The sequence below is a fragment of the Alosa alosa genome, chromosome 6 (assembly GCF_017589495.1).
Source record: "Alosa alosa isolate M-15738 ecotype Scorff River chromosome 6, AALO_Geno_1.1, whole genome shotgun sequence".
Classification (NCBI taxonomy): domain Eukaryota; kingdom Metazoa; phylum Chordata; class Actinopteri; order Clupeiformes; family Clupeidae; genus Alosa; species Alosa alosa.
The window spans coordinates 30,839,901-30,983,712 of record NC_063194.1 but is presented as its reverse complement, the minus strand read 5'-3'; the positions used below and the strand labels follow the sequence as shown (position 1 = coordinate 30,983,712).

The following is a 143,812-nucleotide window of genomic DNA, read 5'->3' as shown; positions in this document are numbered from 1 at the left end:
GTTGGGCGGTTTCCTCATTTAGCCCTGTGAATCAGGCAACCGTCTGGCTCATCGGGCTCTCAGTCGCCTCCTCCTGTCAGAGCCTTCCTGTACTGGAGCCTCAAATGAATCTCCTCTCCACCGGCAGTCCCACTCGCTGCCAGTCCGTCACGTCGGCTGTGACGGCAGCGTGCGGTTGCCTTGGCGGCAGCAGATGCCAAGATTCACCACAGCGTTCGTTACTCAGTCGGCGAGTGGAGGACAGCTATGATCCCTCAACCTGTCGAGTTTCCTCTTTTACTAAAGGCAGCAACATGTCTGGATCCCGACTGTATAGCACCATCTGCGTGTAGGCCTCAGGCTAAAGCCACGCTCCAGCTGTGCCATCATCACCAGTGACGAGGATGATTAATCTCAGTGAGTGGGATGCTGGTGTTTAAAAAGTACATCAGATAAGTGGGCAGGTAGGGAGACGTTGGTAAAATAAGCAAGATAATGGCCATTCGCTTGTTGCTGTTATTGGTGCTTTCTTTAACATCTTGGGAGACCTGAGCATCATGACTGGTGCTGCCGGTCTACAGGTGTGCCAGGCAGACGGTCAGCGGTCAGCATCTGACGTTAGGGGCCTGGTTTCCACACCTGTCTGGCCTATGCTGGAAAATCACAACATTGGGAACAAGTGGGAGACGTTTAGTTCCTGACTAACTTTGCACCTTCACAAACACAAACAAGCATACAAATGGAAAAAACGTGTCATGTTACAAACTCACCAGACAGCTTTCCAGCAGTGGCCATACCTGGTCTCTCACTCACACACCCTAGCTCTGTTCTCTCTCTCTCTCTCTCTCTCTCTCTCTCACACACACACACCCTAGCTCAGTTCTCTCTCTCTCCCTCTCACACACACACTCACAGTGGCATTTGCATGCATGCAAACCAGTGGAACAGGATAGCTCACTTCACAGTATTTTAAGCTATCGAGAGCGCAAGACACCTCAGAAGGAGGTAGAAAGACAGGGTGAACCAGCTCTTCAGAGAACAGTGCACTATAGCCAAGGATTGGAAGCTGAGCAGGACTCACAACATCAAGAGGTATGGAGTGTGTTTGGGCTGTTTTTTCTGTTGGAAAATAATGTATAATACAGAATAATGTGGCACTGGAGTAGAGGAATATTCAATACTTTCTGGCTAAACATGATGGCAGAAGTAGATTTCTATAATCCCATACCAACTTCTGATAGCCCTCCTGACAGAAGTGGTGCTAAACTAATACATTTAGTAGTGCAGAGTTAGTGGTATGTGATTTAAACTGTGGCAAATGATCTACCATTTGTTCCTGCTACCTTGTAGAGGTCACTGAGTAAAGTAAAAAGCCTTTTATTTATATGGTGCATTTTATATGAAGAGTGCAACTAAAGCGCTCAGTGCTAAAGCCTTGAGCCAAAATGTCCCAATGGTGTGTCTGTGCCCAATGGTGGCTTCTGTAGTCAGAAGGATCGAGCCACAGTATTTCTTCTAAATGTTCAATGAGTAAAACATTTTACAGCAAGTAGACTGGAATATTTCATGGTTACAATATGGACATTGAAAGTGAAGTGTGTCTTGTTGTAGAGTGTATTACTTTAGCACATTACTTTGCCATATGCACATGGCTGAATCAGATAAGGACTTTGCATGTAGTGCTCATTGCAAGCATAACATCCCAAGAGCAGCAACACCAGGAGGAAAACACTGGGCCACTGCCTGAGCTGAGGAGAATTACAGCAATGATGACATGCTAAAGACATATTTAGCAAATGGATTTATGCAATTATGCACCTCTTTGTAAAGGGATGTGGAAAGTGAGACTTTTTTCACTTTTTTTGGATAAGGTCACAAAATCTGTTATCAAGGGGTACACCTCTGGGTTGATGGCCATTCTAGTTTGTGTTTGACAGACCTACTGGGCATTGAAAAGGGATGTCTGCCGTCCACCGGTTGACTTTACTAACAACTGTGTACACAAAAGGAAGAAAACCAACATCCGTAAAACCATGAAGGGTGTGCCACACGCATGGGCCACAATACAAGGATACAAGGAAGTTTATTGTCACATGCATATAGTTACTGGAAGTAAGAAATGCAGTGAAATTATGTCTGGTGTCAGCCTATTTGTGCATTTATGGGGGTAAAAAAGTGCAGTAGAAGAGGGGTTTAGTAGAATAAGTGGCAAGGGCTGCATAAGAAAGGTGGGGGAGGATTGGGATTGGGGGCACCAACAAGGAGCACCCAAGAGCAACAGGGGCAAGGAAAAACTCCCTTACCAAGGAAGAAACCTTGGGCAGATCCACGGCTCAATACATATGGCCTGTAATCTGTTCCAGTCAAACAAGATTTTTGGATTATAATTTGAACCTTTATTTAACCAGGGAGAAAATAACATTGAGATTGTCATCTCTTCAAACCAAAAATAGGCCTACAATACACAAAAAGACAAACAACATTGACTGAAGGCAATAGACAACAGTGACACACAAAACGTGTCACACACGATCACATCTTAGATATGATTTTGCAATGCTCCCTTACACAAACATGTATCTCGTTTGTCCTTAAAAATTTGTCTTGGCAGAGGCAGAGAGCAGAGGAATGTCTCTTTGTTATCTAGACCAGAGCAGTCAGGGTTGCCCTGCAGACAGAGGATTACGAAAGGAGATTTACCCCAGAAGCTGCTTCACTTGACATGTTTGACATTTAAAAGAGACTCTCCACACAAACCCCGCATGTGGGGGAAAGGCGTTATGATACGTTATGAGAGTTGAACTATTTGTCATCGAAGTTGAGGAATTTGATCAAAGCATGGAAACCGATGAAGATATATCGATCTACTGTAGTCAGTCAGTGTAAGCAGGCTTACCAGCTCAAATGGAAATGTCCATGCGAAGCGTGATTGGACAAATGCATATAAAAACAAATCAGTGTTTTGTATTTTAAATGCATCTCCTGACTTCCGGTTAAGTTGCGGAAATTGGACCTGGGACAAATCTGTAAACCGGTGATAAAACAGTATTGCTAGCAGAGCTGAAACCTCTATTAGGTGCAGATCTGGCCCTCAGTCAGATACCGTATGTCCGCTACAGGGGGATCTAAAGGCTTTTATGTGGATCCGGCCCAAAGGAAATTGTTATCTATGAAACATGGGTTTACATCACTAACACAGGCTGGAAGGTAGACAAAGATGGGAGATATTCAGCTGCTAAAAGCTTACAAGTTCACAGTGCTGCGTAGTAGACAACAATGTTAATGTTTTAGATAGATAGATAGATAGATAGATAGATAGATAGATACTTTATTGATCCCCAGGGGAAATTCAAGAAGTTTTGCATTTCATGGCGTAACATACTCAGAAATAGGATCTTCAGGCTCTCTATACAAACCCTTTCCTCGCTCGACCAAGTCTGCAGTTTCAGGTGCGTGTGTAAGTACAGTCATGGTGGTGCAGATACATCATGCCTATTACTTCTCCTAAAGCACTCTCAGTGGAGCAATGATGAACTGCTGAGGAACCTGATCCGACCACAAACCAGCCATCAGTTCCTGAGCTCTGTGCTGCTGTGCTGCAGGGGTCCAGCCTGGGGCAGCTGTCTTGGCAGCTGCACAGCACCGGTCTCAGTGGACGGAACGCACAGGATGGATGGCACAAGCTTCTGCTGAGTGATGGGCCTTTTTTATGGCGGCCATTATGTCTCTCACATAAAAGCCTGCTGCCTGTATTTTAAAGCCGCTACAGTGCACTGTGTTGAGGAAGTGGTGTGGAGAGAGAAGATCTTTATGGGAGATTTCAGTGTAGAAATGCTGAATGCAAGCTGACAAGCGACATACTCAATTGCCTTTATTACAGAACCAATATACTGTGTGTATGCTCCCACAACATATCTCCCATTTAAGTTAGTATCCGTCATCCATTTTGGTCTTGAATGTGACAAGCAAGTGTGTGCAGATGAGTGCTTTGCTGAGGAGGGGATCTAGTTTTATGCGTACAGTCAGGGATGGATTACTGCACGGGCTCTTCTCTTCTAGAGAGAAGTTCCCAGAGCCAAAACAGTCATAATGCCTCCGAGTGCAATGGACATTACATCCGATCTGACCAATATCCATCCCAGAGTTAGTGCTGAGGGTATTGCATCAAGCAATCCTGAAAGAATAATCCTAATGTGTGGACATTCTCTCGTGATGTGCACATCCAGCACCTGTGCCTGTGTGGGCGCTCTCAAACCCATCCATCATACTTTCTAAGCCATACACCGGAGTCTAAGATAAACCCCACGAGAAAATAAGCAGCAAATAAGTAGTTAGTAGCAAATGAACAACACAAAGCATTGCTTACTAAATGCAATGGTGAAGAGGCATTCTCCTATTGTAAAAGTATAGCAACAAAGCCAGGATATCAGCAGATCATTGTACTTTCTTCTACCATTTTAGTTGGATTATTCACAGACCATTACAGACATTATAGACAGATATAATTCATCATGAAAATGTTGACTGTGCTCACTTGGCATGAGCATCTGCAGACTGTTGAGGCGTACAGCATTAGAGGTATACACACATGCTCTCCCATAGGCCATTTCCAGAGGAGCATATAAAAGTGTGTACCGTAAATCCTTGACCCAAATATCAGTGGAGAGTTTGTGAGGAAAGACTGCTGTTGTGTGAGTAATTGTTTGTGAATAGGGGTGAGAGAGAAGAGCTGATTAGGGATTATCTTTGCTTCTTGAGTGAGTCATTTTCCATATGGGCATAGTGTTTACTGGTACTTGAGTTCTTTGAACAACAAGCACTCCTTTTTTTTTTTAAAAGGAAAGCACACATACCTTCACAGAACAGACAACACTCCATGTGTGTGGCAGAATGTGGTTGGACCCTGACTTGTTCAGACCGGACCAACAACATGCTTGAACAGATAAAAACAAATGGCATGCCTTAAATATGTTGTTTTTGTTTTAAAGTTTACTTGGGTAGGCTAAGCCCTTGTCAATTACAGACCCATCTAAGAGACATTTGATTATACATGCCTGATACCACAGGTTGAAAATCGGATTCATTCAGAGCTACTGTTTTGACATGCAGTAATGGTATCCTCTTTGGCATGATGTAGCTCTGAGAGTCAGTTTTATTTATTACTTGTTAAGTGGCATGTTTGTTTGGTATTTATTTATTCCTGGCCTTTGCATGGACTAGATTTATTTAATTGCCACTGAAGTGAAACTGGTATTTCGTCATGGAAGATTTCTTCCTCCTGCACTGCACAGAAATGGCCATGGTGAATGACATTTCTTTTGTGTCCGATCATGTTGTAGCATACAACTATCACGGTGTGTTTATCTAATGAGCTTTATGTCTGGTAGGGGGCTCCAAAAGGTTTACTGATAGATGCAATAGTGACAGTAATAATTTTTACAACAGAGAGAATCCCATCTGTAAATTCTTAGAATTTATAGTTCTCACATGTCTGCAGGTTGTTTTGTTGCACAGATCTCCTTGGATGTGCGCAGGTGAATTTTCTATCAGTCAGGTTCCTGGGTGTTTCCTTCTTTGATCTTTTGGTTCCTTGGTCACTGATTGGTGATTGTTCCCAGGTGTGATAGCCTCCTAGTGGCGTGTGGGTGGGGGGAACCCAGGAACTGCCACTGCCCAGCCATGTGGGCCTAGTTCAGCTAAGGACTCAAACTAGCATGCTAGCACACTTTAGGCCACCTCCTCTTTGAGTCTGAATTCTGCAGAAGTGCTGTACACAGATAGTGTTTAATTTTTTGGTGATAGATTGTGAGTGTTCTTGGAAACCCTTGGCAGAAAACTTCATCTATACAGGTAAGAGAGAGCAAGTGGCTCTCTGATCTCGATACACCTGTGTAGTTGCACTTCTCCGAAACACTCATGGAAACAAACAAAATGAGAAACTGGGCTGCATATATGATCAAATGCATGTTTAAGTCGTCACTGATGTGGTACTGTGTTCGTGCTGGATGTGTCTCATGGCTCATTGCACTGATCAGAGCTGTTCAGCAGGTTGTCTCAGGGTTGGGCTAATGTGCAAGCTTTTCATTCTGTCTGTTGGCTTTGATTTGCCCTGTGTGCTTGCAGTGCTGTGTGTGTACAGTAATGTGTTGATGTTGCATTTGGCCTTATCTGGAAGTTACCCATATTCCTCCAAGTAGGAACGTCTGCAATAGGAATGCACTTCGGTCCAGTGGTCCTTGTCCTTCTCTTGAGGAGGTTGGGCCTTTCATCTGAATGTGGAGTCTTTGCAGCATGGAGGGTTTCCCTATCAGCGAGTCAAGCAAATGAAATGTGTGTATGTCACATATCAAATAAATATAATATTATCCTTATATACATAACTTTCTCTTAATATTTATGCATATATTATATAAATACAACATTATGCATACATATTATTCCATACTATGTATATAATGACACCTTTTGAGTGCTTTTTGGTTTTATATAATAGCATTGTCAAGTAAATCCCTTGTAGATGTTGTTTTTCTCTGTTATTGGGGTGTGTTTCTTTAGGCTTCGTGAACATGACTAATGGATTCTTTCAGGCTTATATCAACACCGATTCAAGTTGGTGCTGTTGTGCTGCTCAGACAGTAGTGTTGTGTTGGCTGTGGCTTAGTAAAAATAGGGAAGAGGAACATGGACAGATGGCCTGATTATCCTGTTTAATTAACACCGTTTTTACAGCATCGCCTCGGCTTAGAACTGGAGGAAATACATCATCATTAAGCATTTCCAGAGCTAAATACCCAAGAAGTGCAGGGAGATGTGACATTAAAAAGTCATCATTACATCCAAATGTGAATATGAGGATACTTGGAGGATTCCATGATTATGAGCTAATTATGAACTTTGCCTCTTAACACCAGAGCACTGAATCTTTTCTGTCTGTCAATGTTGAACAACTGCAGTAGTTGTGTTCAGGAACAGGCAGAGAATTGAGCTGTGCTCAGAAGTTTTGGAAGTGTTTAAGGGGAGAGATATGCTTACAATCCTAAGGATCTCACCAGCTGGATCAAGATCCAGATTTTAGAAGACTAGCACAGCCATTCTTGCCCAGTTTGTTTCCAAGATGTGACATTTTCCAGTCTTTAGGATTTGTGCAATAATTAAGCACCTGGGACACCTGTGCTCTCTCTCTCTATAATGTCCAAGGGAGACAATGAAGGCTAACCTAGCCTAGCCTGAAAGGGTTCTTAAAAGAACAGGGGGTGGGGCATTGAACCTTACCGCATGGGGAAAAAAAGAAATAAAAAAATAGCAATGGCTCTTAGTCTGATTGACCAAAAATGGCTCATCAGTGCAAGAGAGAATCACTACTGGGTAACAGTACTGGTCAGGGGCGTAGCACAAGATCCTGGGCCCCTGCATAGGCAGTCCTGATGGGCCCCCATGTTCCCAGGTAAAATAAAATATATTCCAGACTTTTCAAGGGCCCTCTCTCCCCTTGGGCCCCTATAATCAGTAGTGGTTTTATCCCCAGTCCGACGCCCCTGGTACTGGTCAATAATAAAAGTCTTAAGGTCTTCCCTGGAAAAGACATTGCCTGGATGGCATGTTGCTCAAAACCTGTATACAGGGGTCAGCCGTGGCCTACTGGTTAGCACTTCGTAACCGTAGCAAGGCACCTAACCCTCACTGCTCCCCTCACTGCCGCTGTTGATGCAGGCAGCTCACTGCGCCGGGATTAGTGTGTGCTTCACCTCACTGTGTGTTCACTGTGTGCTGAGTGTGTTTCACTAATTCACGGATTGGGATAAATGCAGAGACCAAATTTCCCTCACGGGATCAAAAGAGTATATATACATACTTATACTATACATAGTTACACATACTGGTATGTATGCTTTAGGGACCTACTAATCTTCTCTTTTCTATGCAGCAGACTGGTCACTGCGTGTCTGTCCTCCCTTGTGTAACGTGTTTACTTTGTGCTTCTGTTCCAGGCTGTTCCCACACTGTCCCCGGTGCTGAAGATGGCTCAGGTGGCGCTGTCGGCCGACGTCCTCTCGGAGGGCGAGGTGACTTGCTCCATCTGCCTGGACCTGCTGTGCGACCCGGTCACCACGCCCTGCGGGCACAACTTCTGCCAGGGCTGCATCGGCGGCTACTGGGCCTCCATCGAGGTGTGCACGTGCCCGCTCTGCAAGCGCGTCTTCGACGAGCGGCCGAAGCTCAGCATCAACCGCGTGCTGGCCGCCATCACCAACCACTACAAGGTGGCCCAGTACGACGCCGAGGACATGGCCACTGGCCCGGCCAGCCTGGCAATGATGCCCGTGCCCAAACCCCGCTCCAAAGCCGGCGCCTTCGGGGCCGAGACGATCCCAGAGGACCTGGACGTGGCGAAGGGGAAGGCGGTCCTGTGCGACGTGTGCTCAGGCCGGAAGCAGCGGGCGGTCAGCACCTGCATGACTTGCATGGCGTCGTACTGCCAGGAGCACGTTCGGCCGCACCACGAGACGTCGTTCTACCACAGCCACCAGCTGCACGACCCCGGCGAGGCCATGCGCGGCCGAATGTGCCCCACGCACGGCCGGCTGCTGGACGTCTACTGCCGCACTGACCAGGCCTGCATCTGCTCCATCTGCGTGCTGGAGACGCACCGCACACACAATACCGTGTCCGTGCAGACCGAGAGGGTCATCAAACAGGTGTGTGTGTGTGCATGCACGCGCTGGGGGGTGTGTGTGTGTGTGTGTGTGTGTGTGTGTGTGCATGCGCTGGGGCCAGAGGTTGTGTGTGTGCAGGGCCGGTGGAAGGAATGGCCAATTTGGTATATATATATATAGGCTAACAAGTGCTTAGGCTAACAAGTGCTTAGGCTAACAAGTGCTTAGGCTAACAAGTGCTTAGGCTAACAAATGCTTAGGCTAACAAATGCTTAGGCTAACAAATGCTTAGGCTAACAAATGCTTAGGCCCCGTTGATGTGGACTCTAAGCGTTTAACCCTTAAACCCCTACAAGCACGCCATACAGTATGGCAACTGTGGCAAGGAAAAACTCATATTCCAGGAAGAAACCTTGAGCAGTACCTGACTTAATATCTGCTTCTGGCTGGCTGCAGCTCTAATGGCAGCAGTCGAATGTAGAATAATCTGAAAAGTAGTCTACAAGATAGGATGAGTTAACTATACAGGTATGTTTTCAGGTCTTTTTTTTTTTTTAGATATTCACTGAACTCACCTGTTTGATGTACAGAGGCAGGGTGTTCCATAGATTTGGGGCATTATGGATAAAAGGCTCCAGAACTCACAACAATGGATTGTGTCTTAAAGGGACACCAGGCAACGTTTTCGTGTTAATTACTTATCTTCGTAAGTTGGTATATGGTTCAATGACTCATTACAGGGCAAATGAAGACTCTTTCGCCCGCCCCTACTGCCTGTAGGAAGAATATCCCGTTTGCAAGTTCAGTGTATCGTACCCACTGACCGAAGCAGGATCAGTTTACATCCTGCATCCACAGCACAGAGGCAGGCTAACGAAACGCTAGCGATTGTTGCAAACGTGTGTATAATGGCAGAGCCGGCGAAGAAGCAGCGAAAACTTGACAGAAGACGCAAAGAAAAGGAAAAGAGCTTCAGACCGAGCGAGGGGGAGTTTCGTAGAGAAAAAGCATCAGGCTTGCCTGGTGTCCCTTTAAAGGAGCCACACCACTTTTATGACACTAGTGCTGTTCTGTTGACCTTTAGTTTTGTTGCTACTGGGCATGAAGGACAGGCCAATTACTGTCTATCATTGGTTAGACAGTGGTAGATTTAGAAAAAAAGTCAGCACATTTTAATCATATCGCAATAATACCATTTTGTATCTCTATAAACTGTATCTCTAGTGCCCGGTATCCTGATATCTAAATAAGTATATATACTTTTTTGATCCTGTGAGGGAAATTTGTTCTCTGCATTTAACCCAATCCGTGAATTAGTGAAACACACACAGTGCACAGCACACAGTGTACACACAGTGAGGTGAAGCACACACTAATCCCGGTGCAGTGAGCTGCCTGCATCAACAGCGGCGCTCGGGGAGCAGTGAGGGGTTAGGTGCCTTGCTCAACCTCAGCCGTGCCTACTGGTCGGGGTTCGAACCGGCAACCCTCCGGTTACAAGTCCGAAGCACTAACCAGTAGGCCACTGCTGCCCCAATGTATGGGGCATACTATGTATCTGAATGGGGCCCCTCAATCATATACTATGGGTTACAGTATGTTATTCACCCCTGATATCTGAATGGGGCCCCTCAATCATATACTATGGGTTATGTTATTCACCCCTGATAATGGGGCCCCTCAATCATATACTATGGGTTACAGTATGTTATTCACCCCTGATATCTGAATGGAGCCCTCAATCATATACTATGGGTTACAGTATGTTATTCACCCCTGATATCTGAATGGGGCCCTTCAATGGTCTCAATCTTTCCATAAAACTTGCCAGAAGTCATCATTTAAGAGGTTATTTTTCAAATGTTTATTCCGGGGGGACATGCCCCCGGATCCCCCTAGAATTGCTGAACTACTACCTTTTTCAGGTGGGCAGGGGGGCCCTTTTCATGTCTGTGCCCAGGGGCCCAGGCTCATAATCCTTCCATGCCACGGGGTTAAAACACTGGTCTTGTTTTCAAGTGCAATCAGTAAATTACTTGTATATTTTAAAGAAACTTTTCCATTTTATTCGTTTTTTTTACATAAATCCAGGATTATACATAGCAAAAGAGTCAGCTGACAGACATTTTTAGAATTGAACGTGCGTGCATGGACTATGACTTCACACTCTCACTCCAGCCAAACACCCGAAGTGTGTGTGTGTGTGTGTGTGTGTGTGTACACGTGTGTGTTTGGGAGATGGAATAAGAGCACTGAACCATGAAGTGGTATGTAGGGTGTGTGTGAGAGTGGTAGAAAGCTAAGCACCATGTAAAGATGATGAAATGAGTTGGGATGTGTCAGATGGAGAGATATAAGAGGATCCTCTTTGTATTCAAGAACAAGGTGTGTGTGTGTGTGTGAGGGAGAGAACAAGGTAAGGGCGTGTGTGTGTGTGTGTGAGAGAGAGAGAGAAAAGCCCAGCACCATGTAGAGATGATGATCAAAAGAGGTCTTTGTAATCACCTTGAACAAGGAAGAGGTGTGTGTGTATGTGTGTATGTGTCTTTACTCAGGTGACCATACGTATCACGGCACAGAAGGTTCCGGTAAGGCTGCTATGTAGAGTATGTTGCATGACTGCACAGTTAACGGAGGAATTTGGCGTTCGCATACTGTAAATATTTTCCCACACACAGGCGTTCCTTATGATTCTGACTATGTAGTTTTCCACTCTGGTAGAGATTCCGTCTGACGTAAGGCTAAAGTTAAATTTGGGCGTAAACCAATGAAATAGCTGAAATGTCTTGGACAAGAATAGGCACAGTTTACATACTATACAGATATTGAAAACTTCAAAATCTAATCTGTTACAAGCAATATTTCTTCTCTGGGGTCAGTCATGGGGTCAAACATGCTTGTAAAATGCTTTCAAATGCTTTCTAATGATCTCAGTTTCACACGTTTTGTGTCCCAATTTCATCAAACTTCTCTTTGAAAAGTTAGTTTGACCCTCAAACCATTACAAATATTAAAAAACATCCCCTTGAAATTAGAATAGATGTACAGAGATTATGAGTAGATGCAATGCTCTCTATGGTCTGAAGTACCAAGCCATAAAATACAGACTTCTTGGAACTGTTAGGATCTTTCACAACAGCCCTGCTGCTTTATAAGGACTTGAGCACTGAGAGACTGCTAGCTTAAACACTCACATAAAAATGTCCCTCCCCAACGAGCAGTCTTCTCATGACAAGAGAAGGAAACATTCCCATACTCACGCGCCACATACTACCCTGGTAGCAGACAGTTGCGAAACAGATCCAGTTTTAGCCCGGATCCTTTGACTTCCACATCAGATGAGGCGAGGGCCATGTATGCTGCAGAGTCTATCTGTTATCAGCTGACCGAGCGTTCCGATCACATGTTTACACCGTCTGCATGGTTCCTGCGTTGATGATGGAGGTGATAAGGCGTGTGATTATGTGATTCTGACATCTGTTGTGCTGTTTTCATCATAAAAGACAGTGGTGTTGCACACTACAGACTATTCTTATGGAAGAGCAGACTCAAATTAAACAATAACTCTAAATGCTTTGAAAAACCCACAATAGCTACATTCCTGTGATGATGGCTGTGATCTGGGATGTGAGGCATGTGATTGAATGAATTCTGCCATGTACCCAAGTTGTGTTGTGGAAATAGTTGGGCTTTTGATTACCCTAATGGATTTTACCCTCTTGGAATGTGCGGTTCATATTTCAGATGTTAAACTCAAGATGTTAAACAATTTAATCATCTGCATCGTCCCATCCTCCCCTGGAGCAGTGTTAGTCAATCACAATGTTTTAACGCAGCGATGTGAATATGTTTAGTTCCTGGACTTTCTAATGAGGAGACACAGCACTCAAAAACTACTCCATAGAAATGCATGGGGTTAGTTTGTAACGCCAATATGGCCGTTGTCTACACATATCCCACCCCTTCCTCGGCAAAACGTTGACATGTGAATACATTGAGCCAATCATATGGTGTGATGTGAATACATCGTGCCAATCATGTGTTGTGATCTCGCCGCTGGAGCAAGATTGGTGTCGTGAAGCCTTGCGCACGCGCAGTTCGACCCAAAGACTGTGCCCGATGAGTGCCCATAAAACGTTGGTATATGGCCGCCGAGTGGAGGGATTTGCCTTAAAGGACTTTGGTTTAACGCAGCAATGTGAATATGTTTAGTTCCTGGAGGTTTGGATGGTTCTCAGACACCAATTTATTTGGAGGAAAGGTGACAGTCTGCTCTCGCTAACTTCTTGAGTCATTGAGAAAACACTCCCTGTTGACGACACACTTTTTCAACTCCCACACTTGAATAGCGTCTGGATTAAATCACTTGTGTTGTGACGTCTCTGCTCACCCTTAAGAATAGGCCTGCAATGAGTAACACCATTGCTTTTATGATGAAAACAGCAATATACTGTAGATGCTAGATTAACAACTTGTATTACACAATACGACCTATAACACAATTCACTTGACAGCGCTGCATAGATTCTAGATTAACAAATTGTATTACACAGCACGTATAACACAATCCACCTGACAGCACTGCACTATTTATGCCAGATTAACAACTTTTATGACAGAGCACGACCTATAACACAATCCACCTGACAGCACTGCATAGATGCTAGATTAACAACTTTTATGACACAGAACGACCTATAACACAATCCACCTGGGAGTGCTGCACTGTAAGCATTAGCATGAAATACAACAAAAGAAAAAAAAAAAGATAGAATGTAAACATGAAAACTAGGGCTGTCAAAATAACTGATTAATTTCGATTAATTAATTTGAGAAAAAATAACTGATTAAAAAAAATTAGTGCAGATTAATCGATTCTGTATGACCTTTGACCCCGAGCCGTTCTAGTCAGTAAAATGACTGTAAAATGAAGGGGAGAGAAGAAAACGTGCTGCTTGGATCATTGATTGGAACATTTACTTTTAAAAAACTGCCTGATGGTGTTGATAAAAAATAAAGTGTTGAAAATAAAGTCCTCTGCAATGTCTGCAGCAAAGAATTTGCATATCACCGGAGTTCATCAACTCTATAGTCGCACATCAATGCAAAGAAATAAGTGTTGATATTGAGGGGAGTATTAATTTATTTTCATTGTGTCCCCTAGGTTATTTCTGTGGCCTGAAATGCCTTGTATGTAAAAAAAAACTTCTTCCCGAAGCACTTTATTTTGAATTTATTTGAATTTGAAGCACTTTGAATTTATTTCCTCAGCATATTAGGTCATATCCTGGATTATTATGGCAATTATTTGAACAGTGAAAATTATATAGTAAATTTTTGAACTTTAATGTCACTAATGCTGATTATTCAATGATTCATTTGAATTTAAATATTTAAAATACTTTCACAGCAAAAATTACATATGCGATTAATTTAGATTAATTAATCACAGAGTATGTAATTAATTAGATTATTTTTTTTAATCGATTGACAGCCCTAATGAAAACAGAAATTAAAAGTGTGGGCCTTAATAGACCTATATCACCTTTCAGAGAGAATCTGATTGAAGAGATGGTGGCGCGGGTCAGATGAGTCCCTGATGGTGTTTGTGACCCGACGTAGGCACCTAGTTCTGTTAAAGCAGCTAGTGAAGGCAGCTGAGTTTTGGTGGATCTCTGTGCTGTTTTGATGACTCTTTGAAGAGCCGCCTTCTTGGCCTCAGAGCAGCTGGAATACCACACCAAGAGGCCTTAGGGTGAATTGAATTTTAAAAATAATTTAATTGAATTTTAAATATAATTCAACAGGAAAACATACATGTAAAAAGATCAACAACTCAAGACAAAAGGCAAGCATTGTTATGAAACTGAATGTAGCAAAATAATCATAATTGTTGGAAGTCATAATCACGATTAATCGATTAATTTGATTAATTGCACAGCCCTAGTTGTGGGTGTAGAGGGAGGAGAGAAGATGGCTCAGCGCACTGCCCTCTATATCAGTGTTTCTCAAACTTTTTCAGACCAAGGACCACTTATAATACCACCAATAATAATTAAAAAAACCTCACAGACCACCTAAAAAAAGAGTAGACCTACTTTAACAGTATATATAGGCCTACACAACAGGCCTACTCACTGAACCACCTTGCTTATTGTCTTTGCACCTTGCATCAGAGGATTCGTATGATTTAAACTGGCATAGCTTACTTAACTGTTTGGATATGCATACAAGTTGGTTCAATACTGCAAACAACTTACTCATTTACATATATTATTTTACCACGTCTGCTCGTGGACCACACTTTCAGAAACACTGTAGAGCTCTGGTGTGGAGTGTCAGAGCACAGGAGAGATGGGTCCCCATTCTGACAGACTGTGAACTTGTATACAAATGAGATGCTACTCTTATACAATCATACTGATCGTCTGTGTGTATGTTTTGTGTGTTCTTCTTTGCTACCATCTCACAGAAACTGCTGAGTAAGACGGAACTGGACATTCAGACCAGCATCGAGAGGAAGAGTCTCAGCCTGGCGGACTTGAGGGGGAGGATACACACAGTGAAGGTGAACATCATGTCCGACCGGAGGGACGCTGGTTAAAGGAACGTGGCAACGTTTTGGGAAATAATTCACTGAAAGTGGATCAGACCAGTTAGCTTATAGCTCTCTTTTAGCTATAGCCCAGGCTAACTGGTCCAACTCACTTCCAGTGAATTATGCTAAGCTAGGCTAACATGTTCAGACTGTAACATTGTCAGAATATAACGTATCATAGCAAAACATCGTAACAGCTACACTATCAATTTCCAGCTCGCATGTTTTTAGCACTCGCTACATTTTGCTACTCACTACTTAACTTTTGCTTTTGAACTTTTGTTTTTTTTCCAAGTTTTGGACTTGAAAAAAGTGTGTCAGTGTGAAAGGCGTGGTGTGTTGGAAGACGATACAGATTGCGATCTTGTTCTTGAAACTATTCACACCTCTGGTGTTGGCCGTAACCTTTGACCCCTGTAGAACTATGCCAGGGCGGAGCAGGCTCAGCTGGAACACCTGCTGGGGGAGGTGATCTGCTCGGTGGACCGGATTCGCCGGGAGCTCGTAGGTGGGATGCAGGAGAAGCAGATGTCTGCGACTGGTCGGGCAGAGGAAATAGCGGCGCGGCAGGAGGCAGAGCTAAGCAGGATGCAGGAAGTGAGGGCAAAACTTGAGGAACAGGCCACCTCTGATGACCACATCGGCTTCCTGCAGGTGACGCACGCACGCACGCACGCACGCACCTCTGATGACCACATCGGCTTCCTGCAGGTGACGCACACGCACGCACGCACACGCACCTCTGATGACCACATGGCTTCCTGCAGGTGACGCACGCACGCACACGCACCTCTGATGACCACATCGGCTTCCTGCAGATGGAGCACGCACACACACGCACAAATAGGCTTCCTGCAGGTGACGCACGCACGCACGCACCTCTGATGACCACATCGGCTTCCTGCAGGTGACGCACGCACGCACGCACCTCTGATGACCACATCGCTTCCTGCAGGTGACGCACGCACGCACGCACCTCTGATGACCACATCGGCTTCCTGCAGGTGACGCACGCACGCACGCACACGCACCTCTGATGACCACATCGCTTCCTGCAGGTGACGCACGCACGCACGCACGCACGCACCTCTCTGGATGACCACACGGGCTTCCTGCAGGTGACGACACGCACGCACGCACCTCTGATGACCACATCGGCTTCCTGCTAATATCACACGCACAAACACCTCTGACTGATGACCACATCGGCTTCCTGCAGATGGAGCACGCACACACACGCACAAATACACACACACACGTGCACAAACACCTCTGATGACCTCACCGGCTTCCTACAGGTGACACACACACACACGCACGCAGCGCGGCGCGATGCGATGCGGTACGCGTCGTCGCGTCTACAGATGAGATACACACACCATGCTTATGAAGCACTTTCGGTGATCAGACTGATAAAGAGATGAAAATGAACCATGTTGCTGAGACCCTGTGTGTGTGTGTGTGTGTGTGTGCGCGTGTATGTGTTGCGCCTGCCTCTGCAGAGCTTTGAGGAGGTGAGCGCTCCCCTGGATGCTGAGCTGAATCAGCGACGGGATGAACCCGAGGTGGACCTGGAGCTGCGCTTCTCTCTGGACGACGTCAAGACCGCGCTCAGGGACGTCCACGAGAGGCTGGAGGATATCCGTGGGGGAGAGGTGCGCTACCGACACTCGGGTGAGTTGCCTTCGTGCTTGTTGTGGTGACCAGTGCCCATCCTAGACTCTGGGATCAGATATTGTTTAGCCTGACCAAACCGGATTTATTCAAGGCCAGAACTGTAGTCTATAGCAGGGGTCGGCAACCTTTTCTCTTGAAAGGGCCATTTTTTGTAAAAATAAATCTGTCTGGGGCAGGCTTGTGCAAAATTCCAGAATTAAATTGAAACTGGCTCTTAAAGGTACACTATGCAGGTTTTTTTAGCTTAATATGCAAGTTTTTTAGCTTAATTTACCTTCATTTAACAGCTTCAGAGTCATTGGAATGGTTATATGACTTTTTTCGGGTTTAATGGTGGCCGTCTCGCTTCCCCCTAGCGCCTGAGAGCGGAAAAACCACCTTTGCAACTGTGGGCCGGCGGGCCGACGGCCTCAGTGTCAGGAAGTATAACGAGTGTAACGAATTGCTTTACTGCATTCAAATACACATACACGCCAGGCATCGGCTAGAAAAAGGTAGCGTTTCTCAGGTAGTAGTTTCTCAGACATTCGTCATGACGGAGCCAGCGAAAAAGAAGCAAAAAACCGTGAAAACATTCAGGAAATTGCCAATACTGCAAAGTTTACCTTTAAATTCCAATTCAATTCTGCATTCTTGCATTTCAATTGAGGTAGCAAACAAGAAGCAGAATTGCAATTCAAACTGGTCTGGGGCCGCAAAGATGTCGGAAACATTTAAAAGAAATTAGTTTAGACATCTCTATCTTTATTAGCCTCAGGCAATAAAGATAGAGATGTAATCGCCTACTATATGAAATTGCTAGAAATATTTTATAACTTCCATTTTTATAGAAAGGCAGGGAGCCGCTAGAGAGGAACTAAAGGGCCGCAGGTTGCCTACCCCTGGTCTATAGGCATCAAATGATGTCTAATTCATATGTTGTATCGTTGGCATTGGACGTTGTTGTGGTGACTGACAGCGGTGGTGGTGGGGTGCCATGGTAACAGGAATAGCTGATGCGTCAGAATTCCCAGATAGTTTTAAACACACAGGCCTATAATTACCACACAGCACACACTTGTGTCTGTTTGTGTTTTTATTTTAACCCGGTGCGTGCCTTCATCACAGTCCACATGGCCTGTTTATATGGTCATTATCCATTTTAGTCCACATGGCCTGTGAATACGGTCATTATCCATTTTAAACAAACTGATGACTCCTGCAAACTCCAATTACATGTCCCCTTTGTAGATGGAGCAATATGTTGCCTCGCTGAAAGGCTTTTAATCGGCGAGGCCCTGGAATGACTCATGTTGATGTTGTGAAGACGTTTCTCACACTGTGATGGCAGTGAACAGGTGGCAGGTAGCAGTAGTATAGTATAGTATATATACTCTTTTGATCCCATGAAGGAAATTTGGTCTCTGCATTTATCCCAATCCGTGAATTAGTGAAACACACTCGGCACACAGTGAACACACAGTGAGGTGAAGCACACACTAATCCCAACGCAGCTCGGGGAGCAGTGAGGGGTTAGGTGCTAAGCTCCCACTGGTCGGGGTTCGAACCGGAAACCCTCCGGTTACAAGTCCGAAGCGCTAACCAGTAGGCCACGGCTGCCCCAACTGCAGACACAACTGGAGCGAAGTTGGCTCCCGCACGGGCCCCATCTGGCCCAGAACCGGCTGCTCTCTGTGTTGCCCAGACCCGGCTGGCTCATGTGGGCTAAACCCGGGCCAGAGCCGGCCCAGATCCAGCTGCGCTGCTGTCACATGGCTTCGCTGCTGCTGTCTTCTGGCTGGTGGAGTGTTAATGACATGCGAAGCACCACGTTGGGCAGGTTCAGATTACGCCTATTTACTCAATTATCACCCAGCCAAAGGCAATAGACACAGAGTGTGGAATTATGGTTAGCATCAACACCTATGCTTGGGATGAGGAAGTGAACAGGTGTGTGTGTGTGTGTGTGTGTGTGTGAGGGAGTAGCTGCTGAGCCTCTTGCCCACACCGTCCCAAACCCCCCGCCCCCGCACACACACACACCCACACACACCCACACATTTCACTCTACCCACATAATAAGGGGAGCGTAATGTCTCTCTCTCTGTCTGTCTGTCTCTGTATGAATTCCACCTTCATCCCACTCCGTCTGACTTGATTTCAGCTGGTCAGGTGAGGGATGCTGACATCAGCTGGTCAGGTGAGAGATGCTGACTTCAGCTGGTCAGGTGAGAGATGCTGACATCAGCTTGGACACTGAGATCACGCAGCTCTGGGCCGGATGCGTTGCAGTGTCGCTCTCGCACCCCACAGCCGTACCTGTGAAACATTCTTGACCGAATGGTGCAATTGGAATGAACAGGCTGAAAGAGGCAGGATAATGGCTCCAGGCCCATGCGACTGTGATGCTGTATTTTCATATCCATTATTGAACTGTGTGTGTGTGTGTTGCAGTCCCAACGCTGCAAGAGAGTGAGAGCATGATCAGCATCAGATCAACGGGGTCAATGGGAAGGAGAGACTGGTCACTGAAAGGTAAGATCCCCCCCCCCCCCCCCCCCCCCCCACACACACACACACTACTAATCTGGGCGTGCTTCCCTGTACAGTATATCTTCTAAAGTGTGTCTCAATATTTCTTTCTAGACATGCGCAGAATAAAGCCTGGCTCAGGTAGGCTTGGTTGTTTGATCATCACGCATCATGGGATGAAATGTCAAATGTGAATCTATTCCTTTAATAGGTCCTAATGAACTTAATTAACTATCATGCAAAGATATGGCACTTATAAATGTTTGCTCAATGAATGTCCACATGTTTACATCTATTTGGTTTTCTGTTCTCCATCAGCACACAAGAAGGTGAAAGGATATATGGGTAAGTTTGAGACCACAACACTTCTGACCAGTCTCGAGTCTATATTGTCTATAGAGCCTTTTTATTGACATGTTTTCATTTTTATTAACTTTACCGCGTTTAACTTCTTTTCTCTACCTGACTATTCTTTCTGGAAGAATGGATCTTTTAGTAGAACCTCAAAATGTATTTTCTTTTACCCACAGCCTAGCCTCACTACCTTTAGCTTTAGCCGTTAGCTTTAACTTCATGATGTGTGAGTGAGATTGTGTGTGTGTGTGTGTGTGTAACCCTGGCTGCTGTCTCTGCCTGCTTCCTCCAGAGGACGTGACTCTGAACCCGGTGACCGCGTACCCTTTCCTGATCCTGTCCGAAGATCGTAAGCAGGTCAAGCGTGGCGAAAAGCTGCAGTTCTACCGAAACAGCACCCAGCGCTTCGACGTCTGGTCCTGCGTGCTCGCCAAGGAGGGCTTCGAGTCGGGAAGGCACTACTGGGAGGTCAGAAGGATTTTTATTCATTTTTTAAATGTTTGTTGTAATGACGTAAAAATTTTTTTTACGTCATTACAACATACATCAAACCATTTTCTGATGTTTTCTGAAGTAAAATGATTTTGCTGAATAGTATTAGTCAGAGCCATATAAAGGTAGAGTTGCGACAATGGGTGTTCAAAATTCGTTAAGGTCACGTGGTTCATGTAAACTTCAAAAAGTTCCCGGAAGTGACAATGGATTAGAATCATGATTAGAATGCATTAAATAAGCTACTGTTCAATGAGAAACAGAGCCACAAAAAGAAAATAAATGCATTGATATAAAATATTTATAACACAGTGTAATTATTGTGTAAACTGTGTAGTTATCCTACCATTACAACAATATTAAATTAAACTCCAGACCGTAGCCTGCTAAATATCGGAAGGTGACCTTTTTTTCTCCCTTTTACGTATGTGTCACTTAATATTAGTTTCTGTACAAAACCAAGACGGGAGATTCTTTAGAAAACGCAATAGCACCCACCCCATAAGTGTAGCCTAGGCCTATCTAGGCCTAGCCTACAAAAGCGCATGGAGATTTTAATTTTGCAACGAGAAACTGTAACACAGCTAGTCTAAGTCTAACATTAACTTGTTTGAGTTTTCTCCCCAACGTTTTCTCTGGTAGCTCTTCACTGATCTGAGATAATGAGCGAACTACCTTAAGTAGCTAGCGTCTTGGGAGAATTAAAAAAAAAGTTTTCTAACATCTCTCCAGTGGTGGGCATGTTAAGTTAACCGTAGAATTACCTACACAGTAACTCCATGGTAATGCGATGCGAGTGATTATAATAACATATAAAACGTGATATAGTCCTTGATAAACTAGATGTACCGCAGAGCGGTACAAAATATGACCGCCGCCCAGTCCAGCACATTTTTTCGACAAAAATAAATCTTGCTGAAAGGCCTATATGATTCTAACTGTCTCACTAAATTGCATTATCCACACTCAATTCTCACTGGTATCTGCTAGACAACAAGTACCAAAACATGATTAGTTCATTGATTTCACATGTAAAATTCATTTTATACAACCCCACCCCCATCTTGCCTGTTCATGATTCTGAGAAATTCTTGAATTGTGTGTGTGTGTGCGCGCGCGTGTGTGTTTGCCTGCGTATGTGTGTTTGTGCATGCATGCGTACATATGTCTACTGTGTGAGTATGTGTCATACGTATGAATAATGTGAATGTATGTGTGTGCGTGTGTATCTGTTTATGCACATGGAATGGGTTAACATGACCCCTGGAGGCAAACATACGGAAAAAATTGGTCATCCTAGGCCCTACGGTTCTCAAGATATTCACAGAAAACTGTGTCTGCCCTACCCTCCTTTCGGGGGGTCCAGTACAGCGGGGGGGCTACAGATCAAAACGAAAAACGATGGTTCCATACTATCCATGTGGGGTTACATGCCCACCAAGTTTCGTGGTACCCGGTCTTTCAGTGTCCCGGGAATCCTTGTTGGTGTACGGTCACTAAATGTACACATAAATTATTTTATTGTAAGGCCCCCCATGAACGAAAGTTCACAAAACTTGGCATGCATTCGGAGGGTGTCATAATGATCCTACACTCTGTAAGGCCCCTTCCAATGAGGTGCCAACTTGAGACGGCTCTCTGTAGGATCATGTAGCCATACAAGGTCTCCGACCTCATACGGACGGTGTCTCATGTGAACGTCATAGTGGGCTTTCTGACGCTCTTGTGCCACAGTCTGATTGTCCGTGGCTCTCTTGAACGCCGTTTCTAAACCTGCCGTGAGGGAGGCAGCAAAACTCCCCGGGCAAGTATTTCCCCAACTTGTCTGAGGACCAAGGAGCACATCAGCTGGGATCCTCGCTTCTCTGCCATGGGTGAGGTAGAAAGGGGTGAATCCAGTGCTGGCATGCACACTAGTGTTGTAGGCAAAAGCAACCTGTTTCAGAAAAGAGTCCCACTCCCCTTCACAGGAGAGAAGGGTCTTCGCCAATTGGTCAATTAAAGTTCGATCCAGCCTTTCGACCATGCCATCTGAGCGAGGGTTGTATGGTGTAGTGCGAGTCTTTTTTACACAGTAGCTGACGCATGTTCTTGACTAGTTCAGACTCAAACTGCCTCCCCATATCTGTATGCAATGTCTCCATTACCCCATGTTCCATTACATACTCACTAAACAGACAAGAGGCAACTGTCATTGCTGTCTGGTCAGGTATGGCATACAAGTTGACATATTTGGTATAATAGTCTTCTACAGCCAGCACATATCTGTTTCCCCGAGATGTCACAGGCAGCTCTAAAATGTCAGCAGCCACCCGCTGGAAAGGTCTTACCGCCTGCGAGCTCATCAAAGGTGCCTGGTACTTAGGAACAGGTGACTTCCTCCTCTGGCATGCATAGCACTCCTCACACCACTTCCGTATGTCACGGTGCATGCTGGGCCAAAAGCACATGCGGCGTGCTCGTGCCAGGACCTTTTCGAAGGCCAGATGACCTACAAGTGGACCGCCATGCAGCTGACACAAGAGCTCTGGGACCAATGCAGCTGGAATGACTGTTTGTGCTATCTGCTCAATTCCAGGCTGCTCCAGCATGCGGCATAGCAGTCCATCGACCAAGCATTTAGCTTCACCAAACAGTCTATACTGCTGTAACTGCACTGCTGCTATTATTAATTGTTAACTTCCGGGAACTATTTGAGGCTTCCATTAGCTGCCATCGTTGGGAAAAAATGGAACATTAGCATCAATGGAGTTGTCGCAACTCCACCTTTTATATGGCTCTGGAATTAGTTAATCGGGTCTATGGATGTTTTCTGGACTGAGGTCTAATAAATGGATCCCATGTCTGGTAGGACCATTTATTTATTTATTTGTTTATTGTTTACATATGTGTCACTGCCCAGATATATGCTCTGAGTTTTTATTGTTGCAATCTATTTGCGTTTTGTATTATTATGGGGTGGGGGGGTTATTCTTTCCTGCAGTCGTCCTGACAACCCTTCCTCCCTGTTCCACCTCCAGGTGACCGTGGGTGAGAATAAGGACTGGAAGCTGGGTGTGGCCCTGGAGTCTGCCCACAGGAAGGGCCTGTTCGACATGGGCCCCTCGGCCGGCTACTACGCCCTCTGGTGGGGCGGCGCGCACCTGCGCCCTCTGACCCCGCCGCCGCTGGGCAAGGTGAAGGTGACGGGGCGCCTGCGCCGCATCGGGGTCTTCCTGGACTGCGAGGAGGGCCACGTCATCTTCTACAACGCCAAGTCCGGCAGCGAGCTGTACTCGTTCACCGCGCCGCGCTTCACTGAGAGGGTGATGCCGCTGTTTGGGACCGGGGACAAGGAGGTCCCTCTGGTGCTGAGCAGCGTACTGGATGGACACCATTGAAGAAGGGATGAAAGATGGATGGGCTGGCTTGAAGGAGGGAGGGAGAGCGAGAGAGAGAATGAAAGGGGGACAGTAAGAAAGAGTGAATGGCAGAGAGAAACAGAGTGAGAGAATGGAATAGAAATAGAGTTAATGTGGGAGAGAGAGAGTGGAAAGAGGATTGTGGGTGGTTGAAGGACAAATTTATCATTATTGTTGGAGAGACTTTGGTGACCCAGTGAACAGCACAACTTCACTCAGCATCTGTGTTATTTTGACAGTGGGGGGTGAACAAATGAATGAGTGTGAGTATTTCTGGCACTGACTGACTGTGAGAGTGAATGTGACTATCTCTGGGACTGTGAATGTGAGTGTGTGGGAGTGGCGGAATTTGAGTTTTTATATCTTGTGTGTAGGATGGTGCAAGGGCACGCAGACAGGAGCAGAGAGAGAGAGAAAGAGGTACTGCACACACAGTAGAATGAGTAAGCATATTTAGAGCGGGGGAGAGAGGGAGAGAAAAAAAAAAAAGCCATTTGTGGCGGATGATGTGGGTGGGTGTGTTAGTCGATAAAAAGAAACAGCTTGCTGGCCATGGCACTTTGACAGTCAGTCAAGGTGAGCAGATACATGAGATTTTAAGATTTACAGAGAAATTAACTTTGGTTTAGCAACTCTCACAACACACACACACACACACACACGAAAAGAACAAACTAATATGGGTCTAGGATGAGTACACGCTTGATGCACATTTCTTTTTGGAGCCCTGAGGAGAAGGGTAGGTGGGCAAATGCATGTTTGCTATAAGAGACCGTTTGTCTTGTCACAGTTCCCCCCCCCAGAGTTTTCCTGTTCGTCGCCTCATGTATTTATAGGGTAAAGGGGTTTGGTGTAGTTTCTGAGTATGTTTAGAATAGTGAAGAATAGAAATACAGTCAGCCTTGTTACTGTTTCTTTGTTCCTTATCAGTGATGAGTTGCTAAATCTATGCCTATAAGAGCCATTTTATTTATTTTTCTTTTAGACCAAATAAAAATTCATAATTTGTATAATCTTATAATAAATGTTCATGTTTTGTCATACTTGTGAATTGTATATTTTCAAAGCAATAAACATTGCCTCTTTGATACAATATATTATACTACAGTATTACTCATTCAAGTCTACATGCCTGCTGAAACTCAGACATCATGATATTAAACCATATTCACTAAAGCAGAAGTTCTCCTGTGATGACTAAAGGAAACCCAGTTAGCAGGCCTGTAATTCAAATCTAAATGTGACCAGTTTCACACTAGTTGAGTATAGATGCTACCACTAGGGGTCAGTAAAATACAGACACATCAGTGAGTGCAGAATGAGCTGACCGTGAAGGCATCACAGACCTGCTATGAGCTGGTACCGTTATGCATACTGGTTATCCTTAAAGGAATGGGGAGGTAAAGCAGTGTTCCTCTGTGCATGAAAGGCTGAGGACCACAGTCATGGCTGAAGGAAATTCTCCAGTGACCTCGACTGACCAGTTAGCGTTTATGTCTCCAACACAGTTCACCTCACGGCACACTTCACTGGTCACGGTATCCTCCACGATGTCCAGCAGCAGGGTTGAGGATGACATGGGTTGTGCACTGCAGAACCATGATAGCTATCATTGTCCATTTTTTGGGAGGATGGTCTTCTCAGAGGTGGAGATGCTCATCAGATAACCTCCTTTCTTTTACATGCTACTGTAGCTAGTGGAACTGGTTGTCATGTATATTCTGGGGCACACATTCTCAGTATGATTAAGTTTTATATGCTAAAATTTGACTCCACCCGAATCGAGATACGCTTATTGTATGCTGTTTGGACACAGCCAACAAAGACACTTCATATTCAGTACATGCTTTCTTCGTGCTCTCGGTTTATGTTGGCATTTACTAATGTACTGATGCTAGGGGGAGGGGCTATAGAATCTGTACATCTGCCGGGTTATTTGAGATTGCACTGATCCAAAGCTGAGGTTTATGTGCGACTGCAACTAAAGCCAAAAACAAACTGTAAATTTGTGTACATTTTTGACAGGTTTTTGTGCATGTATTACTGAGCAAAACTTTTATCCAACTTCCAATACTTTCCCAGGTCTGTATATTTCATAATTCTAATACTTTCCCAGGTCTGTAAAAAACAGCATTTAATAATTCTGTTTTCAATTCCCAATTCCCATACCTCAAAACTCACCATGTGGTCTACATCTGGTCACTCTAACGTCCTGTAAAAGGCTAATGAATGACAATCGGTCAACATTAGGGATCACTTGTCACCTGAACAGAATCCACAGCGCATAAAAACAAAACCCCATTCTCTTTATTTCAGTAATCATTTTACAGTAGTCACTCTTAAGTAGCTGCCTTGAGTTTTTTTGTCTTTTTTTTGTCTCTTGTTTCTCATTGTTCTGCTTCTTTTCCTCTTTCTTTTGATCAACACAATGGAAGAAACCAGAACACAAGTCCAAAATAAAAAACAGAAAAGAAACAAATGGATAAAAAAAATGCCCCTGAACATTCAAAAAAGAAAGAACAAAACAGGAATTTTGGCAAGAGATGATTAGGATGGTGGTGGTGATGATGGTGGTGGTGGTGGTGATGGTCTATCTGATCCAGTGCCTTCTTTCGGGTAGAACATGGTTTGGTTCAGACGATATTACATAATCTAAGGGGGAGAACAGGATCAACTACAAAATGAGGGATTGGGGGCAAAGGGATCAGGAGTGATCGGGTATTCGGCTCGATTCCTCATGAATCACATTTGACACTGCAGAGCAGGTCAGTGCCTTAGAAAGTCGTTTGAGTTCAATGCATAAAATGCCTCACAAGTCCAACGCAGGGTTCTCTGTGCCTTAAGATAGCTGTGGCACTCCACACACTTGATATGCCAGAATTGGTGAGATCCCACAGTCTGTAGGATGCTTTAGAATGAGCAACATGGTTCTCCATCGTTCCTTTGCGGGTTCACAGAAAGGAACGATAAAACAAGGCCCCTCACCAGCAGTTAGGAACATGACTGCCAATGACCACACACATACACACACACACACACACACACATACACACATACTCTCTCTCAGACACACACAGAGATTACAGCCATTACAAGTAGTAATGCATGATTTCGCTGTTCAAATTCAGGCAAATTGGTTTTGATTGAAATGGTTTTACAGAGGAATGATATAGGCGGGAGTAGCATTTCCTTTTTCTTTTACAATTCTTCCTCTTAAACAAGTGAAGCACTTGAAAAATAAAAGTTTTGACTAAATTCTCATGTGAAGACTGTTCTTCACCATCTTGATCTGATCCACGCGTTAAACATCAATGTCAACATGACAGTTACAAGTTGGACACGCAATAAATTACATTTAAAAATACAATGCAAAAAAAGAGAAGAAATTAGGCTTTTGGTGAAAATTGTGGCAAAGATTTTACATGAAATGGTCATCGTGTACGAGGCCTTGTATACATGTGCATCTTTTGGTTTGTCATTGAGACGGTTACCCCTGCAGAAGGTAGAGGGAGGAGGGACTGGCTCCTGGTTGTGTACGGATGGATCAAGCATTCCAGTAGGAGAGCTAAAGTACAACTGCACCACCTGATGCTTGGTCAGTCCCACAACCAGGCTGTGGCCAACTGTAGAACCCATCTTATTCCAATCGGGCGCGGATCTGCTGGATTTGGGCATGACCCCTCAAGAACACTAACTGGGCTGGGATGACCTGATCCTCGCCCGTGTTGCGGACCGGGCCACACTGAGAGGTCAACACGTTCCGCCTCAGACCCCAACACTGTAACTTGGGCAGTCCTGATTCCGGAACTTTAATTCACCAACAAAAGCTCCATGACAACACTGAGCGGTGTCATGTGGTTCTGTTAGCTCAAGCTAAGCAGGCTTCCATTGGCCCTTCTCTGGGGTGGGGAGGCTCAGAAGGCAGAGATCATCATCATCATCATCTTAGACGAGACAAGAACTAAACTAAACAAAACAACTGAAACTAGAACAGAAGCCAAACACAACCGGTCCATCACACACAGACAACACCCACCGGCTCGGGCTGACCCGACATACTGGCCAAACAGAACAGAACCGAACCGAACCAAACAAACGCCCGTCAGCACAGGTGCAGTCGCACAGGGAGAAATACTGCTCAAGGTCAAATGGCTGAAGAGCACTGATCTGCCAGCGCCTCTCATTCCTACGCCTGAACTGGTCCAACACTGTGTAGATTAGAAGTGGGGCGGATTATACCATATCAAGCAGCATGTGGAACTTAAATATCTGGGATTGGGTCGGGAGGTGCATTACATCCACTGATTGGCCGTCCAAGGTCATTACCCTGGCAGGTGACCATACTCTCGTTCGAGCTCCTGTATATACCATTCTGTGTTTAATACTGAACTGGTCTCACAATGAGAGGGTCACTGCTGCTGGGAGGTAAATTAAACCCATTGGATTTTCATTAAAAAAAATGGCATTTGCACAATTATGTCAACATCATTCTATTTTGAGAGACTGTTGATCTAGAGCAGTTCTAATCTAGAATGCGACTGGACTGGTGAGCTTGCCTGGAGTGCTAAGGAACAGGGGAAGGACAAAACGCAAATCCTTCACAAGAGCAGACCTGATGCTTCTGGAATATTCTTTTACCTTCCCGTCTGGGAAGAGGCCCAACAGGGTGACTTGGTGCTTTGGCCTGGCATAAAGAAGGGTGGTGTGGGGCCACGACCTACAACCAGTCCCACAAAGGAGTGTGTAAACCTCATCAGTGCAAACAGTGTGTGTGTGTGTGTGTGTGTGTGTGTGTGTGTGTGTGTGTGTGTGTGTGTGTGTGCGCATATGACGGAGTGTGTATGCAAATGTGTGTGTGAAAGTAGGGTAGGGGGCTTTTGTCGAGACAAAGGTCGATGTATTGGGAAATGAAATAAAAGGAGATAGATTGAGAGAGAGAGAGAGAGGAGGAAGAGGAAGAGAGAGAGAGACAGGATAGGAGGTATGGGGACATGGGGGGGGGGGGGTGGTGACTCCTGAGGGGCAGTTGAAGACATGAAGGGGGTAACAGAACCAGAGATGGCACGCCAGACAGCTGGAGGGTACTAGGGGGCTAGACTAGGGGGTTCTCAAGTTCTAGATCTGCAGCTGTTCTCCACTATTCTACGATCCCCCTCCCTCCAGTGTCCTCCTGAGCTGATTGCGAAAAATGACAGACGAGGATGCTACGAGGAGATCTCTCCAACGTCTTCACGGTCACAGCAACACTGGGTTAGAACACCGTCCGTCCACACACACACACACACACACACACACACACACACACACACACACACACACACACACACGCACACACGTGTGGCTGACTGGGAGTGGAGGCTGCGTACATTCGTTGTAGTCTTGCATGTGGGGGCAGGGGGTCGGTCACAGACAGAGACAGACAGACAGACAGACAGACAGACAGACAGAGAGAGAGACAGACAGACAGAGAGACAGACAGAGAGACAGCACGATGCTGGGATACCAGATGGAAGAAGGGAGGCCTTGAAGTGCAGTGTGGTGGGGTGGGGGGTGGTAGATGGATGGATGGAGGGCGAGTGAGTGTGTGTGAGAGTGTGTGTGAATGGAAAAACCCAAGGTGTGGAGTGGGATGAAGTCGAACAAGGGAGCAGACCGTGGATAATTTACAGTTAACTAGATTTATATACATACACGCATACACACACACGCACGCACGCACTCACTCACGCACGCACGTGCGCACACACACACACCCATTGTACAGATACCGAATATGTACATGCTAAATTTAGTCAGCCTCCCGACTGTGTGTTTGTTTGTTTGTGTTTGTGTGTTTGTGTGTGTTTGTGTGTTTATGTGTTTATGTTTGTGGGCCTTTGTTCGGAGTCTGTTCGCAGCAAGGAGGGTAGAGGTGGGCTCTTAATGGTTGTCCACGGTTACTTGTTCTGCTCCCTCTCCTCGCTCCCTCCCTGTTGTGCTTAGTGTTGTGTTGTGTTGTGTTGGATCAGGATTGGGGCGGGTTTTCTCAGCTGTTCTGAAGCATGACAGGCGGGTGTGTGGGGACCGGGGGGTGCGGGGGGCTTGGGAAGCAGGTGGGGTTCCTCAGTTCTTGCTGAGCAGCGTTCTGCGTTGAGGGTGGGTGGGGTGGGTGCGGTTTCCCGGTTAGGTTCCTTAGCTGTTCTTGAGCATCGTTGTGCGGTCGTGTGGCGGGTGCGGGGGATCAGGTGGGTCAGGTGAGTGTTCCTTAGCTGTTCTTGAGCAGCGTTGTGTGGTCGTGTGGCGGGTGCGGGGGGTCAGGTGAGGGTTCCTTAGCTGTTCTTGAGCAGCGTTGTGTGGTCGTGCGGCGGGTGCAGGGGGTTCCTTAGCTGTTCTTGAGCAGCGTTGTGTGGTCTTGCGGCAGGTGCAGGGGGTTCCTTAGCTGTTCTAGAGCAGCGTTGTGTGGTCGTGTGGCGGGGGGTTCCTTAGCTGTTCTTGAGCAGCGTTGTGTGGTCGTGCGGCGGGGCGGGGGTGGGGGAGGAGAGCAGCTGGCAGGCGTCCGGGCCCAGCTGGCTGCAGGAGCGCAGGTCCACACTCTGCAGAGAGGCACAGCGGCGCAGCAGCGCCAAGCACTGCTCTGTCACCTTCACACAGCCTACAGGAGGGGGGGAGAGAGAGGGGAAAGAGGGGATGGGGAGAGGTGGGGGGTAGAGAGAGAGAATAGAGAGAAGAGAGAGAGAGAGAGGGGGGGATGGGGAGAGGTGGGGGTAGAGAGAGTCACCTGGGGAGAGGTGAGGGGGTAGAGAGAGAGAGAGAGAGAGAGCGAGAGAGAGGGGGATGGGGAGAGGTGGGGGGGGAGAGAAGAGATAGAGAGAGAGAGAGCGAGAGAGAGGGGATTGATGACAACACCAAAAGTAATGTCTAACATATGCAGTACACAACACAACATTTCCGCAGTACACAATAATCACCATGGCCAAGATATTAGCTCATACATCACCAGCACCCAGCAGCACTACCAGCACAGAGCAGAGATTATCAGATTACAATGAGGTGAGCAGGCCAGAGATGGTGTGTGTGTGTGTGTGTGTGAGTGTGTGTGTGAGTGCGAGTGAGAGAGTCCTACAAAGACAGGCGGTGAGTCACTGAAAAAGAGTAAAGAAAAGGATATAAAGGAGTGGAGGAGAGGAGGAGAGGAGGAGAGGAGGAGAGGAGTGGGAGAGTGATGCTCCATAAACAGACACAGACGGGAGGGAAACAAGAGCTGACGACCGTGCCGCTGACGCACGCGCCACTCTGAGATTACGGGGAACAGGGAGGAAGAGCTGATGAAGAGCAGACGAATGGAAAGAGTCAAGACGTCAGCCAGGAAGGAGTGTGGAGAAGAGAGAGAGAGAGGAGAGAGAGAGAGAGGAGAGGAGCTGGAGCAGGAGGAGAAGAGAGAAGTGAGGATACAGAAAGTGTGAAAGGGAGGCGATGGAGGGGGGGGGGGTTAAGCCATAGGAGGATGGAGAGGGCTCAGACACAGGAGGAGGGAGAGTGGAGGAGGGTGTGAAAGTCAGAAATAGATGAGTAGGTGGAGATAATTAGAATGAGGAAACTGAGCACATTCAGTGAAGATTTTTCAGCCCAGTGGAGTGGAGGAGGAGGCGGCTTGAATAGATGAGTGTCGGGTCAGTCTGTAGGTCTACAATCAGGGCTCTCCAGCCTGTTTTGCTACGAGAGCTACTTTGACTAAATGAACATGGGACTACTCTTGCTTTATATTAGTAGTAGCAGTAGCCTATTTGGGGCGGTGGTAGCGTAGTGGCTAAAGAGCTGGGCTAGCATGCAGTAGTGTGGTAGCGTAGTGGCTAAGGAGCTGGGCTAGCATGCAGTAGCCTGAAAAGTTGTGGGTTCAATTCCCTGCTTCCAGCGTTGTGCCCGTGGCAAGGTACAAGTTCCTTTGGGGAAAATGGCCCTTGTAATATAATTAACATACGCAAGTCACTTTGGATAAAAGTGTCTGCTAAATGAATGAATGTAAATGTATTCACATAGCTGATCTCCATCCAAATCCGCTAAATAAGCTTTGTATGCGTTCAAAGGCTCCTTTCAACTCCTTGACCTTTTGCTTTGCTTTGTAGACTGTGAATTTGATTTGATAGCAATTTGAACATTGTTTACCAAGTGCCTTTAGATTTATGAAAATTGTCTTTCAACCTTTTGCAGAGCCAAAATAACAAAAACTATTTGCTAGTGAGTTCTATTTATGATGCCCTGTAGCTATGTCTCTAGAACCTTTTTTTTTTTTTTGTTGCCCAGCAGTAAGATAGAAGTTCTAGAACTTTTTGTGAATAGGTGGGGCAGCCGTGGCCTACTGGTTAGCGCTTCGGACTTGTAACCGGAGGGAGTGCAAGGCTCCTGACCCCTCACCGCTCCCCGAGCGCCGCTGTTGTTGCAGGCAGCTCACTGCGCCGGGATTAGTGTGTGCTTCACCTCACTGTGTGTTCACTGTGTGTTTCACTAATTCACGGATTGGGATGAATGAGATCAAAAGAGTATATATACTTATACTGAACTTATGTATTGTGCTCCCTCTTATACGGGGTATAAATAATAAAAAAAATAAATTCTTAAAAAAAAAAAAAAAAAAAAAAAAAACTCCCAGCAGTGGTGATATTAGAGATGTGTGTCAATGGTCTGGTCTTGAATTGAATCAAGTGATTAAATGTGTGTTTGTTTCAGTGTGTGTGTGTGTGTGTGTGTGTGTGTGTGTGCGTGAAGGCTGCTTTACATATGTATGCTTCTGCGTCGACCCCATGCAATGACTACAGCGTTGCCTTGAGGCCGGTCATGAACCTTTCGAAGTTCTGCGTCTCCTGTGTCTGCGTTGCTCACCATTGAAACACTAGTCAGAATAGAGAACTCCATAGACTGCCACGCTGAAATATATATCTTGTTTGGCATTTAAAAAATAGACAGTACATTCCAATGGCCTAGATATTGTAACCAGATAAAAGTCTGAGGTTATTTGCGAGGAGGGCGTCCACGGCGACGCACAGGGCTTTACCGTCAATTCAACGCAGAAGCATAAAGCAGCCTTGAGGCCCCCCTCGATTGGAAGCTTAAGGCTGATTTATGCTTCTGCGTCAACTCCACGCCGTAGCTAAGCTGTCGCTCCTACGGCGTCGTGACCCATTCGGAATTCTGTGTCGGGGTTGCTTTGCATCGCGGTGAATTTCACCGGCATAACGCTAGGGGGTGCGTGGCTTGGAAGTTCTGTGTCGTCTGTGTCTGCGTATCTCACCACCAAACGGTACTCAGAATGGCAAATCCCATAGACTGTCGTGCTGAAATTTTAATCTTATATGTTTGGCCTTTTCTTGCTTAGATTTTGTAAAATGTATTGAGAAATAGACACAGTAAAATCCATTGACCTAGTTATTTTAACCAGAAAATAAGTCTGAGGTTATTTGCGAGGTGTCTGCCAGCCAACTGCTTGCTGGCAAAGTGCTAATTTCAAAACGTTACTGACATATAGACACTTTACAAACGGATAACCCAGTCATTGTGACCAAAATATATCTTAGTTTATTTGCAAAGCTTATGTCAGTGAATTAGCATGTTGCTAACTCCCCACAGTAGACAGTTTGAAAACACCCGTTATCAACACACAGGACAAGTTGACCAATCACAGTCCTTACAAATGTTTGGAGGTGCACGTCAAGCTACTGTGTGTGGCGGTATGGATGGGTCTGCGGGGATACGCCGTCGATTCTACGCTGAAGCATAAATCAGCCTTTAGTGTGTGTGTGTGTGTGTGAGTGTGTGTGTGTGTGTGTGTGTGTGTGTGTGTGAGAGACTTTCCTGCAGTGCTCAGATTGCGACCTGTGTGTGTAGATGGTCTGACCTGTGAAGAGTGAGCAAGCGAGTGAGCGTGTGCGTGTGTGTGTGTGTGTGTGCGCATACACATACACACCTGCCAGGTTGACGTGCGTGAGACTCTCCCGCAGTGGTGAGATTGGCGATGTGAGTGTGTGGATGGTCTGGTCTGTGATATTCCCACACTGACTCAGGTCCAGCTTAGTCAGGTGGGGCAGGTAGCGCACTAGCAGCCGCGACGTGGCGTCCGTGACGTCCAGCCCCGCCAGACGCAACTCCGTCACGTTCTGGAAGCGCCCGCCTCGGTTCTCACCGTGAGCTGAGGGAACGCAGGGGAACCAGAGGGATGGAGGGAGGGATAGAGCAGAGAGGCAGAGAGAGAGAGAGAGAGAGAGAGAGAGAGAGGGAGAGAAAATGGAGCACAGGAAATGTAGGAAAATACATGATTAACTGAATCATGTTGGAGGACCCTTTACTTTGAACTAAATCAGATCAGTATTTTAAGTTATGTGAGACAGACAGACAGAAACACACACACACACACACACACACACACACACACACACACAAAAGGAACCTGATTCCAATGATGAATGAGGAAAGCAGCTCATTAACTGAAACCAGAAATGAGCTGCATCATTTGTTGAGACACAGTTCTCAAATCCTCCATTTTCATGATGGCTATTAGAAAGGCCACATTTTGGCACAACATGAATAACATGTTAATATTATTTTTGGAAGTTTCGAATGACAGAATGTATGAATAACTAAATGTACGCGTATAAGGAGAAGCAGGTAGCCCTCACTGCCTGTCTACCAGCTCGGTGGTGTGTGTGTGTGGCATGACCTCTGATGACCCCTGAGAGCCTCACCTGAGCGCGTGTCGGCATTGGGCGGGGCCAGCAACTCGCGCAGGTTGGAGTCCTTGAGGTCCTCAATGCGACTGAGGTCCAGCAGACGCAGACACGGACACACAGCCTGGCACAGGGCCGACACGGACGCCCACGGGCACCCCGACACATCCAGCTCCAGCAGACCTGCACGCAGACACAGAGGAGATTTACACAGTTACAACCAAGACAACAGTAGTCACGGCTACAGAGAGAGATTTACACAGTTACAACCAAGACAACAGTAGTCACGGCTACAGAGAGAGATTTACACAGTTACAACCAAGACAACAGTAGTCACGGCTACAGCGAGAGATTTACACAATCATAAGCAACACAAAGGCACAGTCCTATTCATTGGGATACTATATGTTCCAGCTCCAGCAAACTTGTACACAGACACAGCAACATTCACACCATCACAAGCACCATAATGGCACAGTCTCATTCGCACCATCACAAGCACCATAATGGCACAGTCTTATTCACAGGACATGGTTAGGACATGGTTTGCTCCAGTTTCATCCTCTCCCAACCTCAACTTTCCAAATCCCTCCCTCCATGCAGCATTTTTAGGTCTCAGCCCCTCCCCCACCAGGCCATCTCCAACCTCCACCAAGCAGGACTGCAGAAAGCTTGAGGGAAAGTTGGGATTTGACTCTTTTCTGAGACAAGTACTTTGTTGTGAAATAAAGTAAAGATAGTAAAATATAAACACTTCTAACTCAAAGATTTAGTTAATGAGCCCCCCACCCCCCAAGACTGCCGTCAGCAAATACAAGCTGTAAATAGGTTCATTAAATTCCAAGCCTAAAACTGATAAAAATATAAAACCTAAATAAAACAAATGAAGAAAAAAAAAAAAAAAAAAACACCAAAAAAGCTTTTGCCGAATCATCAAAAAGCGCCACTGAAAATTCCCACAGCACTCAGTGCATAAAAACATCTATCCACTGTATTTTCAGCAACGTTTCTGCGACTCAAAGGTGCTTTACAAGGCAGAGGCCAGAGTTTCATCAGGCTGGTCCATCAGACAGAGTTGGCTTTGTGAGGGCGCTTCGCCTTTGCCTCCGTTACATCATGTGAGCTGGACCGCACAGGACTTACAGAGGCAGTAATAAAGGAGTTAGCCCACTGGTGAGCTAAAGAGCCTTGGCAGCCACTGGGACTGTTGGCCTTGCTGACGCCAGTTAGCAAGACTTAGTTAAAGCATGACATCTTTACAGAACACACACACACACACACACACACACACACACACACACACACACACACACACACACAAAGAGAATTGTACTGCCGACAATTAAATCTCCCTCCGTTAAAGCTCCACAGCCAAAGGGCACAGTATTAAAAGCTTTGGTGGGCATTTAGTGAGCAAGGTAAGAGCAAGGCAAGAGCAAGGCAGGATGACAGACCTACCAAATGAGCTGAGAGCCCAACACCAGGCTGAGCTGAGAGTGCCCTACACCAGGCTGAGCTGAGAGTGCCCTACACCAGGCTGAGCTGAGAGTGCCCTACACCAGGCTGAGCTGAGAGCCCAACAGCAGACTGAGCTGAGAGCCCAACAGCAGGCTGAACTGAGAGCCCAACATCTTTTCATCTTCATCTTCAACACCAACACCAGACTGAGCTGAGAGTGCCCAACAGCAGGCTGAACTGAGAGCCCAACAGCAGGCTGAACTGAGAGCCCAACAGCAGGCTGAACTGAGAGCCCAACAGCAGGCTGAACTGAGAGCCCAACAGCAGGCTGAACTGAGAGCCCAACATCTTTTCATCTTCATCTTCAACACCAACACCAACAGCAGACTGAGCAGAGTGCCCAGTCACTCAGTCACCACAGTCATTGGCTACTCAGTCCGACAACCGCAGACTTCTGGTCTGACTGCTATCCGATCTTTAAATACCCAGGCTGGCCGAGGCCTGATCCACAAGCACCAGGCTGCACCACTGAGGCCTGCTGGTGGCCATGTCACATGCTGATGCAGCAAGCTCCAGTACTGACAACTTTATTAATGTATTTATTGTTATGTGTGCAATGTACAAATATAGGCCTCATTGTGCAATTGTGCAATATCTAATGTAGGGCAGTGTGCAATACCCGATATCCACATAACTGTGACAAAGGGTAATATCTATCGTAGGGCTGCATGCTATATCTGTGTGTGTGTGTGTGTGTGTTTGTGTGTTTTCAGCCTTTATTCTCCACTAAAGACTAATCTGATTTGGCAGCAAAGACCAGAAGATGAAAGATGGAAGCCACATTTATTTCCACTGGAAGCAAGCCTCCACTTGCTGACCTGATGGACAAAAGTCTTTCCATCACAGGTCAATGCCGGGGGTTGGGGTGGCTTTAGAGGGTTATGTGAATAGGTAAACCACATTTATTATCTAGCACTTCTCCCACACAAAAGTCACAAAGTGCTTTACCAGAGCACTTAACCTTATGCTAACTAGCTGAAGTTATGTTGATGCCTAAAGCAAGCAGTATAGTCACCATTCAAGGCCCTGCACAGGAGTGTGATGCTAAAATGAGGTCGATGCCACTGGTGGGTGTTGAATTTCAGCCTCGTGCTGACAGGTTGTGCACCTCTGATTTTTTCTGACTCGCACAATGGAAAACGAGCTAGAAACCATGATCAGGGAGCAGGTGTGCCTCTACAGGCATCAGGCACCACATTTTTACCACAATCATAAATCAACAGAGGACAACATCAGACAATAGCAGCCAGACATGTTGGCATTTCATATAACCCACATCCAATAACCTTAAAAGGCTAGTTAAAGGTTGTATCAGCGATAGCGGGGATACGTCACTTCTGTTGATGTTCAAACAAAACAGAGAGCTAGCTCGCTACTCCCTCCCCCTCCCTCCCGCGCAATTAAAACTCTCCTAAACGCGCATCTCGTCGGTTATTGGTTGAAACACTTTATTTTGCCTTTGAGGGGTTACCAACCCTTGTTGGTAGCAATTGTTTTTGTGTACAGATCTCTGAGCCTAGGCTGCCTACAGATACGCGTTTTTTTGACATTTTTTTGGGGCAGGCAGCTAGCGGATCGTTAGGAAAGATTAGATGAATGTGATCATTTATGTTTGGGCCTTTTTTGGGCCTGAAATCGCTGATATAACCCTTTAAGTCACACAACGTCAATAAAAGTAGTAAAATAATAAAGATACATTTTTCTAAAACAAAAAAAAAGTGGGTAAGTGGTTTGTGGTAGAATTGGAGCTAATTTGAGAACTGTAGTGTGATGTGGTGTGGGGGTGATGTTACCTTCCAAGCGGTTAATGAGCCACATGAGCTGCTTCTTGGAGATGTTGGTATAGCCCAGGTTCAGTGAGACAGGCTGCCGCCGGATTATACCACTCAGCATTGGGGGGGTGATGGAGCGCTGCCGGCTCAGGTCAATCTGCGTCCACAGCCTCTTATCACAACACCTGCAGGAGACGGGGAGAGAGAAAGAAGAGAGAAGAGGAGGAGGAGAGGACAGAAAGAAGAGGAGGAAGAGTAGCAGGGAAGAAGGGGAGGAGAGGAAGGGAGGAGGAGGAAAGGAGAGAGCAATAGAGAGCAGAGAGGAGGAAGAGGAGCAGGGAAGAGGAGAGAGACAAAATGAAGCGAGGAGACAAAAGAGGAGAGGGAGAGGGAGAGGAGAGGAGAGGAGAGGGAGGAGAGGAGAGGAGAGGAGAGGAGAGGGGAGAGGGAGAGGAGGGAGGAGAGGAGAGGGAGAGGGAGAGGAGAGGGGAGGAGAGGGAGGAGAGAGGGAGAGGGAGAGGGAGAGGGAGAGGAGAGGAGAGCAGGAGCAGAAATGATGCAAACAAGTGAAAGAAGAGGAGAGGGATGGAGTGTGGGAGGAGAGAGCACAGAATACGAAAGTGAGAATCTCAACTCAAATCTCAAAACTCACTCAACACATCTGTGGAAAGCCAAACTCAGCACATCTGTGCCTGCTGGCACTGGTTGTGAAATACTTGGGTTAAACCTGTCTTGCTGTGTGAATTCACATTCCCTGCAGAACATCAGCAGTTTCTTACAGAGCCGGAGGGTGATGATGCACTGGGAAACTATCTGAAAAATGCTGCCCAACGATGTTGCTTGGCCACCTTCCCATTGGCACTGGCCAACAAGTTTGCATCTAGAGAACTTTTGACTTTGACAGTGTACAGCGATTTTAATAATCACCCAATCAGAATTCTACAAACTAGAATTCTGAGATTACCTAACTACATTGCTCCAATGTAGACCTAGGAACCAGGTCATGTGACTCAATATTGCTCAAAACTTGCCTTACAGATAGACTGCACCAGGCACAGAACTGATGTGTTCCGTCTGCGGAGTGTAAAAACAGTTCTTTAAAACTGATCTAATTTTGTTCAAATGTATACGCCACCATCACATCTAGTGTAGCCAGTTCCATTGATTATAGTGGAAGCTGATTGTTGCAGCATACGCTCAGCGAACGGAACGCTTCAGTTACCTGCATGGTGTAGCTTGCCTGTTATGCATCAACATCTTAAGAGAATCTCATATTAAGGGGTATTTAAGGTCATCCTGGCATCATTGCATTTAGTCACTTAGCTAACACTTCAATCAATCCAGAGTCCAATACAGTGTGACAAAGACATGGTGGTGCAGCAATAAGTACTACTCACATAGGATCAAGGACATGTTACTGCAGCAATAAGTACAACTCGCACAGGATCAAGGACATGTTGCTGCAGCAATAAGTACAACTCGCATAGGATCAAGGACATGATGGTGCAGCAATAAGTCCAGTGTATGTCCAGTTATTGGTAGTGCTAGGAGAGGAGATAAGTGCTAGATTAGCATGTCCAGTTATTAGTGCTAGGAGAGGAGGTAAATGCTAGATTAGCATGCCCAGTTATTGGCAGTGCTAGGAGAGGAGGTAAGTGCTAGATTAGCATGTCCAGTTATTAGTGCTAGGAGAGGAGGTAAGTGCTAGATTAGCATGTCCATTATTAGTGCTAGGAGAGGAGGTAAGTGCTAGATTAGCATGTCCAGTTATTAGTGCTAGGAGAGGAGGTAAGTGCTAGATTAGCATGTCCAGTTATTAGTGCTAGGAGAGGAGGTAAGTGCTAGATTAGCATGTCCAGTTATTAGTGCTAGGAGAGGAGGTACTCTCTGAAGAGCATCATATTGAGGAGGGAATCAGCTGGGAAAGAGAAGCCCCACACTGCCCACCAGGGTGAAAAGCAATACTGCAGCTAAGAGATCAACAGGCTAAGCTGAGAGCCCAACAGCAGACTGAGCTGAGAGCCCAACACCATCTGTGAAATGCCCACCACACTGATTATTTCATGTTTCGCCCCAACTCATTAAAACACAGATGGGTAATGGGAAGTCCCCTCTGACTTCCTTCTAGCCCCACCACATCATCACATTAAACTCGGCAATAAACTAAGCAGTGTTACATCATGCAAAAATAAGCAGACTGTCAAAATAGTGACACTGCAAATGTATTTCAGAAGTTTAAAATACAATACAATACAAATTGTACAAGTTGGCAGTATATCCAAATATGGTTTGCACAACTCATCTCCTACAGGGTAAAAAAACTATCTATGCTGACTTGTGACTTTTTAACATGAGAGAAGACACCATGCAGTACCACATGTGGATGCGCTATAATAATGATGATAATAACAATAATAATAATAATAATAATGATAAGTCTTAATTTACCCATCACACTCCTTAAACTTCTGTATCTTTGACCACACATACTGTATGACCCCTGCTGCCCTCCTCTCTGCCTTCTGCATGCCATTCCGCCTGACCTCTGACCTCTACTCTCACTCTGAGGGACCAGATGAGTGCTGGCCCTTGGGACCAGGGGGCATGTAGGGAGGAGATAACCTGATTGCCTGGGTCAGTGAGATCCATGCTTTGGCCATGTGCACTGCACACACTTGCCATGTTGGGCTTCAGGTCTGAGTTCTGACAAAACACTGATTGTTTATGACGCTACATGAGAAAACAAAATTGAAAAAACAAGGTGATCGTTCTCAGTGCCATTAAAAAACAATTTTCCAGGAACTATTTTCCCCCTAACCTCTGACCCCTAACCTCTCCCTCTCCCTCCCGCTGGTGTCAGCGCTATTGCCTACCATCTGCTCCAGGTGCGGCAGACTCGCATGCAGACGCAGAGCTCTCGCTGGCTCAGGTGCTGGAAGACGCGCAGCCAGACGTCGCGGGGCAGCACGTGCGAGGCGCCCCCGTCCAGGGGCAGGCAGCGGGGCTCGGGGCAGGCCGGCGGCGGGCGTACGAGGTGCCGCTCCATCTGCACGGGCCGCGGCGGCGATGGCACGGCCGGTGGGCTCCGCTTGACCAGCTGCGAGCGCGGCTGCTGGTGACCGAGCCGCGAGGCTGTCTGCGACCGCGGAGACGCGGCCAGCCCGCCTGCCGGGTTGCCCAGCAACAGCGCCCCGCCACCCCCGTTGGCCGTGGTGGTGGCCGAGATGGCACCCCCCGCGCCGCCTCGCACCGATGACCCACCGGCGCCGCCCTGCTGGTTCTGCCGGTTGGCACTACGGATCTTGTTGCTGCCGCTGCGGCCGCTTTTGCTGCCGGCGTGCCGGTGGTTGGCCAGGCCTCCAGTTCCTCCGCTGCTGTTGGCGTTCTCCTTCTCCTGGGCCTCACGTCCACCTCCTGCCCGCGTGCGCCCGTTCCGAGCCTCCTGCCCGTTGCTGCGCTTGGTGGACGACGAGGAGAAGCCATCTTGGCTGGGCGAGGGTCCACCGTGGCCGGAGGAGGGCTGCGATTGGCTGGAGGAGAGAGGCGAGGGAGGGGGCAGCAGCGTCCCCTTGCGGCCCCTGTCAGGCCCGCCCTGCTCGTCCTGAGGCTCGTCCTTGACCTTGCGACCTCCTCGCTGAGACGCTGCCGAGTCCCCGGCCCCTCGCCTGCGCGCGGCGGCCGTCGATTTGTCCGTGCCGCTCGTGGTCTCCTCGGGCCGCTCGTCCTTTTCGTCCTCGGGCCCGTCGGCCTCCGAGTCCTCGCTAGCGCTGAAGCCCAGCTCGGCCAGTCGCCGGTTCCGCTCGCGTTCCCTCTCGCGGTCCCGCGCCGCACTGGAGCTGCTGCTGCTGTTGCCATAGGCGACCGGGGGAGGCGAGGGGGGGTCGGACGCAGCGCCGCCCGATGGCGAGTCCGAGTCGGACTCAGAGTCAGACTCAGAGCTGGACGAGGAGGAGGAGGTGGAGTCGCGCGCCCGCTCCAGCATCTGGCACATGCGCTTGAAACGCTCGAGTTTCTCGCGCTGGTGTGAACGCTGGTCCTGACTCGCCGATGAGGTCCCGCCTGACGACGCTGCACCCGAGTTGGAGCCGCCGCCCGAGCCCTGACCCCCACCGGACGAGGAGTTGGGCCCGTTGGTCTCGGACGCGTCGGCGTTGGGCTTCTGCTTCTGGCCACCAAGGAGAAAGAAGAAGAGAGAAAATCAAGAACAGAGAGAAAGAGAGAGAACATCAAGAACAGAGAGAAAGAGAGAGAACATCAAGAACAGAGAGAAAGAGAGAACATCAAGAACAAATGAACGCGAGAGGAGAAGAAAATTAAGAACAGAACGAGAGAGAACGTCAAGAACAAGAGAGAGAACGTCAAGAACAAGAGAGAGAGAGAGAACACCAAGAACAAATGAACGAGAGACAAATGAAGAGAGAAAAGAGAGCGTCAAGAACAAGAGAACAAAACAGAGAAAACCTCAAGAAGAGAGAGAGAGAGAGAGAGAGAGAGAGAGAGAGAGAGAGAGAGAGAGAGAGAGAGAGAGAGAGAGAGAGAGGGAGAGAGCATCAAGAACTTTAGATTAAGAGGAAGTGGAATTTCCACAAGAACAAGACCAAGGACTTTAGATCAAGAGGAAGAGGAATTTCATCAAGAACAAGAGAGAACATCTAAAACAAAAGGAAGAACATTTAGAACCCGGGAGAACCTCAAGGCCAAAATAGTAACTTCATTCATGGCAGCATATGAAGGTGAACTTAAATGATATTAAAATGATGAAAGCACAACAGCTTCTTCCACATTCATCACATAGCCATAATTAGGGCTGGTGCTAAGCTTCACTATTGGGGTTGGGGTGACTATATTAAACATGTAATCTCTCACAGAAAATCTTTAGCTAAATGTGGACAGTCACAGACAGACACTAAAAAAAGAAAGAGAGGAGTCGAGCGTCATTTTCCTCCTCCTTGCTATGCATTTAAATAGAAATAACTGGAGCCTGCATGAGGACTGTGAAAGGACCTGAGCAGTCAGCTTCTTCTTATCTTCCGACTCCACACAGCCTCAGAGCCCCTTTAGGCCGGCAGCGTCGTCACACCAGGATCCCCCCCCCAACCCCCTTCACCCTTTGAAGTCCTTGCTCCCCATGACAGTCTGTCACCTTGAGTGCACTCATTCTTAGTTATGCTGTTTGTAAAAGTTAACAAGCAGCTTTGGGGGAGAGCGAGAGTCCCCCCACCGGTCAACCTTCAGTGTGTGTGTGGGGGGCGGAAACATCACACACTCTCCCTTTCTGTTCCTGCTTCACAATTACCCCTCCACCAACTCTTCTGTGTGTGTGTGTGTGTGTGTGTGTGTGTGTTGATGGGCCACAGACCGCCATGAAAGCTACCCTAAGCTGCCTAGTTTAAATCACCGTGTACAGAACTTCACATGCTATCGATAGAAACACATGAAGTCGCACATACCTTTTTTAGGTGCTTTTCTCGGGCACCTTTCATCTAAAACAAAGACAGGGAGAGTGAGAGTGTTACAAGTGAGAAGGAAAGAAACGCGCTCAAGGTTTACACTCAAATCAGAGGCTACTGATGAAAACTGTATGGATGTGTCGGTCCTCTGCTCACTATGTGTGTGAGTGTGTGTGAGTGTGTGTGTGTGTCTTTCTTTTCCTCTACTCTTTCTCTACTTATCTCCCCTCTGCGCACAAGGGTTACAACAATTAATTGATTAGTTTTCAACTATTTTGGTAATTGGTTAATTGGCTTGTCATTGCTTTAGGCAGGGATCACACTGGCCAGAGGCAAGCGACAGGTTTCCTATGGACCCTTTCAAGAAGGTAAACAAAAACAATGCTTGAACGTTCTATTTGGGCCCCAATCTACTTCCTCTGCATTAAGATAACATATGGAATGTTAAAAAGGAAGCCTTGTGGGGCCAACTATGATGCTGATAATGGAACTCTCTTGAAAGGGTCCATTGGTCTCTATGGTTCGGCAGCAGAACGGTTGCAGCGCTAGCGTAAAGCTAGTGTTGAACAAGCTGAGCGTTGAACTTGGTTCAACTTTCAAAGCGCAAGGCGAGCGTATTCAATTGTCAGTTTAGGCAAACTATTTGTTACTTAGGAACGAGATAGAACTTATTATGGTCTGAGCGTTGCGTTACGCTTACCGCTGCCGCTTCGTTAGTTCAGTATGATCCCAAAAAATATCTTGAATCTCTGATTGCAACCTTTTACAATTTCAGTGACATTTTATCAAACAACTAATAAATTAATCAAGAAAATAATGAACGGATTAATCAAGTATGAAAATAAATGTTAGTTGCAGGCAGTCGTACTGTACACATGTACTTGTGTGTCTCTTTCTGTGTGCTACACCTGTCTCTCTCTGTGCGCTCATTCTCCATCATACTTTGCTCTCTCTGAGACGGCATGACTGAAATCATTCAAACAGACAGTCATCTAAGCTTGTCCTCCCTCATTCAGAACCCTCTGTTTCTCTCTCTCTCTCTTCACCCGACCTTCCTCTCTCCACTCATCATAATTCATATCTCTCTCAAGTTCTCCTCTCTCTCTCTCCTGATACCCCACCTGTCTCTCCTCATCCCTCTCTCCACTCTCTCTCATCCCCCTCTCCTCATCCCTCTCTCCACTCTCTCCTCCCCCTCCATTCTCTCTCTCTCATCCCCCTCTCCACTCTCTCTCCTCCATTCTCCATTCTCCGCTCTCTCTCTCTCCTCCATTCTCTCTCTCTAATCCATCCTCTCCTCATCCCTCTCTCCACTCGTTCTCTCCATCTCACCTTCTTCTTGGGTGCGCTCTCCTGGGGCAGTTCTTTCTCCTTCTTGCGCTTGTGTCCGTCCTGACGGGGGCCGTCCTCCAGGGAGAGGGGCTTCTTCTTGCTGGGAGGTGGGTCGTCCGTCAGCTTCCAACGCCCCACCTCCCCGTTGTCCGTCCGTCGCTTGCCCAAACCATCACCCCCATCCTGAACGGGTCAAAGGTGAAAAATCGAGAGTTGTAGCCGATTCTGACAAGGTTGAAGATGTGCATGCATTCACATGCACTATCCTCACAATTAGAACCCCATGTCAGTGTGGTGGGGATGAGGATGACGCTTCATAACACAGATTAAGGCTCAGTTCATAGTTCAAAACAAAAGTGCCTCTCACCAAACATTACATCTGCACAACTACAAAAGTGCTCTGTCATTTGATTACAGTGTGGATGAGTTGACAATAGAGTAGCCTACCAGCCAAACTCTGAGAGGGTGCAGTCATTCTGTCACTTCATATTACTAAAAGTACAGGAACAAACACCATTACTTTCTAAACTCTGCGACACTGTTGCCATGGCTACGGCATCACACCACGGCTAATGTGTTTAGCTTTAGCATGACTCCTTGGCTAGGGAAGCCACAGACAGAGCTGCCATTAAGGTAAAGTGCTCGGTCCTCCTAAAAGCATGTGTCCATCTGTCTAGGCACTCTGAAGTCTATGGGGACATATTTCTCTGCTAGACTAGATCTCGATCAGCCCGTAAAAACACAGCAAATGCTGAAGCACTAAAATGAAGTCCCTATCAGTCCCAGCCATCTCACAGGCAAATAAATACCATGACTGCTATTACAGTTTTTCTCAGTCGCTTTGGTGCTTTTCTCACATCACTATTAACATTTGCACAGTGGTTAGTGCATTTCTCAAAACAATTAGTGCAAACTGCAAAACCTAGTGGATGACCTGCAAAAGCACGTCACTTGCTCAAAATGGATAGTCCATTCCTCAAAAGCAAGTATTTATGTCAATGAAACTGCCAGTGTCATCAAAATGAGAAGTCTTGACACCATCGTTTATGAACAAGATAGTCAAATGGCTTTGTCATGTTTTCATTACGAAAGTTTATGCTCTCAGTGTTTTCCCATGCAAAAAAAGGTCAGAACTCGGTGACACTACCTGGAAATGCTCAAGACAGTACTTGTACAGCCATTTGAAAACTACAGTAAAGTTACAAATTGCTGTCGTTAGGGGAGTAAGTGAGTACAAGACACTGAATATGTACGTTTCACAGTTTTACTGTATATGTTCTTTGCAATTCTACAGCATTGTGACAGAATTTGATAACTAGTTCACCAATTTTGTATGTAATGACTCAAGCAATGAAATGAAGACTAGTAGGTTTATTGGGAACGACTATTTAGTATCCATAAGTATAGTTAATTTTGACTGACATGACGAAGCAACTGATACATGTTCAAAAGCATTTGCAATTTGTTCAGAGGAAGGAGAAATAGCTACTAAGATGTGCACAAATGACTAAATGTTGTGGAGGTTGAACTTATAGTTATGAGTAATTTTAGTAATTTTAATTTTAGTAATTTTAATTCTGATCTGAGAAAAGCACCAAAGCGACTGAGAAAAACTGTAAGAGTACTGCAGAAGCAGCAGCAGCCATGGTTCCTGTGGAGCCAAGACTGCCGTCCTCATCAAACACAAAGCTCAGAGGACCACTGTGTTTCTCTCTCACACACACACACACACACACAGACACACACACACACACACAAATCTGAGCCATATGGAGCATGAGCAGATGCAGCAGGAGGACATCTGAGGGAATCAACAGTACCACAGAGACAATCCATCTGACACAGAGACATTCCATCTGACACAGAGAAATTCCATCTGACACAGAGACATTCCATCTGACACAGAGACATTCCATCTGACACAGAGACATTCCATCTGACACAGCGACATTCCATCTGACAGAGACATTCCATCTGACACGAACCGTAGACTTTAGTTTAAAGGTGTGATTTGTAGGATTGTTACCGAACGTTCTGTAGGCCAAAATCAAAACACTGGTGAACGTTCTCAAGACTACCAGACGCGAGCTTCTTCTGGGTTGCCAGATGTAATGAAGACTTAGCTAACGTTAGTTGACCTGCAGCTGCTTTAACGTTTCTCCAACCATGACCCAGCTACACATTACGGAAACAGTGAAAACAAAAAATACCTCTCTAACCAACGTAACATATTTAGCTGAAGTTAGCGATGCAGATGAAGTTTAGCCTAGGCTACCTGTTGTGGAGAAATATGGCCAGCTCTGCATCAAACATGATATTCTTCGTTTGACGAAGACGTCACCATCTCAGGAAGCTCCTCCGATGTCCACTTAATTTGTTTCTGGTTTTAATTTGGGAAATTTGCCTGCCTCTCGTAGGCGTTCATGACTACAATTGACAGCAAGTTGACAGTTGGCCTTTGCTAATTTGGCAACACAAATAGGAGGACATGCCAGCCCATTATTAATACGCTATTCTAGAATTAATCGTTCAAAACATAAACGAAAATTCCAAGAGATTCCGCCCCGTAACTCATTTTTTTCCATGGGTTTTGCGGGGTTTTACGGGTTAGAGTAATGTAGTCAAATAAGCCATTACTTCAATTCATCGTGTTTCCTTACTCTCTGACAACATATGGTGATCATTTTTGGAATGGTTACAGTTTATTTTCCATTATTTCCTATATACTGGTCCTTTAAATACTGTACAGGAAGACATTCCATCTGACACTAACCGTAGACTTTAGTTGAAATACTTTTTAAATACATTTTTTACAAAGAAACTACGGCAGGCACACAGTGCCAAGTCGAGCTGAAGTCTTACCTTACTGGTCTTGCCCTCCTTGTGGCACTTGGGGCATTCCCAACAATTTGGAATCTCATCGTTTATGATGCCCTCTGCCTTTCCCATCTGCACTCACACATCAGAGAGGGGGTAAGCACACACAGGAATAATTTACACACACACACACACACACACACACACACACACACACACACACACACACACACACACACACACACACACACACACACACACACACACAATACTGTTATGTGAACTTACTCTCCGAGAAGACAGATAGATAGATACTTTATTGATTCCCAAGGCGAAATTCAAGACACTAGATCATCAACAAACCAATCAATCAATCAATCAGCATAAAAAACACACAGCATAAAAAAACGCCCACACATATCCATTTCTATGACCCATCTTTCTGTCACTCTTCATACACACAAATCATTCTTGCTCTTGATATCTTATAGACCTTGAACATCACACACACACACACACCTTGAGGCAGCTGGGGTGTATGATCTCGTTGCAGATGGTGCACTCCATCAGGGACAGGCTGAACTTCTCCTCCTCCGAGTCCACCGTGTCCTCCTTCCCCGCCTCACCGCAGGCAAAACACACCGCTGTGTGGGGCAGCACGGGCTAAAGGGACACACACACACACAAACACACACACAGACACACACACAATCATTAATGGCAGCAAAAAGGCCAAACTCAAAGTGATATTGGAGCGTCACCTATTACCGCCCGTCCCCTATTTCCACTCTCTTACGTGTATGTGTAACTTAAAATTCATTTCTATACAAACCAAGACGGCGGATTCGTAAAGAAACGCAAGCACCCACACCATAGGTGTATCTAAATTAGCTATGTACCAAAACTGACATTTTAACGTGACTCGAAGAGCTGTAAACAGTGTTGTAAGGCTGGGTGTACAAATCCGCTTGGAGCTCCAGTGGAATTTTCATTTTGCGACGAGAATTGTCGGTCTAACGGCTGATGTGCCGCGTGAAAGTGCGGAAATAGGGCACCGACCAGCCCAGCACTAAACTCTGAGCACGGTAAACAAAAAATATGGATATTTCAGGCAGTAAAAGCCCCGGTAAGAACCAAACCATATTTTGTTAAAATCTACACACTTATGGCTACTGAAAAATGTACGGTTAATTTATCAAATGTTATCAAAAGTATTAAAACACATTGTTGTTTTAGAATTTTCGAACAAAAGGGGTGGTAATTGGTGCTTTTACGTTAAGTCTTATTCACTGCTGACATGGTCAATGAAATGTGAAATACCAGTCTTATTATCATATATATATATATATTTCCTGTGTTCAAAGTCTTATGAAGTATAGACACTGACCTATTGGGTGTATGAAACCTACATAAATATTTCAACGGTAATAAATCAGGAACGTGTTTGCTTTCCTCACTATCTGAGCGTACAGCAATTGAATGCGTCCTTTTCATTTGAAAGACTAAAATAAGGCAATGATCAGATGGTAATTATATTCACAATTAACAGTGACGCAGACACACAGACTCCAATCACCACAGAAATAATATGCTAATGTTTATCATCATGTTTGGTTAAGATTAAAAAATAGACATCACTTTTATGTTCTACCTTACCCACCAAAGCTAGGATGTGAAATTGAGCCTTTCAGGCCAACTGTAACAAAAAAATAATGATGGCGAGCATGTTTATGCATCTGCGAGTTATTATTAATTTTGGAGACCTAATTATGTCTGCATTGTGCAAACACTGTAGAAACATCAAAAGGCAGAATATGAAAACCAGCTAAAGCTGAATCTCCCGAAATAACCCTGAAAGAAAGGAACAGAGAGAGAGAGAGCGAGCGAGTGAGTGAGTGAGTAAAAGAGAGAAGAGAGTAAGACAGACACACTATTCCAGCCGTGTGCACAACCAAGGCTGATGATGCACCAGCTCCTTATGACGGACAGTGCTGGACTAATGATGGACTCGTCATCTTTGACGAGCAGCGAGCAGAGAGAGAGAGGGGGAGAGGGAGAGAGAGGGAGAGAGAGACAGAGTGAGAGAGAGAGAGAGATTGAGACCATGGAGTCAGGTCTACCACCTCACTTCTGTCTCCCTCCACTGCACCATCTTACAGCCTGCAGGCACAGCCTCAATCTCAGCCCAGCAGCAGCAGCGGTGGTGGTGGTGGTGGTGGCGTTATTAGTGATGACAGCCCAACTTAAGCAATAAGGCCCAGAATAAATGGCTGCGCTACAGTCAATGCGAAAAAAACCAGAGGCATTTTTTGGTCTTTTTCTCCCCCTTCTTCCTGTGGCTCGCGCCTCTGTCTAGGCTGCTGCTGCTGCTGAGAGAATGAATGTCTGTTCTGCTCTGTTCTGGTCTGTTGTACTGCATATCTTGGCGTGGGCTATCATCTATTAATCACCAGCATAACACAAGCTTCCTTTCGCTAACGGTAACTCTCAAAAACACAATCTATCAGCACACCAGCTTCAAGAGCATTTACCATTGCTAAAGAAACGTAAATCCCACATCATTTCTTGCTGCTGCTGTTCTTGCAATTACTTATATGATATTATAATCATAATTATTATTTTTTCGAGAGCAACAGATGCAATAATGGTGATGCATATATGTCCAGTTAATACTATTACTGTTATTATTAGTAGTAGCAGTATTATTATCATCATTATTATTAGTGCTATTATTATTATAATCTATCACTACAGCCTGTGTGAACTGCTCATCTCAACGGACTTCCCAACGAGTCTAAATCCACTCACTCTCATGGTTAGTGTAACTGTATGCAACCTGCTGCGTCACGATGACATTTACAATTCTCCTGCTGCCTGTTCTTTTCCCCTCTCCCTCTCTCCTCTCTCTCTCTCTCTCTCAAACTGCCCCAGAGGTGAAATCCCAGCTTGATCTGTTCAATTACATTTCTCTGAAGGAAAGCTGCGCCATGCTTATCCCCCTCCTAACTCAACTGCTCACAGAGTTGACTAATTTCAACCACTTAGAGGTCTGGGATGTTGCCTGACAATAAATCTACCCTGTCCAATGCTACTGAACTCCCTGTGGCTGCTTGATGTGTCAGTCTATCTGCCAGATTTGTCCAAAGACCCTTCAACATCCTTCCGTTTCCATTTGAAATCTGTAAACGGACTGCAAACATGACTGCTTTAGGGCATGTGGGTAGAATCAGAAGGTCAAATTAGTCAAAATGACGAAATAATAAAAATGATTACTACACATTAGGATCTAATTTTGCATTGATTATTTCTTAGACACCAGCTAGTCGTGAACACAGCCATGACCCAGTTCCTGACCAGACTAAAACTAAATAAAAAAAAAACAGGGCAGACAGACAATGACACGCCATAAAGGGACTGCTGACCCTGTTCCCAGCTCTCCCCGAACATCAGGCAGCTTATTTCATTACATTACATTACATTTGGCTGACGCATTTTTAGCCAAAGCGACTAACAACATGGTAAACAGTTTAAGTTTAAAGCAATTCGCAACACTTTTAGGACAATTTAAAAAACTGTAGAGTACAGTAAGAATAAGTGCATCAGTGCTGTTTTTAACAGTTACGTGTCAGTTCAAGATGGCTGGTAAGTGCTAGGATCAGCAAGACTTGTTGTAAGTGGTGCTATGAGAGGAGATGTTCTCTAAAGAGCTGGGTCTTCAGGAGTTCCCTCCCAGACTCAGCCTGTCTCTCTGAATTAGCCCGATTAGCCGTCCCCCCTGCCCAGGCCTCGTCTCAACATCACACCACCCTGCAGGGCATCATCTCGGGGTGAAGCATGCTTAAGCAGTCACTTATGGCCAGTGCTGGACCTTATCTTCCTGACTTAAAGGTTTTAGTGAATCCAGAACGTTCACAGACTCAAACCACTAATTTATCCTATAATATCTGTCTGTCTGGCTATACTGTGTGCATGCATGCATCACTCTCTCTCGATCTCTTTAAGACCTTAGAAAGGGAAGGTTCAATCAATACGCTTCAAAGTAATCATCAACACTTAATATTTAAAGACACAGAGAGTAGGAGAGAGACAGAGAGAGAGAGGAGAGAGAGAGAGAGAGAGAGAGAGAGAGAGAGAGAGAGAGAGAGAGGTATGCCTTCCCATCCTATGTTGTGGAGACTATGGAGACTCCAGCAAAGGCTAAACTGGCCGTGTTCTGACAGCAGTGGACGCTGGGGTGGACAAGTCCCAGATCCAGTGCGGCGCGGCGGCGGATCAGAACAGAACCATGTCTGAATCAGAGTTCACAGCACCTCTGACTGACTGACTGCTCTGCCGCTGCTGTTTGTGTTGTTGTTGCGGAGAAGCAGGTCAAGGCATGCCAGTTCACTGTTTGGAAACACCCTTTTCTCAAATCACTCATGTGGCATGACAAAGGTTTGTGCAACAGGTAAAACAAGCTGACTAACCAACCTTCTGCTCTCAACGCTGGTGGAAGGCAGCCTTGGGAATGTGATCTTTTTAAACAGGCATTCTGTGCAATGCTAAAGTTATGTTACAAGTCAAACTCCAAGGGGCAAACATGGAAAATTAAAAAAGCTTCATTTATTCTCTACTTAAGTGCTTGAAATGTCACGACAATGCTGCACTGAAGTTGCGAAACAATGCTTCCCTAGCTTCCCACGCAGTAGACTTCTAGTATTATCCACATTCTTCCAGGTACAACTTTCTCAAAAGGGCTATTCCCACTATGACAACATGCCTGATTATTTAGCCTATTGTCATGATGGAAACCATTAGCCTTTAGCCTTTGATATCTTAATACACTGTCCTGACAGCCATTTTGACACCTGACACGATAAGGGATAAACACTTCACCATGTTCTGCAGGGAGACGGAAAAATATGGCTCCAGAATTTCCTTAGAGTCAAGGGATATTATTGTATAAGATTGGATAATAACAACACTGCACAAAAACAAATAACATTGGCCTGATAAGTGACTAATGGCTTTGTGAAGAGATTTAACTGCAAAGACATTTAAGATGGATTGGTTATGATAGTGTTACTGCACTGTCTGACAATTAGGGACAGGGAACAATAACTGTGTTTATTGCAGCAGTGATGTAACATCAGGATTTCACTTTTTTTTTTTAAATAAACAGAAGATATGAATCTGAGCCCATCCTGAACGGGAGAGGTTCTGTAAAACCCTCTATTCCAAAGAGACCTGACCTTTCTTATCGTTGTAATGGTTAACCAACTAGTAAATCTGCTTTGAGAAAAATGTCTTAAAGGTTTTTTTTTTTTTCACTCAGAACACCAAAGACGAATGCATAATTGACTGTAATCCTTGTGGAGCTGTTATGCGTGTTTGAACTCTGAATTCGATGGTAATAGATCTGCACTATATCCCTCACTGCTAAACAAAGAATTTTAGAACTAATATTGTATCCATTTTATTATATCCGTATAGGGACAATGTAGATGCTCTTCACTTTGTACAAGCTCTCTTAAGATACAGTCAAGAAAGCAAGTAGTAAGAGGGACTCTGGACTGTTGGACAAGAAATACACTTAGAAGATAGTAGGGGTGTACTGGTTCTGAAATCGAAACACAAGAAATACACTTAGAAGATAGTAGGGGTGTACTGGTTCTGAAATCGAAACACAAACTGCGGTAAAAACATCCATGGTCTCACTCTGCGGTTCTGGGAAAAGTTCTGGGAAGACCCCAAAACCGAAGTGCATACTGAACTGTGAGTTTTGTGTGTCGTTACACCATGTGTTAATGTTCATGTGTGTGGTCTGTGCATAATCATCTTACTGTAGCAGGTGAATACATTGTGTGCTTGTATATATGTGCATGTTGGATGTTTTGTCCACGTCCCCACCCTTTTATGACTGACAGCAGTGTGTGGACATGCATCACTGATGATTGTACAGTTTCTATATTTCCCGACATATAAGTGTGTGTGTGTGTGTGTGTGTGTGTGTGTGTGTGTGTGTGTGTGTGTGTGTGCGTGTGTGAATGGACCTGTGTGCATGTGTGCGTATATGTGTGTGCGTATATGTGTGTGTGTGTGTGTGTGTGTGTGTCTACGTACCGCCGTGCATTGCCGCAGCAGGCAGGACTGCTTCATCCTGCCGGGGCCGCCGAACTTCTTCATGTCCTTGCAGAAGTGGCACTCGCCGCACTCTGTGCGTTGGCAGGCCTGGCAACGCCGGCATCGAGTGCGCCGGCGCCGAGCCCCTCCGCCCAAAGCCTTACTGCCCGACATCCCCTCTGCAGTCAACTGCTCCAGAGCCGTACGGGGAGAGGGGAGAGAGAGAGAGAGAGAGTGGGGATGGGGATAGAGAATGCATGATGAGGGGGGGGGAAAGAATTGAGACGAAGGAAGAGAGAAGGGGGAAGGAAAAAATAAATAGGGTGGGGAGAAAGACATGGAGGTTTGGAGGAGAGAGAGGATAACAAGGAAGAAAGAGAGAGTGAGAAAGAAAGAAAGAAAGAAAGAAAGAAAGGAAGAAAGAAAGAAAGAAAGAGAAAGAGCTCAGGATGGACAGAGGACAGAAGGAATAAGGTGGATGAGAGAATGAGAAAGGGAGGGAGAGATAGAGGGATGGGAAAAGAGTGAGAATGAGATGGAAAAAAAGAGGGGAAGATGTATGCAGGAGTGCGGTTTGAAGCGTGGTGAGCAGGGGTGAGGTTTGAAGCGTGGTGAGCAGGGGTGAGGTTTGAAGCGTGGTGAGCAGGAGTGAGCAGGGGCGTGAGTTAGAGTAAGCAGTGATAGTGGGAGAACAGGAGAGAGGGACAAAAAAAGAGAGAGAGAATATCAAGGGGAAGGGAGAACAAAAGAGCAGAATGTTAGAAGGTCCTTAACACACTAAATAATAACCATGAACTACAGAGAATCATAACAGCGGTCCCATATTAGCTTAGATCAATGTAAACCAACAAAAGCACTGCCTACTAGACACCTGAAAAGGAGGACACACAAAATACAAGTTGGAAGAGACATTTTTACACAAACACACCCTGGAGAGGCTAATGACAGTACAGTGATCTCCAGGTCACATTTTACACCTGTGCAGCCAATCTCTCCCACCCTGTTCTCAACCTTGGGCTCCCTTAACAGTTTGACTGTGTTCGTCTCAGAGAAATACCTCCAAACACACTGAAGTTTTCCATTGAAAAGACACGACACACACACACACAATGATTTATGCCTTAAGCCAAACCCCTTGTGACAAGCCCTGAGCTTGTTGCATAATTGTCAACAAATCCTTACAAACAGCTGACTTTTTTGCCGCTCAGTATCTCTCCATTTTTCAACAGCACGCATCTCGCTGCCACTGAGGTCACTTCCTGTGAGAAACCGGTCTCCCACCCATTGACCTGCAGACACGCTGCTCGTACTGAGCGGTTACCAGGATACGGCACGGTGTCAGATCATAGCAGGAGGGGTCAGACCAGGACATGCCCCTTCTGAAAATGCTGACTGTGGTCTTACTCACCTCAGCCATCAGATCAAAAACACACCACTTCCTACATGCGAGCGCTTGAGATTGAGGAACTCAAAACGGTCTCGATCGCACTTGAGGGGTGGGGACAGGTTGTGCAATGTCACTGTGTGACAAACAGAAAGAAGTGAATGTGCTGTACTACAGTGAAGATGAGTACTGACTCTCCTCACTCCCACACACACACACACACACACACAGACAGACAGACAGACAGACACATACACACACACACACACACACAGACAGACAGAGACAGACAGACACATACACACACAGACACACACACTGCTGCTGGATCTCTGGAGAAAGGGGCTTTCCATTTGTGCACTGTTTCACTACACCTCTCTCTTTATGTAACTATCGTATCACACATGCATACTTGGGAGAGGAGGGGCCTGACACTGACAGTTGGGAAGTTCAAAACATGCAGCGCAGTGGGCCTCTCTGGGTTTTTTTTTGTTTGTCCAACAGAAGGATCATGGATGCCCTTCCCAGTCAAAGACAGATTTATCCTTAATCATTCCCTTCATGGAAGATCACCTCCACTTTGCAGGAAGGAGTGCAGAACCGTGTGTTCAGGCAGGTTACTGTGGAAGGAAGCTGAGCTCATCCCACAGGTGGCGCAGGGCAGGAAAGAACCAGGTGTCAGAGACTCGGTCACACGTACGGAGGCAATTTATAATAAAGCACCCCTCGCAAAAAAAACTACTTCTTTTCATCACTCCTTTTCCTTCTCTTGCTCCCCCTTTCCCCATCCTATCCTCACACACTTCTACAATGATGGCTTCCTGCTACTGTATATTTCATCCCAGATCATCCTGTGCCTCTCCCCTCCGAGTCAGCCTGTGCTCTCTGACGAACGCATGAGAGTTGTGTCACTGTACGCGTGAGCACAAGTCGTCCCACAGGGTGCCAAAGGCATCTCAGGACCTGCCACACCTCGCCACACACTGGGCTTGAGCGCGTGGGCCCTTGCACTGAAGCACTGATATCCGCATGTCACGTCAGTGAGTGGCCCTTATCCTACAGCTGAGGAGTCCATAAATGACCAGCAGCCTTGCTAGAGCTGGGCATTGAGTCATGCTCCCTCTCCACACAGGGAGGGAGGGAGCAAAAACATAATAATCGGTTCCACAGGGAGCCACAAGTGTCTAGCATCTGCCAGCCGAGAGGAAAGATGCTTTGACCATTTACAAAGCACGGGAGTGATGCAGATCACTTAAAGTTTTTGCATACTGGGCCAGGTGCCCTGACAAGCTCAAGGACCAAAGTGGTCTTGGCATCCGCGAGGAGTGGACAAGGTCCATATTAACTGTATCTCAATCTCCCCCAGATGACATATATAAGCCGACGTGGATTTGTGATGACAACAGAGCTGTAGAGGTCGGAACCATCTCAAAAGCATGGGCATCAAAAACCAATGGCTACTGATGCAGACAGACCCGGGGTAGTCAGTATCACAGGACAAGAGTATAAGAGAGGGGGTTAACTAAGGATGACCAGTGACCGCATATGTGGAATCTTATTTGGGGTGCAAAGCTAGCACTATTAACACAAGACAAACAGGGTAACACAGGGAGAGGAATACGATAACAGTAAACTGACAGATAACAACAACAACAACAAAAAACACTTCAGGAATGCCTGAAATATCTTAAGGAACCCCCAGCCAGCTCCTTCTGAGAAGACATTTCACTAATTAACCTCGAGCGATTGCTGGGTGTGTTCCCCACACGCTTCCAAATGAGCTGTACTCTTTGGACTCGTTTTCAGCATTTATATTAAACTATCAACACCCATGTATAAGACAAGACAGCGTGATTTGAACTCCAGGTTTTGACGACCCAGGATGACCAGGCAACCTTGCTAGCTAGCCAGCTAATTACTCAAAATAGTGTTACACTCCTTGGGGGGCACTGATTTTGAGGCGGGTAGATGGTACAAGCGTACCAATGACATAGGGGCGGTCGTTTGCCAGAGAGAAAAATACCTTAATAACAACTCTGAAACACTTCATATAATTAGTTGCATAACATATTTGGCAATACCCTGGCCTGTGGCGCAAAACTGCACAGGCTTGCTAGCTAACTGGCTAACTGGTCAACACAATGATGCGTAGCTAGCAAATTGAATGGTTGTTGTAGCAGGAGGGCTACTACAACAAACTGGACAGCTAACATAAGCTAACAATTGTTGTCACTGAAAACATGCAAAGTGAACCACGCTTCATTTGTACAACCTAGAAAATACACAATCACCCAGACGTCCTATCTCTGTGTTCCCAATGCTTTCTCTGCAACATGCTTTTCCTTTTCCACAACATACTGTTGCTCAGCATCTTCTTAAAACAATATAGTTAGCTGACTAGCTAACTAGTTAGCTAGCAATAGCTAAACAGCAGTTGACTGGCTACTGCCCGCTAGCTTGCTAAAATGAAACACAGCAGAAAATAATTCCAGTTCCAGTATTGATATTACTAACCTCTTAGTGACGAGTCGCATACTCCTTGGTCGCGCATTAGAAATAATATTTGCTAACACTTAGCTTTAATAGATCTAGCTATATTCACGGATCGCTTCCTTGTTTCCTTCTCCTGCAGCCTTTTCTTGCCGTTTCTGGGTTCGCGTGTGGCACGTTCACATGCGTTCCATGTTGATACAAGAATAGCTAGCAAAGCAAGCTAGCTACTCCTTCCAGCTAGGTTACTAGGTTGGGCAGATGTATCGATTGTCAAAATGGCTAGATAACAATATCTTTCTAGTCCAGCGATTTTTGTTTCATTAAATGTTTTCTATGCTCTGTTTTAGCTTACGCATGTAACAGCATGCCTCAGGTCTTAATTGCATTCAAAATTACACATGATTTTAAAAACGCATCGCAAAACACCCTCTTGATATAGCATTAGTGTCTACTGCGGGTTCGTTGCAAATCTCACTGAAACGGTAAATGAAACAGAAAACTGAACTGACGGATGAGCGTGGCTATTGTTCTCCTATTCTATTGTGTGGTTCTTGTTTAGTTATTTTTCATTAGCATTACGAATAACTTATTACTTCATATAGAAACATGTTTAATCGCCCATACGCTCTTGCTAACACATAAGACGCCATCGTTCTCCATTTTGCCTTGGAAAATGAAATAAATAAATAAATATGGTAAATAAAATATGGGAAGAAAAAAATATGGTTGCCCCTCCCCTTTGAGTCGTCAATAGTATATTTAGGCATTCTGGGTTATGTAGTCATTGGTAGAAGAAGTTTCAGAACCAGATGATCTCATTTTTCTGTCGTGGTGGATTTCACCTGTACGATAATGGCATTCCATTTTCATAACGATAGGAATATGAATCTAGGAAACAACATTTTTATTCTAGCCATTCCAATTCACTGCTCTAAAGACTGCATTTACAACCACATATTTGAATGGACTTATCAGTGTTGATTACAGTTAATTTGGCAGACGCATTTATCCTAAGCGTCTCGATAGCACGATAGCATTGGTTTTAATTACGGTACAGTAGTTTTAATGGGATATATGCGTGTGCATGCCTGGTTGACAGTATAGGCTGCATGTGCATGATTGACTGTACCAGTTGTGCTGGGTATAGATTAATGACAGCCTGTAATTAACTGTCTGTAAACAATATTGTTGTGCAGTGTCCACAAATACATGAATACTAGTAGTCAAGCCCTTTGCGACTTTCTTTATAGGTCTATTCCAACAGCGAAGAGAAATAAACGAAACAGCAGAAATTACCTAAATTGCTTTCATATTGTAACCTAAACTAGTATTGTTTAATCCCATTCACTGTATTTGCTGTACTGACGACTTGATGTCCATGTCATAGCTAGCACTGATTTGAGGATAACTAAGCCAATTGAAGCAAGTATCCAGGTAGATGCAGAAGTCTGATTTGAAAACAGTGCAGAACTCCCTCCTCTTTCCCTCTCACTGCCTCGGCCTCGCACTGTCTCAAGCAGTGCCACCTTGCTAAGCTACATTTGGCTAGTCTTCCGATACCCTAGTTGAGACGCACCGGCTCCCAACATTACGGTGCTACACTGAGTGAATTCGCTCCCTCTACATTTTAGACGAGAGAAACATCCAGCCATAAGGATTGACACGTTAACCCTAAATTACTAAATCACTGAAGATTAAGATGATTAAGCTCTTCTCCTTAAAACAGCAGAAGAAAGACGAGGAATCTGCTGGAGGAAATAGAACAGGAGCCGGGGGTAAAAAAGCAAGCGCGGCCCAGCTTCGAATACAGAAAGGTAGGCTAGTCAGCTAGCTAACGTTAGCTAGCTATCCACCTAGCTTACCACTTAACAAAAATGATTAGTCGCTTTATTAAAACAACATCATATATGTACCGCTGTACACAAGTGATTATGGTCATTTTTGGGTTATATCAAATTTATACATGTCTGGTTATGAACACAAACGTTATTTTGGACAGTTAGCTAGCTAACCTCTAGCCACCTCCATGAAAACAAAACAGATCTTGTTGGAGATGGCTAACCACAATTTCTCGCAGAGTTGGTCTGACTCTGCCTAAAAATGGTGACACCCTTGTCATCATTTGCCATGATTGACAATTATAATTCTTTGTTACCAGACGGGGTCATAGACAGTCATCTTGGATGTCTACCGGTAACCGACTATTTTATACCACTGAAATAGTTACTTAGTTTGCTAGCTTGCCTAGCTTTGTAGTAACGACACTGATGAAACTGCGTTTTAGAGGAAAACTAACCACCAAGTCAGCAAGCACAGGCTAGCAAGATGGTCAGGGTGTACCTGCTAGCTCACAGCTTAATCCAGCATTGGAGTTTGATATAAAAATTGCCTGTTCCATTGAAATAAGTAATTGGCACTCTTATGACACATTGTAACGTCGTTTAAGTTACTATGTGCTTTGCCATGTCAACTACATGAAAATGACCGAGCTGGCTCTTGTAGCTAGCTGGTTAGCTCAGTTGCTTCATATCATGTTTTCAACGAGTGCTTGCAGGCCAGGTTTATACTTGATATGGGTAGCTGTAGGCAGGTTGTTGGCAGAAGTTTCCATTAAAGGTAAGTCATTTTAAAACTTGTTTTACTTCGGTTGCCGTTATGTTTTGACAGGTTGCATATATGGGCACGACATTACAATATATGGGCCTAGTTACTGCTGTGTGGTTTATTGCCTACAGAAATCAAATCGTTTTGTTTGATACTGGGACGATGAACAGGCAGAGATCTTAGTTTTTGTCTGTCAGAGATGAAAACAAACTTGGAACATCTCCCCTTTACTTCTGACAACTTGGACGAACTTACACAACATGAGCAGAGTGGGAAACCCAATACTGCTTTGGTCCATTTCACTTGGTTATCATTGACTAATGGTTTCTATTATGTTTCAGGTGCTTACTAAACTACCATTTTGATGGTTTAACTAACCCATACAAATAGTTCTGAGAAGTTAATGTTTTACCTGAATGAAGTTAAGCAAGCAGGTTGTCACAGTGCAGTGCTTGCTATACTTATATTTACTATACTTAAATTGAAGTATCTTGATGACAAATTCACACATTAGTTGATGTGACAAGCTCATGACACAAACACGCTAATAGTGATGTGAAGTTAGTCTTGCACTTTTTTGAACTTATGAAATATTGAATTGAGTTTATTTCATGAACATGAAATGTTAGATTTTCCATCTTAAACATAAGTAGAACTCGGGCCTGTGACAAATATGTGTAAAGCATTTTAACAGTAAAAAAACAACAACAAATAAACAGTCTAACCATGTTGTTCTTTTGTGTTTTTGTTTCCCTCTTCAACGCAGACATCAACGAGCTGAACCTACCAAAGACATGTGAGATTGTCTTCCCTGACCAGGATGATCTGCTGAACTTTAAACTCATCATCTCACCAGATGAGGTATTAATGTCTCTCAGAGGCAAAGAGTTTGCCTTTATTTTTCTGGTTGTTTTACCAAGAATGATAGTTTTCTCTCTCTTTCTCAAATTGTAACCCTTTTAAAGTTGTAGTTAGACTTAAAAATGGATGTTTATAGATGTACTCATCATTGCATGACTACACTTGCACAAGGAAGCTTAATTGTGAAAACAGTGTTTTGAATCAATGTAATAAAATGGCTTTTGATTTTGTTGTTTCTTATGGTCTATATTTTATGCCTTGTGTCTTTCTGGTTTAGGGATTTTACAAAGGGGGGAAGTTTGTTTTCAGCTTTAAGGTGAGTAAATAACTAGTCATTTGTCTTCATAATGACACACTTTTAGACCAATGTTCTTTTTAGAAAGTATTATATAGCATTTACATTTTTGCTCTTCAACCATGTTGATTTAAAGGAGAATACCGGTGATTTGTTCACATAGATCTCTATTTCTCGTACTGTCGGTATAAAAATAAACGAAAACAATTGGATCTACCGAGTTGCTGCAGCCAGCAGCTAGAGCTGTGAGGCAGTTACCTACAGTCCTACACTCTGGGGGCATGTTGATGAGCCCCCATGTTCATAGCCGGAATTCTCCTTTAATGTCATAAATCAGTTATCTTTTCTTTTTTTTACTTTACCTGTCAGTCATTTTGCTCATATGTACAAAATGTTATCAGATACAGCATTTGAGGAATGCATTTGGTGTGTTTGTATTTGTTAATTTTTATTTTTATGATGCCCCATGCACAGGTAGGACAGGGCTACCCACATGATCCCCCAAAGGTCAAATGTGAAACCATGGTGTATCATCCCAACATTGACCTGGAAGGAAATGTCTGTCTAAATATTTTGAGGTATGTCAAGCTCAAACTCCTCATATATAGCCAATGCATACACACCGTTATGGTAGTTGTAACAGGTAGAACATTAAACAAACCCCTCACAGATCTAAATTGCTTTTAATTGCTTTCAAAGCATCTGCCAAGTGCAAGTACCAAAGGATGAGACGGTGTGATCTGAGCTCGCTTGAACAGCTTCTTCAAAGGGGTGTGGTTTGGCAGCAGGTAGTCACTGCACCAGCAAAAGGCTGGTTCAAAAAGCACTCACTGGTCATTTTGTCCAGCCTGCATTCGTGTTTTTTTTTTTTCTTCAGAACACTGCACTGGTAACTTCAAAGTTATCAAAAAGAAAAACATAGATCTCTGTCTGACTGGAAGCTGTTTAGAAAGTCATTATTAGTGCCAGAAAATTGCTTGTCTTGTGGTTTTTGGCTACACTGTTAAGTAATAAGTAAGTATACGTATATTAAGTATAGATGTTAGATGTGTAAGAGTCAGAGTAAAAGTCTTTCGCTTGGGAAAGTCCCCCAAACCACCTTTGCATTTATATGCTATAGTCAAGTAGAGCCTTTCATTGTATAGCCTTTTTGCTGCCTGCGACAAATTGGTAAAGCATTTTGTTAACATCTGTTTCTTCTTGCAGAGAGGACTGGAAGCCGGTGTTGACAATAAACTCCATTATATACGGACTACAGTATCTGTTTCTAGTGAGTGGACATTTTTATATTAATTTGTACAATAATACACACTAAACTGACCCACACAGTGCAAGTTTATTATAAGTTAACAAGCTGTCGTTCCTTATTGTATTAGGCTGGGTGAACCCAGCCTGATCTGACGGCGGGGTCTATTCCGCCCTGCAGCTCAGGCTGAAAACTTGTACTTGTATTTCTTTCTCCTGCTGTCTATCTCTTTCTCCTGCTTCCGTTACACTTTTGTGGGGGCCAATCACAAACTGGCTTATCCACCTGGCGCGCTATTGGCAAGTTTAAAACGATGACAATAGCGGGAGAGCCTGGAGTTTTCGGGTCGCTCTGCAAATGTCACCTGGTTCGTTGGTCAGATTGGTGAATGACTATCCAATTGCATACAGAGTCATTTGAACTATGCCCGTTGATCACACCTCTTGTGCAGTAGAAAATACATACTCCCCAGACTCCCCAGACCAATGTTAAAAGATTGAGCTTGGTCTGGTGAAAGCCAGACTATTATTGTATAGCTTTTGACCATACCATCATGTAAAATTAGACTCAGGCTTAGAGTTAGAGGTTCAAAGGTTTTTGTTGTCAAGTGTATTGCTTTCAAGAAAGCAAACATCAATGTCCTGGTTGTACAGTATAGGCCTGCAGCAAGGAATGATATTTAAATATGAATCAATTTTCTTGTCTAATCTCATGGTCATGAATGACAAATGTCCGAAGGTGATGTTTGCAACTATACTTCCTGCCATGGCTCACAAGTTCCACACTTTGCTGGCTCATGAACACTATGTATATAAAAAAGATGGGCATAAGAACGAAAACCCTTGTTTTAGCCTATAATAATTGTGTGTAACATAACATTACTTTATAATGAGTAACCATAAGTCGGTGTGCTTGACATTTTGGTTGACCTTTGGTGTGCCTTAGTCACAAAAGGTTGAGAACCTCTGGTCTAGGTCATCTGCCAATACTTACAGCAACAGTAAGTAGTAATTTGTCACCTTTTGGGGTATGTTTTATAAGGCAACTAGTTTGGTATAATCTTGATGTTTGTTATTATAGGTGTATGGTCAGGTGAAAGACGGATAAACACAACTGCCACTCGCATTAGCCGCACAGGATCTGTACTGTGTAGCTTTGTGGTATAGGAAAGACCGTAAAAGCATTCACAGCACAGTAAAAACTATATCAACAAAAGTTATATATAAGTCCAGTTCGCAGTTTTTCAATTTTTTTCATCAGTGCCATCACATGATTTTTGCATCCCTTTAGTTGGTTGGCTTGCTAGTTTGTGACTACAACTCCTAAATTAGATTAGATTAGATTCAACTTTTATTGTCATTTAGCAGAGTACAGGTACAGAGCCAATGAAATGCAGTTGACATCCAACCAGAAGTTGCAAAGAAGCATTAAATACCAAGTGCAGGTAGAGTATGGTTGTGCATAAATGTGCAGTAGGAAGCATGTATTCCCCAGGAGTGTTATTTTAAACTGTGGAATTTGGGCAACAATGCCCCAAAAAATTAAACTGAAAATAAGAAAATATTATTGAAATTCCAGTAGTGCACATTTTCTAAAACTTCTTAATGAACCTATAAAGGTTATTTCAGCAGACAATGTCTTGTCAATGTGTAAATATTTATTTTATAATATGTTTATATTCTTACATTGGCACCCTGAAGCTTACCTGAAATTGTCAAGTGGATTTTGACATAAAAACATTTCTTTACAGAAACAAAAATGACACATCAGTGTTTCCCACAGAATTGAATTCTATTTGTGGTGGTAGGTTTGCATAATTAACTTGAATGCAACAGTTTTTATCAAATTAGCACAGCGTGGTTATGATGCTAACCAGCATTAAGCACAATTTAGTACAACCTGGAAAATCTTTGTGTGGTGGTCAATGTTGATATTGTGGTGGGCTGCCACAAATAAGTCAATGTATGGGAAACACTGCACATGATTGTACATTGTTATGCAAAGTTAGTCATGTTATACACTCCCAACCCTTTTGTTCACACAGGAGCCAAACCCTGAAGATCCCCTTAACAAAGAGGCTGCTGAGGTCCTGCAGACAAACCGACGGCTCTTCGAGCAGAACGTCCAGAGATCGCTGAGGGGCGGCTACGTGGGCGCCACCTACTTCGAGCGGTGTCTGAAATAGTCTCACCCCTGCCCTGTTTCCCCCCCACGCCAGCCGGCCGCTTTCATCCCGAGATGCATTTACCGTTTACACGAGCTGAGACACTGACTGACACGCAGACTGGAGAGATTTTGGGGCGGGATGGGGTGGGGGAGGGTGAGGGTGAGGGAAGGAGGATGGGGGATTGGAGGATGCTGATTGTCGGATGGTGATTGTGGAATGGTGGTTATGGTAGATGCTGTCAGTGGGCAAGGAGTGTGAGAGGTTTTTTGGAGGATAAGGGTGTGATTTGTTTTTTGAGAAGCAAGTCTGAACAGTCAGTGATTGTCGTCGCTTGGAGAATCCAGAAGCGGTATATGCCACTACGTTGGTGCCCAGTCTTTTTTTTATTATTATTTTTTCCTTCCATTTTTTAAAGCAAGATTTGACACAACATTGATCTTAAAAAGACATAGACATAGTCAGACCCCCTCCCCCCTCCCAAAAAAAAAAAAAAAAGGCCACACAGACTAAATTGCTTATATTGTTTACCATGAAACCTTGTGAAGCATCTCTGGACACCAGGATCATGGGAGTTCCAATGAGATGGAATCCTACTGATATTGTACACAGACACACACTCACACATTCATGTACACACTGGTTCCCCTCTCTTGAGATGCTTTTTTACAAAGCAGTAGAAGATGTACACCACCACCACCACAACTAGAGTGAAGAGGGGGCTACTTCTAGATGCGTGCAGAACCATGCCGATGACAAAACCAACACACCAGTTGATTTCATCAGACAAACACTCACTTACCAACTGACTCGAAGCTAGTGGAAAGGATAAGAGAGGGCTGTGGTGGGATTGGGAGACCTTTTTTTGTTTTGTTTTGTTTTCCTTTTTGGGGTGGGGGAGGGGAGGGCTGGGTGGGGTTGATATGGGAAACCCATTGGATTTCCACTGATATGAGTGGGCTTAAGGGTGGGGGGAGGGGCTTAAAATGTTACAATTCTATTGTGTATATTGAAATCCCAGCTGTTCACAATGACTGCAATATGAATTATGTTAAATAAAATATGGACTTGAATGCTTATAATTATGGTAAGATCAATCCAAGTGACCTCATATATAAGTAGTTGAATAAAATGTTGTTTGTTAAGTTACCTTAAAGTTTGGGCAGAAACATGTACATCATGTTTAATTATGTACACACAACAATTTAGTGAAATGTGAGGAGGACTAAAGCTAAACTTAGCCCATCATTTTGGTTAAGGTTGTGTTCCCTAATGAGGTTAGCCCCAGGTACAGGCAAAGTTATTCCATCACTGACCAAATCAGCCACTTGTGAACGATCAGGTACCTTTGGGTGGGTGGGGTCTGTTGAATTAACATGAATCATTTGAAATTTGTGGTTTAAAGAAATCAATCGGAGATCAAAGGCTCGTGGTTTTGAGGAGCAGGCATAGAAGATTCCCTTCTGTTGAAAGCCACCTTGTCAGATTACCATGTGTCGCATGTAAATGACAGTGTGACTGGCATCAGCCAACTGATAAGACTGATTTGATGGATAAAAAGCCTGCAACTTGTTTGAAATATTTACAGTGTACACAGTTTGTGTTTCAACTGGAGTTATCACATTGACTTAGTTAAAAAAAAAAAAGGAAAAATAGTAACTTTGAAAGTGATTATGGGAGTTTAATTTAAATATCTGCCTGTAATTTACATAGAAACATTAGTCTACTTTAATGTGTTTGGACATGTGATAGCCAATGTGTGGGTGTATGAAACTGACTACAGCTACCAAAAACATTATCGAGTATTACAAAATGTAGACTAGAAAGTATGATCTGACATTTTGGCTTCTGTATTATCAGTCTAGTTCTCTGCACTGGTGCAACCTCTGATAAATTAAACTCGGATGGGGAAAACACACACGACTAGTGAAGAAAGTTGTGTGGGGTGTGAACCACTTCTAGCCAACAAAAGGATCAAGTCAAGTGGGCCACTTCATCAAACTCATTAAAACGTTGAGTACTATTCAACATATCCGCTAACAAACCACCCCAAGCAAGGTTCGTGTCTTCGAGAATTTCAGAAATAAATCACCTGCTTTGACAACGTCATTTAGCGTGTTTCCATCCAACTCGTGCGAATTATATGCGCATTAGTCAGCGTTTCCAACACCTATTGATTCTAGTATGTAAGTATTTTGGGACACTTTGCCTACGTTGAGTGAAATGGACGCTCTGCTGTCGGAATAGCCTAGGCCCTAAGCCTAATTCATTCCTTCATTTTGAAAATATTTTGTTTAATATCGATTAGGAGAAGGCGGAGAATGTTATAGGCTATTGCGCAATCGGGTGTTGGCAGCTTCCATCGCAGGAGACCGCCATACACTTGGGAACGACCAAGGTCTCGGCAGTTTTTTTTTTGTCAAATTTGGCACTTAACTGTAGAGCTTCATTTCTATCATTTCACGCGGGCTCGGGCTTGCGCGGTAGGCTAAATGAGCGGTCAGGTGATGCGTTTCGGTTAGCTGCGAGAAAGATGCAGAAATGGATGCTTAGGAGGTGAAACAGAGGCTGGCCTCTTGTGACTGGCGTTTTAGTTGCACCGGCAAAGAAAGCAAAGTCTGAGGTGTGGAAAAGTTTTGATGATGTGCATAATGAGAATAATGAGCCAGTGGTTATGTAAAATCCAAAGGATGCAACATTCTGTAGAACGACAGGGAATTCGTCGCTGATAAGGCATGTTGATCAAAGTTGTCAGTGCCCCTCAGGATCACATCGTTTGTTAGGCTACAGCAACAAAATCAAACCCTGCAAAGGTTAAACAAATGGTTACGGAGAAGAAGTGTGTCAGCTTTCGATGTAAAGACATTAGGCCTTTTAATATCGTAAATGGCGAGGGGTTTAAAAAGCTGGAGCAAGAACTATGTCGGGGCTGCATATGGGAGGGTTCCCGCAAACTTCAGAATGCTGAGAGGACGTGGGCTATTTTATTTCTTTGTTCCAACTTCAAAGTGGCCTAGGCTACGTTAGTCATGAATAAATGATGTCAAATGTTACTCATTCTTGACAAAAGGCAAAAGAGCTGCGTGCGTGCGGACATTTGAATAATGTCGGGCTGTAAACGGGTTCGGGCTTTTAAAAAGCTGTCAGTCTCGGGCTGATTTCTGTGGGGCTCGGGTCGTGTCGGGCCTAAATTTTAAGGCCCGATTAGCTCTACTTCACTGACCAACAGTGGGTGGAGACCTTTAGATTCACAAGTCAGGGTTTGAAGAATTATGACGAATGATAGACCTGGCTGTTGCCCCGAGTAGGCTACTCGTTGTCGGATGCCTATCCCAACAAACAAGCCATCGCATCTATCTATCCATAAATTGCAGGAACGTCTGTCTGTCTGTCTGCGTGTCGTTGGTCCGTTCGATTTCAAACTTGGCAGGTGTCTTGCTACTGGCATGAGTAAGTGCATAGTTTGACATTGTTTGGATAAGAAAAGCTAAATATATCGTTACATATCGGTAAAAGAAGCACACGTTGGCTTTCTCCACTAGCCACCCTCTCACACAGCACTGCGCGCAGGACTAGAGAGAGGATAAGCGGAGATTGGGCTGCACTACCGGTAAATCACGGTTAAAATGCAAGATGTTTGATTATCATCTCTGACCTCAACAATAAAGACTTACTGTATGTTTGCTTGCATAAAATGATTACGCGGATTTTGCAACAACACGCCAACAAACACGGGTATGTAGTGGCTATTCAAAATTACATGAAAAGTATGTGCAATAAACGCTTTGAATAGCCAGGCTACATTAGATGTGAGACTTTGAATAAACAAACTACATTTCCGACTGCAAGGTCCCAAATTGAAACAAGCGATAGGCTAATGGTCCCGAATTTAAAGTTTCAGAAGACGTGCCATCTAGACAACAAGTGGCAGACAAAGAAACGTCACTTGTGCTAAACACTGCTTTTGAGTCACATCGTTGCAAATGTCAAACGATCACAAAATGGCTTGTCACTATCAGGAAAGTTATACAATAAGCTAGGCCTATAGCCTAAACCTAAAACATTTGTTATGCCATTCTGATCTGTAGAAATCACATGCAGTCATGCCTAAATTCTGCTTGCTGCACATTAATTATAGGCTAATATATTATGATATTCAGTATACATTATTGAATGCTTAGCTGTAATGATGTTTTTCCCTATCATCCTATTGTTAAAGCAGGCATACCTGCGGGCATGTAATCGGGCTACAGGTTTTCTACAGGAATGGCATGTTTGAATGGGCACTGCACTAGTTGTATAAACTTGCGATGTGTGCCGATCGAGTTGTTGGCGAAAACTTTAGCGTCAGCAAAACAACTGTGCACCGATGTGTGTAGGCCTATTCAGTTTGTTTTATTTTACGGAAACAAGCAAGAGAACACATCAAGTTGCCTAATGTTATAGGGAAGCGCCAGAGATTGCTGAGATTCTCTGAAGGTTACGTCACACGATGCGAATAAACCGTTTCCATCAACTTTATTCGCATTATAGGCTACCTTATGCGCATCGAGAGTTAATCCACCCTACTCTAGCGAATCAAATATAGATGCGCATTAGGATTTTTGATGCGCATTTCACGTGTTTCCAACCGGGATTTCTTATTCGAATAGATTAAATGCGCATTAGGAAGTTGGATGGAAACACGCTAATTGTTACACCTGTAACCTGCCCTGTGCTCCATATGGCCTGTGAACTAGTCCATAAGTGCGGGGGCGCGCACAAGGGGAGGAGGTTTTATCTGCTACTGCGACGGCGCGTGATATCCTTCCGCGGGAGTCTAGCGCGCGGCCCTTTCCCTCCCGACAACACAGGATGAGAACAAGCAGCATTGCTGCTTAGAGACCTTTTACCTTAAGCAATTAAAAATAGTACATCGGCAGTGTAACCCAACAGCTGTGGAATATTGGGCGTTTGTGTTGTTTCTTCTCTTGGCACTGCTTAGCGTTGCTTACTTTTTGGCACATCGGTTGAACACTGAAGAAATATAATCCGGTTTGAGTTGTGCGCGGCAATCTAACTAGCCAGCTAGCGACTACTTCTGTGAAGAGTGGCTGGGACAGAATGGAGCTGATAACAATCCTCGAAAAAACTGTATCTCCAGGTAAATTATACGACAGCTTTTACTTGATTTTGGCATCATCTACATGTGGGGTGTGGGTGTGAGGCGTTAGTTACTTGTCATAATTGTGGTTAATTTTGTTCACGTACAAAAAGTTGTAATTCAAAAAGAGGGAGGGGAATGTCTTGTTAGCAAGGCGGCTAACATTAAGGCCTGTTCATTTAGCGGATGCGGCATCGGGGTGTGCATGCTAGCTGGAGAAACACGTTTGTTGGCGAACTTGTTGTCCGTGGATGAATCATGTCCATGTGAACTAATAAGTAATGGCATTATTATCACCATTAAGGCAATAGACATATTTTTCACTTACGATAAAGTGGCATTAAATAAAGAATGTTTGCCGGCTGTGCTGTTTGTGGTTTGATGGCACTGGTTAGCTAGGTATGGTCGACCAAGCTGGCTTTGAAGGCTAACGCCGCTAGCCAGGATGGCTAGGCAGCTAGGGTAACTTGATGTTACTTCGCCACTCGCTAGCTTGCTGACAAGCATGAACTTAAGGCGGTGGGAACATTTTGAATAGGCCACTATACTAGGAGCAGACATTGGTCTATTATTTGGTCACGTACACGAAATCATTTTATTATTCTTATCTGGAGTTTTAACAGATTCAATGCCATATCGAGCTGCCCATTAACCTCCAGACTTTGAGTCGTTGAGTTCAGTCTAGCCGGCTAATTCTCACATTGCTTGACGGCATTAAGGTAGCATCATCAAGAGTGCTAACTCTTAGCTGACTAGCTGTCTATTACGCAAAGTTAGCGTGGTTGCGCGCTTCTTGGTTATTGGTAGTGGTAAGAAAAGTTAAGAACGTCGTCTTCATATTTAACTTTAATATATAACTCGCACATGTTTCACTTGAACTATTGAATTCAAATGTAACGTTAGCTGGCTGAATCGATAAAGGTAATCTTCACTAAAGCAATTTTGTACTTGGTACAGGTAAACGCAAGCGACCTCGAGCTAGCGTGTAACGTTAGCCAGCATGGAATTCCATAGCAGCAATGTCGTGTAGCCATGCATTCAGCTAGAATACGTTACTAGCTAAAATGTGTTGCTTGCAGGCGCTTTTAGGGAGTACCGTTAACGTGTTCTCTCAAATATTTTGCAGATCGGAATGAGCTGGAGGCGGCACAGAAGTTTCTGGAGCAGGCGGCAATTGAAAATTTGGTAAGTGAGAAGCTAATTTTTGCATTTAGCCTTATCTGTGATGTTTATTCGGCTGACTGGTCACATCTATCGAACTCTGGCGCCAGAAAAGCATTGGTGGGACCGGTCGGAAGCACCCGGCGTCTGTGTCGGGGCCCTTTTTACAGCCCCCACCACATTCTGGCAGCTTCACACCGCGGCTGCCTGGAATGAATGAAGAGCTTACGTTTGCGGCCCACGATAGCCAGCTACACCCATATTGCTGTCTGTCTCCCACCGTGATCTTTCTAGACGTCATCCCGATATGAGCTTACTGAAACATGCATAACCTGGATCGATATATACTTGCATGGCGAGTTAGGCGCAGGCAGTAACTTGCCTTTATATCGCATAGGTTTTACTGGAGGAATTTGTGAGAATACGTCGATTTTGTTGTATGCAGCAGACTATCAGTGGAATGGATGATCTCGTTCAGAAATCACACACAGACAAGTTCAAACGCAAGCGGATCAAGTCAAGTGTTCCTTGTCCGCATGGCATGTGGGTGATATATAATTGATGGTCAAAATCATTTTCGTAGACTAAGTTGACCATTAACGATAAAGTGATCGTTTAATTGCAAACATATTTGCTGTTCATAGACAAAAGAGCAGCTGTGTTCTCAGTATTGTCTTTAGTTAATTTAACACTATTCGTGGTAGTGAACATAATCAAACATATTTTGTGCTTGGTATTGAGTAGTGACTACCAACATTAGCTGGTGCTTTTTCCTGGGGAGATTGGAATCACTTCAAAAGGGCGCACCCAGAAACCCATTGACCCCTGTCTGAACCTCCATAGTCCTCAACTCTGAACCCTCCATAGTCCTCAACTTTTGTTCTGTAATCAGTTAGACCCCTTCAATCAAGCAAAGTATGCCTTGTCTATATTAGTGACCTCAAATGTAGCTGATTTTTCTGGAAGGTGTTGTCTGCTGTTGGCAGTGAAGTGAATTACAGGTCACTTACCAGCATCTACTGTGATCATCACGTGTTTTGATGACAGTGTTTGCTTCATTTTTTTCTTAAAGGGGTGGAGCAATATGAGGTTATGGGTATACACATTGGTTTCACATTTGCCCAAACAGTACGTTGTCACGTGTCAGCCACTGTCACAGGAAATGCTAAGCCAAGAGGGGTATGCAATTAGATGCCTCCTACCTTTACCTCAGGAAAATTGGGATAATGATAGACCTGCCCTCGTGTGGAAGTTGGAGAATAATCTAAACGTGGAACAATTGCGATGGCCACTAGCGTGGTCTAAAAGGTGCTAAGAATGATCTGAACATGGTAAACACTTGCCAGTTGCACGAAATGGCCATTGAACTGTGTATGTTTAAGATGACAATTCCCACGTGTGTACATACTGTTTACAACTTTGAAAGTCATAAAATGAAGCCTAAATGTATACATGCTTATACCTGGCAGAGAGTGTTCCTACTGCTCAAGTTGACATTGCTGGGTCAGATTAATATCCATTACATGGTCACTGAGTTATCACATATGTTGACAGTGATTTTGCGTCATCAACAGAAACTCAAAATCCTATTTATTCCCTGCTTGGTAATTGTATCAATATTTCGTCTGGTGTTTGATTTTGGACTGCAGGACTGTGAATCAGCAGCATCAGAAGTGACGTTGTGTAGTTGCTTTATCCATCTATTTAAAGTAGTATCTTATGCTTGTCTGTGCCATCTATGTATTAGCGTGGTGTGTTGAGGCTAGGGATGAATTTAATAAAAAAATAAAATAAATCCCCCCTAGGAGGATTTCTTATTAGAAAAGCCAGTATATACAGTTCTATATTATTAATTGGTGTATTGATTAGAGCTGATTGATTTGGGGAAAACATCTATTTGTGATCGATTTTTCTGACATATTGGATTTTCTGTATAATTTGTGAAAGTACTGTTCAAATTCAGTTCAGCATTCACTATACTGCATATAATACGTTTTAAAAATGATGTAATGAAGCATCACGTATTAAGAGCGCATTGAAACAACTGCTCCATCCTCTATTCTAAAGAAGGGAATGAAAATATACAAATTGTTTCCAAATGTCTAAGTTGGGCCACTTCTGATTGGTGAGCCTGACTCCCTCACACAAAGAGGATGTGGATTTAAGAACCATAGATGTGCATAATTAACCATTGCATCTGAGTCACAAGCTGCAAGATTAAATGCAGCCTTTGCGCTTTGCAAATTGCATTACTTAAAATTGTGGTTTCGTTTAAAAATCAATTAAATCTTTTAGCCCTAGAATCAAAGATGCCCTCAGTGGTTGTCTAAGCCACTCGCAGCATCTCAGCATCCCGTCTCCTCCTCGGAAAGGATGGAGACTGAAATCTTATCTGATCAAAAATGAACGAACTGTGCCACATAAGGACATCGATTTAAAAAAAATTGTGTGTTTTTTTTAATTTATATATATATATATATATATATATATATATATAAAAAAAAAATGGAAGCTAATGGCTGCAGTGTACCCTGGAATATGCGGTGTGTGTGATGTTAGACTTTTGCATATAGCCTGACGAGCCAGACCCAGATTAAAATGTAGGGTCTGGGCACTCACCGTTCGCAGTGCTCAGTCCGAGGGGCGGGATAATCGGTTGTCTTTCAAATTTCCTCTGCACGCAATAGGACAGCGTTATGAGTCCCATGGTTTCCCACCAGCGGAGCTAGTTGGCTAGTTCAAACTTTTGCCAACTTAATAAAAGCTTAACTCGTGTCGCACTGTTAGCCAACAGCAACATTATCTTATTTGTTTTCAAGTAGCAGGGATTTCAAGCCGAACCGTTGCAACTCTGCCATCAATCATTATGTTAAGCCCGCCTAACTACTCTATACACGATTTGATTGGCCTGATGGAAGTTACATTTTTCGAGCTCACAAGCCAACAGAGTTGCTAGACTAGCCCTGGCAGCAAATGTAATTTAAAAAAAAATAGCCTAGAAATCTAGACGCACCCTAGCGGCAGCAAATTACATTGTTTTTACATAGATTTCTAGGCTATTTTGCATAAGCAATCTGCTTCAGCAGATGGATACTGCAGTTATCCGTGGTGTCATTTGGGCAGCCGTGGCCTACTGGTTGGCACTCTGGACTTGTAACCGGAGGGTTGCAGGTTCGAGCCCCGACCAGTGGGCCACAGCTGAAGTGCCCTTGAGCAAGGCCTCACTGCTCCCCGAGCGCCACTGTTGATGCAGGCAGTTCACTGCGCCAGGATTAGTGTGTGCTTCACCTCACTGTGTGTACACTGTGTGCTGTGTGTTTCACTAATTCACGGATTGGGTTAAATGCAGAGACCAAATTTCCCTCACGGGGTCAAAAGAGTATATATCCCATCCTATCCTATCCTCATGTAACCCAGTCTCATAAGTCTCCCCCTTCCTCTCTCTCTAGCCCACGTTCCTGGTGGAGCTGTCCAAGGTCTTGGCCAACCCTGGTAACACACAGGTAGCTCGAGTCGCCGCCGGGCTGCAGGTGAAGAACTCCCTAACCTCAAAGGACCCAGATGTGAAGACGCGCCATCAGCAGAGATGGCTGGCCATCGATGCCAACGCCCGCCGGGAGATCAAGAATTACGTAGGTGTCTCCTTTCATCCCTCTGCAGACCTCCCCCTGAGCAACCTCTTGCTTTCTGCTTGTTTTATATACATTTGTTGGCTTTCTCTCTGTTTCTCTCTTTTCCTGCCTCTCTATTTTTTTCTATATGTGTCTCCTCTCATCCTGTCTCTCTTCCCTGTCATTCTTTCTCTCTCTCTCTCTCTCTTTCTCTCTCTCTCTCTCTCTCTCTGTCTCTCTGTCTGTCTCTCTGCATTGTTGTATTTCATTCCCTAGTGTTTGAAAGGATAATACTTGGCTGAAGAGAGGCAGGCTTAATAAGCTTTAACACAGGCTGTTCCCACAGTATCTGCCTCCTGTGAGCTGAACTGCACTGATATCTGTAACCTCTGGCCCCAACCCTATTTTAGTTCAGTTCTCTCCCCGCTCCCTGTCATTTTTGACTTCTTGTGCGATAAAACGTGTGGAAGTTGTTAGGCATTGCTCCCTTTCCCACTTTTATCCTCTGTGTTTATTCTAGCCTCTGCATCCATCTCTCTCTCTCTCCCTCTTGCTCGCTCGCTCGCTTGCTCTTGTGCGCTCTCTCTCCCCCTCCCTCTAAGCTAAGTTGATCCTGTCCACTGCAGCCTCTGAGAGATCCCACCACTTGTTCCTAAATAGCCCAGAGCCGCCATCCATCCCCCTCATATTTGTGTGTCTCTGGTCTGGAGCCTTTGTGGGTGATGAACTTGAGTGTGTGTGAATGGCTGGAATGCTGAAGCTGCAGCCCACTGAAGGCTGTGGTTCCAGACGTCTGGTGCAAAGATCTAATTCTCTATTCCCCTCTTGTTTTTTTTTTTTTTTTTGATCTCTCCCTCATCCTTTCTGTTTCTCTCATTTCTTTCTCTCACCCATGCATTACTCACTTCCTCCTGACATCTCTCCTGTTCCTTTGCTTTCATCTTCCTCTTCTCCATCACTCCATTGGCCCCTCCCTCTCTTCATCCCTTCCTTAATTCCCCCTCTTCCTGACCTCCCCCCACTACCACCATCTTTCTTTCTCTTCTCTATCCCTACATCTTGCTCCCTCTCCATCCCTCCATCTTTTCCCTCTCCCTCCATCCCTCCATCTTTCCCCTCTCCCATCTTTTCCCTCTCCCTCCATCCCTCCATCTTTTCCCTCCGTTTCATTCCTTCTTTTTCTGCGTCCATCCCCTCCATCTTTCAACCATCCATCTTTTCCCTCTCCTCCGTTTCCTCCATCTTTCTGTCTCCCATCCATCATCTTATCTCCCTCATCTTTGCCCCTTTCCCATCCATCTTTCCCATCCATCCCTCCATCTTTCTCCCTCCATCTTTTCCCTCTCCCTCCATTCCTCCATCTTTCTGTCTCACATCCCTCCATCTTTCTCCCTCCATCTTTTCCCTCTCCCTCCATTCCTCCATCTTTCCTCCATCCATCTTTCTCCCTCCATCTTTTCCCTCTCCCTCCATTCCTCCATCTTTCTGTCTCCCATCCCTCTATCTTTCTCCCTCTATCTTTGCCCCTTTCCCATCCATCTTTCCCATCCATCCCTCCATCTTTCCCCCCTCCCCCCATCTTTCTCCCTCCTGCCAGACCCTCCCTTTCTCCCTCTATTCCCAGTCATCCATCTTTCCCTCCAGATCCCTCAGCCTTTCCCCTCCCCAAACCTCTCTGGAGTGCTGCAGACCCTAGATCTTTGCCCCTCCACTTGATCCCAGTCATATATCTGCCAGGACATTTGCGGCATCCATCATCTTCAATTTTTAGAAATCCCTAAGCTTTTTTTTCTATAGGGACATGTCATCTTTTCCTGAGCACATGAAGGAGTCCACCCTGGACATCCCTCCATCTTTCCCCTCTCCCATCTTTTCCCTCTCCCTCCATCCCTCCATCTTTTCCCTCTCCCTCCATTCCTCCATCTTTCTGTCTCACATCCCTCCATCTTTCTCCCTCCATCTTTATTATTATTATTTCTGTATTATTCTATCTTTTCTCCCCCCATTATTGTCAATGTTCCATCCTCCATTATTCCCCCACCCATTGACAGGTGCTGCAGACCCTGGGCACGAAACTGCACTGCCCAGTCAAGGCCCCTGCGGCAGGTCTCGCCAGTTCCATGGGCACAACCAGTGGTTTCTTGTCCCCAGCTGGTGGCCAACTACTAATGAGCACAAAGGAGTCCATCTGAGGATAATTTACATTGTACGGCATCTCGTTCAATTTATGAGATGGTTTTGGTGGTTAGTTATTATTATTATTATTATTATTGACCCATTATTGTCAATGTTATTATTGACCCATTATTGGTGCAGGCCTGAACCTTTTTATCCAAAAGAGACTTCCCAAAAGCCACAAGATAAACAGTTGATATCTAAATTTGTATCTAAATTTTGCATCAAGGATCTCACTTTTGCTGACTAGCTTAGCAATAGCTATAGAACATTGTTTGGTGTGTTTGTGCTGACGCACTCGCATTCCTAGCGGCTGAAAGTATATTACGTGCTGCCTGTTATGGTGGTGATTCTAAGGCCCCAGGCCAGGGAGTTGTCCTTAGAGAATGACTCATCACATCATGCATTTCATGCAAATCATTTTGAAACACACACACTCACACGGACACCGCTTTATCTCTTTAGATATATCCACTGTAGACATATTTCACTGAAGTGAAATTTCAGAGTCGGAGCTTCAAAAAATTAGAGATTAATATTAAAGTTGGATTTATGTTAGATTAAAAAAAAAAAGAGGCAGAAAATAACAGCAAGTGTTGTCTAAGTCTCCAAATAGGCAGTCGCAGAAGCCAAAAGAGACATCTTATTCACATAAATCCTGTCTGCTCTTCCTGATTGTGTCATTTCTGCCTTGTGATTGGTCGGCTCCCGCAGGACCCAGAGCAACTCCAGGAGAGCGCCAACCAGATCCTGACGGCCATCATCCAGGGCATGCGCAAAGAGGAGCCCAGCAACAACGTCAAGCTCGCCGCCACCAACGCCCTGCTCAACTCGCTCGAGTTCACCAAAGCCAACTTCGATAAAGAGGTATGCACTCCCTAGTTTAATAATCAGATTCATCCATGCTCAACTCGCTCGAGTTCACCAAAGCCAACTTCGATAAAGAGGTATGCACTCCCTAGTTTAATAATCAGATTCATCCATGCTCAACTCGCTCGAGTTCACCAAAGCCAACTTCGATAAAGAGGTATGCACTCCCTAGTTTAATAATCAAATTCATCTATGCTTATCTTGCTAGAGTTCACCAAAGCAAGGCATGGACTCCCTAATTTCATTAAATGCATTGTGCCAAATTGGGATCCAGCTCACCAGACTAGGCTCCCAAAACCAACCGGTGCATTCAAAAATCTAAGTCAGCCATTAACATTGAACCATTAATGTGTAGCATTTCATTTTTTTTAGCCTAGGGTCATCAGATTAATCAAGGCAATTTGGACATTAGGTAACAGCTCACTTCAGTGAAGTTCACTAAACCTAAACCAACCCCCTTTAATCACCGTATGCAGTTAACAAGAGCTACCTCGACCATCAACCTATTTGGTAGCCTGTTCTGGCCCAGCAACGGTCTACAAAACGCACTCCCCTCTTCCCCCAAAGGAGAGTGTAGAAAGCTTGCCGATCTTCCCACTCTGGCCTGACTAAATGGTGGTCTAAGTGCCCCCCATACACACATGCACATACACACAGCATTTAAAACCCTTTTATTCCCGAGCCGGTCGGTGCAGAGTTACTTCCTCAGAATATCCCATGACCTTCACAATGCGCCCACTGCACTGCTTGTTGTAGTGGGGAGAATGTTCCGGGTCTCTTATCTGGGTCAGACGTGCTCCGGCTCTGTCCCTGTGGCGGCACATTGCTGGGGCCATTCCTCAAGCCTGTGCAGACTGCAGGGCCTGGGAGGCCCCCGCCATGTGTAATGTGCCATCTCTTAATGCTGCTCGTAGTCACCGTGTAAGCAAATGTAGATTTCTTTTCATGGAAGAAACGTCAATTAGCAAAATGTAGAAGTGCTTGTTTGTGTTTGTTTTTGTTTTTTTTCAATGGGATGCTCAAGTAGCTCTTTCTGTATGTAGATTGCTCTTTTAGCGGTTTCTGATTTGATTTAGTCATTCAGAAAGAGCTGTCTTTTCCCCTCTGTGGAGCGGTTTTCACATGAAGCATTTTCTGTTCTTTCAGACGGAGAGACATTTTATAATGCAGGTCGTCTGTGAAGCAACACAGTGCCCTGACACCAGAGTAAGTACTCGAGTCGTTCCCCCTTTAAGCTGTCTTAATGCCTGCCGATAGGAAGTGTTCCTCTTCTGAAGCCAAGCAATGAATCCTTCAGACTCAACAGACTTTATGTATTGAGACAATGCTTTGAAACCAACATTTGATGAGGTCTGTGAAATACCTTTGCTGTCTGATGCCCCCAGTCCAAACAAACAGGACCCTTTGTGATGAAATGTGTGTGAAATATTGATCGTTGCTGTGGAAATGTGATCCTGCAGGTACGGGTGGCTGCCTTACAGAACCTGGTGAAAATCATGTCCCTATACTATCAGTATATGGAGACGTACATGGGTCCTGCTCTGTTCGCGGTGAGTAGCTGTGTGTGTGTGAGAGTCTAGTCCTCTTGCAATTATCAAAAAACTATAGTGTATGTAGATAACAAACATGCATGTTATTGAACTGGATCAATAATAAAAAAAATCTAAAAAACATTCTGTACATTTTGTATAATATGACCATATCTTGGGTGTCTCACGTGGAATGGTAATGCAGCGCGTGTTTCCGTCTGCCCAAACTAATTGTGTGTGTAATGCAAGCATGAAACCGGAGTAGGCAACCCTCTGTATTCATCTCCTCACAGATCACAATAGAAGCCATGAAAAGTGACATTGATGAAGTTGCCTTACAAGGAATTGAGTTCTGGTCCAACGTGTGTGACGAGGAGATGGACTTGGCCATTGAAGCTACGGAGGTGAGTTGGGTAGGAAAACTAAGCTCAGGCTTTTCTTATTCTCATGGAAGTCAAGATATTGAAAATGGATGAGGGCTTATTTTTTATTCAGCTGATATGAGTCTTGTGTATAAAGAATTACTCTACACTGTGCTTTTGAACTGATGTGTTGCTTAACAACAACTGCAGAACACTATTTCTAGAGCTTTATCTAAATATAGAGTTGTGCAGCAGTAAATATGCAACTCTTTTCTGCTGTGGTGTGCTTCATTTAGCGTTCTTGTTAGCTGATTAACTCATTGAGTGCCAAACGTAATATTACGTTTTTCCTTCCCATGCGTTGAGTGCCAAAAACGTAATATTACGTCTTTAGCTTTTTTTTTTAATTACAAAACTAGACACTCTAACACACCTTATATGTGATTTTGGGAACTCTGTGATGTATGGAAATGAGATATATGACGATCGAAAACTCATGAAAACGCACAATCTGGACATTTTATCATAACTCGTTTGCCGCTTTGGGTTGAATCAGTGACTCATGCACGTCAGCTCAAAACCAGGCCATTTTCGTGGGTCTATCACTAGGTGGCAGTCTCGCCAGGTCACTTCCCGGAAACTTTACAGGCAACACTTCATATTTCGACGTTATATCTCCATTTTGATGAAAACTAGCCACTGTTTAGCTTGGGATTTCTCAGGAACAGAGGCGTGTAGAAATACACGGTTTGCACCCACTGAGAGCTTAGTCTCACCTTTCAAACAAGCCATTGTATGTGTTCATAGCTATAACACAGAATATGCTGTGGGCTGTACAAAAATCACCAACAATGGTCTAGATTGCTGGCACTCTAGGACAAAGCTTCCGAAAACAGCTTGGCATTTAATGAGTTAATCTAACCATAACGTTGACTGAAAGTGTTCTAGCTGTGGTTGGTGTCATAACTATTTATACAAATGAGGAATTAAAAAAAATAATGTGTGTTTCTGTTGTTGCTTAATTTATGTATTCCTTCTCTGTGAACTGTAACCGACCCACTGGTTTCCAGGCGTCGGAGCAGGGCCGTCCTCCGGAGCACACGAGCAAGTTCTACGCCAAAGGGGCCTTGCAGTACCTGGTGCCCATTCTCACTCAGACGCTCACCAAGCAGGTATGGCAACCCAAGGCACATTAGCCCTCTCTTGCAGCTATTGCCAAGCAGGTATGGTAACCCAAGGCACATTAGCTGGTACTATAGCTGGTATTCCACTGATTGGTACCTGCTCAGCTCGGCTCAACTCAACTTCTTACTAAGCTGATATCAACTTTTAGGAGCGGCCGTGGCCTACTGGTTAGGGCTTCGGGCTTGTGACCGAAGGGTTGCCGTTTCAATCGCCGACCAGTAGGAAAAATGTGTAAGCCCCAGTGAACACAAGTCATCCAACTGTGATCATTTAGTGTGAGTGTATTTGAGGGATGCAGAATGCTATTTGATTTGACCTGATCTGCTTTTTAAGTGGGCACTGCAACTCCTGGCGCTTTCGGTGTTCACAACTGTGAGCAGTTTAGCCATGTTGATGCCATGTCCTCAGATACTAGGCCCTGTTATGTAATGACCAGGGAGGGAGTCCTGGCTGTTTGCTGTAAGAGGAAGTGTGATTCTCGCTGTGTGTGAACTGGAACAGCCCCCCCATAAATAGGCAGGAACGGCATCAGGTTAAGGGCTGTCGCTCAGAATTCGGGTTGAAATTAGCAGAATGTTAAGTCCATGTAGAAGGGGGGTGGCGGGGGGGTCATATACTGTGCAGCTGTCTGCACGTGTGTTGTTCTATGTGGAAGCTTGCCGGGGGGGGCGTCTTTGCTGTGGTCATGTGAGTGTGGCCTGCAGCCCGTTTCACTCTTAAAGGGGTTATAATCAAAGGGCTCTGCTGAATGTACAACTGGTATGTAGGAGAAGGGAAATGATTCTCCCGGCTTGAATGTACTTATGGCCTTAATGATGCATCATCATTGTGCCGTGTTGAATTGTATGTCCATAGCCTTGTTGTCCTGCATGAAAGGTGAAGGGTCATAGCCTTGTTGTCCTGCATGAAAGGTGAAAGGTCATAGCCTTGTTGTCCTGCACATGTGAAAGGTCATAGCCTTGTTCCTCAGCGGCCCTTTTCCTCACCCCCTCTTGTAGTAAAGCGGTCTAATTATCGCCTGTGCTAATTGGTCTTCAATTAGCACACTGACACAGTTCTAGCAGCAGCTGGTGCTTAGTTATGTCACAGTGGGACGTGCTCTTCAGGAAGGCTTACAATGCTGGACACAGTTTGTTTTGAGGTGGTTTCTTCCCTGGTGGTTTTCTTTAAGAAAAAAGAGAAGCAAGTAGTGCATTTCATATATAATCTGTTCTGTGCAATTAATTTTTTTCCAAAATTCTGCCCCCCTACCTCTCAGTATACCACCCGAATGAGCGATTACAATGACTGAGACTATGGGAACCTGTGTAAATGTAAAGCTGAACATATTTCCTAGAACATTCTCCTTTCCTCCATGTGATTGTTAAACGGTCTCTTCCACCTGCTCCCCCTCCGGCGCAGGACGAGAATGACGACGACGACGACTGGAACCCGTGCAAGGCGGCGGGCGTGTGCCTGATGCTGCTGGCCACGTGCTGCGAGGACGACGTGGTGCCACACGTGCTGCCCTTCATCAAGGAGCACATCAAGCACCCCGACTGGCGCGACCGCGACGCCTCCGTCATGGCTTTCGGCTCCATCCTCGAGGGCCCCGAACTCAACCAGCTCAAGCCCCTCGTCATCCAGGTTGGTCATTCCTTCATTCATTCACAGTGTTTCCCATACATTGACTTATGGCCACCTTACACCACACAACTTTGACAAGGTTTGGGAAAGATTCTTGAAAGATTGTAGTCTTTTAACTAATAACCCCATTCAAACGTTACAAAAGACTCCAATCTTTCAAGAATCTTTCCCAAATCTTGTCAAAGTTGTTTGGTGTAAGGAGGCCATTATTTGTGGGGGCCCACCACAATATCAACATTGACCACCACACAATGATATTCCAGGTTATGCTAAATTGTGCTTAAATCTGGTTAGCATCATAATCATGCTGTGCTAATTTGTTAAAAACTATTGCATTCAAGTTAATTCTGCAAACCAACCACCACAAATGGAAATAAATTCTCTGGGAAACACTGATTCATTCATTCATTTGTTCATGTATTTATTAATTGTTGCTATGTAATGAGGAGGGGATTTTGACATGAACGCAGATGCAGACACATAGTTGGGGGAATGCTGACCTTAAAGCACACAGCGATGCCGACTGTCTTGAGTCCTGTTGTGCTGCCTGTGGGTGGGGGATTATTTCATTCTATTTATTTATTTATTTTTAATTGAGATTATGTAGAGAAATGGCCCTAACTCAAGCCCCTTGTGATTTGCGTATCTGAATACCACCCACCAGTATGCTCATAAGCAGATTACATACAGTGAAGCAGTGTGAAGGTCACACTATGAAAAGTCTGGTCAGAGGCCAGTATGTGCAACCAGCTTAAATTCAGTCATCCAGGAAGCTGCAGGAGAGGAGTCATTGTACAGACATAGAAACCGAAACGGCCTGAAACCACAGAAACCACAGAAACCTGCCAACCCACTGCTATCAGACGCAGGGTTCCCGCGGATCCTTAAAAAGTCTTAAATACAACTTTCGGTTGTTAAGGCCTAAAAAGTTAGTAGCACATGGTTGGTACGGGTGGCACATGGTTGGTACGGGTGGCACATGGTTGGTACGGGTGGCACAGGGTTAGTACATGTGGCACAGGGTTAGTGCAGATGGCACAGGGTTAGTACATATAGCACAGGGTTAGTGCAGATGGCACAGGGTTAGTGCAGATGGCACAGGGTTCACAGGGTTAGTGCAGATTGGAGGGACATGCTTGCTGTAGCGTCTTGCTCTCTTTATTCCGTCATCCATTTTAAATCCCTCGGTTTCCTGCCTCTGCCTCTGCCTAGGCCATGCCCACGCTGATCGAGCTGATGAAGGACCCCAGTGTGGTGGTGAGGGACACCACGGCCTGGACGGTGGGGCGCATCTGCGAGTTGCTCCCCGAGGCGGCCATCAACGAGGTGTACCTGGCGCCGCTGCTGCAGTGCCTGATCGAGGGCCTGGGCGCCGAGCCCCGCGTCGCCTCCAACGTCTGCTGGGTGAGGAGCAGGACGCACACACACGAACACACACATCACACCACACCACATCACACCACATCACAAACACATCACAACACACACCTATTAAAGCCCCTGTACGAGTGCCATCCGACAAAGTGTGTGAAGTCCTCTTATCACATACATACTCACATGCATACTCTGTTGGGTGCGGAGCAGGCAAGGTGTAAGCCTTGTCTTACACAGATACTCACGCCAGTCGTGTATATACACAACACCACACTGACTACAAATATGTGTGCACATACACAGCATCCGTCATAATATGCACCATCATATTCTTGGGTGCAGAACCCGCCAACTACATAATGCACCAGCTGTATAGGGAGGGAAAGTGAGATCCTGCACCCCTCCTGGTTTCCTTCCTGTTGCGTAAATTGTTTACGTGTGATATCCCATATCAAAAATTGCTGAAATTAAGTTTAGGTTACCAGAATCTGTGGAGATTCAGTAGAGATCACCCCCAAGCATATGATATGAAAGATATTCCACTAACTTGTATGTGGATTGAGATTTTTTTACTAAACGTCTCCAGTAGGGGGCGATGAGATTACTTTCTCTCCTTATGCAGAGGAGTGGCTACAGTCATGTGGTGGCGGCAGCGTAGTGGTTAAGGAGCTGGGCTTGCATGCTATAGCCTGAAGGTTGTGGGTTCGATTCCTGGTAGGAACTGATGGCTGGTCTATGAGGAGAAACCATGCACCACGCTGATGCGATGATGTATAAACCTAATTACAATCTGAGACCTGCAAGACACACATTTTAGAAAAGGATGACTGTCATATTGAGTAATTTGTGTTTTTTGTGCTATGTATAATTTTGTCATTAGATTATTTAATATAAGTAGGGGTATAAGAAAACACCTGAGAAATACAGTTCAGTATCGCAATATTTTATTTGGCGATACTGTATCAATTTTCAAAAACATAATTAATTTAATTAATATATTTGTATTAATTTATTTTTATTAAGAGTTTACATGCAAGCACTTTTTGTTATTGACATGGGTAGTACTGTACTTTGTACTGAATTGTTTACCTTAAATAAACTTTTTATTTTTTTTACTAACATTTTATGCACAAGATGGTGTCTATTATATCAGTTTTTCTAAAATTAGACTTAACGCATCCTATGTTGAAAGAAGCATTCCATACCTACATCCAAGGTCTTCAGTTAGTCGTCAGGCTTCCGTCTACCCGTCTGACGTCATGATTTCCCATGATGCCTTGCAGGCGTTCTCCAGCCTGGCAGAGGCGGCGTACGAGGCCACCGACGCGGCCGAGGAGCAGGAGGAGCCCGCAACCTACTGTCTGTCCTCCTCCTTTGAGCTCATTGTGCAGAAGCTTCTGGAAACTACAGACAGGTGTGTGTGTGGGTTGGTGTTCAGCCTGTCTGTCTGTTCTGTAATGCTAGAGCTTGCTAGAGGAGGATTTGGGGGTGGGGGTGGCGGCATGTCTGGTCTGTGATGAGAAACCATGCACCACTCTGAAACACTGATGCATTACATTACACGTTTTCTGAGACCTTGTATGACATGAGCGCTATGAATACTCCAGCATATCCATCACGTCTCTCTTATCGGCCTTCCTATCGGGACTCCTTTTTCCTTACTCTCCCCCAGTGTCGTCACAATGTCTTAATACTTTCTGAAGTGATGATAAATGTTATTAAATGGTCCCCCGCGTCTCCAGACCGGATGGGCACCAGAACAACCTGCGCAGCGCGGCCTATGAGGCCCTGATGGAGATCGTGAAGAACAGCGCTAAGGACTGCTACCCCGCCGTGCAGAAGACCACACTGGTCATCATGGAGAGGCTGCAGCAGGTCCTGCAAATGGAGGTCAGTCACACACACACACACACATACACACACAGTGAAGGTGGGGCTTAGGAAATGCAAGAGCTGGCTAAACTTAGCTTGTAACGCAATGTAAGATGTATACTGACCCTTTTGTCCACACACACACACACCCTAATTACTGAGATGATCATAGTCCAAGCAGAGGTAATGGTGTCTGATGTCTGGTCTATGAGGAGAAACCATGCACCACGCTGATGCAATGATGCATAAACCTTAAAGAAATCTGAGACCTTCAAGGCACACAGTTTGAGAGTTCTGACCAACAGTGACCATAGAGATATTTGGTGAACATTCCTCATATCCAGTATCCCAGCCTGAGATCAGTGTTCTTTAATGGAGTACGTTTTAGTATTACTTTTATAGGTACTAAATGTATTTATGTGTAAGTTAAAGCCTGCGGTGCTATACAGTGATGTCCGTAGAGCTATGAAGTGTGCTTATGTGCACTGTGTTGCATCACTATTAAGCCAAAATGATGCGTCACATTTGACCAGGTGACCGCGGCGTGAGTGTGTATATTATATGGGGGATGGTAGAATGTGATCTTTTAATGTTCTAATGTGTGTGGTCTTCTCTCGCAGTCTCACATCCAGAGCACATCCGACAGAATCCAGTTCAATGACCTTCAGTCGCTGCTCTGCGCAACTCTACAGGTGTGTGTGTCCAGCTTCCCATTACTTCCCCAACCAAGTTATTTCTGGTCTATGATGAGAAATCATGCACCACGCTGATGCGATGATGTATAAACCGAAATATATATGAGATTTGTATAAACATTTATATATATATTTATATATCTTAAAAGCCTTATTTCTTGTACTGCGGGAATTTCAATAATGCTTTTTTGTACGGTTTTGGTTAATGGCGGCGGAAAGAAACTTATATATATATATTTTGGTGTTGACAATATATATATATATATAATTGAAACAATAATGTCTTAATGAATAATATTAATATATATAAAATAATATTAATAATAATAATAATAATAATAATAATAATAATATTGGAAAATAACATATAATTATTTGTGGCAAAATCAGACCAATAATAATAATGTTAATAATAATAATAATAATAGACCAATAATATAATAAGATAACCAATAATAATATTTGTGCTTAATAACCAATAATAATAAGAATATTATGTAATAATGGCCAATTATAGATAATAACCATTTGCATTGATCAATAATAATAATAATGGCCGGGCATACCAATTAATATATGAATAATAACCAATATTTTAACCAACCAATAACTATAATAATAATAATAATAATAACCAATAATAATAATAATAATAATAATAATAATAATATTTTAACTCTAATATAATATTATCATCAAAAATATTTGACAATAATAATAATATTTGTGGAATATATGTAATAATAATAACAATATTTGTAAAAAGAATAATAATATGTAATAATAATTTTACGTGTAAGAATAATAATAATAATAATAATAATAATAATGGCGTGAATAACCAGCAAATATTTTTGTGTAATATATATGTATAATAATAATACAATATCTGTTTTCATAATAACCAATAATGCCAGATAATAATAATGTAATAATATAATATGTAGACCAATAATAACCAATAAAGATAATATATTAATAATAATAATAATATACAATAATAATATATAATAATATGTAATATATGACCAATAACCAATAATAACAAATAATAATAATAATAATATTAATGATGTGATAATATTAAGACCAATATGTGAAATATATTAATAATACCAACAATAATAATAATATTTAACCAAACCAATATAATAACCATTAATAATATTAATAATAATAACAACCATTATTATTAATAGTTTGTAATAAGATAATAATAATAATATTATGTAATAATAATAATAATAATGAATATTCTCTCAGATAATAATAATAATAATAATAGTAATATTATGTGTTTCAATAAGATAATATAATAATAAAACCAATAATCTCAATAATAATATTAATAATAATATGAAGACAATGTAATATTTTTGCTTTATAATATAATGTATGTAGATAATCTCTCAAAAGACAATAATAATAATAATAATAATATGGCTTAATAATAATAATAATAATAATATAATTGAATGTCTTCATGTCTTGAATATTAATCTCGAATAATAATCTTCTTGAATAATAATAATATATATGTATAATAACAACCTTGTGTAAAATATATAATATATAATATATATATATATATAATATATTAATATATATATATATGTTCTAAAATAATAATATATCCGTAATAATAATAATAATATATATATATATGCTCATATTAATATATATATAATAATATATATATAGCCAACAATAATGGTATAAAACCAATAACTTGTATAAAATATATGTCTCTTTATGTCAAACCATATATATAATTGTCGAAATAATAATATATATCTCTCTCTCTCTACCTATCTCTCTCTCTCTCTCTCTCTCTCTCTCTCTCTCTCTCTCTCTCTCTCTCTCTCTCTCTTCCCTCCCTCCCTCCCTCCAGAACGTGTTGAGGAAGGTACAGCACCAGGATGCCCTTCAGATCTCGGACGTGGTGATGGCGTCTCTGCTACGGATGTTCCAGAGCACCGCCGGGTCGGGAGGCGTCCAGGAGGACGCTCTAATGGCCGTTAGCACGCTGGTGGAAGGTAACACACACACACACACACACACACTATACCACTGACAGACTGCATAATCCAAATCCAATTACAGTAGTAGTGTCTGTCTGGTCTATGATAAACCATGCACCACGCTGATGTGATGATGCATAAACCTTAACATAATCTGAGACCTGAAAGCTTCAACAATTTACTAATCACCCTATGAAAACCACACACACTTCATCTGGGGATGCACACGGCTGTGCTGGTGGACGGCAAGTTTCACACACACCACTCTCATGGCAAACTTTCGCGCCGCACACACACTTTTTTTGGGCTTCAGGACGATGAGCCCATGGTTCTCATAATTGCCACACCAGCATTGTGTACACACACACACCATGGGTGCATTGTTGCGGCAACGCACAATGAACTTCACACATTACTCTTAGACATGTGGTTGCTTATTGTGGAGATACATAAGGGGGTTTCCTTGCCAAAGAGCCACTGGTATGAGAATGGTATGACACGCAGGCAGGCGTGTGCCACACAGCCTCGTTATTAACACTGCATGCCAGCTTTGAAATATGATCTGGGTTAGGAACTTCCATAAACATACTGGTAGGGAGATATTTCTCACTATGCCTTCGTGTCGATTTGTAACATACGCACACACACACACACACACACACACACACACACACACACACAATGGTCTTGGTCTGTATCTTCATTTTCAATTATTAACTGAATCTCCTCCGTCTTATCCCTGGTCTGTCTGTCTCTGTTCTTTTGTAGTTCTGGGCAGTGACTTTTTAAAATACATGGATGCCTTCAAGCCTTTCCTGGGTATCGGACTCAAGAACTATCAAGAGTACCAGGTAGGTTATCCTCCCCCCTCTCATTCTCACTCACACACACACACACACACACACACACCTTTCCCTCCCTTTTGTATTTCACCAGGGAATAAACTGGAACATGTCTGGTCTGTGATGAGAAATCATGCACCACTCTGAAGCACTGATGCATAACCTACACACGGTTTCTGAGACCTTCTATGACATGAGTGCAGAATCAGACACATTAGCAATCAGGCCAGGTCATGAAGGGGACCCCAACCCGAGACCTATGCTGCGGTCATGGGAAATGGGGGGAACCCCAAACGAGCAAAAAATAATCTATGGTCTGGTCTTAGTTTGTCAAGATAACTCGTGCAGGAACCTAGTGCCCTGATTTACTAGTCTTGCAATCACCACAACTACAACCAGGCTTTCTTCTGTTGTGACTACTGGGATTAAGCATATGCTGTTTAATGACATGGTAAATCATTTACTGGTGGTGTGATGTGTTTGCATTCTTGATGGATTGCATTTGCAGTAATTTATATTAGCTTTTGAATCTTATCAATCTTGATGTGAGGGATCTCATGATTTATTTGTTTAAGTCATATCAATAGATAAAGTTAATTTAAGGCTTAAAGATAGCATTCAAACTGCAGCAAGATGGTTCAAACTGCAGCACCTCTGCTGCCTCTTACGTGTGACTCTTTGGCTATAGATACTAAGTGTGCAGAAATGGTTCCTAATAGCTGCTCCAAGTACTCACTAACTATCCTATTAGCATTAGCTTCCTATTAGCATAAGTTTTGGCCAGGTGCAAGGCTGCGTCCTCCTGATTAATGGCCCTCCGGGAGGACCAGCCCTCATGACCACCTCTTCACACCTAATGGCCTCCTCACACCAAACAACTCTGAGAAGATTTGGGAAACATTCTTGAAAGATTGGAGTCTTTGGAGTAAAGTTTGAATGGGTGACATTCGTTTAAAACATTCCAATCCTTTAAGGATCTTTCCCAAATCTTGTCAATGTTGTTTGGTGTAAGGAAGCCACACAAGCCTGAATGAGGGCTCTATTAATGTAAGGGGTCAGCATAGATTAGGTGTTGCTTTAGAGAACCATGTTGTTTCCGGACTTGATCATGTGAAGGGTTGTTTTTCTGAAGTAGAATGGTCCCATGTTGGGTTAACAGTTCAGCATAGTCTGGAACACAGCACACTCTGCAAGCTGTGGCTCAGTTGAGACTTAAACCCAGTATGCTGTGCTGAGTAATTAGACGCCTAGTGGTGGTGTTAATCTATACATCTGTCGTGTCATGTCTATATAAAGGAAATTCAGCATAAAGTTTGAATCGTTAACATTTTCAGGCACGCTTTCTTGCACATTTCTCAGTATTCATATTTAATACTATGATGCAAACCTGTATTCAAAATAGCGATCACCCTCAAACCAGACCCACCTTGTCCCGAGCTGACCTTTGACCCCATACACAACTGCTCCAGCTTGGACGCAGCAGGGGGACAGGGTGCTGTGGAGGCCTTAGCATCTGTCTCACACAACCAGCTAGCATGCTATGGAGGCCTTAGCATCAGAGACACAGAAACAGAGAGAGAGCTAGGATGCTAAGGGGGCCTTTGCATCTGTCACACACACACACACACACAGGAATAGTGAAACAGTTGTGAATCAGAATCATCGCGGTATACACATACTGTGTATTATGTTCATTAATATTTTGTATCTTGTGTATAACTTCTCTAGGTTTAGTTTTCATCTCCGCCGTCTCTCAGGTGTGACTCTTTGTCTATAGGTACGAGGTGGGAGGGAGTAGCGGCCCCAAGCACCCAGAAACTCTCCTATTAGCATAACATTAGACCAGGTGCTAGGCGACGTCCACCTGATTAACGACCCTCCAAGAGCATCTGCCCTTGTCACCGCCCCTTTACATCTATTCCATATTGATTGGTTGAAACTAGAGGCCACTCCCCCCCTTTGTTTGTAACATACTTAAGCTCAGGTAATTTCTCTGAGTTAGAGATGCGCTTGGTGAAGCTTGTCACTGAAAGAATAAAAGCCTGCCTCTTGATTGACCATCATCCTGCTGGTCTCCAAACATCTGTGGTACTAGGATATGGGCATCAGTAGGCAGAGGTCTCACACATCTCCTGTGCCACGTGTCCGCAGGTGTGTCTGGCTGCCGTGGGGCTGGTCTGCGACCTGTGCCGAGCCCTGATGACCAACATACTGCCTTACTGTGACGAGATGATGCAACTGCTGCTGGAGAACCTTGGGGTGAGTGACTGGACTTCAGACCTTGCAGAACCTTGACTTCCTTCCTCCATCACTCCTGTGTGCTACTGCAGTCTCTTATCAGCAGTTAGAAATGATTTGTGTTCAGTTTGGCCATCTTGGATGGATGTGTTTTTAAACTAATGCAAATCGACCAATTTAAAGTGTAAAAAAGGGTGTCTGACACCAGAATAGTGGTCCAACAGGACAAAATGTTTAAAATGAAAGTAGAAAACCAGTTGGACTGCAACTATGATGAAATTAGGGAGTGTTCTTTGATGATGAAATTGTGGAATGGTTTTGTTTGCCTTGGTGTCTGGTCTATGATAGAGTTTGAGTGCGTTTTTGGGATTCAGGAGAATCCATGTCATGAGTCTGTTATGGTTTCAGTGATGTGAATGTGATTTGTGTGCCGCTTCACATCAAATTGTGTCTCCCTGGCTGATGTTTGACTGTTGTGTCCTTTGTGCAGAATGAGAATGTGCACAGGTCGGTGAAGCCCCAGATCCTCTCCGCGTTCGGCGACATCGCTTTGGCCATCGGCGGAGAGTTCAAGAAGTACCTGGACATCGTGCTGGACACCCTCCAACAGGCCTCTCAGGCCCAAGTGGACAAGGTACAGAAGCCCCCCCCTCACATTTAACACTTAGGCCAGTCTGTTCCCATCCCTGCCTTCGTTAGCGCAGTCACCTCACCCTGTCTCTGTCCACCACGCTTGTTCTCACCTTTTTGTTCTTTCTTTCTTTCTTTCTACCATGCTTGTGCTCATCTATTTCTGCTCTCTCTCGCTCTGTCTGTCTGTCCCTGTGCTAGTCTTCCAGTAGTTCCACTTAAAGTAGTTTCAGTTCCTTTTAAGGAAGTTCCAGTTAGAGGAATTCCGGTGGTTAATGTAGAGGTCAGAGTAGTTCCAAATGCACCTATATTCTTCCTATCTTGCATCTGCTCCTTTGAAGTTAGTTTATTCTTAATCGGCCAGATCCTTTGTGTGTGCTACAAAATAAAGGTCTCGTCCACGCAGAGTAGCAATACTCAGGAGGTACTGCTAAGACTTTTTTTTGAAGAATAGTGCATTGGTACTCGGGGAGTACTGCTTGTTGACTCGCTTGTCCACATCCTCCTGTCTGTCTGTGCTTCCTTACACCTGCTGTCAGCCCTTGACTTTCTCTTGTCCTGCCTGTGCGTACACTGCTCCTCCAACGTCCCTCTTTCATCCTGACGACTGTTCCTCCTGCTGCTCTAAGCTTTGGCATGTCAGGATTTTAGGTCGTCACAGATCAAACAGGGCCTATTTCACCCAGTGTGCAGCAGGCAGCAGGGCTGCCTTTTTTGCACTCTGGTTTTGCGGGACCCAACACACAACACACAACGCGCAAAGTGTATCAAAGTTGTATAAAACTTGTTTTGTTTTTTTTTGCACTCCATTTTAGCTACATGTCAAAACGACAAACACAAACCCTTTCATAAAGTTATCAGCTGGTGTGTAGCATAACTTGTAAAGCAAAACCTCTTTATGCTATGAACGTCCTGCACCTATATTTAATTTCAGTCAGTTTCTCCCTGACCTACATTGTTTAGTATTCCTAGGAAGCTAATGGAAGTGTGTGTGTGTGTGTCCTCCAGACGGACTATGACATGGTGGACTACCTGAACGAGTTAAGGGAAGGCTGTCTGGAGGCCTACACGGGCATTATCCAGGGCCTGAAGGGAGACCAGGAGAATGTGCACCGTAAGTACACCACGCGTCATGGGCTCTCCGCTCCCAGAGCCAGGCTACAGTCCTGGTGCCCCTGTGTCATTTGGCATGAATAAATGGCATTTCTTGTGAATTGTTTGTATGTGAAAGTAGTCAAGTAGGTTTGTTATTGCACTAAGTATGTTCCTTTGTGCGGCTTTATGTGAGCAGTTTAGTGCCACATGCCAAGCCTCCGTTTGGGGCCCCATTGCCCCACTCAAGACCTCGAGTGTGCGCTGCGCCATGGTAACTGTGCACGGTGTCCAACCTGATTATGCTGCGCATATAATCTTGTGTTTGCACCGTTTTATATGACATCTTACCGATAACATTCTCAACTGGTCTGTGTTTTGTTTCCTTGATTGTGCAATGATCATGCGCAATCTTGGGCACGATAAGAATGTATTACACAGACGGGCACATTCTGCGCTTTACTGACGACTGTTCCTCCTGCTGCTCTAAGCTTTGGCATGTCAGGATTTTAGTTCGTCACAGATCAAACAGGGCCTATTTCACCCAGTGTGCAGCAGGCAGCGGGGCTGCCTTTTTTGCACTCTGGTTTTGCGGGACCCAACACGCGCAAAGTGTGTAAAACTGTTTTTGTAATTCATTTTTAAAGATGTGACCTAACAACCACCACAAACGAATGCTCTTAGGGAAACTCCATTCTGTCGACAGCCTAGGGTCTATTTTTGGATGATTGTTTTCGTTCGGGACCAAAATGACATCAATCGGTGCAGTTTCGAGTAAGATGGGAGTATCCATGACTTAAGCCATTAACTAGGCTACACATTACACGTGTGTAGTTTGTCTCTGGCACCAAATCTATGCTGTATGCTATTCAGAACTCACCGATTGATGTTTTGTTTCCAGATGAAAACGTATCATCGACAAATAGACCCTAGGTTGTTGTCAGAGTGCCGATTCCCTAGTTGGTATGTGTGATTCCCTAGTTGGTATGTGTGATTCCCTAGTTGGTATGTGTGATTCCCTAGTTGGTATGTGTGATTCCCTAGTTGGTATGTGTGATTCCCTAGTTGGTATGTGTGATTCCCTAATTAGTATGTGTGATTCCCTAGCCATCAGCTGGTCTGTGGCTTGACTTATAAATCTTCAATTTCTCCCTGACCCATGCTGTGGAATATTGTTAAGTTGCATTTTATCTAACTCTTTTGTAATGCATTTCCCTAATGCATGTTAGTAATTGTTCACCGGGCATGGCGGGTGTAAGTGACACTCTCTCCTGTGTTGTTGGTTTTCAGCGGATGTGATGCTGGTCCAGCCCAGGGTGGAGTTCATCCTCTCCTTCATCCACCATATCGCAGAGGACGAGGACCACTCCGATGGGGTGGTAGCCAACGCTGCCGGACTCATAGGGTAAGGCTGTGTGTGTGTGTCTGTTTTTGAGGGTAAATAAGTGGGAAAGTGAGACGTTTTGAAAGTGAGAGGTTTTACCTAGATCATGAAGTGTGACCTCTGTGTGTGTGTGTGTGTGTGTCTAGGTATATGTTGTTTTGTTTTTTTTTTGTCTGTTTCTCTGTGTATAGGGGTGAATGAGCATGACCTTAAGAGTAGGAACCTTAGTAGGACTTTAGACCAGGAAGTTATTGTCCGTGTGTGTGCGACACGCTTCTCTGCAGCAGGAAGTGTTGGAGGAAGAAGCGTGTGTGTTAGAGGAAGTGTGTTTAGCAGCCTAATCTCCATGATCATATTTTTTTTTAATTATTAAATTCTCACCAGTCCTCTAGTAATACACCCATTAGTGGTCTTGGAAAAGCTTGACTACATTTGCAGATTTATGCAGAAAATCTTGCAGCAATTTAAGCTACAGGTGTTTTTAACTAGTTGAGCGTGTGTGTGGTACATTAATGTGTTCATGTGGGGGGGTATGTGTGTGTGCAACATTTTGTCCTGGAGTGTGTATCCTTTATCTGTGTGTCTGCATACTCTAACCCTCTGTGTGGTGTGTGTGTGTGTGTGTGCGCGCACTAACTAACCCTCTGTGGTGTGTGTGCGCACACTAACTAACCCTCTGTGTGTGTTCTGACGTAGTAGTGTGTGTGGGAGGATATATGAACGTGTGTGTATGTTGGGGGGGATATATGAATGTGTGTGTGCACTGACTAACCCTCTGTGTGTGGTGTGTTCTGGCAGAGACCTGTGCACGGCCTTCGGCAAGGACGTGATGAAGCTGGTTGAGCTGCGGCCCCAGATCAACGACCTGCTGACTGAGGGCCGGCGCTCCAAGACCAGCAAGACCAAGACCCTCGCCACCTGGGCCACCAAAGAGCTACGCAAGCTCAAGAGCCAGGCCTGGTACGTCTGACACACACACACACTTAGAGAGAAACCACACAGACTGGAGAGCCAGGCCTGTTGTGTCCAATACAACACACAGTAACGGCATGCAAACACTTGTACTTCTCTGTCTATGCGCCAACCATTGTGAAACAGGTGTGTTCAAATTTGCTGAACATTTGTTCAAAGATGGTAGATCACATTGTGTTTGAGGTGGTAAGTCATGTTATGTTCAGCATGGTCATGTTTAGCATGATCTTCTAGCTGTGGGTCTCCTGACGACTGTTCCTCCTGCTGCTCTAAGATTTGGCATGTCAGGATTTTAGGTCGTCACAGATCAAACAGGGCCTATTTCACCCAGTGTGCAGCAGGCAGCGGGGCTGCCTTTTTTGCTCTCTGGTTTTGCGGGACCCAACAAAAAAAACCCAGAATGAATAATAAATAAATTATCCATAAAATAGACCCTTGGAAACTCTTGTGGGGAGGTACTGCGAGTTGCCTTCATCGTATGTTTTAGGAATGTGATTATTTAGGTCACTGAAATTAATCCCCCTTCTCTCTCTTCCTTTTCAGATTAGATGCTGGTTGGGGAAGTTGAAGAAAAATTCCTAAAATGATAAATGAAAAAAACACCCCACTGGAATTTCTTCTGTCTTTTGCCCCCCGCTGGGGCAAATGCAGGAATGAAGTGTGTGCCGAGATGAGAGTGAGAGTGTGAGCGAAAAGCGAAGAGAGAGAGAGAGAGAGAGTGAGAGAGTAAGCGTGAGCGAGCGAAAGAGAGCGAGCGAGCGTGAGGATCGACATCACACCACCTTCTGAGTACAATTCCAGCAGTCGCCGGCAGAACCGTGGAGCCCCCACCTCTACCCAACCCCCCGAAAATTACTCCTCCACCCCTGACCACCTCCTCTGCGACCTGTGGACTAAAACTTTGACCTGACGACATGGACTCCAAACCGGAATGCTGTAGCTGGCTAGTTCTCTAGGACTCTATTCAAATGATTATTAGTCCCAACAACAGGATTACCCGAGTAGGAAAAAAAACAAACAGGGAAAAAAAAAACTAACAAACTGCCAAAATGTGGTTTCTTTTGCAAAAAAAAACAACAACCAGAAGGACGTGACTTATTTTCTGCTCTGTGAGAGCTCTGAGGACTACCATATCTGTTCTGCATTATTTTTTATTTCCCCGCACTTTTTTGTTTTCCTTATTCTTACCCAGCACTATCCTCGGATGCAGACTTTGAACAGGAATGGTCCAATAATTCTGACATTTATCAGAGCGTATCTATATCGGGACTTAACCATTAGGCAAAATGCAATCGTTCGGCACCAGGAAGGATGCAAGGCCCAGGCTCACTGCTGGAGAAGGGGACAGACGGCAAGATCGAGCCGTTGATTGTGATCGAGTGTGTATCTTGTATGAGTGACGAGGGAGGGATTCGCTGTCTCTTCCCCTCCCATTTCAGAGAGAGAGAGAGAGAGAGAGAGAGAGAGAGAGAGAGAGAGAGAGAGAGAGAGAGAGAGAGAGAGAGAGAGAGAGAGAGAGAGAGAGAGAGAGAGAGAGAGAGAGAGAGAGAGAGAGAGAGAGAGAGAGAGAGAGAGAGAGAGAGAGAGAGAGAGAGAGAGAGAGAGAGAGAGAGAGAGAGAGAGAGAGAGAGAGAGAGAGAGAGAGAGAGAGAGAGAGAGAGAGAGAGAGAGAGAGAGAGAGAGAGAGAGAGAGAGAGAGAGAGAGAGAGAGAGAGAGAGAGAGAGAGAGAGAGAGAGAGAGAGAGAGAGAGAGAGAGAGAGAGAGAGAGAGAGAGAGAGAGAGAGAGAGAGAGAGAGAGAGAGAGAGAGAGAGAGAGAGAGAGAGAGAGAGAGAGAGAGAGAGAGAGAGAGAGAGAGAGAGAGAGAGAGAGAGAGAGAGAGAGAGAGAGAGAGAGAGAGAGAGAGAGAGAGAGAGAGAGAGAGAGAGAGAGAGAGAGTAACCATTAGGCAAAATGCAATCGTTCGCACCAGGAAGGATGCAAGGCCCAGGCTCACTGCTGGAGAAGGGACAGACTGACAAGATCGAGCCGTTGATTGTGATCGAGTGTGTATCTTGTATGAGTGACGAGGGAGGGATTCGCTGTCTCTTTCCCCTCCCATTTCTTCAACTTAAAATAAATAATATTAAGAATTAAATAATAATAAAACAATAGCTTGACACAAATTTCAGTGAGTTGCATTTCCGAAGCCGGTATTTTGGGAGTTTTGCTTATCGAGAAGTTCGTAGGAAAAATATCGGCAGCACTTGATTGAATTGGCGGAAGGGTTCTCTACTTTTTTTGTTTTTCCTGCGAGCAGATCACCAACAGATGTACCAACATCTCCTTTTTTTTCTTTTTTTTTTTTTTTTTTTTTTTTTTTGTTCTTTTCATTCTTTTAAAAAGGCATTGAAATTGTTGTCTTCAGTATGGGCTTCTAGGTATACAACCCTTTCTTGCGGGTCCCCACCAGTAGATGACCGAAAGATACGAAGCATTGTGTGCTGTGAAGGGGCAGAGGTGGACCTGCTCCTGATATTCCAGCACCGTGTTGGGAACACATGGGGATCACTAGCGGTGTGTGTGTGTGAGAAAAATGAAAAAGCACTAGCTTCATCCTGCTACACTTAGTCTCCTCAGCTTTTAACGCAGGAGAGGGAATGAGTTGGGATTTTCTTTTTTAAAAAAAGGGTGCCAAAATCCATGTCAAGATGACGAGGGCAGAAAAGAGTGGAGTCTTTCTGGACGGTTGCATTTAGTAGTAAATAAAGCAACAGAAAAAGAATACTGTCGCCTTGAGGAATGCAAAGAAAACCTACAATTGGCCCATAATGTGGGACTAGTCGATTGGGCTCGGTGTGCTCTCCCCTTTATTTTTCTTTCCCCGCCCCCTCTTTCAGTTTCTCTGATGTTGAATTCTTGCTGCACTTAGCTACTTAGCTGGGGAAGGGTCATTCGCCAAGCTTGTCTAAAAATAAAACTATGAGAACCGGAGAAGTTTGTATAAGGTTATATTTTTCCATTGCTATGAAAAAGAAAAAAAGAAAAACAATAAAATAATATCAAACATTCCCCTTAGCATTTGTGGTAATTGGTTTTTATTTTCTTACTTTTTTTTTTTTTGTCTAATGGTTGCTAGCCAAGGAAGGCCAGAGAAATGGACTCTGTTTCCATGGAAACGAAGCCCCCCCCTCCCCCTTCAGTACCCACTATGACGACAGAGTGTATAGGGGAGTGCATTGTTCCCTTTTGCTGCACTCCGAAGCCCCAGCACTATCTTAACATGAAATTGTGTTCACCCCAGACTGAACTGGAAGCCAACATGTGCTGTATCAATACATCCTGTGATGACTCTTCAGCTGTCTGTTGCTCCAAAATGACAGTTGTACTCTGTACCTGTGCAAACTTAACAAAGTGCTTGTCTAATTTGCCTCCGCACATGAAATGACTTGGAGTACACAAACATAGTTCTTTGAAGGCCCAACAGAGGTTTCCTTTCTGTTCTTTGTTGAGATGGGCTGATGTTTGACTTGTCCACTTTGGCTTGAAGAACGATCATGTTCTGTTCTTTTTGTGGTTTGAAATAAATAGAGCTTGAAATACGTGCAGGGAGCATAATTGCATGCGTCTCAGTGCTGTGTTTTTTAACCTTCCTATTTGTCCACTGTTGATGGTCCATAATTTTAATTTTTAAATTTCATTGTTAAAAGTATCCATACAATACAAATGCCGTTTCATTGAAATGCAAAATGTCAAGTTGGAAAACTAGTTATTCTACATTTTCCTTTTTAAGGGAGGGGGGTTCAAGCAGGAACAGCTAAAGATGGCCTGTTCTCTAGAGGGGTAAACTATGGCACAAGAAGTGCTATGTTGAGCCTAAAGTCAGAGGTGCGTTCAAATTATCCAAGCAGAGGCTAAAGCCTACCATTTTGTTTACAGGTGTATGTCAAAAAAATTCATGTGGAAAAATTCATTGCCCTGCCTAGACAGGAATACCGTTTTTGACTTTGATTAGAGCTCAGGTTGACATTTCTGTATTATAAATGCTAAGTCACGTTTTGATACTAGATGTTTCCATGAGCTGAAAGCCATCGAGATGATCAAGATTGAAACAAAACAAAAAAAATTGAAATACTTAAAGCGTAATGAATCTAGAATGAATGGAAGTTTAACTTTTTGTAATTATTTTACTTTTTGTAAACTTATCCACTATATTCATTTTTTTAGACCATAGACCATGTTTGAACAATAGACCAAAAAAAAAATTAAAAGGGTGTGGGTGTGTTCACCTGTCTCATCTGAACACCTTTCAGGCTTTTTTTTTTTTTAATACTTTTTTTGATCCCATGAGGGAAATTTGGTCTCTGCATTTAACCCAATCGGTGAATTAGTGAAACACAAACGGCACACAGTGTACACACAGTGAGGTGTAGCACACACTAATCCCGGCGCAGTGAGCTGCCTGCTACTACAGCGGCGCTCGGGGAGCAGTGAGGGGTTAGGTGCCTTGCTCAAGGGCACTTCAGCCGCGGCCCACTGGTCGGGGCTCGAACCGACAACCCTCCGGTTACAAGTCCAGAGTGCTAACCAGTGGTCCACGGCTGCCCATATTGGCCCAACATACCACACAGTTTGCTTTGTTTCCCTACCCTCCCCGGATTTTGCTTCCTGTTAACATTGCTACCTGACATTTTGCATGGCACGCTGAGCTTATAAGCCTGTGTAGATAATATGGCACAGTATGCATTCTCTAAAGACTAGAAATGAAGATCGGTGATTAACAAGCAATCAATCAAACCAATCAGAGGCGGACAGCTCAAGTTCATTACTTGAGTAAAAGTACAGATTCCCTTTGCTAAATTTTACTCAAGTAAAAGTACAACAGTCAGATGTCTACTTAAGTAAAAGTACTGAAGTACTTGTTTTTAAAAGTACTTGAGTATCAAGAGTAGCCTACATTTTCGAAATATTGCATTACTACTGCCACAGTGCTCACATTTATGTACAGAAATGTCCTACATGGAGTTATGAAAAATGTTAATGTTAATACCTTGGAGAATGTAAAATGAATTGGAACTAAAAATCAAGTCATTTTCATCTTTTTACCATGTTGCCAGGGATGGGCAGTATTTCTAATACATGTATTTAAAATACGTATTTCAAATACAAAATACTATTTTGTAATTGAAACACTTGAAGCGAAAACTATCAATAACTTGTTCAGAAAATTGAAATAGTCTGGCGAGGTGGGGCCACAAGTTGGCACATTCCCGGGATGGACCTGCTTCATCTATTGTTTCGTCCATGGTTTCTTCTCTTATCTAAATCTGACCATGGAGTTGACTTTGGCGGAAAGCTAAAGGTGATTGCTGATAGGCTGTCCCAATCAGTGGCGCCTGCACAATCCAATCACGTTTGAGAGGGAAACAACAAATTGAGGGTTTCGGAGATTTTTCTTTTTTCCTTTCTTTTCGAAGTAGTAACGGGTACTCACGGTTATGGATAGAAATGTAGAAATGTATTGGAGTAAAGAGTACAATATTTGCCTCTCAAATGTACTTGAGTAAAGTTATGAGTACTCCCCAAAAATGATACTCGAGTAAAGTACAGATCCCTCAAAATTGTACTCAAGTAAATGTACTCCGTTACTGTCCGGCTCTGCAAGCAATGGACATGTGATTTAGGAATTAAAGTGTGTAGTATAGATGTCTCAAAAAGAAAAAAAAAAAAAAAAAAAAAAAAAAAAAAAAACCCTGAATGATTTTTGACATTTGGATTATTGAGGGCATAGTTCTCCCCAGGCCTGTCTGGGCACAACCACTGCTTTGGATCCATCTACCTCTCCAATCTATGTAGGCAAATAATTATACACTTGTTTGCAAAGGTGCAGTTGACCATGTCCCAGGAACTAGATAGAGGAGCAAGACTAATCGATTGTGCTTATATTCTGCACATTTTGACCAAATGTGTTGACCTTAGACCTTGATTAATTTTGGTACACAGAAAACATGGGAACCAGTTTAAGAATTAGGTGATTATTGTTGCAATATGCAGTAGGTTTATAGGTTTGGAAGAACTGATTTTTTCCAGAGTGTACACAGGGATGGATTACTGCACGGGCCTACTGGGCCCAGGGGGCCCTGAAGCTCAAGCCTTTGCATGGAATCACTGCCTCAATGTCAACAAATTAGGATGTAGGCTATGAATCTGATTGAATTTAGTATTGGCCATCCCCAAAATGCACCAGAATGCAGGAAATCACATCAAACATATTGAACATTTTCTGGGGGAGGACCCCCAAACCCCCCCTCCCACATATACGACAATTAGTGGGAGGCCCTTAATACATCTGGGCCCAGGGGCCCGAAAGTTCATAATCCATCCATGAGTGTACAAACCACTGACTGCACTCTCATTTTCAAGTCCTTCATTACACACAGGGGCCTTATCACTTGGATGAGTGATTTACTGAATCACTTTTAACTTTTTTTTTTGGATCTTTTTTGCAAGGTTTCATGATCATGAGGGCTGTGCTGAGTGCCACACAAAGTGGCCTACAATGTCTGAGTTAACCAGATTACCTCGTCTAGGGATGGTCGATACAGACGTAAAACTAGATCACAATATGTCTGGATATTTTTGGCGACAACAATATATGATAATACAAAATTAGTACGATTCAGTTATCTCAGCCACAAGTCACGTCAGCTTACAGTCTTGAGTCCTACAAACATGACCCTCACCATCATCAGCAATGAACTCTTCCTCATCTTCAGTCATCTTTGTTGTCATTCTACATGTGAGCTGACCATCTTGCAGCACATAGACTATACAATAAACATGTCACCACCTACATCCTTAATATCACAGTATGACAAATTCTTATCATGGGGAGCAATTCTACCAGTATATATTGATAACGAGGCCCATCCCTAGTGATGTGCATGCAGAGGACGGCTTCAGCGAAAGCTGCCTTCTGTTATGATGGCTGACACACCAAAACACTACTGAACAGTATAAAGTAAAATGGACTAACCGGCTAGAAAGTTCCCAAGAGGTTGTTTGTAGGCTGACCAACACGTAGGCAATTTTGAATGCTGTCAGTGATTATAATTAATAGCATCATCTCTGGCTAAACTAGAGAAGAATTGTAGTGTTACTTTAATAAACAAGTGTGATTTTGGGATTATTTCCAGATGTAATAGGTTGTGTCTGTGCATACTGATGTGGTGATTCTCTGACATGTTTAGAGCAAAGTTTGGAACATTGGGAACTATGTGTCTGACCAAGGCCAACAAACATAAGGGACCACCTGGATACCGCTTCTGCTCGCTACTGCCCCCCAGTGGACAAATCACCCACAGTCTTCACAGTTATTCTCCATGAAACTGTGCTGGCTGATGCTGGCTGTACACTGTAAATGTGGCTTATCTGAAAGAGGATTATTTGTGTCCTTCTTTAGATTAGTGAAGACAGAATAAGGAATTTAAATTTGTGTTAACACCATTCATTTGGACGTAGAAAGAACTTAGTTACTTGGTCTAGCTAAAACCCCAAAAGATTACAATTAGGGTTGGGTATTCTTCAAATTGTACTGGATTCCAATTCTGCTTATCGATTCTGGATCCTATCAATTCCTCATTTCAATTCCAAAGAGAAAACAATATTAAGATAAAATATAAATATATATTTATTAATTATTCCAGGATTAGTCTTTGTAAGCCTTAACTGAACATTCAAAAAGTTCATGTTCATTTAGGCCTACAAGTACTGATCCACAGACATGCGTTTTAAACACTAAGGCCTTAACACATATAGATTAATAGATAATTAGCAGATAATTAAAACAACTGCTAAGCCTTGTTGTTGAGTCAGTCTCAAAATATAACTATAACTATATACTCTTTTGATCCCGTGAGGGAAATTTGATCTCTGCATTTATCCCAATCCGTGAATTAGTGAAACACACTCAGCACAGTGAGGTGAAGCACACACTAATCCCGGCGCAGTGAGCTGCCTGCAACAACAGCGGCGCTCGGGGAGCAGTGAGGGGTTAGGTGCCTTGCTCATGGACACTTCTTCAGCCGTGCCTACTGGTCAGGGTTCGAACCAGCAACCCTCTGGTAACAAGTCTGAAGCGCTAACCAGTAGGCCATGGCTGCCCCTAGGGTCATTATCAAGATCAGTCAGTCAGTTAAGTCTCCAAAAGGTGAAAAAACTTGTTAATCTGTACTTTTCTTTGTTCTAATAAAGGGGATTTTATGTTTAGAAATTGATAGGCTGAACAAACTCAACATGTTAATGATTCCTGACACTATGACCAGTCTGGGTTCTTATTCTTACTTTTACTCAATTCAAATATTTCGGTTCTCAACCCTGATTACGAAGATCATAACCCTACAAACCAGGTCAAATTGTCATTTGACTAAATAATATAGCCGCCAAATATCTTATTATTATTATTATTATTATTAATTAATAATAATAATAATAATAATAATAATAGTATTAATACTACTACTACTACTAATGATAATAATAATAATAATATTTAGTGTCAATATTGTAGGCAAGCCTACTTTTAATGTGTGACATTATCATCACTTATTTTGGATTACGTTATAACAATTTGCCATCTGTCACAGGGCAGGTCTACTGTAGCCGACGTCAGGGCAGAAGCCTTTTGGGGTAACCTTGGTATGTTAGGCTGTCAGGGTAGGCTCACCTGGGGCCGTTACACCCATAAATTGCGTTGACATCTGAACGTCCCCAAATTTTAGCATATAAAATACTGTAGCTGTGTTGACATCTCCATCTTGAAGCGGCATTGCTTTGTCCAACAGCGAGAGAGGGAGGGCGAGAGAATTTGCGGAAGTGAAACGACCGAGCGGGTGGGGTTTGTAGGTTTCTGTGGGAAGTAGAATAGAGCGAAGGGCTCTAGGGCTAATTCTTCGGCAGGAAGCGTCTATAGCTTGGGCCTCCTTTATTATTAGAAGAAGCAGATTATTGATGTCGCCGTTGCGCAGCCTCGCCGTGGGTCTCCAGCTCAGGCTACATCCATGGTGTCTTTGAAGAGGGAATCGGCGTCAGCAGTACTGACGGAGCCTTTTGAATATCTGTGCATTCAGACATGCTGATCGGAATTTCCTGAGGAGGATCAAGCAACGTCAAAACGGCCAGTGTGGATGGATGCGGAGAGATGTGTTCGCTGTCAGTAGGATTTATATTCATTTACGTTATGTAAGAGTCTAAGCGCGCCACGCAGCTGTACAATACCCGAACTGAGGAGTAATAATGAATAACGCGCAAGATATGTCTCCCGATTTTGTGTTGATGCGCCTGGTTTCTGCAGCGGAATATGACCGTGTAGACGAGGAGAATTTGTTGACGGGTAGCGGAGTGGTTTCCGGATTCGGGAAAGCAGCTTTGGGTCATCATGGCAACAACATCACCAGTGGGTTCGAGTTGGACCCCACTAACCCCTCCGCAGGCCCGGTGTGCCAGACCAATCCCTCCCCGCACTGTAGTTCTCAACCGGAGAGCGGGACCGCAGCGCTTGACAGCGGCATAATGCTGACTCGACCCTCGCTGTCTGATACTCAACCGCCGCCCGACTTTGCCGTGGCCCAGCGCTTCGAATTCCCACACACGGGGGGCCGAGGATCGCGGGCACAGCTCATGGTTTTTCAAAACCTTCTAACGACCGGAGAAGCACTTGAGCAGTCCGGTTATCAAACGGGCGAGAACGACACGCTAGACGGCGGCGGCACAGGTGTGTCAAACGGCGGCGTCGATGACAATTCCAACTACAGCATAAGCGCACACCAGCGAATACCCTCACAAAGACTCCAGTGGCACCCGGTAATGCAACTCACCAAGGTAGCGGTGGAGGGCAGCGACTTTTCCATGGGGAGAGGAGGTCTCTGCCACAGGCACCATTTAGTCACTGACACCATGGACTGGCCTCCTTTACTAGACAAATCCCTACAATTTGGCATGCTGGATCCGCGCAAGGCTGGTACTGACCACCACAGGGAGGACCCAGTGCTTAGCCTGGCCAGACGTCTGGGGGAGCTAGGCCAGGCTTCGGAGAAGCTCCTGAAGGATGGCGAGCCGCTGCGCTGCTCCTGCCAGAGCGTACTGGCATCGGCCACGGCGGGCATGGGGCCTGGGGAGGACCCGAGTGAGACCAGTGACGCGCTGCTGGTGCTGGAGGGCCTGGGCTCGTCAGAGGTGGGCGAGCTGGCCATGGGCGGGTGCCCACGCCCGGGTCGGGACGGCTTCAAAGGAGAACCAGGGGCCCAGTCGGGGGAACCGGACACCGGCCAGGACGGGGCGACGACGCCGATGACCATGACAACCATGACAGTTGCCGCGGCGACGGCCACCTTCTCCAGCAGCTCTCTGAGCGGCCTCATGCAGCAGGTGCAGAGGCTGGCAGCGGCAGGGGCCGCGCTGGGTGTAGACGCCTACCGCGACCCACAGACGTGCCGCCCGTCCCTGCCGGACGGCCTCAGCCCCTCGGGCCCGCTGGCACCGGACGCCTCCGGCTCCTCCTCGGCGACTCTTCCCGAAGCGCCTGCCGCTGCGACCACGCAAGCACTGGAGCACCCTCAGCCCTCGGACGCAGCCTCTCCGCCCACCCCGACCACTGCGGCCCACACCCCGCTGAGCCGCCCCCCCACGCCCAAGCGCATCGGCTCCCCCATGGCTGTGGCGGCTGCCCTGGGCAGTGCCACCCTCGGGGGTGGTGGAGGTGCCAGCGAGAGCCAGAAGAGCAGGGGCAAGTCGAGGAAAGGCTCCCTGAAGATCCGCCTCAGCAAGCTGTTCCGCACCCGGAGCAGTGGCACAGGAGTGGGCGGCGCGGGAGCGGGCGCCAGCGGGGGAAGCGGTGGTCCCAGCCCCTTGCTGGACAAGCGTCCCTCACTGGCCTCGTCCACGTCGTCGGGGGGCAGCCTGATGGACGTGTGGAGTTCATCCAGCGCCGAACCGGACGCTGGCAGCAGGTATGACGATGATGATGATGATGATGATAATTATGGTGATCACTTTGATCACTGGCTGCCCTGCTTTCCCAAAAAAGCCCTGCAACCATGCCGTTGTGCGTGATAAAAAAAGATAAGAGTAAAATGTGCTGTGATCACTACCAAGTCCAAAGACTATGGTCATAACTGCCGACTTATCGCATTAAGAAGTGAAACTCTTTTTTTTCCACACATAAAGACTAACACAGGCCATAGAGCATGTTTATGATGAAATCCTAAATAGTGAAGTTGCCCAGAACAGGTGCCGCGAGTATGGTGACATGTCTGTCTTAAAGCAACGCCATGTTAAAATGCTCTACAGTCATTTCCTGTGTGTTCCTATTTTGTATAAGCCGCAGGACAGTGTTTTATGCAAGCTAAAAGAAACAAAACCATATTAATACTATACTAATTATTAAAACCATATTAATAATACATTCTAACTGCCCTGTGTATTAACCTCATACTTATGGAGATATGTATTTTATGGGCAAGTAGTTGTAGCACCATCATCAAATTCATCATGATGGCACACAGTCATGTGACGAGCGGATACTCATACCTGCTGTTTGCATTAGACATTTAGGATACGCACTGACTATGTGCTTCTGTGGACTAGGCCTAAATGTCCCACAAAGATGTACCAAAGGCTTCTACAGCAAGACATCTCCAGAGGACACCAGTTAATATGCCTGCAAGCTTTTACGAGGGCCATCTGGGCTGCTGGTGATGCCTGGCAAGGTGTTTGCACGCCTGTAGACCAAGGCTGTGTCTCAAACCACCTACTTGCACACTTTAAATACTTAGTTTAAGTATGTAGTGCAGATAGTGGGACAATAGTAATCATGGAAAAAAGTGGGCACAACGCAAGTAAGCGCTCGGTATGAGTATGAGTATGTGGTTTGAGACACAGCCCAACACTTCTGTTTGCTGCTTTGAAAATGAGAGGGAGACCAAAGCCAGCGTGCAGGGCATGTTTTGGGAGAGCTGTGTGTGTGTGTGTGTGTGTGTGTGTGTGTGTGTGTGTGTGTGTGTGTGTGTGTGTGTGTGTGTGTGTGTGTGTGTTTGCTATCGGCCATAGAATGCTAAGCCCCCATGCCACTAGTGGTCCCTGCATTAGTGGACAGAATGGCTGCTGCCCCACCACTTGGGTAAATGTTTTCTCCATATGGCAATGAAAGTCACAATGTACATAATGATCATTTGTGAATCTGTCATTCAGATGTTATATTATACTCACATGGCACAAATGTTTCGCCTGGGAGGATTTCTTGCACGTTTCTGTGAATGCTACTAGTGAAGAAGTTGGTACAGTCAAGCCGCTGATTTCTGCATATTATCTTGATCAACCATTAATACCTTGTGTAGGTAGAATCTCTTTCAAACACACAACTTGAGGGATATTACATATTGGCTTGTGCAAAATTCCAGAATTGAATTGAAACTGGCTCTTAAATTCCAATTCAATTCTTGAATTTCACTTACATTTCAATTGAGGTAGCAAACAGGAAGCAGAATTGCAATTCGAATTGTGCACAACCCTGGTGTCCAGGGTATGTGGACTGTGATGGGGTATTACATATCTCTGTGTCCAGGGTATGTGGACTGTGATGGGGTATTACATATCTCTGTGTCCAGGGTATGTGTACTGTGATGGGGTATTACGTATCTCTGTGTCCAGGGTATGTGGACTGTGATGGGGTATTTAATCTAAATGTAGACAATCAAAACTTTTAGCATGTTTATCGAAAAGGATTGAACAATCACAGTACTCATTCATTTAGTATTTACATAAGCATCTTAAATCAGATGCAAACACACACACACACACACACACACACAATCATGTATCTAGTGGTTGAGTGAGTTCAAATGCTACTGTCTTCCAGTGTAAAGAGAGACGAGTTCTACTCAGTGCGGTGGCTGTGTGTGTGTGTGTGTGTGTGTGTGTGTGTGTGTGTGTGTGTGTGTGTGTGTGTGTGTGTGTGTGTGTGTGTGTGTGCTATATCTTAACTCAACCTATGGAAAGGAGATGGACTGGTTCCATATCACTCTGCCCCTTGGACATTTCTAGAATGTTGCTACAACTTTGCGTCTGTGTTTTCAAGGATTTGTTTTTAAGGATTTTAAGGATTTGTTTCACTGTACACCAAGAGTTAAAGGCTGTTTTAAAACAGTGGTCTTGTGATACCTCCACACTTTGGCCACAGGCTCTGGATCTACCCACATACAGACCAAAAAGAACTGTTTTGCTATGTGTCCAGGCCTGGAACACGAGGTTTTTAAGCAGGTCATAAATGCCACACCCCAGATCGCTCCTCAAGCTCCAGGAAATGAGTGCTGGTTTAGTCACCCTTCAGTTAGATCACACCATATGGACCAAGCCACTCTTATTGTATAATCATGTGCTACCAGTTTGTAATATTCTCTCTCTTTCTCTTTCTCTCTTATCCCTCTCATCTGCGCCCTCTCTCTCTCTCTCTCTCTCTCTCTTATTCCCTCTCTCTCCTTCATTAGACCCCAGCTGTCAAGGCCCCAAAGTGCCTTTTCTCCTGTGCCCTTCACTCCTGCCTTCACTGGTAAGTGTGGGTGTGTGTGCATGTGTGCTAACTTTAATTAGCAGTGGTCAATCATTTAGTGTTTCCATGCACGGATTGTGTGTCATCAGAGAAGGGGGGGGGGGGGGCAGTGTATCTCTCCATTGCCATATGTTACTCTGGTGCTTTGGATAATAATGCTTGAGTTGGAGTAGATGTGTGTGTGTGTGTGTGTGTGTGTGTGTGTGTGTTAGTGGGAGCGTGTGTGCAATGTGTGCATGCATGCTTATATGTGTGTGTCTGTGCATGTGCATTTGTGTTGGGATGTTATTATGTAACAGTAATAGCTTGTATCTGTCTCCTTTCCACTTCCTCACCAGTGAATAATGAAGTCTTTTATCAATCTCTGCAAATAAGATGGTCCCTCGTTCTTGCCTTTTGCCTGTGCTTCTTTCTTTCTTTCTTTCTTCTTTCTTTCTTTCTTTCTTTCTTTCTTTTTTCTTTCTATTTTCTCTATCTCTATGTGTTCTCTCACTTCCCTCTCACTCCCGTCTTCCTCCACTGGGTCTTCCTGGGTCTTCCCTCCTTCCTCCCCCCAGGTGAGACTGTGTCCCTGGTAGATGTGGACATCTCTCGTAGAGGAGGGAGCTCTCTTCACCCCCCCACTCCCCCGCCTCCTCCCCGACGAAGCCTCAGCCTGCTGGGTACTCTTCCTCTTCCTCTTCCTCTTTTACACTCACTCACTCTTCTCCTTTGCACTCCTTCTCTATCTCCCTCTCCAGTGGAGCTCTGCACTCATTCCTCCTCACTGTCAGGCTCTGAGTCTTCCCTTCAAAACTAGACACTGATTTTTTTATTCCATTAACTTCAATGCAGCTCATGCAACAACAAAAAAAAGAAGATTTTGTTTGGTCAATCTCAGGCCCGGTCAGTTTTGAAAAGTTGGAAGGCGAGTTCTGTTCACAAGGTGTGGGTTTTTGAACATTCTAACATAAGATTACGTTCCACAACAATTCAAGGTTCTAAAATTCTATGTTGAATTCAATGAACTCAGATATACTTTAGAACGTTCATTTTCCAACATTTCAATTACACCGGTGTGACGGTACACTTTTAAGGGTTAACACCAGCCGGATGGACCTGGGTCTGTTTTAAACAAATGCCATTGTTGGCCCAACGTGTCGCAGTCTTGTCATCTGCAGGTGTTGTAGTGTGGAACGAGATGACACAGCTGACACCTCATATCAGGACTAGCTTTCAATATGCAGTTCACAAAGCCATTAACCACAATTTAGAACAGTCTGTTTGTCATGGGTTAATCACACATAGTTTTGCTCTCATCAAAGCAACCATAAGCAGCAATTCTTCCACGTTTGATGTTTTTATAAGCAACTGGCTACACAAGTTAGTATAATAACAAGCTTTTACTGTCAACTGTGCTGCTGCTGGTGTTGGAATACTTCTTTACATGCCTATGTGGTAGGCATCTTGTTAACTTTAAAACCTAAATTCCTTCCTGCTTTAAAAGAACTTAAGTGTGAACTTTAATGAACCATATTAGGTGCTGTCCCAGTCTACTGTGCATTTCACAATTCTGCACCAGTGAATTATGTCACCCTGTGGATCTCCCTCGTGATGCAAAGGCATGGGAGGGACTGCTCTTTCACAACTCCCAGTGCTTCTAATGAGAAAAAGAAAAGAAAGACAATAAGGACCTTGCTCTCTCTCATTTCACAACCTTGTTGAACCGTTAGCCAGAAGCTAGCCAGAAGAATAGAAGTGAATTTCGGCCTGATGCCGAAAGTCAGTCTGAGGTGCTGTGGTCATGACAGGCCTTTGTGTGGTTTGACTCGACTGAGAGGAGCATTGTGTGGGTGGCAGGCAGGCAGGCCTTCTGTGTGCGGACTCTTCAGATAAAAAAACGGAAGTCATGAGATGGAGGAAGATAGCAAGTCCGCTCTCAATTCTCTCTATGCTCTTCCCCTCCATGCTCTCACCTAAAGTGAGAGCATGGAGGGGACTGTGCCCTTGCACATGTTCAACCACATCATAAGAGCAGGCCTACTCCTAGTCCTCCATGCTCTTACCTAAAGCATAGCTCCTTTTTTTAGTTCATGGTGTGTACTTGCCCTTGCACATGTTCAACCACATCATAAGAGCAGGCCTACTCCTAGTCCTCCATGCTCTTACCTAAAGCATCTCCTTTTTTTAGTTCATGGTGTGTACTTGCCCTTGCACATGTTCAACCACATCATAAGAGCAGGTCTACTTCTAGTTCGTGTTTTGTGGATCCTGCCTAACTTTAAGCACTATAAGACTAAGTACTAAGTATTTTAGCATGTTTGCATTGGTTAAAAAGCTGCACATGCATTGTATTTTTTTTTTATTAAATATTGTTATACATATTGTAATTGTGTCTTAAACCATGGACCACGTTTGTAATGTGCAAGATGTGCCCTTAATTTAGAGGCACTCTCTTAAATTCCACTGGCTCTGTGTGTGCTTGGTGGCCAGACCAGTAATTAAGGCTGAATCCATGGTCAACTCCACTTAAAATTCCCTTAAACCCCCCATCCCATCCCATCCCATTCAAGCTCCTCTGTCTCTGTGTCAGGCTGTTCAAAGGCCGTCTAAAATGGCGTGTTTTGGGGAACAGGAAGTGCTGGTATTGTGGGGGCAGTCATTGCGCTCTGCTCCAGTTTGTTAACCCTCAAGGTGGAGGGGTTTTGTAATGGTTAGAGGTGGTGTGTTTGTGTGTTTGTGTGTGTGTGTTTGTTTGTGTGTGGGGTGGGGGTGGCGGGTTATCTAGGCATTGGGCTATTACATCAAGGTTGTACCATCCAGAATATAGGTACTATTCCGCCACATCCACAATCAAATAATTATGCCCAAATATTTAGGTTCTGACATTCAGTATCTAAGATTCTAAGTACTATGTCTCTCCATTTATGATCTGATGTGTAGATCACAGGAATTACATGAAAAAGATACCCATACTTCAGCAGGTATTCACATCCTTGTGTCTCCAGAAATGCAGCAGAATTGGCTATTATTCTGTTGTCTGTTGTGTAATGCTGCTGTTGTTGTTGTTGTGTGTTTGTCTCTCTGGGTTTCCTCCAGACGACTTCGGCGGGCCGCAGCCTGGGGTGTCCCTGGACAATGTGGTGGGGGCGTCCATGCAGTCGCTGCCCCTGAGAGCCCCACCCCCTTCCCACGCCATTATCCAGCACAGCCTCAGCCTCAACGGTAGGGGCACAGCACAGCACAGCACAGCACAGGTTGTTCACACAAACAATACACTCCCTCATACCAACTTCAAGTTTCTTGAGAACTTTAATTATCAGTTTCTTGAAAACTTTAATCCAATCGTAACACATGTAACCCGGTTATGTGGTTGCTCTGCAACATTTCTCAATCTGGGCATGCATTGACGACTTTTTGAGTGCATCTCTGTATAGGTTTTTCAAAGTACCTTTTAAAGAATATTTTTTGTATTTTCAAAATACAAAAATGTAGTATTTGATTTTGATATGGTACATTGTAGTTTATTTTGATACACTTAAAATTAGGGTATTTGATATTTCATTTTAAAACATATTTTGATGCCTGCCAACAGCTAGAGCAGACAGGCAGCTACAGTGCTACACTTTGTTGGCTGCAGCAACTCGAGCTAGGTAGCACTAATTGTTTTCATTTTTTTTCTTTTCGTACCTACAAGGCAAGGCAGGCAAGGCAGTTTTATTTGTATAGCGCATTTCTTACATTAAGGCATTTCAGGCTGACAGCACTCAGTGACTTGTGGGAAACAAGGATCTATGTGAAATGTCCTTTAAGGCATCAGAAGGGGGGTTTACCTAACACACATACATAAGCCTACTGCACAGCTACCAGCTAGCTACCACTGCACTCAACACCAACTCATCTACATCCAAGCTGGGTTTGAGACTGCACACTGCGCAGATGAACAACTGAAACAAAAAACCCATTGACTTCTTGACTTAGGGTGGGCAAGACCATGCTTGGGTGGGCTTAGCTCGCCGGATCAAAGTTGCAAGGGTGGCGGCTCACAGACTGTAGCCGGAAGCGAGGCGGCCACCACCACTTTTCAACCCAGAAAAAGTCATATAACCATTCCAATGACTCCGAAATTGTTAAGTTCCCTGCATAGTTCCCCTTTAATAACCCCAGTGAAATGCTCTCAAAGCTGGAAGTTCTGGATGTTAAGTTAATAATTGAGATATGTTTAGTCTGATTTGGTCAATTTTACCCTTGAAAAAAGATGCAAATTGCATATATTACTTGAGAGAAACTGAAATATTACTTCAGAGAACGCGTATGCCACTGAAGGTATTTTTGGACTGAACTTTAAATGGCTCTGGATGAAAGGAATCTTCTCATGAATGAATGGATGGATGCCAAGCACCGGCAGATGACTGAGTGACTGACTGACTGACAGACAGAGGGCCGCAGGGAGGATGTGAGAATAGCTGTTATAGAAAGTCCTTTCAGTCTGAACTGGAAAAAAGAGGAAATGGACTTCACCTTTCCCCACTCTGTTTACACCGACTGTAGTTCTTAGTAATTAGTGATAAGAGAGTGACAACCGGTTGGGCAACATTAATTCTTAAGCGTTTAAACCATGGCAGTCTGTGTTATGATAGCGTAGATGGCTTTGTTGTGATATAGATCTTTTTGTTTTGAAACATGCTATCTCTTTCCTGATGTTTGTTGAAGTAGAAACTGAATTTATGTGATGATTAGATGTGGAATATTATGGCATTTAGTAGACGTATTTAGTGTTTATATCTGTCTTGAAGTAACATTTGTAACCCCGATGTGTCCTCGGTGTGGAGTCCGTGCAGATCCTCCCCTATAAATAGAGTGCTGGTGTGTTTGCGGAGCTTGAGGCCATTGTGAGGGTGGCCATGTGAGGCAGACTTTAACTAATTACACCATCCATCGGCTTGAGTTTGTTTAGATGGTGTGGTGCAAAAATAGCCCTGCAGTGACACCAGTCTCCAATTAACACCACGCGCACGCACGTGCACGCACATACATACATGCATACATACAGTTAGACACACACACACACACACACACACACACACACACACACACACACACACACACACACACACACACACACACACACACACACACACACACACACACACACACACACACACACACACACACACATATGTACATACATACATACATACATGCATACATACAGTTAGACACACACACACACACACACACACACACACATATATGTACATACATACATACAGTTAGACACACACACACACACACACACATATGTACATACATACATACATACATGCATACATACAGTTAGACACACACACACACACACACACACACACACACACATATATGTACATACATACATACAGTTACACACACACACACACACACACACACACACACACACACACACACACACATGCGCACACACATGCGCACACACACACACACACACACACACACACACATATGTACATACATACATACATACATGCATACATACAGATAGACACACACACACACACACACACACACATATATGTACATACATACATACAGTTAGACACACACACACACACACACACACACACACACACACACACACACACACATATGTACATACATACATACATACATACATGCATAAATACAGTTAGACACACACACACACACACACACACACACACACACACACATATATGTACATACATACATACACATACATACACACACACACACACACACACACACACACACACACACACACACACACACACACACACACATACGTACATACATACAGTACATACAAACATACAGTTAGACACACACACACACACACACACACACACACACACACACACAGATCCCCCCCCCAACACACACACACACACACACACACACACACACACACATACACACTGACACAAATTTACTTGGGCAACTCCTTTTTTCCAGGAGTTAATTCAAGTTTACATGAAACCCAGAAGCAGCTCAAGGCCTATTGTTTAATTGGACATCTCTGTTAGAAGCACGTACTGCACACACCCCACTGAACTTGTGCCTGCGTGGCCATCAGGGAGAGACCCTGGCCTTGGGTGCTCATGTCTCTACTCCAGCTGACACAGAATCTAGATGTCAGCGTAATGTTCATTTATTGGATTCTACAATACAGGCAAGGGTTAAAATGTTTTTTTTTTTTTTTTTTTTAGTATTTGTGCTATTCTGGGAAGCCAAACCCATGGGTGATGTTAATAGCACTTAGCCAGTCCAGGTGCAGCCGGCAACACTAAATGAACCTCAACAGGGTTGCCATGATTAGTGTGTTCAGACACGTCCCATTGGTCCAACAGCGGTTAGACCGCTGGCTTGCCGGCTTCTTCTGCCTGTTTGCAGAAGCTTCCATTTGGCCAACAGGTTGGCTAGTGTATTACTAGGCAACTAGGCTGTCTCAGTGTGTTACTAGGCAACTAGGCTGTCTCAGTGTGTTACTAGGCAACTAGGCTGTCTCAGTGTATTACTAGGCAACTAGGCTGTCTCAGTGTATTGTGCTGAAGAAGCACAGGGGTCACTATTGTCCTCTCCATGTGCCCTGACCCACGACTATGATGCACAGTGTTCACACAGTCCCCAGTGAAGCCACCAGAAGGAACTAAAAATGGCAGATTTAACCAAATATGGTCAAAGCTGGGTGCACCTGCTCAATGTTCTATTGAGCATCGTTTGCTATGCATGTGATGGCTCCAATAAGCACTTATTGCAAAGACTTCAGCTCCACTTTGCTGATATGGCTTCTTTATTTTAGAATGGAAGAGTAATACATCAGGTTGTCCATTGTTTGTTTTGTATTTCTCTCATCAATAACCCAGACTGTGTCTCTTGAACAGAGTAATTCAGGGTACAGTCAGCGATCGTGGCCAATTTCCAGTCCATACATCTGTTTTGTCACATTCACACGCACATCTGCCCAGCCCGTGGGTACTGACCATCCTGTGGGTACTACCCATCCACTGCCCATCCTGTGGGTACTGCCCATCCACTGCCCATCCTGTGGGTACTGCCCATCCACTGCCCATCCCGTGGGTACTGCCCATCCGTGGGTACTGCCCAGCCCGTGGGTACTGCCCATACCGTGAGAACACTGTAAAAAAAACCTGGTCTCTGTATGCAGCCCAGACTCAAGGAAACAAACAAAGTGGGGGCAGCCTGTCAAGTTGTCAGCTATACAAAAAAGAAGTTTGTCTGGGAGTACTGAAGGGAGGGATGGGCTTCCTTTCTGGTGTGTTTTGTTTGGTTCTTGGTTAAAATACAATTTACATTGTTTTGAACAAAAACATCTGCTAAGAATTTTGAATTTTAAATATGAACAGGAACATACTGTAAACAGATGCAACATCATATGCAATTGCTGACTGCACCTTTAATGAAATACATAATAAATAACTTGGATGTCAGTGGCCTTGCCGGAGGCTCTTCATGGCCTTGATCTTCACTTTCCCTTGGTCCAGAGGTGGTGGAGGGCCTTCTTGTCAAGTGTCATGTGTATATTTGTAGACAATTTATGTTTGGTTGGTTGTTTTGGCAGACACCTTCCTCAGAGGACTGCCGCGGCCCATACCCTTGGTGCCGGAAGGTCCGAACTCGGCCCGGCACGAGCAGCGTCCCTCTCTGTTTCCACTGAGTCGACCCGACGCAAGCAGCTTCGCCACCAGCCTCAGGGAGCTGGAGAAGGTGAGACACACATAAGACACACTAAGACACACATAAATATATACACATATAAACATACACACACACACCCAGACACACACACAAATAAATATACATACAAATCAACATTTCTAATTGTTTATTTGGATTGACAAGTGGGATGAGTATCATGCCAAGATCTAAATATAGCTTAAAAGGTTAAAAGGAGTGTTTAACAGCTGGATAAGTATTCATCCATACTGGGCACATTAAGGCAATGACTTTACATTGTACCCCCAGTTGCTGAGGGCATTACTCAGGCGTTAATATTTTAATAATATGTTAATAGTTCTGAGGCATAACAAGTGTCCATGAAGGCATCAGAAGAGCAGCCATTTTCCAGAATTATGACTTATTTGTTGGATTCAGGAATTAATTCTAAAGTCTAAGGAGTCTAATTCTAAAGTCTTCAGGAATTTATTCTAAATTCAAGTGTGTTAGGTGAGTGGCTTATGTGATTTTCTAGTGCATGTATAACTTTATTTACAGACTCAAAGTCCTGTTAATGAACACACACAACATATTACATAAAGGGTACATACCAACACACAAACATAAATTCTTACACACACACACAAATCACTGTCCACATATTACATAAAGGGTACATACCAACACACAAACATAAATTCATACACACACACACAAATCACTGTCCACATATTACATAAAGGGTACATACCAACACACAAACATAACTTCATACACACACACCCAAATCACTGTCCACATATTACATAAAGGGTACAAACACACACATATGGCCAGCACTGGTCCATCTTGGACACTTCAGCAGGATTCTGAGTGCATCATTATATGCCACCTTAATCTTATTCTTGCTTTGCTATGCTGTATAAAGTGTAGTGTAGGTGAGCTGTTTAAAGTGTGGTGTCGTACAACTAAGATCGTACAGAAGAGAAAACCAGTCTATTCGATCAGTTCCGTTGCTATGGATTGTTGTGAAGTAGGTGGCGTTGCATAGAACCTTTATGATCAGCGCTGCAGTGCGGTCATGTACAGTCATTTGTAAATGGAGCATCCATGTAGCATTTACTCTACCATCTCGCTCACACACACACACACACACACACACACACACACACACACACACACACACACACACACACACACACACACACACACACACATTTACTCACACACAAATACACACACACACACACACACGCACACATTTACTCACACACACACACACACATTTACTCACACACACACACACACACACACACACACATTTACTTACACACACACACACACATTTCCACACACACACACACACACACACACACACACACACACACACACACACACACACATTTCCTCTCACACACAAAAACACACATTTACTCTCACACACACACAAACACACACATTTACTCACACACACATGCACATTTTCACAACACAAAACAAACAAAAACAGAAGCAAACATGCTCCAACCCATACATCATATGCAGTGGTAGCCAGTGGATCAAGTGCTTTGCGGTGAGTAAGCCTCTCACGCCCTACACCATGTCTAAGGTTGCAAGAAGTTGGAAATCCCTCTAGTAGCCTAACACATAGCCTGACCTATTGCAAAGTGACGCAATTCGGCCCGAAGCTTTAGGTTAATTATAAGTAATTCTTAGTCAGAATTCTGCATGGTAGTTTTTCACCTGATCCACCCAAACCCACAGTATCTTCTGGTAAGTATGAAACCAAGCCCGGCCTGCTGGTGTGTCGACTCACACACCACCACGCGGTGATCGCGTCAGTCGGAGTCACAAACTGGTATCTTTACGCAATGATACTGATGCTGAACTGTGAGTCTGAGGTTGGGAGCTTTGTCTGTAGTGCACAGCTGTGAGCTGCCACACAATGCAGGTTATATATGTATGTATGCCACAAGAGAATGTGCAGCCTTTAAACTCTCACCCACACACACACACACACACACACACACACACACACACACACACACTCACACACACAAACACACAGATGTGCAGACATGCTAGAGCTCACCCACACAATACACACAGAGAAGACATGCAACATGGAAAAAGGCACAGGCATCATGCAAATACACCTCCCACTTGCAAACACAACACATACAACATACCAAAGCAAGCACAAACACATACAACATACCAAAGCAAGCACAAACACATACAACATACCATAGCAAGCACAAGCACATACAAACAAATACAACATACCAAAGCAAGCACAAACACACACAACATACCAAAGCAAGCACAAACACATACAGACGCATACAACATACCAAAGCAAGCACAAACACATACAAACGCATACAACATACCAAAGCAAGCACAAACACACACAACATACCAAAGCAAGCACAAACACACACAAACACACACAAACACAACATACCAAAGCAAGCACAAACACACACAAACACACACAAACACACACAACATACCAAAGCAAGCACAAACACATACAAACGCATAAAACATACCAAAGCAAGCACAAACACATACAAACGCATACAACATACCAAAGCAAGCACAAACACATACAAACACATACAAAACACCAACAATGCAAGCACAAACACACACAAACACACACAACATACCAAAGCAAGCACAAACACACACAAACACACACAACAAAGCAAGCACAAACCCACACAAACACACACAACATACCAAAGCAAGCACAAACACACACAACATACCAAAGCAAGCACAAACACACAAAAACATATACAACATACCAAAGCAAGCACAAACACACACAAACACACACAACATACCAAAGCAAGCACAAACACACACAACATACTAATGCAAGCACAAACACATACAAACACAACAACATACCAAAGCAAGCACAAAGCAATACCAGAGCTGTAGAACTCGTTTAGCTAAGGCATCAACATTCATATTCAAAAATGTACATTCTTAAATAAACATATGTTCAAATTGAGGAAAAGTGGACGCGTAATGCAGTTGACACATGGCTTGGATCCAGTGCAAGAAAGCGATTTGATCTCTGTGTGTCATCAGTGTTGACTTCCCTCACACTTCCTGGTCTCATATCCGTCCACACGTTTAGCTCTGTCTCATCAAGTGACAGAGCATACTCATCAAGTGTGGTTGCATGTGTTTTCAAAGGCTTCTCCATAGTCTACCGCCATTCGGGTTATAATGTGCGTCATTAGGGCATGGCTTTGGACTGTGGCTGTGTCTGGACCATGTGATGATGGAGGGGTACACTTCAGGCTGTGTCTGGACCATGTGATGATGGAGGGGTACACTTCAGGCTGTGTCTGGACCATGTGATGATGGAGGGGTACACTTCAGGCTGTGTCTGGACCATGTGATGATGGAGGGGTACACTTCCGGCTGTGTCTGGACCATGTGATGATGGAGGAGAGAGTGTTTTTATATGCAGCTCTGGGAAAAAATTAAGAGACCACTGCACATTTTTCTGATGTCACGGTTGACGTTCAAATGAGTTGACGGTCATATTGAAATTTGCATTGGTTTTTTAATTTTGAATATGACCGTCAACTAAATCGAATGTCACTCAGCAACCATAGGATCAGAAAAATGTGCAGTGGTGTCTTAATTATGACCGCTTATTTGGCGCTTAAAGGTTTAGTCAGATTTTTTTTTTTTTTAGCATGTCCAAATTTCCGTCAAAGATTCGGGACACTGTAAGACCGGGGGTACGAAACTTGGTGGGCATGTAACCCCACATGGATAGCATGGAACCATCGTTTTTTTTTTTGTTTTGATCTGTAGCCCCCCGCTGGACTGGACCCCCAAAGGAGGGTAGGGCAGACACAGTTTTCTGTGAATATCTTGAGAACCATTATGGTTTAGGAGGACCATTTTTTGTATGTTGATCTCAAGGGGCCATGTCAGCCTATTCCATAACCACTCATTTCATGTAAGCCACCTAGTTAAACACAAAAAGTAAAATGAGGTGTTGTAATCGTAGGTATCTGTGACCTAACATAGTCAAAACTGCCGCGAAATTGGAAGTGTAGGATCATTATGACACCCTCTGAATGCACGCCAAGTTTAAATCGGAAATTCCGTTCATGGGGGGCCACACATTAAATTAATTTATGTTACTATACACCAACTGGCCTGTAGGTGCCCGGAGACAGTTTTCTGTGAATATCTTGAGAACCGTAGGGCCTAGGAGGTCCACCTTGTTTTTGTATGTTGGTCTTAAGGGGACATGTCAACCCATCCCATTACCACTTATTTCATGTATAAGCCTCCCTAGTTAAAAATGTAAAAAGCAAAAATTAGGTTTTTTTCATTACAATATCTCTGGCTGACATGGTCAAAACTGCACGAAATTGAAAGTGTAGGATCATTATGACACCCTCCAAATGCATGCCAAGTTTCGTGAACTTTCATTCATGGGGGGCCTTACAATAAAATAATTTATGTGTACATTTAGTGACCGTAGACCAACAAGGATTCCCGGGACACTGAAAGACTGTGTGAAAGACTGAATTGAGTGTGGATAATGCAATTTAGTGAGACAGTTAGAATCATATAGGCCTTTCAGCGTGATTTTTTTTTGTGTAAAAAATGTGCTGGACTGGGCGGCGGTCATATTTTGTACCGCTCTGCGGTATCTAGTTTTTTTCATGTTTTGCCATGCTTCTGTCACATATAAATTCTTATTAGCTGAGTGAAGACATCTCTCCCTCAGTTTCTGTAGGTTCCTATTTTGGTCATATGCTCTATCATGCAAGGCTTGTTCTCCATTGGTCACAATTCCATGACAGAGTTGTCCAGCTATGTCAAAGTCAAAGTATATATATATATATATATGAAGCATGCAGCATCCTGGAAGTGTGCGTGCGTGCGTGCGTGCGTGTGAATGGCTGGCGTGCATCATCCAGGTGCTACACATTGGTGGTGGTTAGTGAGGTCCCCCTTTCCATGTGAAGCGCTTTAAGCGTTGAGAAAAGAAAACATGTTGTTGTGTGTGTTCTGCAGTGCGGCTGGTACTGGGGCCCCATGAACTGGGAGGACGCGGAGCTGAAGCTGAAGGGGAAGCCGGACGGCTCGTTTCTGGTGCGGGACAGCTCTGACCCCCGCTACATCCTCAGCCTGAGCTTCAGATCGCAGGGAGTCACGCACCACACACGCATGGAGCACTACAGAGGTGAGGAGAACCAACACACACACACACACACACACTATACACACACACGCATGGAGCACTACAGAGGTGAGGAGAACACACACACGAACACACACACACACACACACACACACACACACACACACACACTCACACACTATACACACACACGCATGGAGCACTACAGAGGTGAGGACAAAACACACACACACACACACACACACACACACCTTACACCCCCATGTCGACTAGATATAACACTATTCACACAATACACACAATACACACACACTATACACACACACACACTATACACACAATACACATACTATAAACAAAATACACACACACTACTACACACACACACATGGAGCACCACAGAGGTGAGGAGAACACACACACACACACACACACACATGGAACACTACAGAGGTGAGGAGAACACACACACACACACACACACACACACTATACACACACACATGGAACACTACAGAGGTGAGGAACACACACACACACACACACACACACACACACACACACACTATACAAACAATACACACACACACACTATACACACACACACATGGAACACTACAGAGGTGAGGAGAACACACACACACACTATACACAAAATACACACACACACACACACACACAGTCTTTCAAAACCATGTCTAAAGGAACATTGTGCACAGCAGATTTCTGTTATGCAGACGTCATCTCTCATCTGCAGTTGCTACAGCGACACAAACAGGAAGTGGTGTGAGGCCAGTGTGTGGTTTAAGCACAGGACTCCGCACAGGCTGTTCTACGAGGCCGGAATGTGCTAGAGCTTAAGGGTGTTCATAATAATGACTTTACGTTCCCTTGATTTAAAACAACATATTCAGTACATTTCAAACCCCCATCTAACCTCAGCAACTCACAGTGTAGGTTATGCTTATGTTTATCATGAGTATATTCATTTCAGCACTCACAGACAGGAGTGTGTGATGGCAACAATCTAGTCGACATGGGGGTGTAAGTGTGTGTGTGTGTGTGTGTGTGTGTGTGTGTCTCTGTGTGTGTGTGTGTGTGTGTGTCAGATAGGCAGTGTGGACATGTGTGTAACATCAGTGTGTGTGTCTGTTGTAGACGCCTCAAGTAGATACAGGTGTTTGAAATGAGTGTTTTGATAGGGTTGTAAAGATTAACCGATACGTATCAGTATCCGTTTTTAACGTGTAAGATACGACTACATCGATACGTGAAGCCCCGTATCGGAATAAAACTGAAATGAACCGGTTGTTATATCGATTTACTTGTTACGAATGGGTTCACAACCTTTTCTGCTCGCTCAGACTCTCATTTACGTTCCAAGCAGCGCGTTCATCCCGCGTCCGGTTTTGAAACTATACGTGGCACGGAATTGTGGGTAATGCAGTTCGTTTTTGTCTACATTCACCAAGTAATTACCCATACATCTACTGCAACTTAAGCACGTGACAACTCGCACTCGGTCGTTTATTTTACAATTTTTACTCTTTTGTTTTTCAAAATCCAGCGCGAAATTAAACACTAAACAGCAACGATAGTCTGTAGAGTATAGCCTTACGTTTGATGAAGGGATTTCCTTAATGTTAAATAATAATTTGGCCGTTGCTAAAATGATGCACAAATTATTAGCCAATTATTTTGTTCATATTCACTCAGACTTGTGGCATTATAGGTTTCTGCATTAGGTCTACCGTTGGAACAAAATAAACCCAGAGAGTTCATTGATATGTAGGCCTATTTTATTCTTGTAGGCTATATGAGAAAAGGCCAAGAGTGTCAAAGGCCAAGCACTGTTTTATTTTATTTCGGTATTGTCTTACCTCAACAAGGCTACAGCTCCATGAAAACAATCAGATATAACTTTATAAAAATCTATAAAGTCTATAAAAAAAATATGTTCTATTTGGCTGCTGTGTTTAACTGAAATGTAGACTATTCTTTTTTCATTTCAATACAGTATATGAAACAAACCTCAGTTTACATAATCATATTCATTTTTTTGCCTAATTGACAACCATGACCATGATAATTGATAATATAAAATGAATGTGCACCTTGAGCAAATGATAAAAAATCTTTAAGAATGCTTTCCATTCTTGAACTGCATCGAATTGCATCGAATCGCATCGCATCGAATCGTACTAAATCGTTTTTTATGAACATGTATCTTTTCTTGTATCGAATCGTGCCCATGTATCTAGATGCGAATCGTATCATCTTTTACATGAGAGATTCACACCCCTAGTGTTTGATATGCAGGACCTAGTTGACACGGTTGTGTAATAATAATAAGACTGAATGATTTAAAGGAACAAGAAATGTATTTCAATTAATCATAAAATGGCCCTGATATGTCACTAGACATTAAGAAATCATGTTCATTTCAACTTACTTATATCACTGACAACAGTAGTCCGGCCAGGATATTGTCATTTAAAAAGTGAAGTTGCAGCCCTCAACTGATGTTGATGTTGTGTTTTGTCATGTCATGTTGTGTTTTGGCCTGATGCGCCACCCTCCACCTATCTACTAATCACAAAGTCAGTAGTGTTTCGGCATCCAGGTTGGTAACCTCAAGTCAGGGGGGAGGGGGAGGGGATACACCGCTCTACAGTAATTTGAAAGTGACTGCAGTACCAGTTTTGGCCACAATCTTACATATGGTTCCTTTAAGCGTCTGTTTGACCATCTGTCTATCCTGCTTCAGCTCTATTATTATATTATTATACAATATTATAGTCGGACTAGCCCTGACACTGACTAGCCCTGACACTCTGTGAATTTCATGGTGCTCAGGTAGGGGCGGTACACACTATAGTCTTTTAAAATATCTGCAGTGGTAGCACAAGTGTTTGCCATTATAAATGTGTTGATCTGGTCAGTGGGTTTGAAGTGAAAATTAGTGTGTGACCGTGGTTAAAGAAAACATTCAAATTTGATTTCAAAGCTTTTATGTCAGTATTGAGAAACAGAAGGTACATTTCAGCTAGTGAAAAGTGCATCAATGTTCAAAGCCATAACCTGATTTCCTTTTTGAAGTTAATGGGCAATTCCACAGAAAATGGACTTTTTGTCACATCCATAACGCCAGTGAAATGCCTTGGCATTTGTATGACGTGAATGATAACATTCATTTTTTGAGCATTTTTTCTCATGTACATTCTTCAGCCAAAAATAGCAATTGCTCAAATTTCATGTAATCATTCACATCATACCACACCATCACATTTTATTGACGTTATGGATGTTACAAAAAACATAATTTTCCATTGCCCTACTGGTCATCACATGGGAACTCATGACTGTGGGAACCTTATGAGTTGTAATAGCATTTGTTTTGATTGGCTGATGCCTTTGCTTCCCTGATACTCTTAGCCAATCACTGTACGTGTCACTGCAGGGACCTTCAGTCTGTGGTGCCACCCGAAGTTCGAGGACCGCTGCCACTCGGTGGTGGAGTTTATCGAGCGTGCCATCATGCACTCCAAAAATGGAAAATTTCTCTACTTCCTACGATCTCGAGTACCAGGTGAGTCTCTCTCTCTATCTCTCTCTCTCTCACACACACTCATACACAAAGGCTCTGTGTGCACCCCCCCTCCTCTGTGGTTGGCTGTTTGTGTGTAGCCCCACCCCTGTCTGTGGTTGGGTGTTTGTGTGCAACCCTGCCTATCCACTTCTCAGATTTGATATTTGGGTGTAATCCAGTGTCCCCTTCCCCCTGAGATTTGCTGTTTGAGTGCAATCCCTCCCACTTCCACGCTGTGATTGGCTGACTGAGTGTAACCCCACCCTTCCCATCCTTTTATTGGCTGGTTGACTGCAACTTCACCTTTCCCACCCTGTGATTGACTGATTGGGTGTACCCTCAGCTCTCCTGCTCTGTAATTGGCTGATTGAGTTTAACCCCATCCCTCAGCTCTCTTCCCCTCTGTAATTGGCTGATTGAGTTTAACCCCACCCCTCAGCTCTCTCCCCCTCTGTAATTGGCTGTTGGTTGATTGTCACTCTGCGTGCCTCCCCCAGGGTTGCCGCCCACGCCGGTGCAGCTGCTGTACCCAGTGTCCCGCTTCAGCTCCGTCAAGTCCCTCCAGCACCTGTGCCGCTTCTGCATCCGGCAGATGGTGCGCATCGACCACATCCAGGAGCTGCCCCTGCCCACGTACGTCTCGCCAGCACACACACACACACAGACACACACACACACGCATGCGCTAAAAAACATGCACAAACACACACACACACAAACACACACACACACATGCACTAAAAAAACATGCATAAACACACACACACACACGCATGCACTAAAAAACATGCAGAAACACACACACACACACACACATGTACTAAAAAACATGCAGAAACACACACACACACGCATGCGCTAAAAAACATGCACAAACACACACACACACACACACACACACGCATGCGCTAAAAAACATGCACACACACACACACACACACACACACACACACACACACACACACACACACACGCATGCACTAAAAAAACATGCATAAACACACGCACACACGCATGCACTAAAAAACATGCAGAAACACACACACACACACACACACACACACACACACACACACACACACATGCACTAAAAAACATGCATAAACGCACACACGCATGCACTAAAAAACATGCAGAAACACACACACACACACACACATGCGCTAAAAAACATGCACAAACACAGATACACACACACGCATGCGCTAAAAACATGCACAAACACACACACACACACACACACACACACACACACACGCATGCACTAAAAAACACGCAGAAACACACACACACACGCATGCACTAAAAGACATGCAGAAACACACACACACACACACGCATGCACTGAAAACATGCACAAACACACACTAAAAACATACACACACATGCAGTTGAATTGTTAATTGATTTTAATTTAATTTTTTTTCAGTTAATTTTGGGGCAGCCGTAGCCTACAGGTTAGCGCTTCGGACTTGTAACCGGAGGGTTGCCGGTTCGAACCCCGACCAGTAGGCACGAGCAAGGCACCTAACCTCACTGCTCCCCGAGCGCCGCTGTAGCAGGCAGCTTACTGCGCCGGGATTAGTGTGTGCTTCACCTCACTGTGTGCTGAGTGTGTTTCATTAATTCACGGATTGGGATAAATGCAGAGATCAAATTTCCCTCACAGGATCAGTATATACTACACTACACTAATTGACCCTTTGACTGATGACACAACATCATGTCTGCTCTTAAATATACACTGATGTCATGTTTGTTTTCTTATTAGTTTGTATTGTATTTGTGGGTTGAATTGTTTACATTGTTAGTATTTTCTCATTTTCTTCTGTTGCGATTGTTCATTTTCTCATGTGATTTCACACATGTGGTTCACACACAGCTAGTTCTCGGGCTGTCCTGTCTACTAGTCGACTGACCCCCTTCTTCTCTCGCAGGCCTCTGATCGAGTACCTGAGGAAGTTTTACTACTACGACCCTGAGGAGGAGATGTACATGTCCATCAGGGAGGCCAGGAGGGACCCTGCCGCTGCCCAGCCCACCGAGACACAGACGTAGCAGTCCTACCAGATGAAGTGAGGCCACACTCACACACACACACACTCAACACTTTTTTTTTTTCTTTAAGTACATTTTTTGGGCTTTAATTGACAGGAAGTGAGTGGGAGAGAGAGTCGGGGTACGATACGGAAAGGACCACGGGGCGGGAATCGAACGGGTCGCCGGCGTACGGTGCAGGTGCCCCAGCCAGTTGCACCACAGCTGGGGCCACACTCAACCCTTTTGTCACCCTGTCAGTGAGGTTGTGGCGGCTGTTGCACTTTCTCTGTGTCTATGCCTGGTACATAAAAAAAACAAAATCAAATGAAATCAAAATTGACATAAACATAAAACACAAAGACAAAAAAAACATTAGTACTACTTAGCTCAAGTTGCTGCAGCCAACAGCCAGGGATGGGCAGTATTTCTGATAAATGTATTTAAAACGGGGATTAGAAAAGATTTAAAGAGAGAAAACCGAAGACGAACAGACATTTTGGATGAACATAATCGAAAACAGGAACAAAACCAATTTCACAGCATTATTTTCAATTTTAGATAACTGGTTAATAACAGTATTTATCATTCCAAATAACCTTTGTTTGAATATTATTCAAAAGATAATAGGCTTGGAAAGTCACCTGCCCACACAGTGTTCCCCAGACCCCTTATAGGATGAAATTAGTCAGATTTTATAAATCCATGTCTCCCCTGTATAATAGGCTAAGCCTATTATGGAATTTCATATCCAACACTATCTAGCTGCCTTTTCCAAGTATGTAGCCTAAACATTGTGTGAAATAACAGATGCTACCAGAGACATTAGGAAAATATCTAGGCCTAGTGTCATGCAGTTGGTAACACCACACATAGGCTAGGCTATTACAGGGCTTAAAGTAAGGACATATTCTGTGCCTGAATTAAGGCTATCATATATTTTTGAAGATATAATATTGTATAGGCTAATTGCCTACTTTCAAATGTTGCCCCATGCCTGTATTCAGGCACTGTGCTTTTAGCAGTTAACCTTGATATCTAATGTGCTTTGATTTAAGCTTTAAGGCTGTTGGGCAGAAAAACAAGCACCAACCATAAATCCATTTCTAAAGGCTATGTCATTTTAAAGCAACGTTATTAACCGTTCTTCTGTACGTTCTAAAGTTTCAACCGGTTACCATTTAGAGAAGTGGCCTTGGAACACTGGAATGTTTTCAGTCCCTGATTTAAAATAAGTATTTAAAATACAAAATACTTTTTTGTCATTTGTATTTCATTTTGTTGAAAAAAATGGCTTGGTATTTTGTAGCAAAATATAGGTGTATTTTTGTAGTTTAAAAATACTTGGGGCAGCCGTGGCCTACTGGTTAGCGCTTCGGACCTGGAACCTGGGTTGCCGGTTCAAACCCCGACCAGTAGGCACGGCTGAAGTGCCCTTGAGCAAGTCACCTAACCCTTCACTGCTCCCCGAGCGCCGCTGTTGTTGCAGGCAGCTCACTGCACCGGGATTAGTGTGTGCTTCACCTCACTGTGTGTTCACTGTGTGCTGAGTGTGTTTCACTAATTCACAGATTGGGATAAATGCAGAGACCAAATTTCCCTCACGGGATCAAAAGAGTGTATATATACTTATACTTATACTTAAATACTACCAAATATTTTTGGTAAAACCAATAGCCTACTTTTAGTGATGTGATGACAATGAATGTAGCCTCTGACTAGTGCTGATTTAGTCATTTGCCCAGACTTGTTGTGATCAGAATATTGAGATTCAGGAAGATGATCCAGTGCAAGATGAGTAACTTGTAGGTTGCTCACACACACACACACAATACACTCCCTCTCATGCCAACCTGAAGTTTCTTGACAACTTTAATGATCAGTTTCATGAGAACTTTAATCATCCAATTGGAACACATGGAACCGGTTATGTGGTTGCCCTGCAACATTGCTCAATCTAGGCATGCATTGATGATTTTAGAGACTTGTCTCTACTTTAAACCGCTTGACATGTTCAGTTGTGACTTTTTGAGTGCATCTCTGATACACTATTTAGGCTAAGAAACGTAACAGACAGGTCAGCATAGTTGATCTGATGACTGTCTCATAGGCAGTGAAAAGCTGTCTGTATGAACACCTGTAGATTGCAGTGTTTGGTGACTGATGATGCTGCAGCAGGTTTTCCATACAATACTGACCCCTAGTGGCGGGAGAAATAAACTCACTGGGTGATACTCATACATTTTTAAATAGTTCACAATAATAGCATAAATTATGGGTAGAAAATGCCATAAACGTATGTTGTGTATTATATATTGACATTACTACCATTAATGTCTGACCTTGATAATTCTCTCAGACCTGACACTCACTTTCTTGCCATCCTAGAGCTAAGAGATTTTGTTAACAAAGTGTACTTGTCCATCTTTATTTTTCCACTTGTGTCGCCAACAAAAAGATCATTTTGGTCACTGATAAAAATATAAAAATATAATTTTATTGTATGGTATTATAATTGACATTACACAATTTGCCTGATTTCTTTCTTTCCTAGAAATTATTCTGAAATCTTGAGAACTTGAGAAACCTTGAAAAAGCAGGGAATGGCATTTTAATGTTAAAAAAGTTTTTTTTATAAAGTATCCGTGATTAACAACATTTTAATGTTTTTTATAAAGTATCCGTGATTAACAACATTTTAATGTTTTATTTCATAGAGTATCCGTGATTAACAACATTTCAATGTTTTTTATAAAGTATCCGTGATTAAAAAAAAAAAAACATTAAAATGTTGTTAAAGTATCCGTGATTAACAATGTTGTCTTGGCTCTATCTCCGCAGGCATTCCCTTTATTTTTGTATTAGTAAACAGCGGCCCATGAAGACTGCCAACACGGCTGGTGACGGCGCCCGTCAGACGCTGGAGGGGATCAGACTGCTGGTGTTCCTCCGTGATGGGGATAGGAAGTGGGTGGGGTGGTTGAGGGTGGGGTGGGGGTCGGGGTGGGGTGGGGGTGGCAGCTCTGCCTCTCTGTGTCCACAATCCGCTGGCCATCACTGGGTTTCAGGTGATCCACCTTCTCCTCTCTGCACCGGTGCTGTGGGAGAGATGAGGGTCTGGGGAGATGGAAGCCCCTGCAAGGCCTGTGATTAGAGATCCCCCCATATCGGATCAACCCCCACCCCCAAAAGGAGGAACAGGGTTGATTAAAGGGAGTTGACCCTACTCCATTCTCTGACCGATCTTGACTGATCAAGAGACGGCGCTCCTGCTACAGCTGTTGGAAATGATTGTTTGTAATGTGAGAACTGACTGAACTTTGAACAAAAGAGAAGAAAAAAAAAGCTTAAAAGCTAAACTTGAACCTAGGGAGCAAACCAGAGTCCACGTGGATTCAGCTGGATGTTTAAACCAGAGAAATGCACTGTCTTTTCTTTCTCTCTCCCTCTTTCTTTCTCTCTCTTTCTCCTGCCTTTTGTTGTCTTTCTTTTTGTTGTCTTTCTTTTTGGACTCCCTCCATTCGCCTGCTAGTCTGACTGGGAACCTGCTGATGCTTTGAACAAAATGCAAAACAAAAGAGGAAATCATGACGATGATGATGATGATGACGATGATGAAGAGTATGAGCGCTCTTAAGAAACGAGAGCGTCCTGGTGCCGGTGCTAGTGGCGTGCTGGAAAGGGCTGGCACGTTTGTACAGACAGCTCTCTTCTACTCCTGTGCGGAATGGACCTTCTCTCTCTCTCTATCTCTCTCTCTCTTTCTCTTTCACTCAACCTGGCAAGAAAATGTGACTCTTTTTTGGACTCCTTCATTTGAAGTACAGCTCAAAAGAAAACAACCATTTCTGTTTGTCCCTTTTGACCATGTTAGTTGCAGTCTCCTCAGAGAATACACGATTGTGTGTGTGTGTGTGTGTGTGTGTGTGTGTGTGTGTGTGTGCGTGTGTGTATGTGTGTGCGTGTGTGTGTGCGTGTAAATATTATATGTCTGGCGTAGTTACTGGTGGCTTGTCAGAGTTGCTAGAAGCATCGCTAGGTATGATTTATAGTTATTTTCTCTCCGAAATAGTTGACCTCTCGTCTGCGTTTTGAAACTGGATCTTTCCTGCTGGAAGTGCTAAAACAACGTTTTGGGACTGTTATAGGACAATGCATTACAAAACACCATGTAACAGTACAATAAAAGGTTGATGGCATAAATCATGAATTGCAAAGTGCACTGTGTGATATTGTTATTAAAGATTTACTCAGAAAAGGAAATAGCTCATTAATTCGAAGGATAAGTGATACTGAAAATATTAAGGTTAGTTCACCCTTTGCACTAGCCTGGAAAATCCAGACCCTGGTAATCTAGAAAGATTAAGGGTCTGGCCACGAACAATGTAATGGCCCAACTCGAGGGGCAGCACCAAGCATGCATTTGAAAATCTCACTGCATGCAATTGGATTACACTAGACCAATGTTTACTCTGAATGATTCCGGACTTCGATGAAATGAACATGCGTTAGTCATCGGTTGTAGTAGGCGAATATTTTACTAAGTTAAAGGTACACTGTGCAGGCGGTGGCTGGGTTCAGGGGTTGGGCTATGTCGTCATTGAAAATGTCAGCTTTGCTGTCCACACGGAAAAAGTTAACTGGCAGTTTAAAAAACCCACTCTGGAGCCCCGTTTCAAAAAAGATTGGTTATGGCCTCCTAAAATGCCGGGGTTGTGTGGATGCAAGGCCTAACCATTAAAAAACTTTACCGGTTAAAAAAAAAAACACTGTTGTGTGGACGGACCCTTCGTTTGGGGAGCCAAGTTCTGCCTCGAGTCAGGAAATCTTTCAGGTGTTTCAGGGAGAGCATGGAACACAGCCTTGTCTTGTTGCTGCATTTTTTGTCACTGCAGTTTTGATTTCAGCAAGCCTGTATGACATTTTTGTGAATAGCTGCATTAGTGCAGCCAAAGATATATCTACCATACATACTCAGTGTGATCTATTGTCCACTGGTTGAAGTTGGCCTGTTTTTTTCTATTGTTGTCCCCCCAGGATATTTAAGGAGTTAGGTTATCTGTTATTTTGTTTTTTAGAAACACTGGTCTACATGGATTTCAATTAGCCTTATGTTCTTATACAGCAGTATCCTACTCTACTCCTTGGTTGGTGGTAAATTATAATGTCAGAGTATGGCCACTAGAGGGCGCCCTGTCAACCACTTTAACAGTTTACAGTCTGTGGTGGTTGTGGTTACATGCACAACAATGATGGCAACGCAATCAAAACAAATTGTTTATAAAAAAATATTTAGAATCTGATAATGTAATAAACAAAACCTCATAATTCAAAAAACATGTAATAAAACCTGTTAAGTAATAGTCCTGGTAATAGAATAGAATAGAAAAGCAAAATGTACAGCAAAGTTAAAGATGACAGTTAATATAATGCTGAAAAGAAATAGAAATAAGTTAAATAAACAAACAAATTAATTTGAGAAATTAATGGACATTAAAGGCCAAAGAAAATAGATGGGTCTTTACATTTGATTTAAAGCTACTGATAGTGGGACAGGACTTAATTTCTATAGGGAGATTATTCAAGAGTCGAGGGGCAGCAACAGAAAAAGCCCCATCCCCTTTCGGATTGCATTGGGGATTGAAAGAAGATGTTGTGAGGAAGACCTTAGTGGCCTAGAAGGACAGTAGGGACTTAAAAGGTCACAGATGTACTGTGGTGCCATCCAATTTAGGACTTTGAAAACAAAAAGTAAAACTTTAAAATTAATTCTGTATTTGACAGGTAACCCCAGTGGAGTTGCCAGCACTAGACTTATTTGCATATGTTTCTTAGTTCCAGTAAGATATCTGCTGCATTTTTGACTAATTGAAGTCTAGCAAGGGTAGATTGGTTCAGACCTAATACAGAGAGTTACAGTACAATAGTCCAGCCTAGATGTAACAAATGCATGGATTATTGTTTCTAAGTCAATGAGAGCCAGGGCTTTAATTTAGCTAATGTTCTTAGTAGAACAAATCTTTCCATTTACCATTACTGACTTGGTTATTGAAATTCAAAGAGGAGTAAACACCTAGATTTCTGACCTCACTGTGGCAATTTACAGCCAGTGGCCCAAGTGTATTTCTTATCTTAGCAACAGATCTGAGTGGACCAAAATAATGATCTCTGTTTTCTTTTCATTTAATTGTAAGAAATCTGTAGCCATCCAACTCTTTATGTCATTAAAGCAGTTAAAACAGGCTTTCCAAAGTGCAGGAACTTTCCGTTGTTAATGGCAGATAAAACTGAGAGTCATCTGCATGGCAGTGATATTGAATGTTGTGTGTGTTAAAGATGGAGCCAAGAGGCAGCATATATAGGGAGAACAGCAGAGGGCTTAAAATAGATCCATAAATCCCTAAAAAGGCACTTGTCATATTATATATTTTTTAACATTTGTATGTCCAAAATTATTCATACCCTTTTTAAATAATCAATGGAAACATCTTTATTTGCCATCAAAGCTCTCAAAATGGTTCTTATAATACCTTTGTCTGCCATTACTATCCCAACAGAGACTGCTCTTTTCGTTAGAGCCACTGTCAGTCACGTAGCCTATATTAAAGCTGCAGTTGGCAAGTCTGACAGATTGAGGGGACTTAGCCAAAATTTTGAATGTTTACAATTCTCATGCCCCTCCCCCACTACCACCGAGCACCCTCTCATCAAGTTTGTGCTCGTCAGTGCGCACCAGACTGCACCAGACTGTGATTGACAGTCAGATCTCACACAGCCCTGCTCTGATTGGACCAGAAGAACCGGGAGCTGTGGATTTTTGCAAAACAAATAACAGGCTCTAGGTGGAGGTAGAAGTGCAGGTTTTTTCTAAAACCGGCTGATTTATGTTGTTCTGTCAGAGCATAGTGTCGGTTTCAGTGAATGTGATCAAAAAAATCTTGCCAACTGCAGCTTTAATTAATCTGATAGTAGTGTGTATTTTTTTCACACTTCCTTTTGACAGATCTTGATCAGAGCTTTTGTTGTGGCTAGACAGGCAGCAGCACAAGAGCCATATGAGAGATGACAATGTCACTGTACTCACATTTCCTGAGATATCAGGAACATCCTCAGCTAGGTTGCCCACTTTCTGATATGAAGATAAGGGGCGGGGGCACAGTTCATCTGCCTACACTGCCTACACCTGCACAGTATCATAATCTGATTGTATCATACACCCTCTCTGCACATACACATGACTTGGTCAATACAATGGTTTATTTAAGAATCAAGGACATTAAGAACATTTCTAACGTCATACAACACATGACCATTAGTTATTGAAACAGAAGTATAAAATAATAAGAACTACTAAGAACTTTAGGAACTAGATTAGTGTCAAACAGAAAGAGTGAATTCACACTGCATTAGAAGTATCAATTATAAGGAACATCTCGAGCTAGGCTAAACATAGGAGAATCCATTAGTAGAAACACAAGTATCAAATAAAAGGTTAAGGTCCCTCTGTCATTTTCCCCCTCACAACACTGAGGGGGGGAGGGGGGTATTGATATAGGCTATGTGTGTGTGTGTTTGCAACAGAACAAGAAAATGTGCGCTTGTTTTACAAATGAGTTTGTTTTAAAATTAGTTTTTTTTTGTTTTGTTCATAGCTTAGCGATTTCAACAATTGACGGGCATTGAGGTTAAATATGGATTGAGAGTTTTTTTACCCTTCATTTGCAGTTTGACACGGCACTTTCAGCCTGGGCTTCAGCCTGGGGTCGCAGCCCCTTACTAGCAGCCTCCACAAATACTAACTAAGAAGCACGCACAAAAACTGTTCAAAAGTCGCAACCAAGTCTATATTTGCAGTAATGTAGGGGAGTAAATGTGGGGGAAGAATTTGGTTGGGCCAGATAGCAAGTCCAATATGTTTAGGGAAAAATACTTTTGTCACTAAAATGAATGAATAATCGTGATCTCAATATTGATCAAAATAATTTTGATGATTATTTTGACCATAATCATGCAGCCCTAACTTTTGCATTAGCTGTTTTAACTACTATATTATTTAACATCACATGTTTTGCATTTTCATGCCCTGGTTATGGTGATACCTTACAAATTGTAGCTGGGTTAAATTTTAGCCTTTGGCTCCAAATCCGTTTCCCATTCAATCTTTAAAGGTCTCATCTCATCGTTTTTTCATTAATTTTGCAGTGGTCTGTAGTATTGATGAATGCCCTGTGAGCCGGTTTTGGTGAAAAAAATGCTGTCCTGCATCTGTTTCATGCTGTTCTAGTTTGGTGGGGAAGGTGGGCGGGGAGGAACGACTGGATTTCGCCTCTAGTCATGAATATTAATGACATGCTAATGAATTCACCTCTGATTGGCTAACAGTACTGTGACGCTTCCTCCAGTGCATCCTCATCCGATTCTGCCTGTGCTATGCTCCATATTCAACTTTACAGTGCTAAAACCTGGCTAAAACTCGAGTCAAAACTGTTGCACAAAATGTCTTCGGAGATACAACTTCATGTGTTTGATCCTAATATTCGAGTAGGAAGAAGAACCGCTTCCTGATCGTTTGTCGGTGAACGTTGGTTTAATAGAATGGTAACAATTGCCTGTCAGCTTAAAATTTCTCCTAAAAGAGGTAAACGTTTGTGACAATCGTCATCTTGCTTTCAAGTAATAAACAGTTGGAAACGTTTTAAAATAAAGACCTATTTCTTTACACAGTCAAAAGTCTTTGCAATCTTCCTAGTAGATATTTTACTTCACAACACAGGTAAGCACCCTTAAATGCAGTTCAGCCACTGACATAGCCTGCTAATGCTATCGGAATAGCTAGATAGTGTCATGGAATTCAAACCATACCTATCATTGAAAGACCACTTGGTCATAGCCCAATATATATATAGATCTAAATGCAAACACACCTACCTAGCTATATTTTGTTGGAATTGTACCAGAATACCTACAGAAGCAGAGAATGTGTGCTGCAAGACTTCTCCGGTAATGAGAACTATGGCTTTGATAGCCTGACAATGGCAGAGGTTAGCCTACTCAAGTTGTTTTCTGTCACGTATGACAGAAAAAGTAGCCTACTATAGTATTTTGGGACTAAATATTACAGCAATCTTATAGGAATACTATAGTATTTGGACATACTATAGGTACTATAAGACTACTACAGAAAAACTATAGCGGTTACAGGATATTATAGTTATTAGTAGTACTTTTACAGTATGTCCCAATTATTTTTATAAGATTACTATAATATTGTCCCAAATACTATAAGATTCCTATACTACTTTTTCATAAGGGGATTGCTCATGTGGTTAGAAAAATGGGCAACACCAGTACCCCTGTTGTCTGTATGACCCTGTACCCAGGATTAGAACCAGTCTGCCTTAGCATAATGTACTCCCTTCAAAATGCACTAAACATTCGACTATGACAACTATGGCCCTCTGTGAGACAGAAGATATGAAAGATAAGATAAACCTTTAGCTTAAAAGGGACAAAAACTGATGAAACTCCTAAAACAAATATACAAAACAGGTCAATTTTCAATAAATAACTTTATTATATTTACATACAGCAGTACTCAAAGTGTGGTCCGCAAGCTATCTCAAGTGTTCCACAAGTAGATGTGGTAAAATATAATAGATGAGTTGTTTGCAATATTGAACCAACTTGTATGTAAATCCAAACAGTTCTGCAACACTGATGTAACCTATGCCAGTTTAAATCATATGAATCCTCTGACACCATAAGCAAGGTGGTTCAGTGAGAAGGCCTATTGTGTAATATACTGTTGAAGTACTGTAGGTCTACTGTTTTTTTTTTTTTGCTAGGTGGTCCGTGAAACACTGACAAATAGTAATATTGCAGTCTATTAGAAAAAAAAGCAAACACAAAACAAGAACATCCAAACTATGCATAGAATTAACAATGTCCTCTTTTTGCCAGACGATGCAGACATCTGGCCTACAGATCCTTTGTAAGATGGTGCTGGGATTATTTAGGGAAAAAGGTCTGAGTTGCCGTTTCGGCTTGTATTGTCCTGGGGATCCGAAGGGACAACACACAAAACACATTCGTTGGCTGTGATGATTCTATTACATTGCTCTTTGATTGCGCTGGGCCATAGGTGGAGCCATCAGGTGTTATTGTGGAGATGTCGCTTTCATCCTCCTCCTCCTCTTGATCAACCCGAGGTCTTCTAGCTGGCCTTGGATGAACAGGATTGATGGCAGTAGAGGTAGCAGGCCCCCATGCCCATGGTGTATCCAAAGTGCTTGTATCAATACTCATACTTTTCATGAAGTATTCTGTTTGGGTACCTAATGTAAATAAATGTGTATTACTGTCAAGTTACAAGATACTAATAGTACACAGGACATTCACTATCTCACACAAAACTGTACAATGGAAACAAAAATATTTTAGTGACTGTGGTAAGGTGTATGATTTACTAAGTAGCACACCCACAAGAAGACATTCGGTAATATCAATTCTATCTTATGCAATTCATGGGTTTCATCAGGTCCATTTACACAGGTGTATTAATCAAGCACCATGCAGTCTACATTCATAATCGAGGTGCTTGATTTTATACACCTGTGGAAAGTGACCTGAAGAAATCCATGAATTGACTTTCCCAAACATTGATGAGCACATAAGAACCTGTATTAGCCTACTAGAAAAAGACTTCTAGAAACTAACACAACAATAAAAGTTAGATCACAAACCTTTGCTTCTAACGTGATGACCTAATGTAGGCTAGAAAGCTGTGTAGCCTGACATGAGGATGTGCTCTGGAAGACATACAAAACACTAAGTAAACAGCAAGTAATCAAACAAAACATCATTGTAGGCCTACAAAAGGTCAATGTAATAATGGCAAGAAGACATAAATTAGACTGAAGTGTAAATACCTGAGCTCTAGTGATAGCAACTTAGCCTAATAGTGCACGGGTATTGTGTTTTTGATTTTCCCTGTTTAGACTAGAACAATACCCGTACTTAGTTGAGCATAAGATATTGTTGCTAATATTATTATTTGTGGTTTAACACTTAAGTTAGAAGATTATAGGTTCAACAAGCTAAATCTCTGGGTAGTGTGGTCAGTTTCTTATGAGTGTAGCTACACCAGGCACGTAACTGAAGCATTCCGTTTGCGTTATGTAACGTTACTGCAACAATTAGCTTCCAATAGGCCTAATGGCCTAATCAATGGAAGTAGCTACACCTGGCGTGTTAGTGGCCTGTAGGCTACGTTCGGGAAAATAGTCCATTCCTCTAATGGATTTTACCAGAGCCCTTCCTATTAGACATTCTCTGATTTTACACGTCGCGAACAGAACACTTCAGTTACGTGCCTGGTGTAGCTTCCTGTAATATAGGCTAGCCTAAGCCTAGCTTGTACCCTTTTCATGCATGGTAACGTGAAGAATATGAACATGCTATTTTGTAACAGACCTTAGGTGGAAAAGTTTGTTTGTACATACAGCCTGTGAGCTGGTGGTCGATCATCATGACGGTACAGAACCAGGTTTTCAGAACATCGATGCAAAACCACTTTCTAACTGTAGGCAGTGACTGTGGTCGAAATGATTGGAACACAGAACTAATGTTGCACTACTTCGGTGGTGGTGTTCCAACGATAAATCCGAACCATTTCTTCCTCAACTCATGTTTCTAAGGCAAGACATGCAACATTGATGTGTTATTGCCACAAATAACACAGGCACGATTTTTTTTCCGCCATGTTAGCAACTTGCTGTTAACTCCTACTAGCTGCAGAGAGACAATCCCCTAGCCGCAAAATCTTCCAGTCTTCCTGTAGGCGTTCACAAGCCAAGGTGGGCGAGGCCATGAATAATCAGTTTCCCTTCGGCCTCATTGGGAAGGGCTCTTTCTGATTCGCTTGTTTTTCCGTGTATTTTCTTTCATTGGCTAATGCGGGCAATGGAGGTAGAAGATCATTTTCACGTGTAGCATGCATATGCAACTTGGAGTGAGCTATAGTATTTCGAAAGTAACAAGTATTAAACGGTTTCTCAGTGAATGAGACCTTTAAACAACAACGGAAGCGGAGCGCATACACGCTGCTTGCACGCATAGACAGTAAAGGGGCAAGTAGCCATTCCATGTTCGTCAAATACGGTTCTTGCATGATTGTTCAAGGACTGAAAAACAATTGCTTTAGCTCACAGGCCTTTTCTCCTCCGTAGGCTACTGCCGTATAATAGCGCTGAAAATTTTGTGGCATGCATGACTGAGCAGGACCGTGCATACCTTTTTTGTCAGATCATGGAGAGATTTCAGGTGTGCAATAACTTTAAAAGGAGTTTTCGTCTGTTAGGGTGGTGTGGGCCATTACTATTGAAATGTTAAAACCGAATTGTCCACTGAAATCAGAACTTAAACAACCCCTGAATTCATAATGGTGGGTGGGTATAATGGGTACAAATTGTAACCCAAATTATTAATTGCACAAAAAGATTGTTTGTTTTTTTTTGTGTTAAAAAAAATTAGATTAGATTCCCCATGCAAACTTTGAAATGAACAAACTGAGCAAAAATGTTTGTAGTGTTGCATATTGATATTAAAGTATTGAAGAATCAGATAAAGATACAGTTGCTTCATATATACTTATAGGCCTACACAATATTGATAATTTAAAAGTAAAAATCACATAGGCCTATTATTTAGGAGGACTACCCTCGCAAAAAAGGGGTGAGGGTCTGTTTGTTTCTGTAGCCGTCCATATCATTTGGGTCTTCAGGTAGCCCTCATTCCCAAAAAGGATGGAGACCCCTGGTCTAATGTCTTTGAGAAGCTCAGTCAATACCCAGCAGTAATGGATGATGTGGATCTTAGCACACTTGAAGTTTGTCATAGCAATGTACAACAAGAACAGCACTGCTGATGGAGTTGATGAAACAAGACTTGACCTGTTTGCACGGAAGCAGAGGTCCTATGATGCCATTCCACCAACAAGGGCATCTCTTGCTAAGCATGTGAAGTGTGCAACCTATCAAGCTGTCTGTATCTGGGGCCAGGCAAGTATATATCAAATTAATATGTCCTGCCAACTGGGGTTGGAGGAAAGAAGGTGACATTTGGCAAGTAGTGTGGATGACACTCCCACCAATTGCTGAGAGCTGTCAACAATTGACTAAATGTGTCAAGACTGAATGTCTGGGAAGATGTAAATGCTACAGCATTAGATAGATAGATAGATACTTTATTGATCCCCAGGGGAAATTCAAGGTCTCAGCAGCATACATACAACTCAAACACATTCTTTAACAGAACAAAGAGTAATTAAAGTATATAATATAAAAACACAACTAAGCAGTAAGGACAGTAGAAGATAAAGAATATGTTAAATAAACTAAAATACAAATTATACTAGCTAACACTTAATACAATATATAAAAATATACTAAAATACAAATTACAAAAATACAAATTATACTAACTAACACTTAATCTAAATTAATTCTAAAAACAGTATCCACATAGTGGTGATTAATCAATCAGAGGCGCTTGCAATGACTGAGGCAGGGACTGAGCCTGTGATTTTTCTGTGCATAGTAAGGTGCTCTGTGTGAATGAGTGTCATGGTGGTAGTGCAATAACAACAACACATTACATTTATATAGCACTTTTCTCGATACTCAAAGTGCATCACATGGATGGGGGGACCTCACTAGTAACCACCACCAATGTGTAGCACCCACCTGGGTGATGCACGGCAACCATTATGCGCCAGAACGCTCACCACACACCAGCTTGAGGTGGAGAGTGAGGGAGTGAATGAGCCAATTACAGTGGAGGATGATTAGGGGGCCAGATTGAATGAGCCAGGTTGGGAATTTAGCCAGGACACCAGGGAACCCCCTACTCTTTGCGATAAGTGCCATGGGATCTTTAATGACCACAGTGAGTCAGGACCTCGGTTTAACGTCTCATCTGAAGGACGGCATCTCCTACAGTGCACTGTCCCCGTCACGGCACTGGGGCATTGGGATCGATCTTTTTTGGCCAGAGGGAAGAGTGCCACCTACTGGCCACCCACCAACACCACTTCCAGCAGCAACCTAGTTTTCCAAGGAGGTCTCCCATCCAAGTACTAACCAGGCCCACACCTGCTTAGCTTCAGTAATTCAGCTAAGACAAGGTATCCATTGGTCTGGCTGCTGGCTTCCTGGTCAGAAATCCTGTGAGGAGATCCTGTGCATGGCTGATTAATGATGTGATGTTCCTTCCACTTGCAGATAATGGCTCCAATACTGCTTACTGGATGATTCTGAAGTTTTGAAATGCATCTGTAACCAGTTCCATTGATATGTTTTGCAACAATAATGTTGCAAAGGTCTTGGAAGAGCTCTTTGCTTTTACCCATCATGAAATGTTTCTTGTGTGACAACTTAGTAACGAAAAACCTTTTTATAGCTCATCAATATGTACTAACCCAGCTTATATTCATTTGCACAGATAGGAGGGATAATTACTCTCTAACTACTTATAGATTCCAGCTCGTTCCTTGCCATTCCTTGCCTGTGTGTACTGCTTTTTCTTAGCGTGTTCAATACTTTTTCCCTGTGCCATTCCACTTTTTTGCTCATAACTCTACTTGGGGACATTAATGTTTGTATTTTTTATATGTGTGGATTACCTAAGTTAATACTAATGTCTGGTGAAAATTTCATGCAAATAATGGAAGTATACTTACAACAAAAAATGTTGACGTGTTCAATACTTATTTTCCCCGCTGTATATATATATATATATATATATACACTGCAAAAAATGAAAAGTGTTATTGATCTTATATTAAGGCGAGACACTGCAGGTGAATAGGGTAACATTTTTAACAAGCAGATATCACTATGAAACTTACCCAGTTGATTACTTACATTAATATGATAAAAAAATGTATTACAAGTTTTCTGTAATTTAATGTTTACATATGCAAATTAGGTATTATCTCATTAAGTGCTAATTTGCATACATTTTAAAGCAAGAAACTTGAGCATTGGATACATTCAGGTTAAAAATTATGTTTTCATTGTGTTCAGATAATAGATTAACAATAGAACAATTTACAGAGGAATTTATGAATATCTACTTTATTATTATATAAAGTAATAATAATTCCGTGGAAATGCATGGATTCCATATGCTGCTACTGGAAGAAACTGGAATCCATGCATTTCCACTGAATTATTTTTGGAATCTGATCCCTTATCATACCTGTTCATTCTTACTTGTCGCTCGACTTATCGTGACTAAATTCAAGATGGCTGCAAACGCTAAACTTTGTGAAGATACTGTCTGTATAAATCGTCTTGTAAGTAAACTACCAGTGCTTTTTCAAAGTTCTCAATGTCTCGTTTTAGGTGGAGATACATTGAGCCTCGTATATGGTGTAAAACAGTGATTTATTTGCATGGCTAGCCCGTTGCCGAAGCACCACCATTGAAAAAGCTGTTGGTAGCATCGGCTAACTAGCGCCAGATTTTGGAGTGCAGGGGACAAGCCGAGATGGGCTATGAGACATACGTTCACACTCGGTATCATGTTTCAACACACTTTAGGTCAATATCACACCGGAATTCTCCTTTAAAACAGCTAATGCAAAAGTTAGGGCTGCACGATTATGGTCAAAATGATAATCACAATTATTTTGATCAATATTGAGATCACGATTATTTATCACGATTATTCATTCATTTTAGTGACAAAAGTATTTTTCCCTAAACATATTGGACTTGCCATCTGGCCCAACCAAATTCTTTCCCCACATTTACTCCCCTAAATTACTGCAAATATAGACTTGGTTGCGACTTTTGAACAGTTTTTGGGCGTGCTTCTTAGTTAGTATTTGTGGAGGCTGCTAGTAAGGGGCTGCGACCGCATAGCCCAGGCTGAAGTGCCGTGAGCAAACGAAGGGCAAAACCAGTATATTTAAGCCTGTCATTCACGGCCGCTGTTCTGTCCACCTGGGCTACAAGTCGAGCAACCACGCAAAGCGCAGTAGAAAAGGAAACTCTCAATCCACGTTTAGAACTTAGAAGTTACCACTTACTGTCATTTTTTCTGCTACCTCAATGCACAATATTTCACTTAAAAAAAACTCATTGGTAAAACAAGCGCACATTTTCTTGATATACATCTTGCAACACACACACACACACACACAGCCTATATCAATACCCCGCACTAAGTGTAGGCAGAGGTGTACTGAGGTGTGCCCCCCCCCACTAAGTGTAGGCAGAGGTGTACTGAGGTGTGCCCCCCCCCCCCACACTAAGTGTAGGCAGAGGTGTACTGAGGTGTGCCCCCCCATTCCTTATTTTCATGTGAGAAAGTTCACAACCGTAGTTGTAGTGTGCTGTTGTTTTGTTTCCGGTCTAGCTAGATACGGTGTGGTGTTGTAGTTGTTGCAACAGCATGTAAAAAAACCACAACGTTTGCGAGGCCAAAAAGAATGTTAATTAGAAAAATAATTAACACCATTAAAATGGGTTTGCG

The 143,812-nt window shown here is 43.8% G+C and overlaps 6 protein-coding genes, 1 long non-coding RNA gene and 3 other non-coding genes across 20 annotated transcripts in view; 8 read left to right on the top strand and 2 right to left on the bottom strand.

Moving 5' to 3' along the window:
- The window catches only part of LOC125296633, a 12,618-nt gene extending 201 nt beyond the window's left edge, over window positions 1-12,417 (bottom strand). The window contains exons 1-4 of one of the 2 annotated variants that reach the window (XR_007193817.1): window positions 11,894-12,417; window positions 6,159-6,283; window positions 4,833-4,912; window positions 1-632 (exon numbers count right to left, since the gene is read on the bottom strand). The exon at window positions 1-632 is cut by the window's left edge and continues 201 nt beyond it. This is a non-coding gene — a long non-coding RNA (uncharacterized LOC125296633). Of the gene's footprint in view, window positions 633-4,832; window positions 4,913-5,466; window positions 5,553-6,158; window positions 6,284-11,893 lie in introns of those variants that run through there. The other variant, XR_007193818.1, reaches the window with a different exon arrangement.
- LOC125296631 (E3 ubiquitin-protein ligase TRIM39) lies at window positions 992-24,761 on the top strand. 6 transcript variants are annotated; one of them, XM_048246649.1, is made up of 11 exons: window positions 5,680-5,829; window positions 6,177-6,313; window positions 7,968-8,675; window positions 15,106-15,201; window positions 15,652-15,942; window positions 16,734-16,905; window positions 19,342-19,422; window positions 19,534-19,560; window positions 19,738-19,764; window positions 20,066-20,241; window positions 23,286-24,761. In XM_048246649.1, exons 2-11 carry the CDS (start codon window positions 6,194-6,196, stop codon window positions 23,643-23,645), a joined length of 2,058 nt encoding a protein of 685 aa, XP_048102606.1. In that variant the 5' UTR covers window positions 5,680-5,829; window positions 6,177-6,193; the 3' UTR covers window positions 23,646-24,761. The 6 variants fall into 6 exon arrangements, with proteins under 6 accessions (XP_048102609.1, XP_048102606.1, XP_048102607.1 ...); XM_048246650.1 differs by having other exon boundaries at window positions 6,174-6,313; XM_048246652.1 differs by lacking the exons at window positions 5,680-5,829; window positions 6,177-6,313 and adding an exon at window positions 992-1,071 and having other exon boundaries at window positions 15,652-15,885.
- Window positions 24,762-29,632: 4,871 nt separating this feature from the next.
- On the bottom strand, window positions 29,633-57,888 carry zgc:158376 (uncharacterized protein LOC100101643 homolog). 4 transcript variants are annotated; one of them, XM_048245553.1, is made up of 11 exons: window positions 57,250-57,888; window positions 53,352-53,540; window positions 47,769-47,912; window positions 47,295-47,381; window positions 44,433-44,615; window positions 43,101-43,133; window positions 40,524-41,815; window positions 37,672-37,835; window positions 34,379-34,543; window positions 33,604-33,825; window positions 29,633-30,297 (listed from the first exon to the last, which is right to left on the bottom strand). In XM_048245553.1, the coding sequence occupies exons 2-11, from the start codon at window positions 53,523-53,525 to the stop codon at window positions 30,128-30,130; spliced, it is 2,634 nt and encodes an 877-aa protein (XP_048101510.1). In that variant the 5' UTR covers window positions 53,526-53,540; window positions 57,250-57,888; the 3' UTR covers window positions 29,633-30,127. The 4 variants fall into 4 exon arrangements, with proteins under 4 accessions (XP_048101510.1, XP_048101507.1, XP_048101508.1 ...); XM_048245550.1 differs by having other exon boundaries at window positions 53,352-53,530; XM_048245551.1 differs by having other exon boundaries at window positions 40,524-41,812; window positions 53,352-53,530.
- An 827-nt stretch (window positions 57,889-58,715) lies between these two features.
- ube2m (ubiquitin conjugating enzyme E2 M) lies at window positions 58,716-65,049 on the top strand. The gene is made up of 6 exons (XM_048246939.1): window positions 58,716-59,042; window positions 60,599-60,693; window positions 60,971-61,009; window positions 61,463-61,566; window positions 62,195-62,258; window positions 64,279-65,049. Exons 1-6 carry the CDS (start codon window positions 58,928-58,930, stop codon window positions 64,417-64,419), a joined length of 558 nt encoding a protein of 185 aa, XP_048102896.1. The 5' UTR covers window positions 58,716-58,927; the 3' UTR covers window positions 64,420-65,049.
- A 4,095-nt stretch (window positions 65,050-69,144) lies between these two features.
- Window positions 69,145-76,505, top strand: LOC125295920 (importin subunit beta-1-like). Its single transcript, XM_048245506.1, has 4 exons — window positions 69,145-69,541; window positions 70,668-70,726; window positions 74,152-74,334; window positions 76,365-76,505. The coding sequence occupies exons 1-4, from the start codon at window positions 69,502-69,504 to the stop codon at window positions 76,503-76,505; spliced, it is 423 nt and encodes a 140-aa protein (XP_048101463.1). The 5' UTR covers window positions 69,145-69,501.
- LOC125296349 (importin subunit beta-1) lies at window positions 76,044-95,772 on the top strand. The gene is made up of 19 exons (XM_048246225.1): window positions 76,044-76,056; window positions 77,203-77,355; window positions 78,505-78,564; window positions 78,819-78,908; window positions 79,181-79,291; window positions 80,320-80,421; window positions 81,836-82,060; window positions 83,273-83,464; window positions 84,718-84,848; window positions 85,177-85,324; window positions 85,927-85,998; window positions 87,893-88,037; window positions 88,791-88,873; window positions 91,016-91,123; window positions 91,593-91,736; window positions 92,741-92,846; window positions 94,115-94,229; window positions 95,007-95,168; window positions 95,724-95,772. Coding segments are annotated over exons 2-19 (2,091 nt in total). The 5' UTR covers window positions 76,044-76,056; window positions 77,203-77,259; the 3' UTR covers window positions 95,725-95,772.
- Window positions 92,334-92,477, top strand: LOC125296940. The gene has a single exon (XR_007193900.1). It is a non-coding gene; the product is annotated as a small nucleolar RNA SNORA79 (small nucleolar RNA).
- On the top strand, window positions 93,288-93,431 carry LOC125296942. Its single transcript, XR_007193902.1, has one exon. It is a non-coding gene; the product is annotated as a small nucleolar RNA SNORA79 (small nucleolar RNA).
- LOC125296941 lies at window positions 95,427-95,570 on the top strand. Its single transcript, XR_007193901.1, has one exon. It is a non-coding gene; the product is annotated as a small nucleolar RNA SNORA79 (small nucleolar RNA).
- An 8,166-nt stretch (window positions 95,773-103,938) lies between the features above and the next one.
- LOC125296588 (suppressor of cytokine signaling 7-like) lies at window positions 103,939-130,243 on the top strand. 2 transcript variants are annotated; one of them, XM_048246578.1, is made up of 10 exons: window positions 103,939-106,164; window positions 108,700-108,761; window positions 109,319-109,423; window positions 111,840-111,965; window positions 116,356-116,501; window positions 121,521-121,689; window positions 125,108-125,236; window positions 125,734-125,869; window positions 127,174-127,311; window positions 130,115-130,243. In XM_048246578.1, the coding sequence occupies exons 1-9, from the start codon at window positions 104,453-104,455 to the stop codon at window positions 127,292-127,294; spliced, it is 2,706 nt and encodes a 901-aa protein (XP_048102535.1). In that variant the 5' UTR covers window positions 103,939-104,452; the 3' UTR covers window positions 127,295-127,311; window positions 130,115-130,243. The 2 variants fall into 2 exon arrangements, with proteins under 2 accessions (XP_048102535.1, XP_048102536.1); XM_048246579.1 differs by lacking the exon at window positions 109,319-109,423 and having other exon boundaries at window positions 103,940-106,164.
- Window positions 130,244-143,812: the final 13,569 nt, after the last annotated feature.

What these genes read in the sequence shown, in the direction of transcription:
- ube2m (XM_048246939.1), top strand. Translation starts at nt 58,928, where the DNA reads ATGATTAAGCTCTTCTCCTTAAAACAGCAGAAGAAAGACGAGGAATCT. An exon ending in TCATCATCTCACCAGATGAG is followed by an intron (nt 60,694 to 60,970) that starts GTATTAATGTCT and finishes TTTCTGGTTTAG; the next exon opens with GGATTTTACAAAGGGGGGAA. An exon ending in GACTACAGTATCTGTTTCTA is followed by an intron (nt 62,259 to 64,278) that starts GTGAGTGGACAT and finishes TTGTTCACACAG; the next exon opens with GAGCCAAACCCTGAAGATCC.
- LOC125296588 (XM_048246578.1), top strand. Translation starts at nt 104,453, where the DNA reads ATGAATAACGCGCAAGATATGTCTCCCGATTTTGTGTTGATGCGCCTG. An exon ending in GAACCGGACGCTGGCAGCAG is followed by an intron (nt 106,165 to 108,699) that starts GTATGACGATGA and finishes CTCCTTCATTAG; the next exon opens with ACCCCAGCTGTCAAGGCCCC. An exon ending in CTTCACTCCTGCCTTCACTG is followed by an intron (nt 108,762 to 109,318) that starts GTAAGTGTGGGT and finishes TCCTCCCCCCAG; the next exon opens with GTGAGACTGTGTCCCTGGTA.
- LOC125295920 (XM_048245506.1), top strand. Translation starts at nt 69,502, where the DNA reads ATGGAGCTGATAACAATCCTCGAAAAAACTGTATCTCCAG. An exon ending in AGGCGGCAATTGAAAATTTG is followed by an intron (nt 70,727 to 74,151) that starts GTAAGTGAGAAG and finishes CTCTCTCTCTAG; the next exon opens with CCCACGTTCCTGGTGGAGCT. An exon ending in GCCGGGAGATCAAGAATTAC is followed by an intron (nt 74,335 to 76,364) that starts GTAGGTGTCTCC and finishes ACCCATTGACAG; the next exon opens with GTGCTGCAGACCCTGGGCAC.
- LOC125296631 (XM_048246649.1), top strand. Translation starts at nt 6,194, where the DNA reads ATGCACTTCGGTCCAGTGGTCCTTGTCCTTCTCTTGAGGAGGTTGGGC. An exon ending in GTCAAGCAAATGAAATGTGT is followed by an intron (nt 6,314 to 7,967) that starts GTATGTCACATA and finishes CTTCTGTTCCAG; the next exon opens with GCTGTTCCCACACTGTCCCC. An exon ending in GGTGCGCTACCGACACTCGG is followed by an intron (nt 16,906 to 19,341) that starts GTGAGTTGCCTT and finishes TGTGTGTTGCAG; the next exon opens with TCCCAACGCTGCAAGAGAGT.
- zgc:158376 (XM_048245550.1), bottom strand. Translation starts at nt 57,286, where the DNA reads ATGCGCGACCAAGGAGTATGCGACTCGTCACTAAGAG. An exon ending in TACACCCCAGCTGCCTCAAG is followed by an intron (nt 47,382 to 47,768) that starts GTGTGTGTGTGT and finishes GTGTGAGTGCAG; the next exon opens with ATGGGAAAGGCAGAGGGCAT. An exon ending in GAGAAAAGCACCTAAAAAAG is followed by an intron (nt 41,816 to 43,100) that starts GTATGTGCGACT and finishes CTTGGTGGCCAG; the next exon opens with AAGCAGAAGCCCAACGCCGA.
- LOC125296349 (XM_048246225.1), top strand. Translation starts at nt 77,260, where the DNA reads ATGCGCAAAGAGGAGCCCAGCAACAACGTCAAGCTCGCCGCCACCAAC. An exon ending in CTCAGACGCTCACCAAGCAG is followed by an intron (nt 80,422 to 81,835) that starts GTATGGCAACCC and finishes CCTCCGGCGCAG; the next exon opens with GACGAGAATGACGACGACGA. An exon ending in CTTCTGGAAACTACAGACAG is followed by an intron (nt 84,849 to 85,176) that starts GTGTGTGTGTGG and finishes CCGCGTCTCCAG; the next exon opens with ACCGGATGGGCACCAGAACA.